This window comes from Pelophylax lessonae (genome assembly GCF_965119305.1).
Source record: "Pelophylax lessonae genome assembly, chromosome: 3".
In the NCBI taxonomy this organism is placed as follows: domain Eukaryota; kingdom Metazoa; phylum Chordata; class Amphibia; order Anura; family Ranidae; genus Pelophylax; species Pelophylax lessonae.
The window spans coordinates 202,701,017-202,845,195 of record NC_138770.1 but is presented as its reverse complement, the minus strand read 5'-3'; the positions used below and the strand labels follow the sequence as shown (position 1 = coordinate 202,845,195).

At 46.3% G+C, this 144,179-nt stretch overlaps 1 protein-coding gene across 6 annotated transcripts; it reads right to left on the bottom strand.

Moving 5' to 3' along the window:
- Nucleotides 1-24,720: 24,720 nt before the first annotated feature.
- On the bottom strand, nt 24,721-139,230 carry SAP130 (Sin3A associated protein 130). Of its 6 annotated transcripts, none has more exons than XM_082249679.1 (21): nt 139,027-139,230; nt 126,483-126,585; nt 126,126-126,343; nt 125,628-125,786; nt 124,594-124,708; nt 111,194-111,321; nt 110,890-111,014; nt 110,625-110,772; nt 100,903-100,993; nt 75,461-75,565; nt 72,373-72,514; nt 62,596-62,717; nt 61,432-61,755; nt 58,031-58,205; nt 54,041-54,145; nt 52,434-52,744; nt 50,806-51,057; nt 50,601-50,726; nt 30,793-30,896; nt 30,604-30,717; nt 24,721-25,208 (listed from the first exon to the last, which is right to left on the bottom strand). In XM_082249679.1, the coding sequence occupies exons 2-21, from the start codon at nt 126,577-126,579 to the stop codon at nt 25,056-25,058; spliced, it is 3,114 nt and encodes a 1,037-aa protein (XP_082105805.1). In that variant the 5' UTR covers nt 126,580-126,585; nt 139,027-139,230; the 3' UTR covers nt 24,721-25,055. The 6 variants fall into 6 exon arrangements, with proteins under 6 accessions (XP_082105805.1, XP_082105806.1, XP_082105808.1 ...); XM_082249680.1 differs by having other exon boundaries at nt 50,806-51,054; XM_082249682.1 differs by having other exon boundaries at nt 100,903-100,990.
- Nucleotides 139,231-144,179: the final 4,949 nt, after the last annotated feature.

Below are 144,179 nucleotides of genomic sequence, written 5' to 3'. Positions count from 1 at the left end.
AAGTGCCCCTTTCTTGACATAAGTCACGACCGTGGCATTGTGCGATTGGATCCGAATCGGGCTGCTCTAGAGCTGCTCGGTCCAGTAAATCAGACCAAATCTGATCGCTCTCAGTTCCGATACCCTTATTGGTAACCTGGATACTATCGGAAGGAATGACTTCCCCTGGTTGAGCATCGGAGACTCCCTGGTCCGCTCGCTCAACCGGATCGGATTGTCCAGGGAATCGGAATTCTGATTCCATTAGAAAAGAATCTCCTTCTGGAGAATTCGGGTATGAGACTGGGTATACGGTACTGCCTCTAAGAAGGCCACCATCAGTCCCAGCCAATTGACGGACAGCAACATCTGAATCGTTGACTGAACCTTCTGGAGTTTCTCCGCAAGGAGAAACTCTCTTGCCCAGGATGTATCCAACATTAGGCCCAGATAGTTCAGTCTCCTGGTGGGAACCAGGGATGATCTTTGGGAAAGCGAAGAAAACGCTGATGTCCTGCGATGATGGGGATATAAAGATAGGCATCCTAAATGTCTATGGACGCCAGGAAATCCCCCTGATGCAGGGAGGCCACCACTGTTCGGATGGACTCCATCTTTCCCCAAGTCCAGAAATTGGACGCACCTTGCCCTCTTTCCTGGGCATTGTGAACAGGTTCGAATAGAACCCCCTGAAACCGTTCAATGTTAGAAGGGAAGAATCGCACCAGTGGAAGTGATCGAAAACTCGATCCTGTATCCTGACCGTATGACCTCGCGAACCCCTTAGTCCGGGGTTCTGGCAAGCCATGGATCCGGAAACCGGTGAAGCCATCCCCCTACCCCAGAGATGGGTAGGGGCGCATCAGGCTGTATTCTTCAGGCTTGGCTGAGCCAGACTTTTTGTTTAGCCGACCAGCGCCCTTTGAAAACCCTCTGAAGGGGGTTTGGAGGGTTTCGCCTTATCGCCCGCCCTCGCGGAACGAACAAACTCTTTATGAGCAGAAAAGGAAGGTCCTCGTTAGTTACGAGGTCCTTTTATCCTAACAGTCTGTGGCAAGACCGTGCTCTTGCCCCTAGTGAGATCCTTTATAATCTCAACCAAACTAAATGGCAACCACTGGCCTAAGGGTTGACCCTATCAGGGAAAAAATGACGCAGCGTCCTCCAACGAGATAACGGTGGCTTTATTGGGAAATTGGTGAGTCCACTACAGGTGGTACCGTCTATCCTTTTAAAGAGGGATTCCTCAAACGGATAGCGCCTAGCCATGCGTTTGGAAATAGCAGGGGTTCGTTTCAAAACTACCCCATTTGGGTAAAGGAAAATCCTTCGCCCTTTTTGGTAGGCTAACAAGTACCAAAAAGGAATCTCAGTCTCAGCTACCTCTGCCGGTGTAACCTCAAGACTAAAGGTTTCCCGGACGGACACAACTAGTGCATCCACCACTCTTGTGCTATGGCGGAGGCAGAAACGTTCTCCTCACTGCTGAGGAGACATTACCTGAGACAACAGCCCCATAAGAGGGACCTGCAACTGCATTGACCAGCTCTGAATCCGTATCTGAAGTATCAGATAAAAAATAGGGGTAGGCGGGGGTCGCTTCTTGACCCCCGTCCCTGACAGACCACCTCCACCCGGGATACCAAAGACTCCAAAACTGCCGAAAATGCATTAAAACAAGTGGGGTACTGGAGGGTCCTGCGGCCACCTTGAGGGGATCAGGTGGGGATACATATGCGTAAAGTAAAAAACTTTTTTTTTTGTAATCCCCCAGCGCAACAGCGCCCCTCAGTGTTACCTGCCTTTTTGGACCCCACAGAGAGAGAGAGACCCCAAGGCTCATCCCTGATGCACAGAAGTTTTCTATCAGCCTGCTCAGTGCTGTCCTGTTACAGACAGGAAGTCTTTGGCCCTTTTTCCTGGGTAAAGGAGGCGGCTCCGCCCCTTAACACGCCTTCCGGCGCCTCCCCCTGGCTCCACGAGGTGTTTGGTCACCTCAAACATGGCCGCCCCCATGCTGGAGACACGAAGCTACACCAATATGGCGGCCTGTTAGGATAGCGGTGGCTAGCAGCGGCCTGCGGGATGCTGTATTCGGCCTAGCGGCCTGCGGGAGTGCATCGGCCCCACAAACTTCACCCTGGATGGTGATAAGCCTGGCCGACGGTACAGGACCCTGGCGGGCCGCATGCGGTCCGTGGGTCGTCGGGAGATGCCACAAAACAGTGCTGTGCAGCCCGTGGAAGCTGGAGGAATGGCGATCTGGACTGCAGTACTCAGGCATAGGCATCAGCCTGTGTACCTCTGACAGGTAGGATACCTCTTACTTCAATAGTAACACCCCTTTTAGTGCTGCCACTGACTTCAGTCATCCTTACAATGACTTTAGATCGTCAGCTCCCAAACCAAGCCTCCTGGTTATTTTTCACAAAAATCACACTCAAATTGGGGGATCTGTGACCTGTTATAGGATAGAGGGGAGATCCATCCTACCATCCCAGAGAGGGGCCCGCGTCCACCTCAAACCCGACAGGGGGAGAGGGGGAATATACTACTCACCATACCGGAACCAGGCGGGCGCCAACTGCTGACAGAACCCCTCTCCACCGGGGTGGGGGGGCTGTCGTCCAATATGGATGCCGTGACTCTGTTGGTCATTGGCGTCCAGGCGAGACGTTTAACTCGCAGGGTCAGTCCCTGTCCAGTGGGACTATGTCGCGGCCGACCCAGCGCGGAGCTATGGCCTGCACGCGCTCGTAGGCTGAACTGGGGTGACCACTGGATCTCAACATCCAGCCCGTCGCCCAGTTCCAGCTTACTTGCTTGAAGATCTCACAGGAAACTGCAGAAAAGAGCTGTCTAAAAAATCTTTCGAAGAAAAAAATCCTGCCAGGACCGAAGATCCTAGCAAGGCATCTAGGTCCTTACTCCTAACTAGACAGAAAAAAAACTGATTTGCTGTAGCAGGAAGTGAGAGGATATACCCTCTGGGACTGCCCCTAGGGTGTGGGCAGAATCTTTTCTTTCCTGTCTAGTCCTACTCCTGTAGAGGGCAGTATAACCCGAATTGTTATTAATCAACGAGGACTACGTCTGTCAATGAGCGACAGAGAAATATAAACTATTCCATGGACTCACCATGCCTCTCAGCTAATAGCTTGGAGTGTCTACTTTGCAAAATTGAGTCATTTGGGGTGGGTTTGCGATCTTGAAATTTCAGGGCCTCTGAAACTGACAGTTAGTGCAGAGGTAAAATAAGCAATTTACGCCATTAGAAAACCTGAGGATGGGGATTGGAATTCGGGGTCCCGTACACAGCTAGGCTCCCAAATAGTCTCACACATGTGGTATCCCTGTACTCAAGAGAAGCAGCAGAATGTATTTTGGGGTGTAATTTCACATATACCAATGGCATGCATGAGCAATATATCATTTAGTGACAACTTTCTGTAAAAAAAAAAAAAAAAAAAAAAAAAAAAAAAAAAATTGTCACCTTCCCCGAAATTTAGGGCAAAATATAAAATACTCCATGGACTCAATATGCTTCTCAGCAAATAGCTTTGGGTGTCTACTTTTCATAAAGGGGTCATTTGGGGGGTGTTTGAACTGTCCTGGCATTTTATGCTCAATCTTAGCCACACATCACCCACTCTAACCACTTGAAAACCAAGCCTTTTCTGTGACTTTTTGTTTAGATGAAAACATTTTTTTTTTTACTAGAAAATTACTTTGAACCCCCAAACATTATATATTTCTTTAAAGCAGAGGCCCTATAGAACATATTGGTGGATGTTGCAATTTTTTTTTGGCATACGGTATTTGCGCACAGATTTTCCAAAAGCAATTTCTGCGGAAAAAAATGGATTTTTGTAAAATCTTACCGTAAAATCCTTTTCTCTTAGCTCATCGACAGACGTAGTCCTCGGTGATACACCACCTTCGGGTTATGTTACCTCCGCAGGAGCAGGACTAGACAGGAAATTAAAAAGCTCTGGCCACACCCTAGGGGCAGTCCCAGAGGGTATATCCTCTCTCTCTCTGCCTCAGCAAATCAGTTATGTGAAAAAGCAGTGCTTAGAGAATTTAACCCAACCCAACTCCAAAACAGAGGGGCGGGGACTACGTCTGTCGATGAGCTAAGAGAAAAGGATTTTACGGTAAGATTTTACAAAAATCCATTTTTCTCTAGCGCTCATCGACAGACGTAGTCCTCGGTGATACACCACCTTCGGGACGTCCCAGAGCAGTATCACAACTGAGGGGTGGGAAAATGGAAATCAAATCCCAATCTAGAAGGCCCAACCGGTGCCAACTAGAAGTTTACAATGCTCATCCTTTTAGAAAAAAATTCTTGCCAGGACCTAAGATCCCAGCAAGGTATCTAGGTCCTTACTCCTAACTAGACAGAAAACTGATTTGCTGAGGCAGAGAGAGAGAGGATATACCCTCTGGGACTGCCCCTAGGGTGTGGCCAGAGCTTTTTAATTTCCTGTCTAGTCCTGCTCCTGCGGAGGTAACATAACCCGAAGGTGGTGTATCACCGAGGACTACGTCTGTCGATGAGCGCTAGAGAAAATATATTTTTTTTTAATTTAATGCACAAATACACTATATAATTCCAAATTGTATGGTAAAATTTAAAAGATGATCTTATGCCAAGTACATAGATACCAAACATGACATGCTTTAAAAATTGCGCACGCCTGTGCAGCGGCAACAAACTACATACATTTTTAAGTCTTTACAGGTTACCACTTTAGACTTACAGAGGAGGTATACTGCAAGAATTACTGCCCTCGACCTGGCGTTGGCGGCGATACTTCACATGCATGCTGCAATTGCGGTTTACATATGATACTAGACCAACGCTTGCGTGCACCTTTGCGCGCAAGCACTGGGGGACAGGAGGGGCTTGATTTTTTATTTTTTTTTATTTTGCTTTTTTAGATTATTTTGACACCTTTCTTTCCTTTTTTTTAAAAAATCATTTTTGTTATCACAGTGAATTTAAATATCCCCTATGATAGCAATCTGTAGTGACAGGTACTCGTTTTAAAAAAAGTTGAGGTCTTTTAGACTCTAGATCTCTCCTCTGACCTCAACGCATCTGACCACACCAAAATTGGTGGGATAAAATACTTTCCCAATGGCGCTGTTTATTTCTGGCGAAACAGAAGTCATAAAATGCTCGTAGCTTCCGGTATCTTAGGCCATAAAGATGATTGGAGCCATTCTCATCTCCAATCAGCTCTATGGTTAGATAATTGAACCACCGGCTGCACTCTCGGGTTAACCGGTGGGACAAGGGACCTGGAGAAAAACCACAGAAGGCGGGGGGGGGGGGTGTAATAGCATGTAAAAGCAGTCTTGCAGCCAATTATCCGCTAGGATTGCTTTTACATGTAAGCCGACCGCTGGCTGTAAAAAATGATACCAAGATGATGCCTAAATCTGCAGGCATCATCCTGGTATAACCACTCAAAGTCCAGCAACGTACCAGTACATTGCTGGTCCTTGTTTGGCATATAGTGTAGGTTTTTTTTTTTTTTTTCATGCAGCCTGTGGGCTGAAAAAAAAGAACCTAACAGAAATCACCACAGGAATATTGTGTAGTATTAAACACCATTGACCGCCCAACAACCAAACCCACTGATTTAATGGTGGGTATACATGACAATATTCCACGTATACCTAAAGGTATTTTAACTGCAGTGGTGAAATCAGCCTACCACAGCTGCTGCCATCAGAGGTATCCATATATGCTGAGCGCAAATGCGGTTTGTGTCAGAATATATAAAATCAGTGTGGCAGCTAAAGGGTACCTGCAAGAGAAACAGGTTAACAAAAGAATGAAAAAACAAAATACAGTAAAAGTACAGTAGGAAGAATAGAAGAACATAAAAATAACTGACACGGCAAATGTTTTTTGGTTTTTTATTTCATATGTTTTTTTTAACACTTTTTTTTTTTCTTAACACTTTTTTTTTGTGGACTGCAATTTTCCAGTTTGGGTCTCTCGAAATATCGATAGCCATCAAACATCTTTCGAGACCCTGTGTTTGTGTGCCCTACACTGTGTCGTGCTGTACCCTACACTAAAACTCCACTAGTGTATAGTAGCGACGGAAACAGTCCCCGATGCAGAGCCCAGGTTGGTCAGGACAGGTGGGACAATAATAAACGGGTGTCACGCCTAAATCCGCGCCTGCTACAGACATGACATCTTCTTTGGAGGTGTGTTTGGGTAGGGGTACGTGGGAGGACATTTCGGAAAATGCCTCTCATGCAGCTGGCTCACTGCATCTGGAAGGGGAAGTTGGGCAGGCATACCTCCCGGGTACAGGTAGGCTTCGATGATCATTTCCTGGAATTCTCTGAAGGATCCAGTTTGTCCTGACGCCCTGTATAGGACAAAGGCGTTCAGCATAGCCAATTGGAATAAACACTTTAGTACCAACGTCTGGCTTTACGGGCAACTAAATACGGCGCCAAAAGCTGGACGTTAAGGTCCACCCCTCCCATATTAGGGTTGTAGTCGTGGACACAGAGGGGTTTCTCCATAACGCCAGTTGCCGTAGAAATTCAGACTGTCGTGTCTGGGTGAATGGAGGACAGAACGAAAACATCCCGTGTATCCCTCCACTTCACTGCAAGCAATTTGTCCATTTTCAAGCTGGCTCTCGCCCCCCCCGACTAAGACGGGAATTTGCAAGCCGTTGGGGAAAGCCCCGGCGATTAGGTCGCACGGTGCCACATGCGCCAATTTGTAAATCAAGAAGGTGACTAAAGAGTGGCACTTCTACACGCTTGTGTAGAAGTTGTCCATGTACAAATGGTACCCCTTTCCGGATAAGGGTGACACCAAGTCCCAAACTACCTTACCGCTGCTCCCTATGTAGTCTGGGCAGTCGGGGGGCTTCACAGTGCTATCTTTTCCCTCATAGCCCCGGAAACTAACTGTATAGCCTGTGGACCTGTCACAGAGCTTGTACAGCTTGACCCAGTACTTGGTACGCTTGCTGGGGAGGTACTGTTTCATAGCAAGGCGGCCAGTAAATTTAATCAGGGACTCGTCAATGCAGACAACTTGTTCGGGCGTAAACAAGGCTGCAAACCACTGATTGAAGTGGCCTATGAGGGGCCGAATTTTGTGGAGCCAATCATATTCAGGGTCTCCCCGAGGACGACAGATTTTATTGTCGCTGAAATGCATAAATCGCAGAATTTGCTCGTATCTCGCCCTGGACATGGAGGCAGAGTACACGCGCGCATATGGTGAAGTGGGCTAGTGGACCAATATAGCCGCAATTCACTCTTTTTGGTTATGCCCATGTTGAGGGAAAGGCCCAGAAAGATTTTAAAATCGGGAACCGTTATAGGTTTCCAGGCGAATTGTCTGGCAAGGCACGAATTTGGGTTGGCGGCGATGAATTGTTGTGCATATAAATTTGATTGATCCACAATAGATCGGAAAAGATCTTCCGTGAAGAACAGCTCAAAGTTCAGGGGCGTAAAACCAGCTGTCTCCACGTGGATTCCAGGTTGGGCAGTGAATGGGGGAAGTACCGGCGCTGTAGAATCAGTGGGTTGCCAATTGGGATATCCTAGCGCATCAGGGAGGGCACTATGGGCTCTACGGGCCTGTCTTTGAATACACGGTGGCTGCGGGCCACTACTCGTGCTAGCCACCGCACCAGCTTCAACTGCACTTATGGGACTCGCCACATCACCAAGTGTTACTGCAGTGCTGGTTGTACTAGGTCCAGGGTGTACTAGGCCGCTGGCACTTGCCAGGCCACCAGAAGGATGAGCGGCACTAGTACCGACACTCTGCTCCATACAAGCACCCTGCGATTCCTGCATCTCAACAACTCCAGAATGGGGTCGGGTACACCTGGGTCTTACAGGGACCCATCTGTCGTCGGAGATATCTGTCAGGGAGCCGCTGCTGTCTTCAGGTTCGTATACTGACCCTGATTCTGCCAGTGAGGCTTCCCCATCGCTCTCATCTGACATGGTCAGTATACTGTAAGCCTCTGCACTACTATACCAACATTTGGTCATTTTAGTAACTAAATTTACCGGTACAGTAGACTCACAGGTAAAAAAAAAAAGCACCTGGTTGTCTATTTCAACCGCTACCAAAAAAAACTGCTAATGCTAGCAGGGATCAGGCCTGACTCTGCTAACACAGCGGTTTTGTGTGTTGTGTTTTTTGCAAGTGACAGTAATCAATTGATTACTACACTAGGTGGGGTGGGCAGAGGGGTTAAACGCAGGTGCTGACAGGAATCAGTGCTGATCGTGCAAACACCGCGTTTTGGGAACCCTAAACTATGGGGACGCTAGTATAGTTCTGATCAGATCAGATATTGATCTGTTCAAACACTATACTAGTAATGGAAGTGTGTGAGTGTGTGTGTGAATCAAGGGGTTATTTCTAACTATGCGCCGGGGATCTGCGCTATTTTAGACTGACGCTAACACTAGCTAATGTCACTAATAATAGTGATCAGAAAAAAAATTGTACACTATAAAAGTGACACTGACAGGGCAATGAGTGGGTTTACTGGGGGTGATCAGGGGGTTCATTCTTTATTGGGGGGGGGGTGGCGGGGACCCTAAACCTTCTTGGGACAGAAACGAACTCGCTAGCGCTAACACACTAATAGAAAATACAGTAAAACACTATATTAAGTGTGTATTAGTTTGCAATGTGACAGGGGGGGGAAGGGGTTAACTGGATGTGATCAGGGGGTTAAATCTTTATTGGGAGGGGGTGGCGGGTATCCTAAGTATAAAAGGAACGGCGGCAAGTGCTAAACCTGGTCACAAGTCACACTTACGGGTATATAGAAAATGCTATATACTGAATACAGTGTGTGTTGTGACAGGTGGTGTAGGGGTGATCAGGGGGTTAAATCTTTATTGGGGGTGGGTGGCGGGGACCCTAAACCTCCTCCTTGGGAAAGAAACTAACTCGCTAGCGCTAACTCAAGTCACAATCACACTAATAGAAAATACAGTAAAACACTATATTACTTGTTTATTAGTGTGCAATGTGACAGGGGGGAAGGGGTTAAGTGGGGGTGATCAGGGGGGGGGATCAGGGGGCTAAATCTTTATGGGGGGTGGCGGGTATCCTAAGGATAAAAGGAACGGCCGCAAGCGCTAAACCCGGTCACAAGTCACACTTATACGGGTATATAGGAAAATGCTATATACTGTATACAGTGTGTGTTGTGACAGGGGGGTGTAGGGTTGATCAGGGGGGGATCAGGGGGTTAAATCGTTATTGGGGGTGGGTGGAGGGGACCCTAAACCTCCTTGGGACAGAAACGAACTCACTAGCGCTAACTCAAGTCACAATCACACTAAAAGAAAATACAATAAAGCACTATATTACTTGTTTATTTGTGTGCAATGTGGCAGGGGGGAGGGGTTAACTGGGGGTGATCAGGGGGTTAAATCTTTATTGGGGGTGGGTGGCAGGGACCCTAAACCTCTTTGGGACAGAAACGAACTCGCAAGCGCTAACTCAAGTCACAATCCCACTAATAGAAAATAGTCAAAACTGAATTTTTGTAAAATCTTACCGTAAAATTTCCTCCGACAGTCGCCGCCCACTCATACAGTCTTTACTAATGGGGTATTGCTTCCTCTCCGCAGGAGTATCTAGGCAAAAGACTTAAATCATCTACATCGACACACCCATGGGGGCTGTCCCTCTGGTCCAATACCCCCCTGCAATAGCCATCCCAACTCAGTTTGGTCGCAAGCAGTAAAGTGTAGAAAAAAAAAAACCCCAAAAGAGGGGCGGGGCGGCGACTGTCGGAGGACTCAGAGAAAGGAATTTTACGGTAAGATTTTACATAAATTCCGTTTTCTTACGTCCTCCGACAGTCGCCACCCACTCATACAGTCTTCACTAATGGGGACGTCCCAAAGCAGTGTAGACATGAGGGGTGGGCAACACAACCATCAGAAAGACAACGCAGTACCCACATCAGAGAAAGGAACCTTAACATAACAGCAAGGGAACCTTCTGGGCAACAAAAAACTCAACCGGAGCAACAACCCAGGAAAGCAAAAAACCAAGGGGTAAACAAACCCAACAACCAGAGACCCGCACAAAACCAGGGTCCCCTATGGAACTGCCGCACAGAGAACTTTGCGGCCAAAGGAGGCATCAGCTGACGCCAGAACATCAATCTTGTAGAATTTGGAAAAGGTGTGCACTGACTACCAAGTCGCAGCCTTGCACACCTGGGCCACCGAGGCCTGATGCCGGAAGGCCCAGGACGCACTCACCGATCTGGTAGAGTGCGCCTCAACAGGGAAGGGTGGTACCCGTTCCTTCAATGAATAGGCCTGAACGATTGTCTGTCTGATCCATTTTGCAATGGTCGCCGCAGACGCAGCCATACCCTTCTGAGGCTCCTCAGGAAGGACAAAGAGAATCTGATTTCCGAAAGGATTCGGTCGACGACCGGTAAACACTGATCGCCCTGACAACATCCAAGGAATGCAGACCAACCTCCTTAGGATGCTTAGGATTCGCACAGAGCGAAGGTAAAACAATGTCCTCATTGAGGTGAAAATCCGAAACCACCTTCGGAAGAAAGGATGGATTAGGTCGCAAGACCACCTTACCCCTATGAACCACCAGGTAAGGGGAGCGACAAGACAACGCCGCCAACTCCGATACTCTGCGAGCAGAAGTGATCGCCACCAGAAAGGCAACCTTTTTTAACAGCAGAGGCAACGAAATTTCCCTGATGTTTTCAAACGGGGACCATTGTAACATGGACAGAACCAAGTTCAAGTCCCATGGAGGCAATGGCTCCCTTCTAGAAGGGGCCAAGTGCCGCACACCATGAATAAAGGTGCGAATCAAAGAATGAGACGCCACAGGGCGCTGGAAAAGAACAGCCAGAGCAGATACCTGGCCCTTAATCGTGGCCAACGCAAGGCGCTGGTCCACACCAGACTGGAGGAAAGCCAACACTCTCGCCACCGAGTAAGAACGAGGAGAGAAACCCCTGGACTCACACCAGGCAAAATAAGCTTTCCATGTACGGTAATAAATCTTACCAGACGAGGCTTTTCTAGCCTTGATTAAAGTAGGAATGACCTCTGAGGAGAGACTCCTATCTCTCAGGACCTGACTTTCAACAGCCATGCCATTAAAGCCAGTGACTGAGACAGTAGATCTTCTCGCATCGGCAACCGCCACTGAGGCTCAACGGCCAGGTGAACGATGTCCGTGTACCAGGACCGGCGTGGCCAGTCCGGCGCCACCAGAATCACCACTGTTGGTTTCGAGGCCAACCTGCGAAGGAACCTGGACAACAACTGAATCGGAGGAAAGGCATACATCAGACGATACTGATGCCAAGGCACCACTAACGCATCCGCGCCGTCTGCCAGAGGATCGCGTGTTCTTGCAACGAACCTTTCCAACTTGTGGTTTAGCCGAGACGCAAACAGATCCACATCCGGGGATCCCCATCTCGCACACATTTGAAACACCTCCGGGTGCAGGGACCATTCGCCCTGGTCCAGGGTCTGGCGGCTCAGATAATCGGCCTGCCAGTTCTCTACACCCGGAATATGAACTGCCGATATTGCCGGGACACGAGTCTCGGCCAAAGACAGAATACTGGTCACTTCCTGGGCCACCCGGGCACTCCTGGTGCCCCCTTGGTGGTTGATGTAAGCCACCGCAGTGGCATTGTCTGTCTGCACCCGTACAGGACGACCCTGAAGACGATCCGACCAGTGGAGCAGGCACAGCCTGATCGCTCTCAATTCCAAAATGTTTATCGGTAGGGAGGATTCCTCCACCGACCAAGTGCCCTGGGCAGACAGGTTGCCCAGAACGCCACCCCAGCCCGTCAGGCTGGCATCTGTGGTTATCACCGTCCATAGAATTGGTCGGAAAGATTTTCCGTCCGACACAGCCGGGGACTGAAGCCACCACAAAAGATCCATTCTGGTCTGGCGACTCAGAGACACTCTAAGATCCAAGGACTGAGGCAGTCTGTCCCACCTGGCTAGGATCTCCGCTTGGAGAGATCGTGTGTGAAACTGTGCAAATGGTATTGCCTCGAAGGCCGACACAATCAATCCCAGGGACCGCATACAGGTCCTGAGTGACGAGGATTCGTTGTCCCTGAGGGACCTGACCTCGTCCTGAAGGGTCCGGAGCTTGTCCTCCGGTAAGAACACCTTTGCTCGAGCAGAGTCCAGAACCATTCCCAAATATGGGAGACGAACCGAAGGAGACAAGGTCGACTTCTGAACGTTGATAGTCCAACCAAACTCCTGGAGCGTCTGGACCGTAGTGGACAGATCGCGCAGCAGGGTCTGACTGGCACTCGACCTTAGCAGGAGATCGTCCAAATATCCCAAGACCGCAATGCCCTGTTCCCGCAACAGGCCCAGAACAGGCGCCAACACTTTGGTAAAGACCCTTGGAGCCAAAGCGAGACCGAAAGGTAACGCCACAAAATGGTAATGATCCTCCACAATAGCGAATCGGGGATACCTCTGATGACCCTTGAAAATGAGGATGTGTAGATACGCATCCTTCAGTTCGATAGAGGCCAGGAATTCTCCCGGATTCAGGGAGGCTACCACCGAGCGGAGCGATTCCAGGCGGAATTTCCGAACGCGCACGAAGCGGTTCAGAGCTTTTAAGTCCAGAAACGGACGCACTTTGCCCTCCTTTCTGGGCACAGTGAACAGATTAAAAAAAAAACCCCAGAAACCGGTCCCGATGAGGCACCGGGATGATCACCCCCTGGGCGAGGAGATCCTAGACCGTTTGATGTAGGTCTTGTAACCGCCCTGGGGTCAAATGAAGATTTGAGGGAAAGAATCTGTCTGCCGGCCGTGAAAGAAATTCGATCTTGTACCCTGACCGAATGATTTCCTGAACCCACCTGTCCGTGATTCGGAGCAGCCAAGGTTGGAGGAAACCACGCAAACGTCCCCCCACCCCTGAAACTGGTGAGGGCGCCCCTTCAGGCAAAGGCGGCCTAAGCCGCCGACCCAGCTTGGCCGGATTATTGTTTGCCGAACCAGGGCCTTTTCTGGCCACCTTGGCCCTTGAAGGGTTTTCCCTTGTTCTGCGCCTTGAAGGCACGAAAGGACCCCTGATTAGGTTTAAAGGAGGTGCCCCGCTTGCGGGGGAAAAAACTTGCCCTTAGGATTCTGGGGCAGCAGAGTGCTCTTGCGCCCAGTGACTCCTTTAACCAATTCATCCAGGGAGTCTCCAAAAAGGCGAGACCCCGCATAGGTAATATCAGCCACTGCCTTTCTGGTCAGCCCACCAGCTCTTCAACCAGATCAGTCAATGGTTAATCACCGTGACACTGGACAGGGGCGCAGCTAAAGGGGCCTCATTTAAGGCCGCATCTCACAAATACATGACCCCTTGATAAATCTGGTCCACCATCTACACGGTAGTGGGGGGGGGGGGGGGGGCAGAATCAGCCACAAGTGTGCGTCTAAGCACCTCGGTCCAATCCGCCACAGCCTGAGCCACCATAACAGAGGCAAAAATAGGTTTTAGCATGGAACCTGCCACCAAGTAGGAATGTCGGGCAAGACAAACTGAAGCCAGGAAGATTGCACAAGGTAGGAAAAGAAAAAGGACAGCAGAACAGATCCCCACAAGTGTGTTACCACCGCCTTCAGTCGTTCCTGAGAGAAAGACGGAAGTGATGTCACCGCCGGAGGCTGAACTGAGGCTGCAGGCCAAGGAAAAATGGATGCCTTTTGAAAGTAATGGGAGGCTTCGGTAAAATGGCCGCCGACATGTGCTCGGAACGATGGTTTGCCACACACAAGATGGCGCCGCAAGGCGCCAAAATACATTACATATGCTGTATAAGCATCCATAGTGAAGCCAGACATGCTGGCCACACCTAAAATGGCGGACCGGTGGTTTTTAACCCCGCAGCGGTCGCCGCACGTGTCTGTACCTCCAAGCACCCTAAAGTGACAGTAAGAGAGGGACCCCCAAAACCCCACACAGCGCTGGCTGTGAGAGAATAAACCCCCGCAGGGACCGGGACCAGGGAGCCCAAAAAACGCACAGACATAGGGGACACTACAGACACACAGGACTGCCGACCCCAGACAGAGGCCCCACACAGAGTGTACTTACCTGTACCCGATGGGGTGGGGTGCCTCATACAAAATGGGAAACTGCCCACCCTCAGATGGCAGGGGAGTGCCGTCAGCCAAAAAACGCAGGACACTAGTAGTGCACGGACGAACCGTTGCTGTGTCCAGTGAGGTAGCCACCTCACAGGCTGCATCCCTGGGTCGCTTGCGAGGCCAGGGCGAACACATAGCCTGCTAAACGCTCGATGGCGGGCTGGGATTCCATCTGACCCTCTGTCCTGGAGAATCAGGACGAACAGTCCGATTCCCAGCTCCACAAACGCCGTCTTCATCCGAAGATCCGACTATCGCTAACAAAATAAACAGCTAATAATGCAAAGAAAAAAATGACATTTTCCGAAAATAAATCATAAAAGAAAGGAAGAAGGCTGAGACTGTAGCCCCAGCACAGGGAAGCCTATCTACTCCTAAGCTAGGCAGAAGACAAACTGAGTTGGGATGGCTATTGCAGGGGGGTATTGGACCAGAGGGACAGCCCCCATGGGTGTGACTATGTAGATGATTTGTTCTTACAAGTCTTTTGCCTAGATACTCCTGCGGAGAGGAAGCAATACCCCATTAGTGAAGACTGTATGAGTGGGCGGCAACTGTCGGAGGACGTAAGAGAAACACTATATTACTTGTTTATTAGTGTGCAATGTGACAGGGGGGGAAGGGGTTAACTGGGGGGGGGAGATCAGGGGGTTAAATATTTATTGGGGGGGTGGCGGGTATCCTAAGTGTAAAATGAACGGCCGCAAGCGCTACAGCTGGTCACAAATCACACTTATACAGGTATTTAGGAAAATGCTATATACAGTATACAGTGTGTTGTGACAGGGGGTGTAGGGGTTAACCGGGGGGGGGGGGGCGATCGGCGGTGAAATGTGCCTATCTAAGTGTGTGTGGGTGTGCTTGGTGCAGTACTCACAGTTAGATGTGCTCTCTCCTCTCAATGAATCCAAAAAGGATCATGGGAGGGGAAGAGCAGGTCTTTTCTGAGCCTGTGTTTACATTACACAGGCTCAGCATAGAATCTGATTGGGCAGGACCCATCAACAGGTCCAGACCAAAAATAATTTTTGATTTTTTCATTTTCAAAGCATAGGCCTGTTCAATGGTCTGTCTGATCCATTTGGCAATGGTTGCTGCAGACACAGCCATGCCCTTCCGAGGTCCCTCAGGAAAGACAAAGAGGAAATCAGTCTTCCGAAAAGATTCAGTGGACGACAGGTAAACCCTGAACGCCCTGACAACATCCAAGGAATGCAATGCAACCTCCTTGGGATGCTTAGGCTTCGTACAAAGCGAAGGCAGGACAATGTCCTCATTAAGGTGAAACCCAGAGAGCACCTTAGGAAGAAAAGACGGATGTGGTTGCAAGACCACCTTATCCCAGTGAATTACCAAGTAAGGAGAGCGGCAAGGCAACGCCGCCAGTTCCAATACTCTGCGAGCCAAAGTGATCGCCACTAAAACGGCAACCTTCTTAGACAGCAGAGGCAACGAGATCTCCCTGATGTTTTCAAAGGGAGAACGCTGTAACATGGACAGAAACAAGTTCAAGTCCCATGGAGGTAAAGGCTCCCTCCTGGGAGGAGCCAAACGTTGCACACCTTGAATGAAGGTGCGATTTAAGGAATGAGACGCCACGGGGCGTTGGAAAAACATTGCCAGTGCAGACACCTGGCCCTTTATCATGGCCAGCGCCAGGCGCTGGTCCACCCCAGACTGGAGGAAAGCCAAAACTCTCAACACCGAGTACGAGCGAGGGGAGAACCCCCTGGACCCACACCAGGCGAAGTAAGCTTTCCAGGTACGGTAATAGATTTTACCAGAGGAGGCTTTTCTAGCCTTGATAAGAGTAAAGCCAGCGGCTGTAAAGCAGGATGGAAGATCGGTCCTTGAGACAGTAGATCTTTCCGCATCGGCAGCCGCCAAGGAGGCGCCACTGCCAGGTGAACAATGTCGGCGTACCAGGACCGGCGTGGCCAGTCCAGCGCAAACAATCACCGGGTGCAGTTCCGAGGCTAACCTGCGAAGGAACCTGGACAACAACTGAATCGGAGGAATACATCAGACGATACTGATGCTAAGGGGCCACCAACGCATCCGAGGCAGCTGCCAGAGGATCGCGCGTTCTTGCCACGAACCTTTCCACCTTGTGGTTTAGCCGAGACGCGAACAGATCCACGTCCGGGATCCCCATTTCGCACACAGCATTTTGAAGACCTCCGGGTGCAGGGACCATTCCCCCTGGTCCAGCGTGGTCATCACCGTCCACAGCAACGGACGGAAGGATTTTTCTTCTGACACAGCCGGGGACTGAAGCCACCACAGAAGATCCGTTCTGGTCTGGCGACTCAAGGAGACACTCAGATCCAAGGACTAAGGTAGTCTGTCCCACCTGGCCAGGATCTCCGCTAGAAGAGGCCATGTGTGGAACTGAGCAAACGGTATCGCCTCGAAGGCTGACACCATCAACCCCAGGGACCGCATGCAGCTCCTGAGTGACGAGGACGGCTTGTCCCTGAGGGACCTGATCTCCTCCTGTAAAGTCCGGAGCTTGTCCTCCGGCAAGAACACCTTTGCTTGAGCAGAGTCCAGGACCATTCCCAGATAGGGAAGACGAACCGAAGGAGACAAGGTCGACTTCTGTACATTGATGGTCCAACCAAACTCCTGAAGCGCCTGTACCGTGGTGGACAGATCACGCAAGAGGTCCTGGCGGACACTCGATCTTAAAAGGAGATCGTCCAGATATCCAAAGACCGCAATGCCCTGTGCCCTTAGCAGGCCCAGAACAGGCGGCAACATTTTGGTAAAGACCCTTGGAGCCGAAGTGAGACCGAAAGGTAACGCCACAAACTGATAGTAGTCCTCCGCTATTGCGAACCGAAGATACCTCTGGTGACCCTCGAAAATGGGGATGTGTAGGTACGCATCCTTCAGGTCTATAGAGGCCAGGAATTCCCCTGGACTCAGGGAGGCCACCACCGAACGGAGAGATTCCATACGGAACTTTCGAACGTGCACGAAGCGGTTCAGTGCTTTCAGGTCCAGAATATGAAAGCACCTTGCCCTCCTTTCTGGGCACAGTGAACAGATTGGAATAGAACCCCCGAAACCTGTCCCGATGAGACACCGGAACAATCACCCCCTGGGAAAGGAGGTCGTGCACCGCTTGATGCAGGTCCTGCAGGCGCCCTGGGGACAAATGAAGATTTGAGGGAAAAATCTGTACGCCGGCCGGGAAAGGAATTCGATCTTGTACCCTGATCGAATGATTTCCTGAACCCACCTGTCCGTAATTCGGAGCAGCCAAGGTTGGAGGAAACCGCGCAAACGTCCCCCCACCCCTGAAACGGGTGAGGGCGCCCCTTTAGGCAGAGGCGGCGTGACCCGCCGCACCGGCACTGCCGGACTTCTGTTTGCCCGTCCAGAGCTTCTTCTGGCTACCTTGGCCCTTGAAGGACTTGCCCTTGGATTGATTCCGAAAAGCAGGAAAGGACCCTTGATTGGGTCGAGAGGCGAGAACCGGCATAGGGAAAATCAGCAACTGTTTTCCGTGAGGTCTGGTCAGCTCTTCAGCCAGATCAGTCGACGGTTAAGCACTGCAACACTAGATAGGCCTGCTACCAAAGGGGCCTCATTTAAGGCCGCATCGCACAAATACATGACACCTTGGTGAATTTGAGCCACCATATCCAGCCTGGCAGGTGGGACAGAATCAGACACGAGGTTGCGCCGAAGCACCTTAGTCCAATCAGCCACTGCCTGAGCCACCAGAATGGAAGCGAAAACAGGTTTGAGCAAGGAACCCGCCACCGTGTAGGAATGGCGGGCCAGAGACTCCAACCTCCTGTCCGTGGGATCCCGAAAAACCGGGATCTCCTCAGTAGGAATCAAGGTAGCCTTGTTCAATACGGCCACAGTGTGATCCACCTGTGGAGGCACACACCATCGCGATTCCGTAGCCGGTGCAAAGGGATAAAGTAACTTGAACCGACTAGGTACCATGAATGGACGCTTCAAAGTGCGCCACAGTTCATTAACAGTGTAATGAAATTCAGCGGGCAGGGAAAAACCTGCGCCAACTTGCGGGTCCTGCGAGTCCCAAAAGAGGACACAATGCCCGGAGGACTGGGCTCATCCTCCAAATGTAGTGTTTCCTTTACAGAGGAAATCAACTCATCCATAGTTGCGCGTTCTGCAGGCGTCCCCGGGGGAGAATCATCAACCCCCTCCACCTCCGCCTCAGAACCCAGAGGGTCCAAGGATGAGCGAGAACCTGAAAAGGGCACGCCCGCCGCAGCAGCCATATCACCATCTGAATCAGAGGAGAGAGATAATCTGGGCCTCTTCCTAGCAGCACGTTCAGCCATTAGCACCTCCATTTTGGACACTAAAGACGCCACTACAGCAGCCAAGTCAGGCATAACAGGGACCACAGCAGGACTGGGGTCCCCCACCAGATCTGTAGGGAATTTACTGTCCTGAGATTCCATTGCTCAAGGGAAAAATAACAGTGCAATAAAAGGGTACTGTCCCTTTAAAACCGCTGCGGAGTGCGCAGCCCACCGCTATATGTACAGTGACTAAAGACCACCAAAAGGAGAAGAAACTGAGCCAGAAATGACAAAAACAGAAGGTTATGGAAGAGACAGTCTGCAGAGCCCCACAGAGTGTTACCACATAGATCGCTGCTTCAGAGGAAAAGGAAGTGAGGTCATGAGAGGCTGATATATAAGCTGCAAATAACCCAGGGAAAATGGCTGCCCATAGGACTGAATGGGAGGCTTCGGGAAAATGACCGCTGAACATGTGCACGGAACGATCGTTCTGCCACACGCCGGATGGCGCCAAAACAGCATGTAACGTAGCCCACAGTGAAGCCAGACATGTTTGCCCAAATTAAAGATGGCGGACCGTGCGGTTTTTCCCTGCTGCGGCCGCCACACACATAGTCAGCACCCCCAGAAAACACACCGAAGTGACACAGGGGAAGGGGCCCCCCAAAAATACACCGCACCGCATGTACGAAAAATCCCCACAGGGATTGCAAACAGGGAGCCCCACACAGACATGGGGGACACACAGCAACACAGGACTGCCACCCCAGACAGAGGCCCCACACAGAAGTACTTACCTGTACCAGATGGCGTGGGGAGCCTCTCAGAACGGAAAGCCGCTGTCCTCATCTGACAGGGAATGCCGTTAGCCAAGGACATTACACTGCAGTATCGCAGATGAGTCCAGTGAGGTAACCACCTCACAGCTGCATCCCTGCTGCGAGCAGGGATGGGTCGTTCATAATGCCAGGACGAACCATGGCTGAATGCTCGATGGCGGGCTGGGGGTCCCTCTGACCCGGAGAACCAGGGCGGTCAGTCCGATTCCCAGCTCCGCATGAATCCATCTTCATCCGAAGAATCGACTAAAACTAAAGCTGACAAAAGAAACAGCTAGTATATATAAGAAAAAAACTGACATTTTCAAAGAAAATCAAATAAAAAAGATTAGAAAGGCTGAGACCGTAGCCCCAGCACAGGGAAAGCCTAACTACTCCTGACGCTAGGCAGAAAGAAACTGAGTTGGGACCGGTCACTGCAGGGGGGTATTGACCAGTGGGACAGCCCCCATGGGTGTGTATATGCAAATGTCTTTGTTCTTTTGACTAAGTCTTATGCCTAGCTACTCCTGTGGAGCAGAAGTCAATACCCAATAGTGATGACTTAGAGGTGGCGGCGACTGTCGGAGGACGTAAGAGAAAAGAGGTATTTTTTACAGCAAACATATTTTGAGGAGGGAGAAAACACAGGTCACATGTTAGCTATGGTGCCAAGGTCACAGCAGGATCCTGGCTCAGTGGCGGAGATTACAATTCACTTGGGGGAGGTGGTCTCTTCTACGACACAGGTAGTTGAGGTCTTTAGACACTTTAATGCAGAGCTACAACAGTCCAGGTATCCAGGCATGGGGGTGCGGAGACTGCTAGGTCCTCCTTCTTGGACAGGTGCTCTCTGCCTCAGCTCAGTACTCACGATAGGGTATCCCTTAACGCCCCCCTTACTATCGACGAACTTACAGATGCTCTAGGTCAGGCGCCCTCCAATAGGGCCCCAGGGGCAGATGGTCTATCAGCGGAAGTGTATATGAAATATGGGAAAGTACTCTTACCTGTCCTCCTCTCCACTATGCAAGACCTTATTATGCGTACTGGCGTTTTGCCTGACTCCATGAGTGAAGCCATTATTAGAGTTCTGCCCAAGGCGGGGAAAGATACTAGGTTCCTGACTCGTACAGGCCAATTTCTCTATTGACCACTGATATTAAGTGCCTGGCCCGCATCCTTGCAAACCAACTGTCCAAGAACATCACTAACATTATTCACCCTGATGAGTCCGGGTTTATTCCGGGGAGATCTACCGCAATCAATATTAGGCGACTATTCCTTAACCTTCAGATCCCTGTTGACAATACGGGTAATAAAGCAGTTTTATCATTGGATGCGGCCAAAGCCTTTGATAGTGTCGAGTGGCCCTATCTTTGGGAAGTGCTGTCACGCTTTGGTTTGGGGGGGGGGGGAAGACCTTATACTCAGCGCCGCATGCTCGGGTTAGGATGAATGGGGAACTTTGTTCCCCGTTCTCCTTGTATCGGGGCATTAGGCAGGGATGCCCTTTGTCTCCTTTGCAGTTTGCCGTTGGCTGCTCTCATCAGGGGTAGTCCAGACGTGATAGGATTGCGTAGAGGGGTTTTGGAGGAAAAGGTGTCTATATATGCGGATGACACACTGCTATTTCTAGGTGACACGGAGAGCTCCCTCACTGCGCTTATAAAACTCATTGGAACGATTTGGTTAATTTTCCGATTTTTCTATTAATTGGGACAAGTCTATATTGATGCCCTTAGACCCTATCTCCAATACATCCCTGCCAGCTCTGAGACGCCTGCGGGTGGCTGACTTTTCGTACCTGCGCCTGAACCTGCTTCCTCTTCTAGACAAACAACAAACCAAAGTTAGATGCTAGTGCAAGAGCTTCCCCTGTCAGATGTAGGCAGGATGAACATAATTAAAATGATCTGGGCCCCACAGTTGCTGTACATATTTCATAATTCCCCTGTGTGGATCCCGATGCGTTGGTTCAAGCGTGTGTAGTCTGTTTCATGAACTTGTCTGGAGGAGAATGCAGCCACACATTAAGCCATCTAGTCTTCAATTCCCTAAGGACAGGGGGTGGTCTGGCAGTGCCTCAGCCCAGGATGTACTTCCTGGCAGCTCAGATGCAGCACTTGGCGGGGTGGGGCACCCGCGATTTGACGGATCCTCAGGTCCTGCTGTTGACTAATGCTCGGCCTTCCCTCTCTGCAGCATCTCACTTGGAGATGGACCTTCTGTCTCTTCCGGGCCTAGTGCCCACTGCCATCTTATTGCGTCGGCTATGGAAGGAGTTGCGCACGTTATCCAATTCGGTAGGCTTTTTTGATTTCACTCTACTTTCCCAGAAGTGGCTAAATTACAGGACTCCCTGGGATGGAGGAAACGGGGCATGCAGTTTGCAGCTCAGTGGTTTGCAGGTTCTGTACTTAAACCATTTGACCGCTTACAGGCAGAATTTCAGCTTCCCCATCAACATTTTTATCACTACCTTCATTTGCGTCACATACAGGCACAACAGCGCCAATCTCCGCTACGCAAGGCAGACCAGACGATTGTGGATTCTGTGATTGAGACCCAGGAAAAGGGGGCTAATTTCCCTTAGATATCAAAGGCTTCTCTCGTGTATACAGAACTCGGCCTCCTTGAAGTGTAGAACAGCCTGGGAGCTGGACTTGGATGCTATTGACAGGGACCAGACCCTGGAAGTTCTTCCCATGGTGTCCTTGTCGGCCTCCCATAAACTCTGCCAGCTTTTTATTCTTCACAGGACGTATCATACCCCAATTCTCCTGCATAAATTGGGCAGGAGAGACACGCCTCTCTTGTGCCCAAAGTGTCATTCTCACAGGGGAGATTTTATACATCTGATGTGGCGATGCCCGAAATTGGATAGGTATTGGACTCAGGTTACGAGCTGTAGGTCACAGGTTGCCCATGCTTCTATACCAGTTGACCCTCTTGTGTCCCTTTTGGGCGTACTGGATCCATTAACGTTGGTCCCTGGTACCTACACAATGGTACAGCGGCTGCTGTATCTGGCTAGGAAATTGATTGCTAGTCATTGGATGGGCCCTACAGTCTCTACCTTTGCATAATGGGTAACGCGAGTTAATGCAATTTTACTACGGGAACAATTGGCATACCGCCATAGGAATGCAGTCAAAAAGTTTCACACAAATTTGGCTGGACTGGTTGGAATGCCCTGGCTTGACTCCAGCTCATGCACAGAATTCTGCATTGCTAGTCTCACTTACAGTAATTTTCTATTTTTTATTTTCGTGGGATTCTTACCTGTCTTTTCTCTTTTTCCTTTTCCCCTTTCTGCTTCTATTCCTCTTGTCCCACTCCCGCACCCCCCCCCCCTTCTCTCATTTTCCATCTCCTACCTCCTCTGATATGGGAGAGGTCTATCCTTCTCTTTTACCTCTACTTGACTTTTGCATTGATGGGGATAGTTTAGGGCCACGGAGTTCAGGTGGGGGGTGGTCATACTTTCCTTGTGGTCAATTGCAGTAGAGATTGCAATGTCATTGTTGGGTGGTGTTTAGATGAAACATGCAGAACCCTGTCAATCTTGGCACTTATCGGCGTCTGATTAAGTTATTAATAGCTCGAAAGGGTTCTGTTTACTTATTATACCACCTGTATAGTTTCTGGCTACCCTATATTGTTATGTCAATTTCACTATGTTATGATGTATGACGCCTGTGTTGGGAGAAAACCTTTCTATATGTATATGGCTGTTTTTTCATGTATGCTCTTATCCCCTTTTTTTTTTTTCAATAAAAACCTTTTTGGATTAAAAAAAAAAAAAATAGAGTCTTGTGCGGGACTTTGGGAGAGCAAATATTTGGCTGGTTAGTACCATAACTATTGGAGAAATTCATCCCCTGTGGGGTACTCAGGAAATAGGGGGCAGATTATAGTGCAAACATGTCCTTAGGGAGTACACAGCAAAGCAAGTGTAAACCATACTGCAGCACCGCCCTTGTGACAAGGAGGAAACACTTCTGTATAAGGGCGCTAGGTGAAAGTGGCAGTAAAATATGTGACCAGATGTGTGATAAAACACCTAGTCGACCACATTAGACTAAGCTCAGAGTGGTCAAGTTTTAGTGCCAAGTTTGAAAAGATTACACTTTAAAGTGAATACATCTGATCATAGCCCCTGTTTCTACTGTTACAGTCAGAAAATACAGGGTGACCCTGTCCACAACACTGGTCTCAATATAGGGTCCAGGTTTTGTCCATCACCGTGGGCATCCCCAACCTTTTCTCTCATTTCCTTTATTTTTTATGGGACAGAAGTGAAGGGAAATCTCCACAATGGGACACAGAAGGGGGGAAAAAAACTCTCCCTTGCTCTATCCAAAATGAAAAAGAAAAAGTTTAACCTATAGTTCTACTTTAAGCTAAGAGTGATTTCTCCATAAGGGAAAGGGGGTCCATCACCTTGTGGCACTGGCAAAAAAAAAAAAAAAAGAAGGACTCACAAAGTGGAGTAGAGTTAAAGGGAAGACACCTAGGGGGCATGTCCTAAAATGCTTTGCCAGTGAACAATCACCTGAAGGTACAAGCCTCTAACCCAGGGTCTATGAATGCTCAGTGTGGAAAATAGAAAGGTTAACAGCGCTCTCAGCAGGGACAGCCAAATCCATACACCAGATCCACTCACAGGTGCCTGAGCGTAGCGTGTCCAAATCACTCTGCAACAACATTAGTAAAAAGAGCTAGCAACACTAAACTCCTTGGTGTAGTTTATTGGTATATCAGAGTGAAAAAATAAAACAATAACGCTGACGCATGTTTAGCCAGAAGCCAACAACTAAGACTTCTGCTGAAACGCATCGTCAATATTGTTTTGTCACTCTGATGTACCAATAAACAACACTTCAAGGAGTTCAGTACTTACAGCTCTTTCTACTACCTATGAATACTCAGCTTGTGTTCTATATTGTCCAATTGAGATAACAGCATTTCCTTGTATACCACAGGCTGCTTTGCATCATATAGTGACATCGCAGAGGACCAAGATGAAACCTTTACCAGAGTATCTGGGCAGAACATGACTAAGGCCTTCCCTCCAGACAACATCTAGTTTCTGGTTCTATGACACAAACCTTAATAATGCTTTTCTAAGCATTAGTAAAGATATACTATGAACTTGGGGGGGTGGTGGAAATAAAGAAACCCTTGTTTAACAATGATTTATAGAACACTAAAGAAAAAGTAAAACAGGAAGGCAGAATAGTAAAGGAAAGGTAAGCGCTAAAGAAAAACAAGCAATATTATGTATATATGAAAATTTTTGACACATAATTAGGCCACTACAATAACACTAAACAGATTCTACATTGACTTGTTTGGTGCTCTAAGAAGAAACTTCTTCAAAACACGGAACACAAGTAGGAGTTACTTTTATAGTGTACATGGGATAAACAGCACTATACACAAGCATGTATCACACACACTAATCTGTTCTCATACGCAGCACCAGGTAATAAATGAATAAGAAGAAAATAGGCTTCCTCATTACAGAGAAAGTTCTTAAGTCCCAAATAGCAACTGGCAGAGCTGTCAGTTAGGCTGGGATTGATGAGTAACTAAATTCATTCCCATCCAAATAAAAAAAAAAATGACTATATACACATGTGAATAGCTCACGGTCACTGGGACAACAGTGAGCAAACAGCCAATTGTACGCTGTTATCAGTAAACAGAGCAGCAGTCCCACTTGTCAAATCTTGTGTTTCACTTTGGAGAGCCTGCGGGTTGCACCGCTTTTATTCAGCAATTTTAGGACACGATCTTTGTGATCTAGAACTTTAAGCATGCAGTCCCGGGACTCTGTGATTTGATCCATGACAAGCTTACAGCGCTGCATGTTACCCTGTGACAAAAAAAAAAAAAAAAAAAAATGTAGTTATATGAAAAAACAGAAGATAATATAACCTAATACTACACTGGTTTACATTTTTTGTTTAGTTCACCGAGTACAAAAATAGACAAATAGAAAAAGCATACAAAATATCAGCTAAACAAAATCCGTTCCTCATATAGATTAGAAATATTCAGAGACATTACTAGAACACCTACATATCAGAGTCCTAAAATGTTTAGAAAGTTATGAGGTGCATAACAGGTAGGATTGAAGGGGGGCCCAAAGAGTACAGAAATACCTACTGGCTTCACAATGGGCATAAGAAGCTTCCAAACTATTTAAAAAAAGTTAAATTAAAGCTGGGGTTAGGCTTTTAAAGTAATCAGTCTTCTACATCTGTTGGTTTTTGTGAACTTTTCATAACTTCATGCAGATCATGGGAAGATTAGTGCTCTTCCACAAGGTGGAAATGCTAACTTTAGCTGCATCTACTAAGTGAATTTAAAGAGATCTTACATACTGTTGTGCAGGAGAAAGAACGATGGCTTGTCTAAAACTCTGTAGTAAACTTCTGAGCTATTTCCCTTATTCCAGTGTATAGATTTCCAGTTTTCTATACCATTTGGACAGGAAGTTGAAAATGGTCTAGTGTTTCAGTTATCAAACAATAAGCTCTGATATTTAACCGAATAGGAGGCTCTGATTTAATAAGATGCTCCGAACGTTACTTACTACAACTTGTATATATTATACCTCTATTTCTTGTGACAGGAGGGCAGAAAATAGGCAGTCCAGATTCCAAAGCTTTAAAAAAAATGTATCTACTTACCCCCTTTACAACACTATTGTTCTCTACACAGGTGGTGCTGTAGCAACAGTATCTTCACTATCCTTGATTTTTTATTTATTTATAACAAGCAGGACAAGACCAGAGCATTTTTTTGACATATTTACAATAAGTCCCCATGCACACAGGGCATTAGAAAAACTGGATTTTTGTAAGAACTTACCGTAAAATCCTTTCCTCCATAATCCATTGACAGACGCAGCTCTCATACTTCTTAGCCATTGGGCAGCATTACCCAATGGTGTTAGAAGTATGAGAGCTGCGTCTGTGAATGGACGATAGAGGAAAAACAAGCTGCAAAGCCACTGCCAGCACTAGGAAAACCCAGCTGTAAAAAACATGCTTTTAGTAGCTTTTTGCATTGGCATTAACACATGTTTAGCCGCATTGGCTTTTAGCAGCGTTTCTCAACCTCTATTCAAAAATAATGACTCCTTATCAGAGCAGTCTTAACTGACCCGACTCTCAGCCCATTTATTTAATTAGAATTCACATCCAAGTTGGATCATGATGATCAGAATTGTTGTGTGACTTGTGCTCTGAGGATCTTGAAGGGGAAACCCATGCCAAAATGAAAAAAGATCCCGAGCCCCCCCCCCCCTTACTATGTGAATGAGAATGGGGTACATTGTTCCCAAAAAAAAAAAAAAAAAAAGGCAGTGTAGTGTAAATAAAGACAAGAGACGGTTTTAAGAAGTCCTTTATTAAAAATCTTCCTAAAGGCTTCTCTGCCGCTGACCCGATACTCCGCTGACGCAGTCTCCCGCCGTCGTGTCAGCTCCCCTCTTCGCAGGTTCTTCTATAGCCATGGGGCATGGCCATCCAATGACGTCACCATGAGACCCCTGCCCCTTGTGATGTCACGTGACAGGAGGATCGGGTCAGCGGCAGAGAAGCCTGAAGGGGAACAGAAGACCGGTGAAAAAAGACCGGTGGAAGTTTTTCAACAAAAGACTTCTTAAAACAGTCTTCCAGATTCCGAAAAGCCCCCTGCCTGCAGACCCCCACAACCACTGCCCAGGGTTGTAGGGAAGAGGCCCTAGTCCCCATCAACGTGCTTTGGGGTAGGTGGCGCAAAGGATCTGGTGTAGTCTTAAGGGGGACCCCTTCACAGTTTTTTTTTTTTTAATTTTGGTGTGAAATTCCCCTTCAAAATCCTCAGAGCACATGTGGTACCACAAGTCAAATCACCATGATCCGACTTGGATGTGACTTCCATTCAAATCAATGGGCTCTCATAGGGAGCCATTGATTTCGACAAGTCAAAAAAAAAAAATGCTTGACGTGGCTTAACGCTGTATCCAGCGATAAGTTATGTTTAGCAGCGCCAGGCGTTTTTAAAGCTGTAAAGCAGGATTTCAGTACATGCTGCCCCTGGGGTTTTTTTTTTTTTTTTTTTTTTGCAGCTTGAAAAACGCCTATGCCACTTACAGCTCCTAGAAGCCTGTATGTGAATGAGGTCACAGAATAACATGGAGAGGCGTTTGTAAGCTGCAACAAAAAAAAAAAAAAAATCCACGTTAGACTTACCGGTAACTTGTTTTCCAGGAATCTTTCAGGACAGCACATGAGAGATGGCTCCTCCCACTAGCCAACAGGAAAAAACACTTCCAAACTTTAAAAGGAGGCTTCTACCCATAGGTCATCAGTTGTAGTAGAGTACCTCCAGCCCCGGCTGGAACACAATCATAACATGGTTAATAACAGCAAAAAAACATGGGCGGGTCCGCTGCTGTCCTGAAAGACTCCTGGAAAACTTGTTACCGGTAGGTTTAACTTGGACTTTCCCTTAACGTCTTTCAGGACAGCACCTGAAAGGATAAAAGGAGACTTACCAACTTGGAGAGAACAGCCTGAAGGACCTTTCTGTCAAAAGCCTGATCCCCTACTGACAGAAGATCCAGTCTGTAATAAAGGACAAACATTTGATAACTTGACCACGTAGCCGCCTTACAAATTTGATCTGGGTGGCACATGTTTTTTCTGCCCATGTGGTGGCAAGAGCTCTAGTAGAGCGTACTCGAATTGCCAGCGGGGGAGATAATTCCATCTGAGAGTAAGCCTCCAAAATAGCCGATTTAGGCTTCCTAGCATTTGACCCTTTAAGATGCCTAGTGGCCCTTTTATTGCCCAAAAAAAGAACAAAAAAAAAAAAAGAGTCCAAAGAGCCAAAGTCCCTTGGTACCTCCAAATGTAGAAATGTTTAGCAGGTGCAGGTCTGGAATGAGTTAGTGCCCTAAAAAATCTTGTGACCAAGGCTTCTGAAGAAATTGGTCTCTCCAGGAATACTCCCAAGGCAGCCTTTTGCACCTTCAGAGTACCAACTGCCAGACCTTTATCTGCCCCATTCTGTAGGAATTCCAATACTGACAATATCTTCCAAGGTTCGAGTGGCTGAATTACACCAGGCATTATAGACCTTCCAAACCTTAGAGTAAATAGCTCTAGTTACTTTCTTCCTACTGAAAAGCAAAGCATTTACTAGAGGTTCTGAGAATCCCTAATTCTTTAAAAGCTGCGCCTCAGATACCAGGCGGTGAGGCTTAGCCTGGCTACAGCCGGGTGACACACTGGGCCTTGAAGTAGTAAATCCTGTTTTAGAGGAATCTGCCAGAAAGGTTTGACTCCCATCTGTAGAATGGTGGACAAACGAGCTCTCTTTGGCTATAATGGAGTAATCAGAATTACAAACACTCTTTCTGTATCTTCTTCAATACCAGTGGGATTAGCTGAAAAGGGTGAAAAAACGTAATTCAGATGAAAGTTCCAAGGATGCGCTAAGGCATCTATCCCTAGAAAAGTTGTCTCAGTGGAGAGAATAGAATTGAGGGAGCTGTGCGTTCTCTTGATGCAAACAAGTCCACCTGTGGATGCATGCAAAGATTTCAGGATTCAGGCTCCAATCTGCTTCCTGAATTTTCCGTCTGCTCAAAAAATCTGCCACATCGTTCAACGTACCTTTGAGAGGGACCGCTGATGAGGAAAGCAAGTGATTTTCTGTCCACTCAAGGACTTTTGTTGACAGCAACTAAAGGGCCTTGCTGCTCGTGCCCCCTTGTTTGATTAAGTAAGCCACGGCAGTGGCATTGTCTAATAAATTGTGCACATGGGACCCCTGGAGGTTTGGCGAGAAGGCAGTCAAAGCTAAGGTGATCGCCTTTAACTCCCTCAAGTGTGAGGACTTCATTGCCTCGGCTTGGGACCAAACTCCTTGTGCCATACTCTGATCCCAGTGGGCCCCCCAACCTAGCATCTGTGGTCATTCTTCTTTCAATCAGAAAGGTCCATAGTAAGCCTTTTGACAAGATCGATTGATTCCTCCACCACCAAAGGGTCCTTTTGACCCTGGTGGGGATCTTTATCTTTGCTTCTTGGGTTTTTGGACTGTGATCCCAAACCTTCAGCAGGAAACTCTGGATTGGCCTGAAATGGAGCCTTGCCCATTGAATAGCTGGCATAGTTGAGGGTAGGGTCCCTAGGGCTGACAACCTTTCTGACAGACAGCTCCTGATTTGTCTGTACCATAGCTACTACATTCTGAATTTTGTTGTTCTCTTCTGGAAGGAAGATTCTTTGCTCTACTGAATTTATCTGGTAACCCAGAAACTGTACTAGCTGAGCTGAAGTGAAGTTTGACTCTTGAAGGTTCACAATCCAACCAAGGGTTTCCAAGTTAAAAAACATGTAACAGGCGCATGAGCACACAGTAGAACAAAGTCCATAAAGGGTCCATGTAAGTCTTAAATGAGGGGGGGGGAGAAAGTCCAACATATAGGGCTGCCTTCTAGAAACCGATAAGCCAGGGGTTCCACCAAGCTGAAGACAAAAAGAGAGGCGCCTCTAAGTGTGGACTATAAAACATATTTATTTAATAAAAATATGCACTCACATCTGTGCGTAGATAAAAGCAAGTGAAGAGACCTTCCTGGGAACTCCAAGACTGGTCAATGGGGGGAAGAGATCGTCCAGTCCGTGCTGCCATCCCACGGGGACTGGTCTCCTCTTCACCGTTGCCGGCAATGGCGGCGGAGCAGGAGCGAGGCTCTGAAGTCCGTGGATAGAAAACGAGGCTTGGTCAGCAGTAGCATGTGGATGACGCCACCTAAGAGCTCCTGACTCCCCACTAGTTGTTCCTCGGCCGGAGGAAACAAAAACTGATGCGCTGTGGGGAGAAGCCTCCTTTTTTAGGTTTGGTGGAAGTGGTGTTTCCTGTTGGCAAATGGGAGGAGCCATCTCTCATGTGCTCTCCTGAAAGATGTTAAAGGGCAAAAAAAAACGTCTGATGCTGGTAAAAGCAGCTGTAAATGCCCCATAAGGATTAAGAAGTAACTGTCCAATATTTATTTGCAATAAACATTGCTTGTTGGGTTAAAAATCCCACAAAAACTTAGTGACTGCAAAACACATCTAATTCCATATTTGCAGAACAGTGTTTTTGTGGACATTGTTCAATTGTTCTACAGTTTTGAAGAAAAAAAAAACCTTCACATCATTAAGCCACAAACACTACTTGAAAAGCTGTATGAAAAACATAAAATTAGAATCTGCATGCAATACCTGTATTAATTCATTGATCCTGTGCAAATCATCATCTGTGGCAGTCTTCTTTTTGGGGATGAGCCCCTCCTGCAGAACCGTTAACCGATCAAACACATCTTGTTCCAGTTTAATCTGAGAGGAAGATAATGGTTGTTAAACTCAAATTAAAGAATAATAAAATAAATAAATACAAACCAAAAGGCTTACCAGCTGTAGCAACTGTGCAGCACAGAGATGAGTTTTCCAACCCTGCACACGACAAGCAATCCCCTTCTGGTTGGCCATCTCCTGTAATGTTAACTTTTTCTCCTCTGTAAGAAAGCATCACAAAAAAGGAGCTCAAATTTGGTCTGCAGTTTAGCCCTCATTCACAGAGCTGTTGAGGCCTGTACAGTGAACGAGGCATTTGTTTACATGTTTGGAACCATCTGGAACTGCATGCAGGAAGCATACATATGTAAACAGGGATGCAGCGACTGTAAGGGAAGCAATGTGGGGAGTGTGACCCCGAATGCATTGTGTTTGGGGACACTCACCTGTCCCTGCATGTCTGTCAAACCTTGATGTGTGTCCATACAGCCAGTACACACCATATGGGCTTCAGCCCCCCCATCTAAATAAGGCCTCAAAGAACGTAATTTGAAATTCAGAAGCAGCTCTGAGGTTGTAACAGAATTAATTTTGTAAGATGGAACACATTTTGCCAACTCTATTCATATATATGTGTGTACATCGGGGTGAAGATTAGTCATTTGGTCTTAACAGAAATAAAACAGCTTCTCCAGACATATTAAGAAACCATTTACAAGCATGTAAAAATGAAATCGGAGAACCACAGCACATTTTCAAATATTGCCAAGGCTTGTTACTACATCAGGAACGGCATTATTAGACCTGACTGGTGATGAAAAATGTATGGTTTATAGATGTAAAGTGTGCTATCTAAAACATGCAAACTGAAATAATGCACTTATTGTTTTTGAGGTACCTCTACACAAAACCTAAGGTTTAACAAAACCTGCTTTGTAAAATGTTTACTATATGGAGAATTTTATTTTGTGGCAAATACATATACACAATAAATGGATTTTTGTAAAATCTTACCGTAAAATCCTTTTCTCTTAGCTCATTGACAGACGTAGTCCTCGGTGATACAGCACCTTCGGGTTATGTTGCCTCCACAGGAGTAGGACTAGACAGGAAATAAAATGCTCTGGCCACACCCTAGGGGCAGTCCCAGAGGGTATATCCTCTCTCTCTCTGCCTCAGCAAATCAGTTATGTCATAAAAGCAGTCTTTAGAGAATTTAACCCAACCCAACTCAAAAAAACAGAGGGGCGGGTACTACGTCTGTCAATGAGCTAAGAGAAAAGGATTTTACGGTAAGATTTTACAAAAATCCATTTTTCTCTATCGCTCATTGACAGACGTAGTCCTCGGTGATACAGCACCTTCGGGAAGTCCCAGAGCAGTATCACAAATGAGGGGTGGGAAAATGGAAATCAAATCCAAATCTAGAAGGCCCAACCGGTGCCAACTAGAAGTTTACAATGCTCATCCTTAATGATGAGACTCAACAAAAAAATTTTCAAACAGAAAAAAAACCCTCGAGGTAGACCACCGGTCTCCTCAAATTGCGGCCTGCAAAACCTTGCGGCCAAATGAGGCATCCGCCGATGCCATCACATCGATTTTATAAAATTTTGTAAAGGGATGTACCGACGACCAGGTGGCCGCTTTACATACCTGGACCACTGACGCCTGATGGCGAAAGGCCCAGGAAGTACTGAGCGCTCGAGTGAAGTGCGCCCTAACAGGGAATGGAGGATTCCGACCCTTAATAGAATAAGCCTGTACCACCGTCTGACTGATCCATGTAGATATGGTCGCGGCAGACACAGGCAATCCCCTTCAAGGGCTATCCGTGATCACAAAAAGTGAGTCCGTCTTACGAAAACCACTTTAGGAAGGAAGGATGGATTCGGAAGAAGAACCACCTTATCCCTATGAACCAGCAGATCTGGGGAACGACAGGATAATGCGGCCAGTTCTGACACCCTGCGTAGAGAAGTAATGGCCACCAAGAAGGCCACCTTCTGGGAATGTAAGCAAGGGAATCTCCCTAATATCTTCAAAGAGAAGTTTCTGAAGAACCGACCACACTAAATTAAGATATCAGGCGGTAAGGGTGCGCGCACTGGCGGAGCCAGATGTCGCACCCCCTGGATGAAATTCCGCACCAAGGAATGATTAGCCAAAGGTTTCTTGAAAGAAGATTGCCAACGCCGAAAACCTGACCCTTGATCGTGCTCAAGGATAGTTTCTGCTCAACCCCTTGTTGCAGACAGACCAAAATTCGGGTCACCGAATAGGTCTGTGGGGGAAATCCAATAGATTCACACCATGCAATATAAGACTTCCATGTGCTGGAAGTCGCTTTCCTTGCTTTAACTGGAGGTAGGAATAACTGAAGCTGACACTCCCTTGTCCTTCAGTACCTGGGTCTCAATGGCCAGGCCATTAAGCCAGCGACTGTAAAGCAAGATGGAAGATCGGTCCCTGAGACCGCAAATCCTCCCTGAGAGGAAGTCTCCAAGGAGCGTCCGCGACTAGCCTCGCCAAGTCGGCGTACCAGGCTTGACGAGGTCCATCCAGAATTTCCAGAATAACTGGAATTCCCTCTACCTCTATCCTGCGAAGAAGTTCCCGCAGCAACTTGAGAGGATGGAAGGCATGCCGTAGCTGATACTGCCCCCACGGGGCGATCAGCGTTTCTGCTGCGTCCGCTAGAGGATCGTGGCGCGAGCTACAAACCTCCGCACCTTCCTGTTAGGCCAAGGTGCCAACAGATCCACATCCGGGATGTCCCAATGAAGGGACAGCTAGGGAAAAAACCTCTGGATGAAGAGGCCATATGCGATTGGATCCGAATCGGGCTGCTCTAGAGCTGCTTGATCCAGTAAATCAGACAAAATCTGATCGCTCTCAGTTCCGATACCCTTATTGGTAATCTGGATACTATCGGAAGAAATGACTTCCCCTGGTTGAGCATCGGAGACTTCCTGGTCCGCTCGCTCAACCGGATCCGATTGTCCAGGGAATCGGAATTCTGATTCCATTAAAAAAGAATCTCCTTCAGGAGAATTCGGGTATGAGACTGGGTATACGGTACTGCCTCTAAGAAGGCCACCATCAGTCCCAGCCAATTGACGGACAGCAACATCCGAATCGTTGACTGAACCTTCTGGAGTTTCCCAGCAAGGAGAAACTCTCTTGCCCAGGATGTATCCAACCTTAGGCCCAGATAGTTCAGTCTCCTGATGGGAACCAGGGATGATCTTTGGGAAAGTGAAAAAAACGCTGATGTCCTGCGATGATGGGGATATAAAGATAGGCATCCTATATGTCTATGGACGCCAGGAAATCTCTTTTATGCAGGGAGGCCACCACTGTACGGATGGACTCTATTTCTTCCCAAGTCCAGATTTGGACGCACCTTGCCCTCTTTCCTGGGCATTGTGAATAGGTTCGAATAGAACCCCTGAAACCGTTCAATGTTAGAAGGGCAGAATCGCACCGGTGGAAGTGATCGAAACTCGATCCGGTGTCCTCCAGAAACCGGTGAAGACATCCCCCCCCCACCCCAGAGATGGGTAGGGGCGCATCAGGCTATATTCTTCAGGCTTGGCTGAGCCGGACTCTTTGTTTACCCGACCAGCGCCCTTTGAAACCCCTCTAAAGGGGCTTTGGAGGGTTTCGCCTTATCGCCCGCCCTCGCGGAACAAACAACTCTATATGAGCAGAAAAGGAAGGTCCTCGTTAGTTACGAGGTCTTTTTATCCTAACAGTCTGTGGCAAGACAGCAGGTGGTACAGTCTATCCTATAAAGAGGAATTCCTCAAACGGATAGCACCTAGCCATGCGTTTGGAAATAACAGGGGTTCGTTTCAAAACGACCCCATTTGGGTAAAGGAAAATCCTTCGCCCTTTTGGTAGGCTAACAAGTACCAAAAAGGAATCTCAGTCTCAGCTACCTCTGCCGGTGTAACCTCAAGACTAAAGGTTTCCAGGACGGACACAACTAGTGCATCCACCACTCTTGTGCTATGGCGGAGGCAGAAACGTGCTCCTCACTGCTGAGGAGATATTACCTGAGACAACAGCCCCCTAAGAGGGACCTGCAACTGCATTGACCAGTTCCGAATCCGTATCTGAAGTATCTGATAAACAATAGGGGTAGGCGGGGGTCGCTACTTGACCCCCGTCCCTGACAGGCCACCTCCACCCGGGATACCAAAGACTCCAAAATTGCCGATAATGCATTAAAAACAAGTGGGGTACTGGAGGGTCCTGCGGCCACCTTGAGGGGATAAGGTGGGGATACCTATGCGGCAGGGTCAATGATTATACAAGACACTTGCCAGCGACAAAAAATGACAAAGTAAAAAAAAAAAAACTTTTTTTTTTTTTGTGTCCCCCAGTCGCAACAGCGCCCCTCAGTGTTACCTGCCTTTTTGGACCCCACAGAGAGAGAGACAGACCCCAAGGCTCATCCCTGATGCACAGAAGTTTTCATCAGCTTGCTCAGTGCTTGTCTTGTTACAGACAGGAAGTCTTTGGCCCTATTTCCTGGGAAAAAGAGGCGGCTCCGCCCCTTAACACGCCTGCCGGCTCCTCCCCCTGGCTCCATGAGGTGTTTGAGTCACCTCAAACATGGCCGCCCCCATGCTGGAGACACGAGGCTACACCAAAATGGCGGCCTCGTGCGATCTACCAGACAATGGCGGCGGCCTGCACAGAATAGCGGCATGTCTGCAGAAGGATCTCGGCCTCACAACCCTTCACCCTCATGGTGGTCAGCGTGGTCGGAGGTACCGGACCCTAGCGGGCCGTATGCGGTCCGCTGCTTAGCTGGAGGAATGATCTGGAATGCAGTATACATGTATAGACATCGCCCTGTGGCTACTGACAGGTAGGATACCTTATACTATCACAGTAAAGTTCTAGTACTGCCACTGACTACAATCATTTACACATCTTTACAATTAGATTGTCAGCTCCCAAACCAAGCCTCCTGGCTTCTTGTACACAAAAATCACACTCAATTAGGGGGATCTGTGACATGTTATAGGATAGAGGGGAACCCATCCTTACCATTACAGAGAGGGGCCCGCGTTCACCACAAGACCCGTCAGGGGGAAAGGGGGAACATACTACTCACCATACCGGAACCAGGCGGGCGCCAACTCCTGACAGTACCCCTCTCCACCGAGGTAGGAGGGCTGCCGACCAATACAGGCGCCGTGACTCATGGTCTTTGGCGTTTCAGCGAGACGTTTAACTCGCAGGGTCAGTCCCCGTCCAGTGGGACTATGTCGCGGCCGACCCAGTGCGGAGTTATGGCCTGCACGCGCTCGTAGGCTGAACTGGGGTGACCACTGGATCTCAACATCCCGCCCGTCGCCCAGTTCAGCTTTCTTGCTTGAAGATCTCACAGGAACACTGGAGAAAAAAAAGCTGTCTAAAAAATCTTTTCTAAGAAAAAAATCCTGCCAGGACCGAAGATCCCAGCAAGGTATCTAGGTCCTTACTCCTGACTAGACAGAAAAAAACTGATTTGCTGAGGCAGAGAGAGAGAGGATATACCCTCTGGGACTGCCCCTAGGGTGTGGCCAGAGCATTTTATTTCCTGTCTAGTCCTACTCCTGTGGAGGCAACATAACCCGAAGGTGCTGTATCACCGAGGACTACGTCTGTCAATGAGCGATAGAGAAAAATATATATACATACATACACACACATACACACTGGATATAAAAAGTCTACACCACCCCTTTAAAAATAAAAAAACTAAAATTATACGGATGATGCATGAGTGTGCACACGCTCTTATAACTGGGGATGTAGTAATGTTCAGAATTAAGCAATCACATTTAAACCTGATGTTAAATAGTAGTCCGTACACACCTGCCATCATTTAAAGTGCCTCTGATTAACCCCAAATAAAGTTCAGCTGTTCTAGTAGGTCTTTGCTGCCATTTTCTTAGGCCCCTTTCACACAGGCGGACCGTTGAGATCCGCCTGTGCGTTTTTTTGCGGATCTGAACGGTCCCCCCATGCATCTCTATGGGGCATCGGATGTCAGCGGAGAGATGTCCGCTGACACCCGATCCGTGAAATCTGGACGGATGGAAACCCTATTTTCCATCCATCCAGCGGATCGGATGATAACGGACCGACGGTCCGTTCCCATCAGGTTCCCCCAGAGATCTATGGGGCTGTGACAGCTGTGTCCCCGCACACAGTGCGGAGAACAGCTGTCATTCTCCTGCTCAGCGGGGGATCGGCGGATCGATCCCCCGCTGAGAAAAGCGGAGTCCGTTTGACGGACTCCTAGTGTGAAAGGAGCTTTAGTTGTATCCTACAGCAATAGCCATGGTCCACACAGAGCTTCCAAAGTATCAAAGGGATATCTCATTGGTAAAAGGTATCAGTCAGGAGAAGGGTACAAAAGAATTTCCAAAGCATTGGATATACCATGGAACACACTGAAGACAGTCATCATCAAGTGGAGTAAATATGGCATAACAGTGACATTACCAAGAACTGGACGTCCCTCCAATATTTAAGAAAAGACGAGAAGAAAACTGGTCAGGTAGGCTGCCAAGAGGCCTACAGCAACATTAAAAGGAGCTGCAGGACTATCTGGCAAGTACTTGCTGTGTGGTACATGTGACAACAATGTCTGGGCTATGGGGTAGAGTGGCAAGACGGAAGCCTTTTCTTACAAAAAACCCAGCTAAATTTTGCAAAAACGGAGCCCCTGGATAGAATATTTGCAGGCTCCGTAGTTGCGGCCGGGTGGCTTGGGGTCCGGCGCGGGTGGAAGTGTGATTACTTTACATTGCTTTTGCCCTGGCCTCTTTCTTACTCTTTTCTTTTTCTTCTGTTCCTCCCTTTTATTTTCTTGTTCTCTCTCTGCCCATAGTGGTGTGGGCTATTCTCCTTTTCTTTTCTCTGGTCTTTTTTTCTCTTTGTTTGTTTGCTCCCTTGGGGGGTCTGGCTGCAGGAGAGACGCTGTTAGCTCTGACTTCGGAGCTCTGGTTTGGGTTCCCAGATAGGGGTCTAGGTCGCTATATATTATTTGGCCATTGGTGGGAGCCGATTGGTTTCCTCTTCTGGGGGGGCCCTTTCGTGGACACAGTTTGTGCCCATTTGGGGTGTCTGGGGTGGGGCGGGGCCCCTGCTGGTCGGTCTGTTATTGGGCTTGGTGGGTCCTTTGGACTCAAGCTGTACCTCCTTTTGGGGAACCTCAGTTTTGGGACTTGATGTATCTTGAGGTCAAATTTTTTATTATTGACTTTCTTGTTGCCAATAATATAATGGTTCATGTACTGACAAGCACTGTTGTGGTGCGTGGTACTTTTCTGTATGCTACCCCCTTTTATATGTTTTACTATTATACGGTTTTGTTCAAACTCAATTAAAAAACTATTGAATACTACATTTTGCAAAAACACATCTGAAGTTTCCCACAAGCATGTGGGAACACGTGTTATGGTCTGAAAGCCAAGGTTGAACTTTTTGGCCATAATTCCAAGAAAAGAATGGCGCAAAAACACTGCACATCACTAGAACACCATACCCAACAGTGAAGCATGGTGGTGGCAGTATCATTCTTTGGCGTTTTGCTGTTTTTCTTCACCTGCAACAGGGGCCTTAGTCAAGGAAGAGGGAATTATGAACAGTTCCAAATACCTGTCAATATTGGCACAAAATAGTCAGGCTTCTGCTAGAAAGCTGAACATGAAGAGGAACTTCATCTTTCAGCATGCCAATGATCCACAGGGTTCAACCAAATCAACAAAGGAATGGCTTCATCAGAAGAAGATTGACGTTTAGGAATGACCCAGCCAGAGCCCAGACCTGAATCTGATTGAAAATCTGTGGGGTGATCTGAAGAAGGCTGTGCACAGAAGATGCCCTCGCAATCTGACAGATTTGGAGTGTTTTTGCAAAGAGTGGGCAAATACTGCCAAGTGAAGATGTGCCATGAGGATAAGACCCGTACCCAAAAAGATTGAGAGCTGTAATAAAATCAAAAGGTGCTTCAACAAAGTATTAGTTTAAGGGTGTGCACACTTATGCAACCATATTTTAGTTTTTTTATTTTTACTTCCCTCCAATTTCAGTTTGTTGTTCAACGGAGTTGTACAGTTTATAGGTCACATTAAAAAGGTGGAAAAAGTTCTGAAATAATTTATCTCATTTTTTTACATCACAAAAACCTGACATTTTAACAGGGGTGTGTAGACTTTTTACATTGTGTGTGTGTGTGTATATATATATATATATATATATATATATATATAACGGAATTTTTGTAAAATCTTACCTGTAAAATTCCTTTCTCTGAGTCCTCCGACAGTCGCCGCCCACTTCATATTCATCACCAATGGGGTTATGTCCTTTATTCCGTAGGAGTAGCTAGGCAATAGAATATGTTAGTACAAAGACTTAACATATCCCACCCCCAGGGGGTGGTCCCCTCAGTACATAACCCTCCACTTCCTGTATCCAACTCAGTTTCAGTGGAATAGCAGTAGAGAGTACATCAAAACCCCAAAAGAGGGGCGGGGGCGGCGACTGTTGGAGGACTCAGAGAAAGGAATTTTACAGGTAAGATTTTACAAAAATTCCGTTTTCTCTTACGTCCTCCGACAGTCGCCGCCCACTTCATATTCATCACCAATGGGGATGTCCCAAAGCAGTGTAAATATGAGGGGTGGGAAGAACTCAGCCGCGCCCAAGGCAACGCCATCTCCCCATCAGAGAAAGGAACCTTACCAAAGGAAGGAAACCAGTTGGGCATAAGAACAAAACACTCGCTCAACAGGAGCAAGAAAACCCAGGGAGAAAACAAAAATCCCAAAAAGCCAAAGAACCCGTAACAAGGGTTCTAGGAAACTGCCGCACTAAGAACCTTGCGGCCAAAGGAAGCATCAGCCGATGCCTGAACATCTACTCCGTAGAATATCGTGAAAGTGTGTACAGTCGACAAAGTCGCCGCCTCACACACCTGGGCCACAGAGGCCCCATGACGACAGGCCCAAGACGTACTCAGAGATCTGGTAGAGTGCGCCTTCACAGGTACAGGGGGAACTTTCCCCCTCAAAGCATAGGCCTGATCAATGGTCCGTCAGATCCATTTGGCGATTGTAGAAGCCGACGCCGCCATGCCCTTCCGAGGACCTCCCGGAAGGACAAACAAGGCATCCGACTTGCAAGAAGACTCAGTCGATTTGAGATAGACTCCAATCGCCCGGACAACATCCAAGGAGTGAAGCAACACCTCCGTCGGAAGCTTCGGCTTCGCGCAAAGCGAAGGTTTGACAATGTCCACATTGAGATGAAAGTCCGAAACCCTTTTTGGAAGAAAAGGGTTAGGTCGCAAGACCACCTTGTCCAAATGCACAACCAGACACGGAGACTTGCAGGACAAGGCTGCCAGCCCCGACACTCGACGAGTCGAGGTGATAGCCACCAAAAAGGCGACCTTCTTGGATAACAAAGACAGCGAGATCTCCCTGAACCTTTCAAAAGGAGCACGCTGCAATACTGATAGAACTAGATTCAAGTCCCAAGGGGGAAGAGGGTCCCTCCTAGGAGGGATCAGATGACGTACCCCCCGCACAAAAGTGCCAACCAAAGAATCAGATGCCACAGGCCGTTGAAAAAGAACGGCCAAAGCAGACACCTGACCCTTGATCGTGGCCAGCGCCAGACGCTGGTCAACACCCGTCTGAAGGAAGGGCAACACCCTAGACACCGAATAAGTGTCAGGAGAGAAACCCCTGGATTCGCACCAGGCAAAATACGCCTTCCAAGTACGGTAATAAACCTTCCCCGAGGAAGACTTCCTCGCATTTATTAAGGTGTGAATGAACTCAGGGGAAAGACCCCTGTTCTTCAGGACCTCGGATTTAACAGCCAGGCCGTCAAGACCAGCGACTGTAAAGCAGGATGGAAGATCGGTCCTAGCGACAGAAGATCTTCTCGAAGAGGCAGACGCCACAGGGCGTCGATTGCCAGATTTACGAGGTCTGCGTCCCAGGACCGGCGAGGCCAGTCCGGTGCCACAAGAATCACCGTGGTCGGTTCCGCGAAGGAACCTGGACAGCAATTGAATCGGCGGAAACGCATACATCAGTTGGTACTGATGCCACGGGTCAACCAACGCGTCCGACGCGTCTGCCCGAGGATCGCACGTCCTCGCCACGAACCGTGGTACTTTGTAGTTCAGACGAGACGCGAACAGGTCTACCTCCGGAAGACCCCACCTCGCGCACAACATCTGGAAGACAGCCGGGTGAAGGGACCATTCTCCCTGGTCCAGGGTTCGACGGCTCAGATAATCCGCCTGCCAAATTTTCACCCCAGGAATGTGACCTGCCGATATTGCCGGGACATGCGTCTCGGCCCAAGACAGAATCGCGGCCACTTCTCAAGCCGCCCGGGCACTCCTGGTGCCCCCTTGGTGGTTGATGTAAGCCACCACCGTGGCATTGTCCGTCTGCACCCGAACCGGGTAGCCGTGAAGATTGTCCGTCCAACGACGAAGACAGAGGAGTATCGCTCGCAGTTCCAGAACGTTGATCGGAAGGGAGGATTCCTCCGTCGACCAAACACCCTGGGTGGACAGAACGCCCAGAACACCACCCCAGCCCGACAGGCTGGCGTCCGTGGTGATCACCGCCCACGAAAGGGGACGAAAAGACTTGCCCCCCGATACTGAGGGGGATTGAAGCCACCACAGAAGATCCCTTCTGGTCTGAGAGCTCAATGACATCTGGAGATCCAGAGACTGCGGACGCCCGTCCCACTTGGACAATATCTCCGCTTGGAGATCCCGTGTGTGAAACCGGGCGAAGGGAAATCGCCTCGAAAGCCGAGACCATCAATCCCAGACACCGCATGCACGTCCGAATGGACGAAGATGGAACGTCCCTGAGGGACCTGACTGCCTCCTGAAGAGCTGCGAGTTTTTCTTCCGGTAGGAAGACCTACGCCTGGACAGAGTCCAGAATCATACCCAGGTAAGAAATCCGAACCGATGGGCACAATGTCGACTTTGGAAAATTGATCGTCCAACCAAACTCCTGCAGAGTCTGCAACGTGACGGACAGATCCTTCTCCAGACTCTGGCTGGTCGCAGACCGAACCAGAATATCGTCCAGATACCCCAGAACCGAAATGCCCTGGGCCCTCAACAAAGCCAGAACCGGTGCCAGCACTTTGGTGAACACCCTTGGAGCCGAGGCGAGACCAAAAGGCAACGCCACAAATTGGTAATGATCTTCCGCTATGGCGAATCGAAGGTACCTCTGGTGACCCTCGAAAATCGGGATGTGAAGATACGCATCTTGCAAGTCGATGGAAGCCATGAACTCCCCCGGAACCAGGGCAGCCACCACCGACCGCAGTGATTCCACGCGGAACTTGCGCACCCGCACAAGGCGGTTCAGTGCCTTCAAGTCCAGAATCGGACGCACCTTGCCCTCCTTCCTGGGCATGGTGAGCAGATTGGAATAGAACCCCCGAAATCTGTCCCGATGAGGCACCGGGACCACCACTCCCTAAGCCCTCAAGTCCTGCACCGCTAGATGCAGGTCCCGCAAACGCTCCGGGGATAACAGAAGACTTGAGGGAAAAAATCTGCTCTCCGGCCGAGAGAGAAACTCGATCTAGTAGCCAGATCGAACGATTTCCTGTGAAGTGGGTGAGGGCGCCCCTTCAGGCCGCACTGTTGTGGGCCGCAGAACCAGATTGGCCGGACTTTTGCTTACCTGCCCACGGCTTCTTGCGGGAGCCTTGACCCTTGGACGGCTTGTCCCAAAATGTGGCCGAAAGGACCCCTGAGGGGGCCGAAAGAAAGCATTCTTTTTTCCAGGAGCCTTCCTAGTCTAGTGGGATTGAGGTAAGAGCGTGCTCTTACCCCCCGTGACCCCTTTAATTAGGGCATCCAGGGATTCGCCAAAAAAGCGAGAACCATCAAAAGGCAGATTGGCCAAGGTCTTACGTGAAGAATGATCCACAGACCAACACTTCAACCAAACCAGGCGGCGAGATAACACCACCACACTGTGTACACGTGCAGCCAACGGAACCATATCCAGGTCCGCATCACACAAATACATGACACCCTGGTGGATTCGATCCACCATATCCAAAGTCGCCTGGGGGGCAGAATCAGCCACCAGGACACGCCTAAGCACCTGCGTCCAGTTCGCGACCGCCTGGGCCGCCATAAGTGAAGCAATAAAGCTTTCAACATAGAACCCATAATAGAATAGGTACGACGGGCAAAGGACTCCATCCTCTTGTCCGTGGCATCCCGGAACACCGGAGTGTCTGCAGCAGGAATCGCAGTGGACTTGTTCAAAACTGCTAACGCCTGGTCCACCGGAGGTGGGACACACCAACGCCCATCAGTAGCGGGCGTAAAAGGATAGCGCAGCTTAAACCTACTTGGTACAGCAAAAGGTTTGCGTATATTACGCCATCGTTCTTTCACAGCGCGCTGAAAATCATCAGTGCATGGAAACATCTGCGATGATATGCGCCTTTTCTGCGTCCCATAAGCCGCCAAGGCAGCTGGAGGACCTGTTTCCTCCCCCAAACGCAGAGTTTGCTTGATAAAAGTAACCAATTCATCCATGAGCGCAAGCTCTTCAGACAAGCCAGGGGGAGAATTATCAACCCCCTCTACCTCAGCCTCCATTTCTGACCCTATAAGGTGCCAGGAGGAACGAGACCCCGATAAGGAGATCTCTGCCCCAGCAGCCCCAGTACCATCACCCTCTGAAACAGAGGAAATTGAAAACTCTGGGCCTTTTAGAGGATTGAGCAACCACCAGCATTTGCACCTGAGTCGCAAGGCTAGCCACAATCGCAGCCAAATCCCCCCCCCGGGGGGGGGGGAAACCGCAGTCCCCTGGCTTCCCACTAAATTGGCAGGAAACTAGTATTCCTGAGAATCCATGCCCTTGTAGCAGCAAAAATAAAAGGGTGACCGCCCCTTTAAGAGAGCGCTGCGATCGTAGCCCACTCACACTAGGCATCCCACACAAGGGACCCCCACAGGGACAAGTATACCAAGGCAGGATACAGGGAATAAAAAGAAATGAACCTGGAGAGATCGGTGGTGCTGCTGCTGCCTGCGGTGCTCCTGAAGGAAAGGAAATGCTGGCATACAGGGCGCTCTATGAAAGCCTATGGAGGCTACAAAAAAAATGGCCGCCATGCATGCAAAACATGCGGCCGGAGCGATCGCAGCCAAAATGGCGCCGTTAGGCGCCGAAACCGCCGCTCCCACACCCCATGAGGGAGAAGTAAAACACACCATCTGCCCAAAAAAGGAACATGGCAAACCGCCGCAGCGGCGCTGTAATGTGCCCCAAGCATGAGAACTCAAGCCCCACAGCACACAGCCGTTCACACAGATAGAAAACTGACACAGAGTGCAGCCAGCCCCCCCTCCTGCAGCCCACAGCTTGCAATGTGAGAGATAGGGAAAACGTAATAGTGTGAACACAGGGCAAGGTACACAGTCCCAGACTGACACCCCCCAGACAGACAGGTCCCCACATAAATGCACTTACCTCTTACATGGCGTGGGGGACCCGCACAGGCGAACAAACCGCTGCACATGAGGCAGGGAGAGTCGCATCCAGGACGCATCAGAAGGTGGGTTGAGAAACCGCACAGCGTCCAGTGAGGTAGCCACCTCACCTAGCATCCCTGCACGGAACAGGGATGGGTCGTTCAGATAACTCAGGAGCGATACCTGACTGAACGCTCGATGGCGGGCTGAGAAGCCACTGACCCACAGCCTGCTACCAGGGGGGTCAGCCCGAGACGCAGCCCGCATGATCCTCTTCTTCCGAAGAACTAACTAACGCTGGCAAAATAACAGCTAACAAGAAAGAGAGAAAAAACTGAAATAAAATCCAAAGAAAGGAAAGAGAGCTGAGACAAGGTGCCCCAGCACAGAAACTTCCAGCTACTCCTGACAGCTAGACAAATGAAACTGAGTTGGATACAGGAAGTGGAGGGTTATGTACTGAGGGGACCACCCCCTGGGGGTGGGATATGTTAAAAGTCTTTGTACTAACATATTCTATTGCCTAGCTACTCCTACGGAATAAAGGACATAACCCCATTGGTGATGAATATGAAGTGGGCGGCGACTGTCGGAGGACGTAAGAGAAATTATATATATATATATATATATATATATATATATATATATATATATATATATATATATATATATATATATATATATATACACACACACCAAAAGTTTGGACACACCTTCTCATTCAAAGAGTTTTCTTTATTTTCATGACTATGAAAACTGTAGAGTCACACTTCAAGAGGTAGTCACCTGAAATGGTTTTAACTTTTCACAGGTGTGCCCTGTCAGGTTTAATAAGTGTGATTTCTTGCCTTATAAATGGGGTTGGGACCAGCAGTTGTGTTGTGCAGAAGTTAGGTGGATACACAGCTGATAGTCCTACTGAATAGACTGTTAGAATTTGTATTATGGCAAGAAAAAAGCAGCTAAGTACAGGAAAACGAGTGGCCATCATTACTTTAAGAAATGAAGGTCAGTCAGTCCAAAAAATTGGGGAAACTTTGAAAGTGTCCCCAAGTGCAGTCACAAAAACCATCAAGTGCTACAAAGAAACTGGCTCACATGCGGAACGCCCCAGGAAAGGAAGACCAAGAGTCACCTCTGCTGCGGAGGATAAGTTCATCCGAGTCACCAGTCTCAGAAATCGCAGGTTAACAGCAGCTCAGATTAGAGACCAGGTCAATGGCACACGGAGTTCTAGCAGCAGACATCTCTAGAACAACTGTTAAAAGGAGACTGTGTGAATCAGGCCTTCATGGTAGAATATCTGCTAGGAAACCACTGCTAAAGAAAGGCAACATGCAGAAGAGACTTGTTTGGGCGAAAGAACACAAGGAATGGACATTAGACCAGTGGAAATCTGTGCTTTGGTCTGATGGGTCCAAATTTGAGATCTTTTGTGACAACCACTGTGTCTTTGTGCGACACAGAAAAGGTAAACGGATGGACTCTACATGCCTGGTTTCCACCGTGAAGCATGGAGGAGGAGGTGTGATGGTGTGGGGGTGCTTTGCTGGTGACACTGTTGGGGATTTATTCAAAATTGAAGGCATACTGAACCAGCATGGCTACCACAGCATCTTGCAGCGGCATGCTATTCCATCCGGTTTAGTTGGACCATCATTTATTTTTCAACAGGACAATGACCCCAAACACACCTCCAGGCTGTGTAAGGGCTATTTGACCAAGAAGGAGAGTGATGGGGTGCTGCGCCAGATGACCTGGCCTCCACAGTCACCGGACCTGAACCCAATCGAGATGGTTTGGCGTGAGCTGGACCGCAGAGTGAAGGCAAAAGGGCCAACAAGTGCTAAGCATCTCTGGGAACTCCAAGACTGTTGGAAGACCATTTCAGGTGACTACCTTTTGAAGTGACTCTACAATTTTCATAGTCATGAAAATAAAGAAAACTCTTTGAATGAGAAGGTGTGTCCAAACTTTTGGTCTGTACTGTGTGTGTGTGTATATATATATATATATATATATATATATATATATATATATATATATATATATATATATATATACACACACACACACACACACATATACATATATATATATATATATATATATATATGGATCCATACATACGTATACACACACACAGGTCCCTCTCAAAAAATTAGCATATTGTGATAGTTCATTATTTTCTGTAATGTACTGATAAACATTAGACTTTCATATATTTTGGATTCATTACACACAACTGAAGTAGTGCAAGCCTTTTATTGTTTTAATATTGATGATTTTGGCATACAGCTCATGAAAACCCAAAATTCCTATCTCAAAAAATTAGTATATTTCATCCGACCAATAAAAGAAAAGTGTTTTTAATACAACCTTCAAAAAATTATGTTCAGTTATGCACTCAATACTTGGATCGGGAATCCTTTTGCAGAAATGACTGCTTCAATGCGGCATGGCATGGAGGCAATCAGCCTGTGGCACTGCTGAGGTGTTATGGAGGCCCAGGATGCTTCGATAGCGGCCTTGAGCTCATCCAGAGTGTTGGGTCTTGCGTCTCTCAACTTTCTCTTCACAACATCCCACAGATTCTCTATGGGGTTCAGGTCAGGAGAGGTGGCAGGCCAATTGAGCACAGTAATACCATGGTCAGTAAACCATTTACCAGTGGTTTTGGCACTGTGAGCAGGTGCCAGGTCGTGCTGAAAAATGAAATCTTCATCTCCATAAAGCTTTTCAGCAGATGGAAGCATGAAGTGCTCCAAAATCTCCTGATAGCTAGCTGCATTGACCCTGCCCTTGATAAAACACAGTGGACCAACACCAGCAGCTGACATGGCACCCCAGACCATCACTGACTGTGGGTACTTGACACTGGACTTCAGGCATTTTGGCATTTCCCTCTCTCCAGTCTTCCTCAGGGTCCAGTCACCTCTTCTCGCTGTGCAGCGTTTTCTGCCACACATTTTCCTTCCCACAGACTTCCCACTGAGGTGCCTTGATACAGCACTCTGGGAACAGCCTATTCATTCAGAAATTTCTTTCTGTGTCTTACCCTCTTGCTTGAGGGTGTCAATGATGGCCTTCTGGACAGCAGTCAGGTCGGCAGTCTTTCCCATGATTGCGGTTTTGAGTAATGAACCAGGCTGGGAGCTTTTAAAAGCCTCAGGAATCTTTTGCAGGTGTTTAGAGTTAATTAGTTGATTCAGATGATTAGGTTAATAGCTCGTTTAGAGAACCTTTTCATGATATGCTAATTTTTTGAGATAGGAATTTTGGGTTTTCATGAGCTGTATGCCAAAATCATCAATATTAAAACAATAAAAAGCTTGCACTACTTCAGTTGTGTGTAATGAACCTAAAATATATGAACGTCTAATGTTTATCAGTACATTACAGAAAAGAATGAACTGACAATATGCAAATTTTTTGAGAGGGACCTATATATATATATATATATATATATATATATATATATATATATATATATATATATATATATATATATATATATATATATATATATATATATATATATATATACACACGTACGTACGTAACACACGCACGTACGTAACACACGCAGAAAATGACATTTTGCTACAATGTAAAGTAGTGAGTGTACAGCTTGTATAACAGTGTAAATTTGCTGTCCCCTCAAAAAAACTCAACACACAGCCATTAATGTCTAAACTGCTGGCAACAAAAGCGAGTACACCCCTAAGTGAAAATGTCCAAATTGGGCCCAAAGAGTCAATATTGTGTGTGGCCACCATTATTTTCCAGTACTGCCTTTCCCCCCTGGCCATGGAGTTCACCAGAGCTTTGCAGGTTGCCACTGGAGTCCTCTTCCACTCCTTCAAGAAGACATAACGGAGCTGGTGAATGTTAGAGGCCTTGCGCTCCTCCACCTTCCGTTTGAGGATGCCCCACAGATGCTCAATCGGGTTTATGTCTAGAGACATGCTTGGCCAGGCCATCACCTTTACCCTCCACTTCTTTAGCAAGGCAGTGGTCATTGTGGAAGTGCATTTGGGGTCGTAATGTTGGAATACTGCTCTGCGGCCCAGTCTCCGAAGAGAGCGGGATCATGCTCTGTTTCAGTATGTCACAGTACATGTTCGTAGTCATGGTTCCCTCAATGAACTGTAGCTCCCCCAGTACCGGCAGCACTCATGCAGCCCCAGACCATGACACTATCACCACCAAGCTTGACTGTAGGCAAGACACACTTGTCTTTGTACTCCTCACCAGTTTGCTGCCACACACGCTTGACACCATCTGAACCAAACAAGTTTATCTTGGTCTCATTCGACCACAGGACATGGTTCCAGTAATCCATGTCCTTAGTCTGCTTGTATTCAGCAAACTGTTTGTGGGCTTTCCTGTGCATCGTCTGTAGAAGAGGCTTCCTTCTGGGACGACAGCCATGCAGACCAATTTGATGCAGTGTGCGGCGTATGGTCTGAGCACTGACAAGCTGACCCCCCCAACCCTTTAACCTCTGCAGCAATGCTGGCCGCACTTCTACATCTATTTCCCAAAGACAAACCCTGGATATGATGCTGAGCTTGCACACTCAACCTCTTTGGTCGACCATGGCAAGGCCTGTTCTGAGTGGAACCTGTCATGTTAAACCACTGTATGGTCTTGGCCACCCTGCTGCAGCTCAGTTTCAGGGTCTTGGCAATTTGCTTATAGCCTAGGCCATCTTTATGTAGAACAAAAGGGAGTACACCCCTAAGTCAAAATGTCCAAATTGGGCCCAAAGTGTCAATATTGTGTGGCCACCATTATTTTCCAGCACTGCCTTAACCCTCTTGGGCATGGAGATCACCAGAGCTTCACAGGTTGCCACTGATGTCCTCTTTCACTCCTCCATGACGACATCACGGAGCTGGTGGATGTTAGAGACCTTGCGCTTCACCTTCTGTTTAGGTCTGGAGACATGCTTGGTCAGACCATCAACGTTACCCTCAGCTCCTTTAGCAAGACAGGTGTCGTCTTGGAGGCAAGTTTGGGGTCATTATCCTGTTGGAATATTGCCCAGCCGCCCACTCTCTGAAGGGAGGCGGCCCATGCTCTGCTTCAGTATGTCACAGTACATGTTGGCATTCATGGTCCCCCAATGAACTGTAGCTCCCCAGTGCCAGCAGCACTCCTGCAGCCCCAGACCATGACACTCCCTCCACCGTGCTTGACTGTAAGCAAGACACACTTGTCTTCGTACTTCTCATCTGGTTGCTGCCACACATGCTTAAAACCATCTGAACCAAATAAGTTTACTTTGGTATCATCAGACCACAGGACATGGTTCCATTACTCCATGTCCTTAGTCTACTTGTCTTCAGCAAACTGTTTGCAGGCTGTCTTGTGCATACAATTTAGAAGAGGTTTCCTTCCGGGACAACAGCCATGCAGACCAATTTGATGCAGTGTGCAGCGTATGGTCTGAGGACTGACAAGCTGACCCTCCCACACTTTCAACCTCTGTAGCAATGCTGGCAGCACTCATACGTCTATTTCCCAAAGACATCCTCTGGATATGACGCTGCGCACATGCACTCAACTTCTTTGGTCAACCATGGCGAGGCCCGTTTCGAGTGGAACCTGTCCTGGTAAACCGCTGTATGGTCTTAGCCACATTGCTGCAGCTCAGTTTCAGGGTCTTGGCAATCTTCTTATAGCCTAGGGCCATCTTTATGTAGAGCAACGATTCTTTTTTTCAGATCCTCAGAGTTCTTTGCCATGAGGTGCCACATTAAACTTCCAGCGACCAGTTTGAGAGAGTGAGAGCACTAACAGCAAATTTAACAACACCTGCTCCCCATTCACACCTGATACCTTGTAATACGTTAGTCACATGACACTGGGGAGGGAAAATGTCTCAATTTGGACATTTTGACTTAGGGGTGTACTCAATTTTGGTGCCAGTAGTTTAGACATTAATGGCTGTGTGTTGCATTATTTTGAGGGGACAGCAAATGTCACTGTTATACAAGCTGTACACTTGCTACTTTACATTGTAGCAAAGTGTCATTTCTTCAGTGTTGTCACATGAAAAGATAATAAAAAATTTTTACAAAAATGTGAGGGGTGTACTCACTTTTGAGTATGTGTATATATATTAGTTACCAGGGGTGCTTACACAGAGAAGACCCAGAAATATCTGCTATGTGCCAGACATACTGCATTAGGCAAGTATAGGACACTTCTATGTTCACTCTCAAATTGGCGATATTGCTATGGCACAAAAGACCAGATGAACTACTATCAATGCACCTGTGGCTCTATCAAGACTAAACAAAAGCAAATACTTCATTACATATTTTGTCTTTAGATTACTGACCTTTGACCCGTACATCGCTGTAACGCTGGAAATGATGGTAAGCTGCTTTCCAAGGATTACGATAATGGCGCAGCAGCGTAATAGGAGGCCGAGGCCTAACAGGAACGTAACGTACACCTTCCTCATCTGCAATTATACAGATTTTACAGACACAAGCCAATTTAAATGTTTCATCGAAACAGATTTGGAGAGAAAGCTACAATACCTATGTACTCCTTGGGAGGAGACTTGCGCTTCTCTGGCCTTGATGTTAAGGGCTTTACTGTGTGACATCTCTCCTCATCTGTGCTGTTGGTCTCCATCATGTCTCCCTCCTCAGTCGATATAACATGCTGCTGTTTGCGAGGTTTTTTGCGGGGAGAGGCTCCTGGTGGCAATTCCCCAGTAGGCACAGAAATATTATTGGCAAGAAGAACCAGTGGGGAGGAGACGGATCCTGGGGTCAGTGGAGGAACTGCTGGTTAAATGAATAAAAAGAAAAAAAATTTGATTAACTGCAGCAACAGCACATTGAAATATTCTATCCGGTTTAAAAAATGCCAAAACTGCAAGGACAATCCCAACTGACAATGGGATTTTATGTTGGGAGTTAGACAGGTTAAGTGGAAAAACTCATTAAAGTGAAATAATACTCACCTCAGCCCCAGTGATGCGGCGTCCTCGAGATCCCCGCTACAGTTGGCCGGGCAGGGATGACATTACTCCATTACTCCCACGCAAGCAAAAGGGGTTCAGTCAGATTCACCATTGTGGAATTTGTACAGTGAGCTGTGCGTGGCTCACTGTGCAAGGACGGACAGGCAAGTAGTTTTAATGCAGAAGAGATAAAGCATGTCTCTATTGCATTACAAATCCTGCCTGTTCTCCCATTTTCTTAACTTAGCCTAAAATTCCACTTTAAAGTGGTTGTAAACCCTCACATACATCAAGTGAAGTGAACAGCCTCAGATGATACAGAGATTAAACAAATCCTCATACGTAAGTTTTTTTTTTTAGTTTATGTGCTGTCTTCCCTTCTCTACACCCTTTCAGAAGTGAAGATTGTGTTAAAAATCTTTCTTAACCTGTTTCAGCACATAGGGAAGGGTGGAGAGACTGCAGTTACACTGAGAGAGAGCTGATTGGAGGAAAGGAACACCCCCCACAGGAGAACTGTGCTGTGAATAGACAAGCTCTGTTCTGAGCTCTATCCCACTCCGACACAAATTTTTCTTTAAGTGATGCATGCTAATAAAAAGGGACAAGCACCAGAGAGAAAAACACACTTTGAGCTTTGACAATAAATAAGTAAAACACTACAGATATATGCACTTAGTTCAAAATTCATGACTCTGGTTTACAACCACTTTTAAAAAAATATGAATAAGCCCCTGTTAACATCGACGCGATTTGACATGTCAAAATGCCAAATCGCAGCCTATTGCCAGCAACAGCACTGTCCCGATCGGTGTGACACCGACTTGGCGGTGTTGCACCGATTTCTAAAAGTAGTTCCTGCACTACTTTTGGCAACTTCGGGGCAATTTCAATAGACATCTGTGCATGAACCTGCACATATGTCATTCAAATAGCCTCAGAACTCGCACGGAAATACAGGTTTAAAATTGTGCGAGTTCAGCTGAACTTGCACAATTTCAAACCTGCATTCACTGTGAATGTACACTTATTTACAGGTTTATTCTGTGTGTACCTTGGATTTATACATCACATTCAGCTGAAGTTATAGCTGGACAAGACAAAGGAGAAAATGGTCACATAATTCCTTGGAGCAAATTAAATTTGCCAAAACTGGATCTGGATAAAAACCGAGCAGGCCATAATTAAATTACCTACCTGAAACTGGCCTAGTTATATCCATTGGTTCTGCCTCCTCCTTCACTTTCGCCTCAGGGACTGCTGCTCCTGAAGGTGCACTGTTCAGGAGAGGTGGAGGTGCAGATAAGGCAGGCACAGCAACAGGAGGAACATGGATACTGCTGGGAATGGGTCCAGGCATAGGCTGAGATGGTGGGCTGGGCACAGCAGCTGCCGGATGATGGGAAGAGGGAAGAGATGCAGCTGCACTTGGCTGATCACCACCTGTGCCTGGATCCCCAGTCACTCCTGGAGCCACAGAAATGTGAGGTTCAGCTTTTGGTTTTACACTAAGACAAGAAAAGAAAGGTAAAGGAGAAAAAAATGTTTAAAATTGCTTTAAACAATGTGTGTTCAAAACACAATGACAGTAATCTGCAAATCTTTTGGTGCAGTGAAGTGTTTTTACTGCTGTCTGTATCTCTACAGGAGTAAGGGTAATCTCCCCAAGAAAGTCAAAACAGCAATTAAGGTGCTTTTACTAATAAAGTAGGGATATGTTTCAATCTCTTCTAGTTTTGTTTGTGAACTTGTTTTCAGACGTTTCTTCTTTCTTGTTGTGTTACCAAGACAGAAACGAGGAGGAAACAGTTCAGGAAAGCATTTAAACCTTTCCCTGACGAAAAAGGGCAGTTATTAAAGAAGACATTCTGAAAAAAAAACCAAATGCAAAATACTGTATACATTCCCTTTATTTTAAAGTGATAAATTGCATGTCTTGTTTCCATTCATAGACATACTGATCTTAAATGAACATGTTCTTTAGGGGAACCTAGTAAGATTAAATTATGGGAGCTGTCTTTGCCAAAATAACTAACTTTCTCTGTCTCTTGTGCTGATGGATTTTTTTTTTTTTTTTCTGTTATTGTCCGAATTTAAGGCTAATTTAAAGGGGTCAAAGGCAGCCACCATTAAGAATCAGATTCCTGCCTGTGGTTCTAAATGCTGCCTGTACACACTGTATGCCACTGGCAGCAGCTGTCAGTGTGGGCTGCCAGATTTGTACTCCATCCAATTCGACCGGGGGGAGCTGCTGTTTGCATGGAACTGCTCGGTTAAATATGAATAGAGCCTCCAATCAACCTTGGACACAGTGGGATTTACTAAAACTGGAGAAACTGCTAAATCTGGGGCAGCTCTCCATTGAAACCAACCTGTTTCCATTTTTTTCCTCAAAGCTTAATTGAAACAGCTGCACCAAATGTGGAACTTTGTTTTAGTATGAACTCAGGTTTCTGTCCAGAATGGTCATTTCTGCAGAGTTCTGGCCCCACATAAACTGACCGCAGCTCATTGGAGACACTGTATACGGCCATAGCACAGTGTTGCCACTTCTGAATGCAGCAAACCACCTGCGCCCACACGGCAGTGCGTATATAGCCTAATGGGTCAATGAGACGCGCAAGTCTGTGTGAGTTCACGCTTTTTAATCTTCACTGGCTGCATACTCCAGTAACTCACTGGAAGGATAAGCCAGAATTAGAAGACAGCCCAAGAGCCTACATATTGACAGTCAATAGGAGCCCTTTCTTTTCCTTCATCACAGGTTCCCTTTTAGACCCCCATAAATTGTACATCTGAATTACCCAGCAGGCCGAGGTGAAGCAGACGTGCTTCGCATAGAGCCGTCGTGGCGTGGGCTTACTGCATCTCCTGGATGTGGAGGAATTAGGCTTTTTCTAACAGATAGCCTGTAAAAGAAACATACAGTAGATGAGCAATATGGGAAGAGTTTGTAAAACATTAAAGCCTATAAAAACACATGGCAAAGTACAGGGTGCAAAGTTATTATCCTTACAAATCAAAACTATCTTTCACTAGCTGCACTGTACAACACTATAGAGCCACTGGCTGACCAGTAAAAACTACAGTACTTTGTACATCAGAACCACGCTATACGCAGGAAGATATTTTACATAGAATGACAGCCAAAAGAATTTATCAAGCATACATTATTAGTAAAAGGCACATTTTATTTGTTTTTTTTTTTTCATAAAAAACACACAAATATTTTTTGCAAAAGGGTTAATAGAACGCGTTCAAATACATAAATAATGCATACCGATAGTGAACAAATTAATCCATAGGTGATTGTGAATCTCCTTAAATAGCCAAAAAACAATGTGGTGAACTGTGTATAAAAAAAAATTCAAACCATGTGTAATAAAACTTTTCCTTCTCCTTGGTGTTGAATGTGCTTAGGGAGATAGGAACCTGGAAGAGGCTATACCTTCACCAGGGCCTTATGCACATACTAACTGCTTAACAGATAGATTTGACCCCAATTACAGGCAGTTGACCCCAATTACAGGCAGTCAAATCAGGCACCAGTACAAAAAAGATTTGATCCTCCTTGGGATTCTCCTCACCAAGTTCATATGAACATGTCAGCAATCAGACAGGCATTTTGCAACCGGAGAGACAAGAACAACTTCTCATGGTGTAGTAAATTAATTAAAATACCATTTATTCAAATATAGGTAGACTTACAGTTGTAATAGTCCACTTTCACTTTCAGCCAGTCAAAAAACACTCTGGTCTGGAGCGATAATTCAAGCAGGGGACGCCGTTACGCGTTCCAGGTACCGTTAGTGACATATAGCGTTCCCTAGACCTGAGGCCTTTCGTTAGCACGTTACCGACGTCCTCAGGGGTCATGTCTGGGTTCACATGACCCCTGAGGACGTCCGTTACATGCTGACGAAACGTCACTTCTGGTACCTGGAACGCAGGTTGAACGTGGAACAGCGTCCCCTGCTTGAATTATCGCTCCAGAGTATTTTTTGCCCAGCTGAAAGTGGACTATTACAACTAAGTCTACCTATGTTTGAATAAATGGTATTTTAATTTACTACACCATGAGAAGTTTTTCTTGTCTCTCCGGTTGCAAAATGCCTGTCTGATTGCTGACATGTATGATCTTGGTGAGGAGAATTCCAAGGAGGATCAAATCTTTTTTGTACTGGTGCCTGATTTGACTGCCTGTAATGGGGGTCAAATCTATCTGGTAAGCAGTTAGTGTGTGCATAATGCCCTGGTGAAGGAACCTGGTGGAGGCTATATCTATCTCCCCAAGCACAGGTGATTCAACACAAAAGGAAAAGGAAAAAAGTTTTATTGCACATGAATTTGACTTTATACACAGTTCACCACATTGTATTTTTGGCTATTTAAGGAGATCTACAATCACCTATGGATTTGTTCACTATTGGTATGTACTATTTATGTATCTGTGCGCGTTCTGGTAACCCTTTTGCATATCATTGAGCGTATTCAATGCTTTTCTGACGTGCTGCTCATTTATGTAAATTTTATTTATATATTAACTATATTTGCACTATATTTATGCAATTGATTAACCCATCACGGTTTTTTGCTTAATTTATTTGTAGGGTAGGTTATTGTATTGGCACTTTTTCTCCACATTATTATCCTATGCGCATTTGCATTAGTGATTAGCACTAATTTTTTACTACCTAATAACTATTTTTTGGCAAGATATAAAAGATAAGGTTAAGTAAACAGATACAAGTCTCAAAATTGTGCACACCCGTAAATTGGTTAAAAACATTGGTACTTAAAATTTTTCATGCAATAGCATGGACAGGCGACAAGTTCTCTCTGTGGCGACAGCAGGGGTTTATTAGACCCCAAATGTCTTCCCTGTCTAACACTACAGCTAATTAAGCTCAGTTCACGATTAAGTAGCTGCTTCCTACAGTATGAAGTGAAGAAATGCTTGTTGCTTCTGGCTTCATTAACTTCAGAGGAGATCGGGGAACAGATGTCCCTTGGTCCCAGATGTCCCTTGGTCCACTTCCAGTCTATAGGTACGTGATTTTGTGCACAGCTTCTTGCGATCAGACACAGCGGGAGCAAATTAGCAGGTCAGGCAGCAGCGATGGCCACCCGCGATCGTGTAGGGTTATGACAGAACAGCGGTCTGCCTATGTAAACAAGGCAGACGGCTGTTCTTTCACAGAGGCAGAGAGAGATCTTGTGTTTCAGCTAAGCTGAACCCCAGATCTCTCTTTTCCTCTAGCACATCTACCCCCACACAGTTAGAAAGCATTCCCTAGGAGCACACTTAACCCCTTGATCACCCCTAGTGTTAAACCCTTCCCTGCCAGTGTCATTTTACAGTAATAGTGCATTTTTTTTTAGCACTGATCACTATGTTGGTGTCACTGGTCCCTAAAAAAGTGTCACATGGGTGTCAGATTTGGCCACTGCAATGCCGCTAAAAACTGCTGAATGCCGCCATTGCTAGAAAAAATAATAAAAAGTCCATAAATCTATCCCATAGTTTGTAGGCACTATAACTTTTGCGCAAACCAATCAAAATACACTTGATTTTTTTTTTACCAAAAATATGTAGCAGAATACATATTAGCCTAAACTGATGAAAAAAATTAGATTTTTTTTTTTTTTTTATTGGGAATGTTTTATAGCAGAAAGTAAAAAAAAATCTTTTTTTCTTCTTTTTTTAAAATTCTAAGCCTTTTTTGTTGATAGCGCAAAAATGAATATAAAAACCACAGTAGTGATCAAATACCACTAAAAGAAAGCTCTATTTATGGGGGGGAAAAAAACGACATCAATTTTATTTGGGTACAGTGTCGCAAGACCGCACAATTGTCAGTTAAAGCAACGCAGTGCCATATCGCAAAAAATGGCCTGGTTATTAAGGGGCTAAAACCTTCCGGACCTAAAGTGGTTAAGGTAAAAATGATATGAAAAATAGTCAAATTACCTTTTTCAAAAATATCCAGGCAAGCCGGGAGACATTAGTTCCCGCTTTAGCCAAAAACAGGGGAGAGGGGGCTGAAAGAGGTCACCAAGAAAGAAATATTTCTTAATAATAAGTGATTGTCAGAGGAATCTTACATGTACAACAGCTAAAGCACCAATGCTCAGCGAAGAATGTTAAAAAAAATAAAAAAAATCCGAAAATTTGTTTGTATACACGTATATTTGGCATTTTAAAGGTAAACTGCAAACCTACATTTAAGTCCAAGCCCAGACTATAAACTGTATACATTTAGGTTGCAAAAAATGCTCAGTAGTGTTACTGACTGCGGAACTGTAGCTTTTAAGGGGCTTATCAAACTGCTGCATTTCACATAGAGCACAGGGTAGTACAGAGACTTGTCTATTGCCACAGTGATTTCAATGGAATAGAATACAATCATAAAACATTGAGAATTTACCATTTTGTTGCACCCTAGTTAAAGCAGGTCAATCAACCTATAAACACCATTCATTGACATCTACCACTGTTGCTACTGCTGCCTATTTTAGAGCTTACAGTGGTAACACAGTTGTACTGTGGGTAAGAAGCAATTTGAAGCAGCCAAACACTGCCACTGCAAATAAACGATTTTATCAATGAAAAAGAAAATTTGCCTGACAGCAGGGGGGGACAAAAGAAGAAAGAACTAGATGTTAAACAGAAAATACTAGAATGAACTGCACATGCAAACAGAACAAGCTTAAACTGATATGTTAAGACTACTTCTACATGTGCCAGCACCTACATTTTAATAAGCAACATCTTAGAAGACAGAAAGACATACCCATCAGTGGCAGGTTTCTTGCGCAAGATGCTGGGCCTTGGAGAGGATCCCTGAGCAGGGGAATTGCCCATGCCTGGACTCTGATTGTGGCTCTGCATGACAGCTGCATTACCTGGGGCTGTGGTGAAAGTGCTTAGAGGATTGGCAACAATTGTTGCCCCTTCTGCAAGGACAACTGCAAATAAAGAAAAGACATTCACAAACACTCAGCACTTTGTTACGAGAAATAAGTCACCTGCATTTCTAAATGGATTAAGAATGGCAACATAAAATAAAAATTAAACAAAAAAAAAACACAGCACTGCCCTAGAGAACAAGGATATAGATTGCATTATTAAAATGTCCCAAAATCTCAGCCCCTACTTCTATTAAGGGAGAAATCTAGAAAGAGGGAGTGACAGGTAACATGTCCGTGTTAACAGTGCCAACTATGGGAGGGCCAAGGAAGTGATGTGCTGAAGTGGACCAAGCTACCTGTTAAGAGTGAGGCTCAGGCAATATGAAGGCTTGCTAGTAAGGCGCACATCTTCTGACCCACTAATGAAAAATGGGTACTTGATGTGACTGGCATTTGTACTGACAGCAGCTAAGTATGGTATGCACGCTATATGACTAGGGTTGCCACCCCATCCCTTTAAACCAGGACACACATTAATTACACAGGTTCTGTGGCTGATTAAGGTGGTAATTGAACTCACCTAGTGCCTTATGTGAATTTTATTAGCCTCATACACACACACACACATACACATATACACACATACATACACACACACACACAGTATCTCACAAAAGTGAGTACACCCCTCACATGTTTGTCAATTTTTTATCTTTTCATGTGACAACACTGAAGAAATGACACTTTGCTACAATGTAAAGTAGTGAGTGTACAGCTTGTATAACCGTGTAAATTTGCTGTCCCCTCAATATAACACACAGCCATTATTGTCTAAACCGCTGGCAACAAAAGTGAGTACACCCCTAAGTGAACATATAAAAAATGGGTCCAATTAGCCATTTTCTGGTGTCATGTGATTCGTTTGTGTTACAAGGCCTCAGGTGTGAATGGGGAGCAGGTGTGTTAAATTTAGTGTTATCGCTCTCACACTGGTCACTGGAAGTTCAACATGGCACCTCATGGCAAAGAACGCTCTGAGGATTTGAAAAAAAGAATTGTTGCTCTACATAAAGATGGCCTAGGCTATAGAATGATTGCCAAGACCGTGAAACTGAGCTGCAGCACGGTGGCCAAGACCATACAGTGGTTTAACAGGACAGGTTCCATTTAGAACAGATCTCACCATGGTTGACCAAAGGAGTTGAGTGCACATGCTCAGCGCCATATCCAAAGGTTGTCTTTGGGAAATAGATGTACAAGTGCTGCCAGCATTGCTGCAGAGGTTGAAGGGGTGGGGTGTCAGCCTGTCAGTGCTCAGACCATGCACCGCACGCTGCATGGAATTGGTCTGCATGGCTGTCATCCCAGAAGGAGGCCTCTTCTAAAGAGGACGCACAAGAAAGCCCACAAACAGTTTGCTAAAGACAAGCAGACTAAGGACATAGTTACATAGTTAGTGAGGTTGAAAAAAGACATCAGTCCATCCAGTTCAACCTATGATGTGTGTGTGCGTTTGCTTTTAACCGTACATTGTATACCCCTGCATGTTGTGGTCTTTAATGTGCCCATCTAATAGTTTTTTGAAACTATCAATGCTCCCTGCTGTTACGACTGCTTGTGGAAGAGAATTCCACATCCTTACCGCTCTTACAGTGAAGAACCCCTTACGTACTTTAAGGTTAAACTGCCTTTCCTCTAGTTTTAGTGAGTGGCCACGTGTCTTCTTGTATTCCCTTTCTCTGAATAGTTTGTTCCTTATGCTAGGGTCGCCAGTACAGTATTTGTACATTGATATCATATCCCCCCTCAATCGTCTCTTCTCCAGAGAGAATAGGTTCAGTGCTTGTAGTCTTTCCTCATAGCTGATGTCCTCCATTCCCCTAATTATTTTTGTTGCCCTTCTCTGGACTCTTTCCAGTTCCAGCACATCCTTCCTGAGGACCGGTGCCCAGAACTGGACAGCATACTCCAGATGAACCATGTCCTGTGGTCTGATGAGACCAACATAAACTTACTTGGTTCAGGTGGTGTCAAGCGTGTGTGGCGGCAACCAGGAGAGAAATGCAAAGACAATGTGTCTTGCCTACAGTCAAGCATGGTGGTGGGAGTGTCATGGTCTGGGGCTGAATGAGTGTTGCCGGAACTGGGGAGCTACAATTCATTGAGGGAACATGAATGCCCAACATATACTGTGACATAATGAAACAGAGCATGATCCCCTCCCTTCGGAGACTGGGCTGCAGGGCAGTTTTCAACGTAATGACCCCAAACACACCTCCAAGACGACCATTGCCTTGCTAAATAAGCAGAGGGTAAAGGTGATGGACTGGCCAAGCATTGCTTTAGACTTAAACCCTTTGAGCATCTTTGGGGCATCCTCAAACTTAAGGTGAAGGAGCGCAAGGTCTCTAACATTTACCAGCTTTGTGATGTGGTCATGGAGGAGCAGAGGCGTAACTAGAATTTTCAGGGCCCCGGTGCAAGAAACCACGAAGGGCCCCCCGGGACCCACCACCACTGAGTATTTACATACCATTCTTCCAAAAGTGCATTTGTGGGGTCAGGCACTGACTTTGGAAGAAAAGGCCTGGCTCGCAGTCTCCGCTCTAATTCGTCCCAAAGGTGCTCTAGCAGGTTGAAGTCAGGACTTCATCCCCACACAAAGTTGGGAGCTTGAAATTGTCCAAAATGTCTTGGTATGCCGACGCCTTAAGAGTTCGCTTCACTGGAACAAAGGGGCCAAGCCCAAGCCGACACCATAATCCCCCCTCCACCAAATGATTTGGACCAGTGCACAAAACAAGGTCCATAAAGACATGGATAAGCGAGTTTGGGAAAGAGGAACTTGACTGGCCTGCACAGAGTCCTGACCTCAACCCAATAAAAAGACCTTTGGGATGAATTTGAGCGGAGACTGCAAAAGCCAGGAAATCTCGTCCAACATCAGTATCGGACCTCACAAATGCGCTTCTGGAAGACTGGTCAAACATTCCCATAGACACACTCCTAAACCTTGTGGACAGCCTTCCAAGAATGGGATTCATGTTTGTGTGTGTAAAGGCAGGCGTCCCTATACCTTTAACAATAGTGTGTGCGCACGTATATAATAAAATATATATTATATATATATATATATATATTATATATATATATATATATATATATATATATATATATATATATATATATATATATATATATATATATATATATATATATATATTTTTTTTTTTTTTTTTTTTTAAGCTAAACAATTAGTGACTGCATACATATAATACATTACCAGGAGGTTTTGCATCACTAGAAGCCTGCTGGGAGTTGACAGATGACGTCTGGACACCCTGAGTGGTTATTGATCCTGCAGGATGGATTCCCTGTGAACTAATCGGAGGTGGCTGGATTCCCTGGGTACCAATAGGTGTGGCCTGAATGCCTTGTGTACTGAAGGGTGTAGGCTGCATCCCCTGTGCACTGACTGGTGCAGGTTGGATCCCTTGAATGTGACGCGTATGCGATGTATCCACATTTATAAGCTGCATTGGGTTCAGGTGTACAGTGGAAGCCACTGACTGGGCTGTAATTGCAGAGTTTGGAGCTTGTGCTGAAACTAAAAGGGAAACCAGAAATGTTAGATTTGCCACCCAAATTAACAGAAAAACAATATTAAAGCTGCCATAAGCAAGTCTGTTCTAACGTAAAACCAGATTTTTAAAATAATTTCTCGATATCACTGCTGGCCAGTTACTTTTAACTATTTTTTAATGCAACAGCAGAGTAGCTATTATACAATTTGTATATGTAGCATCTAATGCACTTGCTAGTTCCACTCTATAATCCCAATAGCAACTGATACAGCAGCAGAGCAAGCTGCATTACATTTAAACATGCATATTCAGAAGACAGAAATGTGTCAACGTATACATACTTTTACGTGACTCTTATGTATGTAATAATGTGTTTGTGTCGACATAAAACAAGATTGCAAGGCCACAATAATGCTATTAGTACCGGTTCACACTATTGCGATGCAGGAACACTGCCAATATACTGCGTGTTCCTGTATCGCATCCGCAGCACAGGCAGTTCACACTGCCATATGCGATACACTGGGGGTGTCAATTCAAACACCCCCAGATCAGATCGGTGTAAACCACCATGCGATCCGATTCTGCTGCGGACCAAAAAAAGGGTCCTGTGCGTGTTCACTGAGATTGCGGTGCGAATTCAGCCATACAAACTGTATGGCTGAACTCAAACCGCACAGACATCGCATGTGATTTTAGGAGCAGTGCGCTCCGGATCATATGCGATGTCTATGATCGCAGAAGTGTGAAACGCCACTTATACAATGCTATAGCATTTCAAGGTCTAGTGACAATCCAAAATTAAACGCACAGCATTTACCAAAGAAAGTATAGAGTATACAATGTATTCTAAGAACACCCACCTGGATACTGACGTATAGTGGACACAGAACTGGTTATAGGGGTATATGTGTGAGCAGCCAGAGGATAGGCAGATTGGGGATAAGTGGGTAGAAAATACTGTAGTTGTACTGGCACGGGCTGCCTGTGAAACAGAAATAAAACAAAGATGAATAAACTAGACAAAAATAATTTGACATCAAAACAGTCCAGGAGGAAGGTGCATTTTGTTTGTTTAGTAAACTTCTAAATATTCCCTATCTGTAGAAAGCTTTTTTAATTTACAGAAAATTTAAAATTAATTTCTTGTTGTCCAATGAGGGACAGATGAATTCAAATACAGTTGAGTTATGCTGTTATATTGCCACCTACAGGGAGGACTAGATGCTAGCAAACAGAAAAGACAGCCCCCGGGAGGGTTCCTCCTCTACCCAGCATGCTTCAGTTTTTAAGTAAAGCAGTACTCCGGGACAGTTCACACCACATGCAGTCCAGAGTTTTTTTTTCTGCACCAAAAATGCATGGAAAGTAGGTTATATGGCATCCAAAGGCATAGTTCACACCAGTGCTTGCAGTTTCAGTGCATTCTTGTAAAAAAAAAAAAAAAAAAATTAGAACATGCTGCATTTTTCCTGCACTGGACTGTACTGGAGCACTGCAAAACGCATACAAAATGCACTGAAACATGTCCTTATTTAAGGTTAAAAAAAAAAAGAGGGGGGGGGGGGGAATGCACTGGACTGCATTAAAAACGCATCCAAAATGCACATGAAGAAAAGCATCCGGACTGCGATTCTATAGTGTGAATTGGCCCTAAGGGCATAAATAAAAACACAGAAAGGCTGCACCCGTGTCCCTCAATGGGTTGTTTTTCTTTTTTTTTTCTCTTGTCTATTGAGTGGCACATTCAGATACTGTGGGAACATCTACAGTACAGCTGAGGGATGGGCAACAAACACAAAGGGGCCTCACTAGGAGCTCAGAAGCCACCTGAAAGACCAATGCCCAAAACAGAATGCATGAAGTGTAGCCACCTTCTGGATAGAGGAACATGCCAACACGACCAAGGGGAGAGCATGGAGGATCAAGCTGATGGTTCAGACTGAGATAAAAAAGGTCCCTGCTAGAAGAAAATAAGTCCACATGGAAAGGAAAACCAGACCTGAGCCAACGAGAAGCTGATTAACCGAATCTCACCAACAGTAGGTGGAATAATAACAGGTCCAGGAAGAATGGACCTGTTACCAACTGAACAAAAGGGTGATAACCCCCCACTAAGAACAGATCCCAAAGAGAACCTAGGGAGAAAGATATGTTCAGGAAGAAAAGCCCAGTTGATCTACATGAGAAGGCCCAAGGTCTAAAATTCAACAAACTTGGCATCAAGAAAGTACAACTCCAAATTAGCCAGACAACCAACCTTGCTAAGCAAAATATACCGGAGATTGCACAGTAATAGTACACACTAGGTCTGGAAAGTGCCACAATGCAGAACCCAGGTTAGCCCTTGCTCCCTGGCATGCAGATTTGGATAGCTGCTATATAGAGGACCCAAGCAGCAGCAACCTTGTTTGAAGAACTGACCAAGACTAAGAGCAAAAAAAAAAAAATAGAAAGGAAGAAGAGGCCAGTACAAACTGGTTAGAGGACAGAAAAGACATCCATGCTCCTAGTACACTACCATAAATAAAACGCACACACGGCATGGTTGGCAAAGTAAGGGTTATACTGGGGCCTGAATTATGATTTTTCTGTTTGCCACTGTTCAGTCCTCCAGTAGGACGCAGTATAAGCCAACTACCTAAATTCCTGTGTCCCTCAAAAGTGGTTTTAAGCCTCAATTGGGTCTAAAGAATTTTTTTTAACCATCCTCATCTCCTAACCCCTTTTACCCACCCTACTAAAAACAATCTCTGAGTGGGGCTTTTGGAACAATCTATGTGACAAGCTTGACAGTTACCATGTTCCATAAACCGTATTAAAAATTCCTGTTTAACTACCTGACATCCACGCTACAGCCTATATACGGCTGCAGCGCGGACTTGAATTTTCGGGAGGCCGTTTTTAAACGGCCTCCCAGAAAGACTCTCCCCGCGCGCTCCCGCGAGCGCGCATCGGTGAGAATCTGTGTCGGCCGTGTCCCTTGGACACGGCCGATCACAGATCGTGGTGAATGGCCAACCACAGCGGCCATTCACCACGTGATCAAGCCGTCCAATGAGAGATGATCTCATATGTAAACATATGAGATCATCTCTCATCGCCGGCGCTCCTTCCTCACACAGAGCCTGCAGTGTGAGGAAGGAGGGGGAGCCTCACAGCGCCGGGGACACACAGGAATGTAATCAGGGCACTGATCACCAGTGCCCTGATTACTAAAGGTAAAAAAACATACACAATTGCCCCCCATCAGTGCCCACAGTGCCCGCCTCAGTGACCCCCATCAATGCCCTCAGTGCCCATAGTGCTGCCAGTCAGTGCCCATCAGTGCCTGCTCATCTAGGCACTGATGAGCACTGACTGGCAGCACTATGGGCACTGATGGTGCTGCCCATCAGTGCCAACCGTCAGTGCCCAGCAGTGCCGCCTCTCAGTGCCCAGCAGTGCCGCCTCTCAGTGCCACCTCTCAGTGCCCAGCAGTGCCGCCTATCAGTGCTTATCAGTGCCGCCTATCAGTGCTCATCAGTGCGGCATATTAGTACCTCCTCATCAGTGCCCATAAGTGCCACCTCATCAGTGCCCATAAGTGCCACCTCATCAGTGCCCATAAGTGCCACCTCATCAGTGTAGCCTATCAGTGCCCATCAGTGTAGCCTATCAGTGCCCATCAGTGTAGCCTATCAGTGCCCATCAGTGTAGCCTATCAGTGCCCATCAGTGTAGCCTATCAGTGCCCATCAGTGTAGCCTATCAGTGCCCATCAGTGTAGCCTATCAGTGCCCATCAGTGCCGCCTCATCAGCGCACATCAGTGAAGGAGAAAAATTTACTCGCAAAAAATAAGAAAAACTTTTTTTCAAAATTTTCTGTCTTTTTTTTGTAAAAAATAAAAAACCCAGAGATGATTAAATACCACCAAAAGAAAGCTCTATTTGTGTGAAAAAAAATGATAAAAATTTCATATGGGTACAGTGTAGCATGACCGCGCAGTTGTCAGTCAAAGTGTGACAGCACTGAAAGCTGAAAATTGGCCTGGATGGGAAGGGTGTTTAAGTGCACAGTAGGCAAGTGGTTAATTTCATCCCTAGTCTGTGGTTTTCCATTTTTGATCATTTTGACTTGGAGAGATTATTCCCATTTAAAATATAATTTCACCTTTAAAAACAAAATAAAAAAAAATAAAAATATGCACATCTTTTTTATGTTAAAAAAAAAAAGATAAAAAAAATTATAAATAAGCATTTATTTTTTTAGAAGCCTGTAAAGCATTGCACCCTCAATCAGTAAATCAAGGGAGCAATCTTATGCCCCATACACACGTGCAGATTATCTGCAGACTTTTGTCTGCAGACTTACCTTTTCTATGTAGTGCAAGGGCCTGCCGGATTGCATACAAATTGAAAGTGTTTAGGTTTGACCTCATATTATATGGTTTTGGTAAGTCTGCAGACAAAAGTCTGCAGATAATCTGCACGTGTGTATGGGGCATTAGGCTCCTTCAGACTGTCCGTGTAGCTGTACCCGTACCACATACAGGCAAGCAGTTACTAAATGATAGGAAGAATCAATAAGTTACCTAGAGCGCTAATCAGTATTCTGGTAGCTCATTGAGAATTATAAGCCAACTGACTGTAGTTGTAGTTCTCATATTCACAGAACTCTTTGAATGAACGTGAACTGATCCTTTAACCCGTACGTCTGTTGACAGTGTGTGTGGGGGGGGGGGGGGGGGTTGTACACACATTCCCAGTGGCTGCAGCCACCAGTATTGTGTGTAAATCTGACAAGCAGACTCCTGCCAATCAGGTGTAAGCATTGCGGTGGCTGCACTGCCGTCTGATTGCTTCTACATACCCCCCGGTAACACCCATCCTCTACCAGCATGTATGGACCGACATAGCAGGTGCCTCCGGGTAAAGCGGAGGGAACAGAATGGACTCCCTCCTTGTTGCTGACCCAGAAAGAAACATGTTTGATATCACTTCCAGATTCGCCTCTCAATGTCACCAGCCAGCATAGCTGAGAAAGAATGTATAATCAGTGGAGCACAGGGAGACCATCCATGAGACCCTGGATGTTTCATTAAAGAGAATTTGTCACTAAAAAAAAAAAAAAAATTATCACACGGGGGGACGTAAAAGAAGAGCTCCAGTCATAATTGTGTTTATTAAAATCAGCAGCTAAAAAAAAAAAAAAACAAACACACCTGTCCCAGGATCCAGCGATGTGCTTATCCAAGCCATTCCTTGCATCCATATTCTGTCCCCAGGATCTCAACTGTGTACACCTGGCTGTGACAGCTTGTGGCTTTACAGCTGGGTGCCCACTGTGCATGCGCGAACTGTGCTGCGCTTTGTGAATGGTCCAGCAGTCTTCTGGGACCTGTGACGTGTGTGGAGCACCGCTTTATGTAAATAAAGAAAAAAAAAAAAATTAAATTGTAAAAAAAAAAAAAAATTTAAAATTTACTCCCGAGCACATAAATTTCCCAACCCCCCCCCCCCCCACTTAAAAGCACAAAGAAACGCAAGCACAGGGCATGCCTACGCATGAAAACGTCATCTGCGATACACGTTACATATTGCTGCACATGCCGGAATAGGAGCAGTATTTCTACCATCAGACCTCCTCCGTAACGCTAAACTGATGACCTTTAGGGGGCTCTTAAGGCGTTACCTATGGAAAATATAGGGTACTGAAGTTTGTTGCCTATTCATGGGTACATGCAAATTTAAAAGTGGTTCTAAAAAGGCAGAAGGTTTTTTATCTTCAAGCATTCTATGCATGAAGATAAAAATCCTGTGTGCAAACGCCCCCCCTTAGCCCCTTATCGCTCCAGTGATGTTGCACAAAAGACATGGCTGCCCGGGACTCTCCCTCCTGATATGTGGAGACACAGCAATAGGCGCCTTTGGCTCCTGCTGCTGTCAAAGTCAGTTAGCCAATGATGAGAAAGAGGGCGTGTGGCTGAGCAACGGCTCCGTGTCTGAATGGACACAGAAGAGGCTTGGCTGAGGTGCCCCCATAGCAAGCTGCTTGCTGAAGGGGCACTCGGCAGGGGCCAGGATCACCGGCAAGGGACCTGAGGAGGAGGAGGAGGAGGAGGAGGAGGAGGAGGAGGAGGAGGAGGAGGAGGAGGATTGGGGCTTCTCTGTGCAAAACCACTGCACAGAGCAGGTAAGTATAACAGGTCTTATTTTTAAACAAAAAAACAAGACTCTAGGATCATGTTAAGGTTTGACATGTTGGGTGTCTATTCACTCAGCGCAACCTTTTAGATTATACAAAAAAATAGGGTAATTTATTGCGTTTGTGTGCCCTAAAATGAACTTCAGGGTATTTTTTACTGAAATGTTACGTTTCCTAGCGGTAATACCGCGTGACATAAAAAATTGTATGTAACGACTACTATTTTATTCTCCAGCATGTCTGCTTTTAGAAAATACCGTATATAATGTTTTAGGGGTTTTATGCAATCTTCAAGCCTAAAATGATTTTTTTTTCTTTAAAGCATATGCGCAAAAATTACGGCTCTGGCCGCAAAAGGGTTAAAAGCAAAAAGTTATGAAAATTAGAAACAAACTCTGCAAAATACGTATAGATAATAAGCATATTAGGATTTATTTTTCCAAATGTTAGATGCAAAAATGGGATTTTTGACTTATCGTAAAACCCATTTCTCTGATGTTCATTGACGGACAAAGCTCCTGGTCTTCATAACCATTGGGTTATACTACCCCATACAGGAGTAGAACACTAGGCAGAAAGAATGTGGCTACACTATGGGCAGTCCAAGGGGGTATACTCCCTCTCTCTGCTATAGGTACTGGTTACAAGCAGTGTCAGAAGAATTACAACTCCACAGTGGGGAGCGTGCTGTGTCTGTCAATGAACATAAGCTAAATGGATTTTACGGTAATTCAAAAATCCCATTTTCTTTTTCGTTCATTGGCGGACCCAGCTCCTGATCTTCATAACCATTGGGATGTCCCAAAGCAGTGTTAAACATGAAGGGTGGGAACAGCAAAAATATTCCCAAGGCCAAACACCAACCAGGCAACAGGAGCTCAACCTAAACAACTGGAGCCCACCTGAAAAAAATACACCTTTTAAAGAGGATCAAGCCCCCTAAACAGCCTGCAAAACCTTGTGGCCAAAAGAAGCATCCCCAGATGCCAACACATTCACTTTATAGAACCTTGTGAAAAAGTGCACCGACGACCAGGTGGCTGCCTTGTAAACCTGCGTCACCGACGCCTGATGATGGAAGGCCCAGGAGGCACCAAGTGCCTTAGTGGAGTGCACCTTGACAGGGAAAGGAGGAAACGGACCCTTGATAGAATAGGCCTAAATAACAGTCTGTCTGATCCACCTGGAAATGGTCGCAGAGGAAGCGCACAACCCTTTGAGGCCCGTCCATGAGCACAAAGATTCTGACTTCCTGAAAGACTCTGTAGCTGCCAGGTACACCCAAATTGCCCGGACCACATCCAAGATATGCAAGGCAATTTTCCTTTGGATGTTTAGGCCTGGGACAAAAGGGAAGGCAACACAATGTCTTCATTCAAATGAAAATCAGACAACCTTTGAGAGGAACGACGGACAGGGGTGAAGAACCACCTTATCTCTGCGAATCACCAAGTAAGGTGAACAACAGGATACCCCAGCCAGTTCAGACACCCTGCACGCAGAGGTGAAAGAAGGTGGCTTTTTTGGTGGCTATCACAGCATAAGCAAGAGAATCTCCCAAAGATTCTCAAAGGGAGGCTTCTGGAGGACCAAATGCACCAAATTGAGGTCCCAAGGCAGCAACAGAGACTGCACTGGAGGAACCAAATGTCGGACACCCTGAAAAAAAAGGTAAGCACGAGGGAGTGAGTGGCCAAGGGTCCTTCGGAAAAAAGACCACCAAATCTGAAACCTGGCCCTTGATGGTACTCAAGGGGAATTTCTGCTTAACCCCCCCGTTGAAGGAAGGTCAAGATCAGAGCCACCTACAAAAAAAAAAAAAAAGCCAGGGTGAACCTCAAGAGACTCGCATCACGCAATGTACATCTTCTAAGTCAGATTATAGATTCTCCCAGAAGTAGATTTCCTAGCTTTTAACAGCATTGGATTTATAGACTTAGATAAACCTCTATCCATCAGTACCTGGCGGCTGGCGTTCAGCAGCAAAGCAGTCAAAGCCAGCGTCAGTAAAGCAGGATGGAAGATTGGTCCTTTGGACAGCTGATCCTCCCTGAGAGGAAGCTTCCAAAGGAACGTCGGCGACCAGCCGCACCAGGTCGGTGTAACAAGCCTGGCGAGGCCAGTCTGGAGCCACTAAGATGCATGGAATTCCCTTCTGCCTCAATCCTGTGTAGAAGTCTTGGCTGAAGCTTGAGAAGAGGGAAGGCATAAATCAGATGATACTGACCCCCGCCCCCCCGGGCCACCAGTTTGTCTGTGGCATCTGCCAGAGGATCCTGTGACCAAGCCACAAACCTCTGCACCTTTCTGTTTAGTCGAGACGCCAACAGATCCACCTTGGGTATGCCCCACTGGAGACACAACTGAGGAAACCCCTCCGGATGAAGGGACCACTTCTGTTGGTCCAAAGCCTGCCGACTGAGGTAATCCGCCTGCCAGTTTTCCACTGCGGGAATGTGTATTGTAGAGAGGGCTGGAACAAACCGTTCTGCCCACCTTAGAATGCCAGCTATCTCCAGAGCTGCCAGGACACTTTGTGCCCCTTTGGTGATTGACATAAGCCACGGCTGTGGCATTGCGCACTGAATGCACACTGGACATGCCTGAAGACGATCTGTTCAATTGTCCAGGCACAGTCTGATCGCTCAGAGTGCCAATACATTGATCAGTAGTCTGGACTCTTCAAGTGTCGACATCCCCTGAGCAGAGAGACTGCGGAGTCTTGTTCTATTTGGCCACAATCTCCCTTTGCAGAGACCTCGTATGGAACTGTTCCAACGGAAACGCCTCAAAGGTAGACCCCATCAGGCCCAACACCTGCATGCAAGTCCGGAGGGATGACCATCTGCTGGACAGTGGGAGACGAGTTTCAGCCTGCAACTTCTGGAGTTTGTCCAGAGGAGGCCCTGAAAGGCTTTGAGCCCTTTGTCAGACCCTGAGGGACAAAAAACAAAAAATGTATGAGCCTAGAAGGAAGGCCCACGTCTACAAGGTTCCTTGCCCTTAGTAGCCTGCAGAAGAAAAGTACTCTTTCCCTCGTGAGACCTTTAGTGATGTCATCAAGGGTAGCCCCAAAAAGGCGATCCCTTAAAAGGGGAGGTCAGTCAAGGCCTTATTAGAATTTTGGTCTGCAGACCAGCATTTGAGGTAAAAGACACATCGAAGGACCACGGCAGAAAACCGAGAGCCGAGCCACTAGGGAATCCACATCCAAAGAAGCATTACAGAAACTGCAGCCCCTTGACCAGCTGGTCCGCCAGCTCAGCAAAGGCAGGGGGGATCGGTTCTCCCTCCAAGTCATGGCGTAAAAGCTTAGACCATTTTTTGCTAGCCAGTCGTCCAAAATCCACCTCAACCCGGGACACAAAAGACTCAAGGACCGCCGTCAGTGCATCGATGGATGGTTGGGACCTGGAGGAACCGCAGCCTCAGAGAGGTGGTCAGGTGGGGAGATGTGCTCCAAAGACTCCATGAGTCACCAGGGGGACCACACAAAAACAAAGTGTAAAACACTGCAAAAGGGACAACCCCCCACTGCGCAGGCAGCACCAAATGGTCGCCAAGCACAAAGCACCAAGCGATCCCCAGCACAGCGGCAGAAGACCCAACCACCCGCTGAAACAGGCACCTGCAGCCAACAGGAGAATCTGCACTCCACGAGCGGCGATAAGGAAGTGAAAAGATCCAGGAGTCAGCACCAAGGGATGAGGAGGGGCTCCAACCGCTGCCCACAGGGCTCCATTGTCATGGCTACCGCTATTCTCAATGGCAAACCCCCGCAAAACGGCCGCCGGACTACACAACCATGGCCACCACGCAAAGAAACAGGTTATAGCAAAATAGCGGCACCATAAGGCTCCCAAGGCCTTCAGGACAGGCCCAAACAGGACAGGGGACCCTGGCAGGAGCCCCCCCACCAGGTACAGCAGGCCAGCCCCCTTGTGGTGGGGCCATTTTGTGGCCGACCTAGCACGGAGCTGAGGTCTGCGCGTGCTCACTGGCAGGAAAGGGGTGAACACTGGATCTAGATTATCCAGCCCGTCGCCCAGTCTGGCAGTTGATTGTAGATCTCACAGGCAAAAACCAGGAGAAAAAAAATTCTATCTAAAAAAGGAAAAAAATTGCCAGGACCAGAGATCCAAGTGAGGAACTAGGTCCTTACTCCTGACAAGGCAGAAAAAAGAAAAAAAAAAAAAACTGTGAGCACCTATAGCAGAGAGAGGGAGTATACCCCCCTGGGACTGTCCATAGGAGTAGCCAGATTATTTGTCTGCCTAATGCCCTACTCCTGTAGGGGGCAGTATAACCCGATGGTTACGAAGATCAGGAGCTGTGCCCGTTTTTTTTTTTTTTTTTTTTTTTTTTTTTTTAGGAGGGCTTTTTTGGTACCTTCCATCCCCCATGCCATCAGAAAAGCATATCATTCAGTACCATCAATTTCACTTGGTTTTACCTGTTTTCACTTCTGGCCTCCATTGTCATGGGATTGGGTGAAGCTCTGTGACCAGGTATAGGTATCAGGTTACCTCTCTCTGCTCCATATTCTGACTGTATTCGAGGTGAAGTATGTGTAATCTGCTGTGGGACAACCTTAGCTGAAAAACACAATATATCAGAGGATCATAAAAACAAAAGTCAGTAATGAATACAAGGGCAAAGTGTCTCAAGACTTTATACCCAATATAGATTCCGGTCTTATTTTTTTTACATAAGAGCCTAATCCAATCGTCACAGCTTGGGGTTGCTCATTCGGGTGCTTGGACACATCTTTGATATCACACGGCATAGAAAGACCTATTCAACGCTAAATGTGTTTATGCCCATATTAAGATGCCTATTGTGCCTTGAAAAAGTATTCATAACCCCTTGAAATGTTCCACATTTGGTCATGTTACAACCAAAAACGTAAATGTATTTTATTGGGATTTTAGGTGATAGACACAAAGTGGTGCACATAATTGGCAAGTGGAAGGAAAATGATAAATGCTTTTCAATTTTTTTTTTTTACAAAAAAATATGTGAAAAGTGTGGCGTGCATTTGTTTTCAGCCCCCCTGAGTCAATACTTTGTAGAACCACCTTTCGCTGCAATTACAGCTGCAAGTCTTTTTGGGTGTGTCTCTACCAGCTTTGCACATCTAGAAAGTGAAAGTTTTGCCCATTCTTCTTTCCAAAATAGCTCAAGCTCTGTCAGATTGAATAGAGAGTGTCTGAACCGCAATTTTCAGGTCTTGTCATAGATTCTTAATTGGATTCAGGTCTGGGCTTTGACTGGGCCAGTCTAACACATGAAGATGCTTTGATCTAAACCATTCCATTGTAGCTCTGGCTGTATTGTTTAGGGTTGCTGTCCTGCTGAAAGGTGAACCTCTTCCCCAGTCTCAAAGATAATGCAGACTAACAGGTTCTCTTCTAAACCTGTATTTCTTCTAAGCTCTGTATTTGGCTCCATCCATCTTCCCATCAACTCCGGCCAGCTTCCCTGTCTCTGCTGAAGAAAAGCATCCCCACAACATAATGCTGCCACCACCATGTTACAGGGTGGGGATGGTGTGTTCAGGATGATCTGCAGTGGTATTTTTCTGCAACACATAGCATTAAACTTCTCAACAACTTTATCCCTGACCTGTTGTGTGTGTGTTCCTTGGCCTTCATGATGTGGTTTGTTCACTAAGGTTCTCTAACAAACCTCCTGAGGGCTTCACAGAACAGCTGTATTTATTCTGAGATTAATACAGTACGAATACTTTGCCAAGGCACTGTATATAAGATCAGTGTGCTGCATAGCAAGCTTTAACAAGGAAATATGCAAAGATTTCTGCCCGCTTCAAGCAACTTTGTTTAAGATATAAATAAAGCTCTTCAGATCCATTTTGGGAATGATAACTAGAGAACCAAGTAGAATTAAAGGCAAAACAATTAAAAATTGCCAACAGGCAGGATTAGGTGAGTATTCGTCCCTTCAGTTCCACTTTAATGGGAGTGTGGATTGTCACTTTAACAGCTTCAATACATGGCACTTTTACCCCCCCCCCCCCCTTCCTGCCCAGCCCAAAATTTCAGCTTTCAGCGCGGTCGCACTTTGAATAAATATTGCACAGTCATAACACTGTACCCAAAATACATATTTATCTTTTTTTTCACACATATCAAGCTTTCTTTTGGTGGTATTTAATCACCGCTGGTTTTTTTTAATTTACTAAAAAAAAATAACCAAAAAACTTGGAAACAAAAAAAAGCTTGTTAGATAAGTAATTTTTCTCCTTCAGCTCAGATTCACACTGAGGCAGTTTTAAAATCATGCGAGTTCAGCTGAACTCACACGATTTCAAGCTGGCATTTCAGTCAGACATTTTTGGCCATTTCACAGACATCTGTGTGGGTTCTTTTTAAAGAGGTCTATGGAAATCACCCGGCTAAGTCGCCAAAAGTAGTACAGACAGTACTTTTGGGAACCAGTGCACTGCCGCAAAGTCTACGTCGCACCAATTCAGACGGTGCAAGTGCCGGCAATTGAGAGCAGGCTTCATATAAGCTACCTGTCTAGGACAAGGGAGTCTGTCATGCATAATATATTACAATCCTGTTTGAAAATCTGCAAAACACACACAGTTTAGATCTTTTTAAAATGTTTGACCACAGAGGCTGATGATCTGTACCATCTTCAACTTCTAATACATATATCTCTCTTCTGTCTGTTATTCTCAGAGTGGATTCGATATTTTGTTCTCCCATCATATAGCTGGTTATTTTTACCACTGCATATAGATATTCAAGAATACAATTGTGTTTTTTTAAACTTTACATATTAACTAAATTATACACCAACCTTTTTTTGAGGTTATTTATTAGATTAGTCGATTAATCGAAACAAGAAAATCAGCCAACTAACCGATTTTGAAGATATTCATTAGTTGCGGCCCCAGTCGCATCGCATTCAGACCAAAATGGTACAGGCCTCTTTTTTTAATCCACACTGTTCACACCCATGTGATTCCAGTACCATTTCACAGTTTGGACTGCGATCTGCAAACCAATCTGAGGGTGTCATTAACTTTCTATTGACACCCGCAGTGGTTCGGTGACATTAGTGTGAACAGTCTTCGATTCAGGTGCAATGCGAGAACTAGCATGGGTTTCGCAGGGTTTCCTGCATCGCAACAGAATGAACCTAGCCTCAAAGGCTATTTTTTTTTTGTACAAACAGGTTATACTTGCATGCTCTGTGCAGTGGTTTTGCACGAAGCAGCCCAGATCCCGTCGCCTCTTCTGGCCCCTCCCTCCTGACAAGTGCTCCCAAAGCAAACAGCTTGCTATATAGGGGCTCCCAAACCCCTGCTCTTACTGTCTATTAAGACACAGTCATGGCTCGGCCCTGCCCTCCCTCTTCTCATTGGCTCACTGACTTTGGCTGACAGCAGCGGGAGCCAATTGTGATGCCGTCTCGGGGGAAAAAAAATAAGTGCTCACTAGAAATGCATTATTCAAGCAATCCCAGCCTAACCAAACAATATTTTTCTGCCTCTTAAAATGGTCACTTACCCACAGGAATGTTGGACGCAGTCACAGCTGTAGCGTGGGAAGAGTGAGTTGGCATGGTCATAGTAACAATGGTGCTGGTGGGAACTTGTGTGTGAGGTGCAGAGCCTGCATTCAGTTAGGGGAAAAAGACAGTATTAAGCTAACAAACACTGGATACCTTACAGGCAAGTAAAAACACCCTCTAACAAATAAAGGATGTATTTTTCAGTAAGATTCGATGGGAAAAAAAAAAAGGAAACTAATTTGGTGGGGACCTGTAATATCATTCAATGCGTGTATCATATACTCCCTATTCCAATAAAATGTGTCTTAAAGGGGTACCCACCCATACAAACTTGATAAAAAATAACGTTCTTAAACAAGTAACTTACATTCCAAATTAATAATTATGCTACCAGAATTAGTGTGTGCTGTAAATTGCCTCTAGCATTACTCCGGTTTCCTCTTGCTGGAGGCTGCCATTTTGCTGAAGCCCAGAGCCCCTGAATAGCAGCAGTAAATCATAAAGCAAAACTAAACCCATCAATTTAACGGTTTCAAAAACAGTTATACTCTTGGAATGCCGGGAATGATATGTCACATTTCCTTGTGCTCTCAACCAAACTGTCAATTCATGAAATGACTGTTGTCAGAACTGATCATCTGTGCAGCACCATAGCAGTTGCAGATCAAACAAAAGCAGCTTCATTTGCTGTTAAGAATAGGAGGGTTTAGTTACACTTTAACCTATTGCAAAAAAAAATAAATAAAAAAAAAATTCTAAAATGGTGCAATACCTCGCATATACAAAGAAAAAAAATAGGGTTGCTGCCGACATCATAAACATCATGTTTTCACCTCACTATGTGTGCCAACAATCCAAATAACTGTGCAGCGCAATGTGCTAACCAAACCCTCAAAATGCCATATTGCATATAAAGTGTCAAAACACTAAAAAAATATCCAATACATCCAATTGCTACTGTGCAAAAAACTTATGAAATTAATATAAAGTGTCAAATGCTCTTAAATTTCTTATTCCATGTGACTATAAAAAGTCCTTAAATCTTATTTTTACGCCGCTGTGCAAAAGAGCACAAGAAATTGATAAAAGTGCCAAATCTCTGTTTCTTAAATAGCAACATCAAGAGGTGTACACATGCTGTGAACATGATCCTTTGCTTTGATATATAAATCTTACATTCTACATACAGCAAGAAAGAGAAATCAAAATTATCTGAATAGATGGCTCTTTAAAAAATTTAAATTACCCTGTGACATTGGCCACACAGGCTTTAAGGGCTTGTGTACGTCCTGAGTTGACAAATGCCTCACTAGGCTTTGGTTCCATTATAACACATATTGCTTTTTTTGCAATCAGTACTGTGTAACTGAGCGCTTATTTTCTGATCTGGTTTAGATTATTTCCTGCAGTTAGGTCTCCTGTCTTCGTTTTCTCCCTGGAGGATTTTAATATAATAGAATACACCCTATCTGTGTTCTTTATGGTCAGACCTGTAGCGAGGTTTCTGGACTTTATTATCTCTCCCTAATCCAGTAAGTCCTTGCTAATCTTCTCATGCTGTCCTGGAAGACTATCTGGAAAATCCAGTGTTAGACTTGCTGGTACCCACTTAGGAAGTCCACACCCAGGACATAACGTGTTGGGGGGGGGGGGGAGCCTGATTTCTGACGACATCCTGCGGTCACCTTGTGTTATCCGGCATCCAGCTAAGGTTGGGTGTACAAGTCTTTAGCAGCTGGCACGGCTGAAGTGCTAGGTGTGTATCTTTTATGCTTTTATGGATTAAATCTAGTTTAAAACAGAGAGCACTAGGCGCTGTGTGTTCCGTTTTCCATATTATCATCATATGTGTGCATCCAGGATACTGGGAGCCGATTCAAGAAGACGGATATACAGCACGTCACCCTGACTTTATCCCCTGGAGGCGAACAGTATGTTATGACTCGCTGATAAAAATCTGAGAGTTAGACTTACCGGTAACTCCTTTTCTGAGTCTTCCAGGACAGTCCATGAGACCTAGGGCTTCTCCTACCAGGACAGGAAACACATTAGAAATCCAATCAGATAAAAGGCGGGCCTCTGGTCCTCACACTTCAGTATTCGAGAACCGTAGGACATTCCTGTAAAACATATATATATAAATAATACAAGACATCACTGGTTGGGAATCCGGGTGTCCTGAAAGACTCTCAGGAAAGGAGTTACCGGTAAGTCTTACTCAGCTTTTCTCAAGTCGTCTTCCAGGACAGCCCATGAGATGATGAGCCAGAACTTACCAGTCTAGGGAGGGACTACTGCCTGGAGCACCTATCGATCAAATGCCTGCTCCTGAGAAGAGAGGAGGTCCAGGCGATAATGTCTAACAAAGGTCGAAAAGTTAGACCAGGTAGCTGCCTTACAGATCTGATCTGGTGAGGCAACAGCCCTTTCGGCCCAGGACGTGGACAAGGCCCTTGTTGAATGTGAGTTGAAACATTCTTTTCTTTTTCATGATTTCTTTTTCATTATTTGGAAAACTACAAAAGTGTGATCTAAGAAAGGAAGTGGCTACCTTTGGTGAAAACCCTGGATCGGTTTTTAACACTACTTTATGATCAAAAATCATAAGAAAAGGCTCTCTAATCTAGAGGGCCTGCAATTCACTGACTCTTCAAGCTGAGTTACGCAGTTTTCAGTGTGAGCAATTTCACCGTTAAATCCTTCAGAGGCTCGAAAGGAACAGTCACTAAGGCTTGAAGGACTAAAGATAAGTTCCAAGTTGGACATGGTCTGACAGTTATTGGTTTTGATCGGACGATTTCCCTGAAAAACCTTGCTATAAAATGGAATTTTCCCTAAGGGAGTATTGGAGAAAAATGCCAATGGCAGCAGCCTGCACTTTGAAGGTGCTAAGGGAAAAACCCTTATCGGCACCCTCTTGAAAAAATTCCAAAATAGGCGGTATATCGGGGGAAAGTCTAATTTTCAGCCAGCCAGGAGTTAAATTTCTTCCAAACTTTGAAGTATATTGCGCTAGTGACAGGCTTACAACAACTAAGGTCTTTACTACCTTGTCTGAGAACCCCTGGGAGCTTAGTATCTGCTCTTCAGATACCAGGCTGTCAAACTTAAGGATGCGATTTGAGATACCGGACCCTGAGCCAACAGGTCCTGTCTCAAGAGAAGAGTTATTGGGAGGCTTTGAGGTTAAAGACTGGAGGCTTGAAAACCACGGCCTCTTGGGACAAAAGAGGGCTATTAGAATCAAATTGGTATCTTCTCGGATTTCCGAAGGACTTCGAGGTTAGCCTGGCAAAGGTTGAATGATCAGGGATTCGCAAATACGTAGATCCCCAGAGACTGATCCCTTGGGTTCAGGGAAAAAAAACTCTTTGTTTAGTTGTTTGCTTGGGTTGCAAAGAGGTCCACTTCTGGTAGGCCCCACCTGGCTGCAATTTCTGCAAAATCTTTTGGGTTGAGGGACCAGTTATCCGGACACACTCGGTAGCGGCTGAGGTGGTCTGCTAAGCAATTCTGAGTCCCCTTCAGATGAAGTGCTGAAATGGAGGCCAGATTCACTTCGGCCCAAGAAAAAAAAAATCTTCTGGGCTGTGAATTGCAATCTCAAACTTCGCGTACCTCCCCGTTTGTTGAGGTATGCTACTGTTGCAATTTTGTCGGACCGAATCTGCAGATGACATTCGCTGATTTCTGCTTGAAAGACCTAAGGCTTTCTGTACTGCCATGAGGTCTTTTTGATTCGATGATGCCTTTGCTTCTAGTGGGGACCATTCTCCCTGTGCTATTTGGCTCTGGAGATGGGTGCCCCATCCAAAAGAGCTTGCATCTGTGGTTATCCTCTGATACCTGAATAACCCAGTCCAACCCCTTGGCGAGGTGGAGTGGAGATCTCCACCACCATAGGGTTTTTACCTTGTAGGGAATTTTTACCTTCATCTCCAAGGAATTTGGAGACCCGTCCCAGACTTTCAGTAGAAACCATTGAAGGGGACGCTGTCGAAACCGTGCCCAAGGTACGGCTGGAAAACCGGAGGTCATAAGGCCCACGACTCTTTAGACGTCCCTGAGCGAGACCCACTGGTTATACATCACTCTTTGGGAAGGTGTCAGATAAGACTTCTCTTTGTTTATCATCCAGCCTAGTGACCTGAGGAACTCCTGAACTGTCTGGAGATCCTTTCCCAGTTTCTGACTTGAGTCTGCCACTACTAGGACTCGTCAAGGTAGGGGATGATCAGAATAGACTTCTGTCTTAAGGAGACCAAAGCTTCCCCCAAGACCTTTGTTAAGATACGTGGGGCTGAGGGCAACCCGAAGGGCAGCGCCTGGAATTGAAAATGTCGGACTTCCGACCCTAGCTTTACTGCCAGTCGTAAAAACCTTTGGTAAGCTAGGTGAATGGGGATGTGAAAATAAGCATCCTTTAGAGCAGTGTTTCTCAACTCCGGTCCTCAGGGCACACTAACAGGCCAGGTCTACAAGACAACTGAAATACATCACAGGGGATATCATTTGCTGCTCAGTGATTGCAGTATTCTAGTCTGCATCTCCCCAAGGCTCATCCTCTAAATGCAAGGTTTCCTTAACAGAAACAATTAACTCATCCATGGTCGCCCGTTCTTCAGGTGACCCTGGGGAGGAGGTATCAACCCCCTCCATTGCAGCCTCCCCCTCGGACCCCGGGGGGTCCAGGGATGAGCGGGACCCTGAAAAGGGCACGCTCACAGCAGCAGCCATATCCCCATCTGAATCAGAAGAGAGAGACAATCTGGGCCTCTTTTTTGCAGCACGTTCTGACATCAGCATTTCCATATTAGACACCAAAGTCGCCACTACAGCAGCTAAATCGGGTCGCAGTGGGGCCACAGGAGAACTGGGGACCCCCGCTAAAGCGGGGGCGGGGGGGGGGGGAACTTGCTTTCCTGAGAATCCAGTGCTCAAAGTTCACAGAAAAAAAACAGTGCAATAAATGTGTACTGCCCCTTTTAAATCGCTGCGGAATGCGAAGCCCACCGCTACAGCTACAGTGACAAAGACCCCAAAAGGAGAGAGAAAACTGAGCCAGAAGCGATAATACAGAGGAATATTGAGAGCGATAACCTGCAGAGCCCGCAGAGTGTTGCCACCGATGTCCTGCTGCATATGGAAAGGAAGTGCTGCTGAAGTAGGCTGAACTTAAAGACTTTCAGTCTTAGGGAAAATGGCTGCCCCATAGGAATGCATTGGAGGCTTCAAGAAAATGGCAGCCGAACATGCAGTCGGACCGATCGTTCTACACCCACCAAAATGGCGGCGGATGGCGCCAAAACAGCATGCAGTATCGCCCACAGAGAGGCTGACCATGCCTGCCCAAATCAAAGATGGCGGACCACGCGAGTTCACTCCGCTGCGGTCGCCACACAAAGTCTGCACCCCCAACAATGCACCGAAGTGACACAGGGAAGGGGACCCCCACACATACAGAAAACTTCACAAGCGATCTTCGCAGGGACCGCATCAGGGAGTCACACAGGCGCAGACATGGGGGACACACAGCAACACAGACTGCCACCCCAGACAGAGGCCCCACACAGAAGAACTTACCTGTACCAGATGGCGTGGGAAGCCTCTATGCACGGAAAACCGCTGTTCTCACCTGACAGGGAGTGCCGTGAGCCAGGGACATGACACTGCAGCACCGCAGATTTGTCCTGTGAGGTAGCCACCTCACGGCTGCATCCCTGCAGCGAACAGGGATGGGTCGTTCGTAATGCCAGCACGAGCCATAGCTGAACGCTCGATGGTGGGCTGGGGGTCCATCTGACCCTTTTGCTCTGGAGAACCAGGGCGGTCAGTCCGAATACCAGCACCGCATGATCCATCTTCATCCGAAGAGAAGACTTTTTCAAAGAAAATCAAATAAAAGATTAGGAAGGCTGAGACTGAAGCCCCAGCACAAGGTAAGCCTGACTACTCCTGACGCTAGGCAGATTAAAACTGAGTTGGGAGTGGTGATGCAGGGGGGGTATTGACCAGATGGGACAGCCCCCATGGGTGTGTATATGCTAATGCCTTTTGTCTTTTGACTAAGTCTATATGCCTAGCTACTCCTGCGGATGGGAAGTCAATACCCAACAGTGATGACTTAGAGGTGGCGGCGACTGTCGGAGGACGTAAGAGAAATTAGCAGATCATGAAAAGGTTCTCTAAACGAGCTATTAACCTAATCATCTGAATCAACTAATTAACTCTAAACACCTGCAAAAGATTCCTGAGGCTTTTAAAAACTCCCAGCCTGGTTCATTACTCAAAACCGCAATCATGGGTAAGACTGCCGACCTGACTGCTGTCCAGAAGGCCATCATTGACACCCTCAAGCAAGAGGGTAAGACAGAGAAAGAAATTTCTGAATGAATAGGCTGTTCCCAGAGTGCTGTATCAAGGCACCTCAGTGGGAAGGAAAAAGTGTGGCAGAAAACGCTGCACAACGAGAAGAGGTGACCGGACCCTGAGGATGATTGTGGAGAAGGACCGATTCCAGACCTTGGGGGACCTGCGGAAGCAGTGGACTGAGTCTGGGGGAAGACTGGGGAGAGGGAAATGCCAAAATGCCTGAAGTCCAGTGTCAAGTACCCACAGTCAGTGATGGTCTGGGGTGCCATGTCAGCTGCCTGTTTAGTCCACTGTGTTTTATCAAGGGCAGGGTCAATGCAGCTAGCTATCAGGAGATTTTGGAGCACTTCATGCTTCCATCTGCTGAAAAGCTTTATGGAGATGAAGATTTCATTTTTCAGCACAACCTGGCACCTGCTCACAGTGCCAAAACCACTGGTAAATGGTTTACTGACCATGGTATTACTGTGCTCAATTGGCCTGCCAACTCTCCTGACCTGAACCCCATAGAGAATCTGTGGGATGTTGTGAAGAGAAAGTTGAGAGACGCAAGACCCAACACTCTGGATGAGCTCAAGGCCGCTATCGAAGCATCCTGGGCCTCCATAACACCTCAGCGGTGCCACAGGCTGATTGCCTCCATGCCACGCCGCATTGAAGCAGTCATTTCTGCAAAAGGATTCCCGATCTAAGTATTTTTTTGAAGGTTGACTTTTTTTGTATTAAAAACACTTTTCTTTTATTGGTCGGATGAAATATGCAAATTTTTTGAGATAGGAATTTGGGGTTTTCATGAGCTGTATGCCAAAATCATCAATATTAAAACAATAAAAGGCTTGCACTACTTCAGTTGTGTGTAATGAATCCAAAATATATGAAAGTCTAATGTTTATCAGTACATTATAGAAAATAATGAACTTTATCACAATATGCTAATTTTTTGAGAGGGACCTGTATTCCCCAGAAAAGTCCAGGGCAGGAAGTGGAAATAGGGCTACAGTCCAGAGACGAGGTGCCTCTAGTGGAACAAATCAGGTTATTGCAATGATAATGGATAACCTCCACCCGGAAATGAAATGGGAAAATCCGTTCAAGGAGCATTAAAGATGACCGAGAGGTCGTGAGTAACTGATTCCGCCAGGAACAGATAACATCATGGAGGCTGCTGTATACAAACACATGGGTCAAGGCAAATATCGTGAATCTCCATACCTCCGTGTATGACCGATGGTCTGCCGGCCGTGGCGTTCCCGATGCAGCGTTCTCCTCCCGCCCTCACCCAGCTGGTATACTGGTGCGGACGCACAGGACTATTCGTGGCGGCCTGACGTCATGTCCGGCGCAGCGGGTATGGAGGCGGGGGAACAGCTGGGAAGCCGCCGTGCAGGGGTCCTACGGTTATGGAGCAGACAGATTCAGTATAGATGAAAAATTGACGCTGACGCGTGAACGTCAGTTTCATCAGTCATACACGGAGGTATGGACATTCACGATTTTTGCCTTGACCCATGGGTTTGATATATACAGCAGCCTCCATGATGTTATCTGTTCCTGGCGGAATCAGTTACACACAACCTCTCGGTCATCTTGAATGCTCCTTGAACGGATTTTCCCCATTTCATTTCCGGGTGGAGGTTTCCATTATCATCATTGCAATAACCTGATTTGTTCCACTAGAGGCCCCTCGTCTCTGGACTGTAGCCCTATTTCCACTCCCTGTCCTGGACTTTTCCTGGGAATGTGCGTTATCACTCCCTGGCTATCTGAATTGATTTTTAATGCATCATGTCATCATAATCAAATTATCTCGATTTTTCATCAGGAGCCACATTTCAGTCCTCCTACAGTGGAACTATTATTACTTCATCTGATTATTTTCTTTTTCCACACCTGTTTCTTCCTGTGAATTTTTGAGATTTTCGTTCCATTCAGTCACATATTTTACTACCATTGAACAGTGAGCATCCAGGCGTTCATTTTGTAGTCAGAAGTGGCTTATCTTGTATAATTTTATACATCAGCTCATCGGAGCGCATTTAGTCCATGGTCATTCAGTATAATGTAAATTGTTTTTATAGTGATTTTACTGTTTTGCTGTGCCACATTTTGTCACTTGTATCATCTTGCTCTTTTTCAGGCACACGTGCCTAATAAATCATTTTGTTACATAATTACACTCATTGCCTCCTCAGTGTCCCTAGTTGGTCTCTTTTTGGCTGATAGACGCTCAGTCTTTCATCTGACCTTCCTTTTTGTATCACCTGTAAAGGGAAGACCGCACAGGCGAAGTTTGGAAGTACAGTCTCCCAACCATGTCTTAAGCCAGAGACTTCTGGCTGAATTAACCAAGGCCGATCGATGTTCTGCCCCTCATTCTTACTGACTCAGCAGAAGAATCAGCCAGATACCCTACTGCCTGAAATAGAAGAGGGAAAGACTTAATCTGATCACTTGGAGTCCCGGCGGATAAGTGAGACTGAATTTGTGAAAGCCATAACTTAAGAGGTCTGGCTACACAAGTAGAGGCAAGAGCCCCGTACACACGCACCGATTGTTGGCCGTAAATTTTCGGCCAACATCCGATCGGCCGATTGTCGGCTTGTTAGTATGATGCTTCCGACAACCGACTGCGACTTTTCGGCCGAAGAAAATCTGGTGTGCAGGCTATAAAATTTTTGTTGGCCGTCAGCAGAACGGCCGATTGTTCCTCAGTCAGTACAGATTTCGGCCGACAAAAATGTGATGATCAAGACTGGGCATGCTCAGAGAAGAAAAAACACACGGAAAGTAGACCAAAACATGACATCACTTCTGCAGTTGGTTGTTGTTGGCCGACAAAATTCGTATGCAGTCTAGAGCACATTTCAACCAACACAACAACACTGGACAAAAGACGGCCGATCGGTCGGCCAACAATCGGTGCGTGTGTACGGGGCTTTAGGCTGGTTTTAGACTCGTGACTGAGGCTTCCCAGGCTCTATGCAGCAAAATGTCCCCTCTTGTCCATAGGGTCCTTAAGTGTACCCATATCATCAAAGGCCAAATCCGTGTTTTTGGAAATCTGTGAAAGAGGGGCATCTAATTTAGGAATCTTGTTCCATGGTTGTGCTGAGTCTTCATCAAAAGGAAACCTTTTTAAATTGTTTGAAAAAAATGGTTTCCTTTCAGGATTCTCCCATTCTAATTTTATTGCGTCTAGAAGGGAGCTGTGCACAGGGAAAAGCCTGGCCTTCTTCTTATGCGTTGTAATACATAAGGTCATGTTTAGATAATTGAACCTTCTCCTCTCAATTTCTAAAGTGACATAGACTGCTTTAAGTAATTTGTCCACATCTTCGAGTGACAATTTAAACCTGGAGCCTCTGCTGGATTCCCTATCCTTAGGCTCTTCCCCCGAACCAGATTCCTCAAATGAGGAATGGGGGGACTCCGGCTTCACCCTCATGTCGTCACCACACACACCCTGTGCTAGATTGGAACTAGGCCTTGAGGCTTGAGACTGTACAGGAGTCTGCAATTTATCTAGGAGGGTTTTAAAGGAGCTAAAGGTAGAGGTTAACTCATCCCTAACGGAGGTCAGCATCCTCTGGGAGGATATAGCTGGATCATCCTTAACCAAGCTGTCTATGCATGTGGGCACACTGTTTTGCTCCATGTGGAACTTAGCTTTGTTCCGCAAATGGCACATTTCTTTTTGGGGGGCTGTACCTGGACCTTGTCCTGGTCTATAACAACAAAAAGAAAGCATTTTCTGATTAAGACCCCCTGTAAAACAGGCCCCAAAATAAACACCCATGTGTTAAGAGTGAAAAAGGTGCCCCCCTTTACCAGCCCCCAAACAGTCTATGGAGGAAAAGGAAAAAGGAAACCCCTACAGGCTTTGCAAGAGGGAAGACTCCCCAGGCTTACCTCAGAGGTGCCTGTGCCAGAGCCCGCTTCCACCGCCTGAGTGGTTACTGCAGAGGGATCCATCCCGCTCTGTTGGTGTCCCGCAGCTTCCGCTGGGTTTCACCTAACACTGGCTGCCCAGTAATTCTCCTGCTTGCTCCTCTGGAAACCGGAACAAGTGTTTCCGGCACCCGCCGATGATGTCACTGAAACCAGAAGAGACCCCGTCAATTCCTAGGCCGGAGTGGAACGCAGGAGTTCCGCCCCTTCCGACCCTGCGTGGCGCCAATTTTTTAAAATCAACAGCGATCACAGGAACACAGCCTGGCTGCTCCAAGGACGCTCCCACTGCGGTGGAAAGGACTCCCCCTGCCTTCCTGACACCAGCGACTGTTGCAACCTTCCCCAGGCTTTAAGGACAGGAGAAAAGCGCCCCCCCCCTGACCTGTAAAGCAGAGGTACCACACTTGGGCGAGGAAAGGTAAGTAAATTCTTTCCCAAGTCTTCAAAGGACAGACCATGAGACCAGGAGAGCAGGTTCCAGGAACATATTACCCCCTGTTCGGAGGAAACACTAATACTGAAGTGTGAGGACCAGAGGGCCGCCTTTTATCTGATTGGATTTTAATGCGTTTCCTGTCCTGGTAGGAGAAGCCCTAGGTCTCATGGGCTGTCCTGGAAGACGACTTGAGAAAAAGGGGTCCTAACTTGAGATGAGCGGCCAGCAAGCACAAATTCTTTCATGAATTGGTATTCTTTTGCACAGCGGTGGAATAACAGGCTTTATGGACTTATGTTGATTTCATACATTTTTTGCACAGTAGCAATTAGGGATGATTGAACGGTTCGGGTCAACCATCGGTTCGACCCGAACATTGACTGTTCGAAATTCGGCCGAATTCCGAACTTTTTGCTGTAGAAGTTCGGAATTTGGCACCATAACCGTCCAAAATGCAATGGGACAGGAACTGGGCTTTAAATGCCCGTGATTGGACCAGAAACGTGAGTAAAATCCAATTGAGGGGGCAGGAGGATGCTAGGAATGTGATTGGAGTGACTAGGGGGTCCAGAGGCCAATCAGTAGTGAATACGCCCCCCAGTATATAACATAGCCCCGCCAAATCTCTAGCACTGTAACACAGGGGCTGTGGAAGAGAGTGGAAGCAGTTCTGTTACTCCAGCTGAAAAAGTGTCATTTAGCAATTATTAGTGTGAGGAAAGGAATATGCAGTGTAGTTAGGGTTCTATATACCACTACAGTTAGATTCAAAAATATAGTTTCTGTAGGAAAAGTGTTAAGTGTCAGGGTGACCGTAGTGTAGTTTAGGGTGAACTGGCTCTGACTGCTATGCCAGGGTGACCGAACTCATCCAAGTCAGGGTGACCGCAAGAAAAAGATCGCTCCTTTCACACCTGGGCGTTTTTGTTTCAGGCGTTTATTAGATAGATATATAGATAGATATACACACACACATACATATACATATACACACACAAATATAGGTGTGAAAGGAGCAGAACCCCATCCCTGCGCTAATGAAATTATTTGCAGGGATGGGCTTCCGCTCCTTTCACACCTATATGTGTGTGTATATACCCCTATACAGAAGTTCAGATGTCATGCCTGCCTCCAAAGATGTCCAAAACAAAAACACCCAGGTGTGAAAGGAGCGTAGCCCCATCCCTGCGCTATTGAAATGAAAAATGATATTTTTTTTCTGGTTCTGGACATGCTACAGAGCTGAAACTTCACAGGTACACTTTTTAGACCCCCCAGACACTAAATCCAAAGAAATCTCTTTTTTTTTTTTTTTTTTCTTCAATAATTGGCTCTCTATCAAAAACGACAATTTTTAAGAACTTTTTTTGTGTGATTAATAGTCCCTGGGGCATGACCCAGAACCCTAGGCACTTTTTAGGGGCATTTCTTGGGTTTTAGGGCTTCAAAATGGTGTTTTTTGATTACCGAAGTTCGGGTCCCATTGATTTCAATGGGGTTCTGGAATCCAGACCCAAACTTTCGGGAAGTTTGGGTGATCTGGCCAAACCAAACTTTTCAAAAGTTCGATCATCCCTAGTAGCAATTAATATGATGTATTGGATATTTTATTAGTATTTTGGCACTTTATATGTGAAATATGGCATTTTGAGCGTTTGGTTAGCACTTTATATGTACGTTGCGCTGCACAGCTATTTGGTTTATCAATTACACTTTAAGGCTGTCAGAAGACCGCCCTCTACAAATTCTTCAATGCCTAAAAATGGAGCGCAACCGAGCATGCGCAGAGCAGGGTGAGACATTGTAGTACTGGATTTTAAACAGTATAGACACTTTTTTTTAATGTTTTACATAGCTATAACTGCAAAAGGGACCAGTAGGACTTTATTTTCTGACTAAAGTTCCACTTAAACCGCATCTCTGCCTCCTGGCTATGATTAAGTTTAAAGGAAACCCTGCTATGCTCTGGTCATTGTGGGGGCTGGTTGGAGAGTTTCTCCTGGTTTAATGGGGGCTTCGGGTGTACGCTTTCCACTGAGTAAAGAATTCACTCCTGGGTTACCAAAAATGCTGCAGAAAATAAGCAAGAATCCATCTGGCCCAGTAATAAGTGATAAGAGCAAATCTACTTTTTTTGGAGCCTCCATTTCTGGTGTCCCTGAAGTGGCTGCCCATGAATGCCCAACTTTGGTTGCGAAAATCCCCCTATGTTTTAATTTGATAAAGTTATACCTTTTAGCAGAGACAGTATTTTTTTTTTATAGCAGGTGGGAAGGTCTAGCCTATGTCTTGCACTTGGTTTGCACATAGGCCACACATTTTTTTGGCCAATCCAAAGTCTGAGGGAAGAAGGGGGAGAAGGCCTGTGAGTCCGAATTACCCATATCACTTTCCTACGAATTCGGAGGAATTGCTCCAATGATAAGGATTATGTCCAGGAGGCACACAAAATGGTCTATCGTTTCAAGGAGAGGGGTTACACCAATAAAGTTCTCAAAAAAGCTAAAAAGAGAGCCTCACTTAGGGAACGTGGTTCCCTGATGCCCCAAAAAGTTCTTCTAGAGACATGTGGCGATGTGTCTGAGCCAACCAGGTTTATAACTCACTATGGGGCCCAATGGGGTAAGTTAAGGAAAATCTTTTCTCATTTTTCATATTCTACAGCAATGCCCTGCTCTATCTAAAATTGTTGGCAACTACCCTCAGATGGTCAACCGGCAAGCTCCGAGTCTGGGTGATAAACTTACCCAGTCTGAATATGTACGCTCGCAGGACTCTACCTGGCTTTCATCCATTCCCAGAACTGTGGGGGTGTTTTCATGCAGACACTGCCAAATTTGTCCCCATGTTGAGAGAACAGACCAGTTTTTTTTAATTCAGACAACAAGAAGTCCTACTCCATTAAAAGTTTGATCAATTGTGCGACGACCCGGGTGATCTATAGCATTAGGTGCCAATGTGATAAAACCTACATAGGAAAAACTAATAAGACAATTACGTGTACGCATTGGAGAACATCGCCGAGACATAAAAAAAGAAAGAACCAAAAAGCCCCCTTGCTCAACACTTCCTTCAATTTCATGATTCTAAGGTCGATCTAAAGGTTAAGGGCATTTATGCACTAAAAATAAGTTCTAGGAGGGGGGACTTTGATAGAATTCTTTTAAAAAAAGAAAAATTTTGGATTTATAAATTAAATACACTTGTCCCTCTGGGTCTAAACAAAAATGAATCTACAAGTTTTTCTGGACTGAAAAGGTGATTAAACACTAAGATTTGAGTTTTTCCTTATTAATATTTTTTTTTTTCCCGCTGCTCCGTGGTACCCTAAATGTAATCTATATCTAATTGTGTTCTTAACTTTGCCAAGTCATTTTTTTGTATGCACACTTAAGACTGGTTGTCCCCTTTAAGTCTTGAAATAATCTTAATGGATAGGTGTATTTAAGGCAATCAGTAGCTAGAGGGCGCTACGCCCTGACGAAGTAATCAGCGAAACTAGTTGGCGGTAGGCTACCCACCTGCTGCTGTTCACCTGGAGCCATGTCAATGAAGTATATGGAAGAGTTTTACTAAAGGGCTGTGCTGGATATTTAAACTATTAGAGGTCTGTGCCTTTAATATACTGTCAGCCAGGCAGTCATTGTGAGGTTTGGCTCATTCACCCTCTGTTTGGACTGTGTCTGTGGAATCTGTTCACGGTACTATTCCTGGCTCTGGGGCTGTGCTATGGAGTGTCTGCTTGGTGCGGCACTCAGGCAGTGACAGGGCGGAGCTCACTAGCTGCTTGTTGGCTCAATGACTGCACATGCTTGGTAATGTCTGAGCCAGCTGCCTGTTATTCACAACGTCTCCTGCCTGTCTCGCTCCGGGACCCCCAGCCTATGCTGCAGTGAGCTTTCTGGATTTCACAGCCTTCAGCTCTCCTTCATACAGCAGCGGCATGTGAGTAACATAAGTGCCCTTCAGTATGTTTAAGTCTGCAAGCTTCTACTCACCTGTGCCATGAAGAGCAATCCGTGTATATGATTGCTTTGTAACCACATTGACTGCCTCTACACAGTAATGATTGTATCAGCAGCACAAGTGTTTCTTCTCTGTGTTATAGCCTGCAAACTCCTTCTATGCGGTTATAAAAAAGATTCTGTGCATAGGATTACTTTGTGTCCACATTGACTGCCTATAAATTGTTGCTTTCAGCACACGGTCCCTTAGGAGCACCAGGGATCCTTTTCCCCTTTAGTATTTGTGGATTCTTAAGCCCCGTACACACGATCAGATTATCGAACGAACGATCTGTCGTCTGTTTTTTGTGGCATGCTAGTCTGATGTGGAAAGTGAAGGTTATTTTCATACGAATTTTCCCGTACGACAGAATTCTACTTCAAAAGTGATGTCATGTGCTGGATTGTTTTGTTATGTGTTCTTCCGTCTCTGAGCATGCCTAGTCTTGCTCTTAATCCATTGTTTCAGGTGGCCATGAAGGTGCCAGTCGACAATTCTGGTGAGGTGGCAGGCAGCGTAGTACACCGTCGCATCCGGGAAGGCCATGCCTCCGCAGAGCTTGGGCATACGGAGAACCTGCAGTGCAAGGCGGGGAGGCCCCCTCACCCAAAGGAACTTACGGAAGGTTTCGTTTATCTTGCGCAGGAAGGCTGGAGGGACAGCAACGGGGAGGGCTTGCAACACAGAGCAGACGTGGCATGACATTCATTTTGATAATGTTACACCTCCCAAACCACGAGAACATCCCCTTCTGCCACCCCTCCAGGTCCCTCCTTACACGGGAGAGGAGAGGAGGGAAGTTGCAGTCAAAAATGCGGTCCGGACAGTTGGGGAGGAAGATCCCGAGATATTTTATATGGGAGGAGCTCCATTTAAATGGGAAGTCCATCCTAAGAAGGTTCGATAAGGTCGGAGGCATCGCCACTGGCAGGGCCTCCGACTTCTGATGATTAATCTTATAAGACGATAGAGCTTCGTAGGTACGGAACTCCCTCATAAGATTGGGCAAGGATAGAAGAGGGTTAGTAAGGAAAAAGAGGAGATCATCGGCGTACGCCGCCACCTTTGGGGCAAGTAGTGGGGAGATGTCCAATCCAGTCACGTCAGCATTGGCCCTGATTGAACGCAAAAAGGGCTCTAGTGTCAATACAAAAATCAGGGGCGACAGAGGGCAGCCCTTCCGGGTCCCATTAGTGATCATAAACGGGCTGGAAAGCAGGCCGTTGATCTTAACACAAGCCGAGGGGCGGGAGTAGATCGCACGTATCCAGGACAACATACGCTGACCCAATCCTATGTGCTCCATGGTTCCCATAAGGAAATCCCAGTTCACCCGGTCAAACGCCTTTTCGGCGTCCGTCGACAGAAGCAGCGTAGGGGTCTTTCCCACACACGCCAGATGTAACAAATCCAGGGCCTTCGTAGTGTTATCCCTGGCCTCCCTGATCGGCACAAATCCCACCTGGTCGTCATGGATCAACTGCGGGAGCAGGGGGGCCAGGCGAGAGGCCAAAATCTTGGTAAACAGTTTCAGATCCACATTGAGGAGGGAGATGGGTCTATAGCTCTGGCAGAGGAGGGGATCTTTGCCCTCTTTAGCTATAACGGTAATGTGCGCGCGAAGCGAGTCTACCGGGAACTCCGCTCCCACGCCCGGCGCGTTGTAGGCAGCAATAAAGTGCGGGGACAGAATAGGCTCAAAACACTTATAATAAGACAGAGAATATCCATCTGGGCCAGGGGCCTTGCCCCTCTGGGAGCCAGCCAAGGCGCGCGAAAGCTCATCGGGGTGAAGCGGCTCCTCTAGGCGTTCCAAGGCCTCCAGCGGGAGGCAGGGTAGACCGGAAGCACTAATATACTCTTGAATCCTCGTGCGAAGAGCTTCTCGCGCGGGCTCAGTCGTGTCAGAGGTCAAGTTGTACAGGGAGGCATAATATCGGCGAAAGGCTTCGGCTATGCGATCCGTTGCCTGGACCTTCTGGGTCGGAGATGAAAGTATTTCGGGGATGAATGTCTGCGCTCTCTGATGTCGCAGGGCGCGAGCCAATATCCTGCGACATTTATCCCCGTGTTCATAAAAGACCCGTCTGCACTTAGCAAACGAGGCTTTGGCTCTACAAAGGGTCAGGGTACGTAGCTGTTCACGAAGGACCGTCAACTCCTGGAGGACCGACTGGGCCATAGACTTCTTATGGGTGGCCTCCAGGGACTCTAAACGCGTTAGAGGATCGTACATCTGGCGGGTTCTCTCTCGCTTGCGTTGAGATCCTATCTTGATCAACACGCCTCTCATATAGCTCTTATGAGCCTCCCAGACCATCAAAGGGGGGCTCTCTGGAAGGGCGTTGGAGGAAAAGAACCGTCCCAACTCGACCTGAAGCTCCCCCAGCACCTTGGGGTCCTGGAGGAGACTGTCATTCAGCCTCCACTGCCGAGGCTCCGGCGAGCGAAGGTCCAGCTCAAGAACCACCGGGGCATGATCTGAAACAGTGATGGGGCCGATGGAGGAGGATACAGCCCTTCCCAACAGGGCCTGTGGGATCAAGAAGTAGTCGATACGTGTGTAGGAGTCGTGTGGAGAAGAGTAGAAGGTGTAGTCCCTAGACGTCGGATGGAGGATCCGCCAGACGTCCACAAGGTGGAAGGCATGAAAGCTTTTCTTAAGACGTTTGAGAGCAGCATACGAGATGTGGGAGGCGCCCCTGGACGCATCCAGGACCGGATCCAGAACAAAGTTAAGGTCCCCTCCCAGGAGAATCTGGCCCTCCATGAAATCATGAAGCTGACACAGAAGAGGTTCGAGGCAGGAGATCTGCTCCGTGTTAGGTAAGTAGAAATTGGCGAGAGTGACCGGGACGGAGCCCAGGCGGCCCTTCACAAAGAGGGCCCGGCCCGTCCCGTCGCTCCACGAGTCCAGGAACGTCCACGGAGCGCGACTGCTGATCAATATGCTAACCCCCCTCGATCTGGAATCAGGCGAGCAGCTATGGTAGACAGTGGGGAACCGTCGGTTACCCAACTTCGGGAGCTTGGTGGCCTTGAAATGAGTTTCCTGCAGGAAGCCAACATGGGCCCGAAGGCGGTGAAGGTCAGTCAAAATGATGGAGCGCTTTTCCGGCGTGTTAAGTCCCTGGACGTTAAGGGTCACCAGACGGACCGGGTCAACCCGAGGGGTGGCCATCTCAAACAGGAAATAGAGAGAAAAAAAAAAAAAAAAAAAAAAAGGGGGGGGGGGGGAGAGAACGGGGAGAAGGAAGGGAACCTAAGAACAGAGAGAGCAGGGGACGTAGGAGGGGAACAAAAGGGAGTGGGAAAGGTAGGAAGCTACGGTGCCAATTGGCACTGTGAGAACCAGTCTCAAGTCACCAGGAGCGCCAGACCCACCACCCTTAGATCGGGTGGAGTGTGGGGAGCCCTGGGCGAAAAAGAAAACCCTAGAGGGGGTACGGGGAAGGCCACCAACAGAGGAGGAGAATGGTGTCCGCTCCCCGTCGTACCCGACTCGGCAAACAAATGTGCAATAAACCATAGTAATGTAGAAAACAAAAAAGAGGATATCAACATAAAGAAACAAAAGCATCCAATAATAACCGATCTTTAAAAAAAAAAAAACATAAAGTGAAGAACGACCAATAAAGGATGTGCAACACAACAGCTCCAGAGGGTTAACTCTGGCTGTCCGCTCAGAGGCGTCTAGGGACCAACCCCGGGAGACCCCACCAGCCCGCGGGGTCCCGGGGGGCCCCAGCGATTAGCAAACCAGGTCTGATCAGGGATGGCCCCGCGAAGGGGGTGGAGGAGTGCGGGAAATAGGATGGCGGGAGGGAAGGAAGAGGGAGGGGAAGGGGAGAAGGAAGGAGGGGGAAAGAGAGGAGGGGGGAGAAGGGAGGAAGGGGAGAAAAAAGGAGGGAAGAAGGAAGGGGGGGAGAGAAGAGGAGGAGGGAGAAGAAGAGGGGGAGAGGAAGGGGAGAAGGGAGGAGGGGGAAAGAGAGGAGGGAAGAAGATGAAGGAGGGGGAGAGAAGGTGAGGGGGGAGAAGAGGAGGGTGAGGGGGGAGAAGAGGAGGGAAGGGGGAGGGGAGGAGTTTGGGAGGCGGGCCGAGGGAGGGAAAGAGGAAGGGGGAGAGGAACCCGAACATATCCCATCATGGCAGCCATACAATAACTTACAGCAACTCAGCGCGGCGCCCCCGGGGCTCAAGGGCCGAGAGGGCGGGCACGGCTCGACGGGCGGGAGGACACAGGCCCAGCCAAGCAGGAACAGGGCAGGGAGATAAACATCCGAGGTGCAAACCCCGGTCAGCTGAGCCAGGTCCCCCCACCACCGCGCCGATGCCAGGAGGGTACACCGAGCAGCCCCGCAGGGCAAATCACAGGCAGCCAAGCAACCCAAGCTATGAGACAGGCAACCCTCCCCCACAATAGTAAGTGCAGGAGCGCAGGACCCTCCCCCACCCCGCGGGCACCCCCAAAAGAGGGGGGAAAGACCAGCTATGCCAGCCCAGGGTAGCCCCGCAGACCAAGAGAGAGCCCCGCGCCCCCCTTCACCCCACCGCACACATCTAAGAAAGCACCCGCCGGAGGCCGGAAGAGAGAACAAAAAGATAAAAGAAGCAAAACAGTGAGAGGGGGGAATGGAGAGGGGGACAGAGGAGGGGGGAGGGAGAGGAAGGGGGAAGGAGGGAAAGGAGGGGGGGAGGGGGAGAGGGGGGAGAGGAGGGGGGGGAAGAGGAGGGGGGGAAGAGGAGGGGGGGGGAAAGGAGGGGGGGGAAGAGGGGGGGGGGGAAGAGGGGGGGAAGAGGGGGGGAAGAGGGGGGGAGGGGGAAGAGGGGGGGAGAGGGAAAGGGAAGACAAGAGACAATAGGCAGACAGGCCAGAAGGAGGAATAGAGATAAGTCCCTGGACCAGGGAGGAGCAGAAGAGAAGGACCATGGACAACGACCTCCAGCAGGATGCTCCCCACAGCCCCACACATAAAAAAAAACCTCACATATGGCAAATCCCCCATCTGCATATCAAATCCCCACCAAGCACCCAGATGAACAACCCAGCATGCCCCCCTCCCGCCGCCCCACTTAACTGACAAACATGCCGGAACCCCAGCAGCATAGCAGTGCCGCATATAGCGGCCGGATCAGCAACCCGACATGCCCCCCCAAACACAGGGTCCTGACGTAGCAGTCTCGAGCAAGTCCTCAGCCAGGGGAGAGCAAAGCAGAAGGGATCCAGGCGGCAGGGGGGTGAGGGGCACACGGGGGAGAGGACGGCATGCCAGCAGGAGGGGGGCACTGGGGGCACAGTCAACAGGGGGGGAGGCCAAGGCAGGAGGGCGGGGGGAGCAAAAGCACAGCAGGAGCATGCAGAAGACAACGGGGGACTCCTGAAAAATGCCAGGGAAGGGCAACCCGCACTCCAACAGTCCGGACCGCAAGCACCGATAGTCAGCAGGGGGGAGGGGGAGCGGTGAAAAGCAGATTGTCACCGCCGGACACAGAGCCACAGGGGGGAGCCCGGAGGGAAGCCACAGTCAAATCAGTGTCGGCAGCCAGCGGGGTCGGGTAAGGGGGGAAAGGCGAGCATGGGGCCATACCCACAGACCTATGCTATCCTACGATCAAGTCTCAGGAGCCTCGACCTCCGGCCCGCGGGAGCTCCCCCTCGATCGCTGAGACCTCCGACCCTGCCTCCATGGCAAAGGGCGGCTGAATCTTCCGGTGCCCCAGCCGGGGTCACGATCCGGGAGCAGCGCCATCCAGTCCGGGAGGTCCACGGGGGGTATGTCCAGGAAGGTGAACAGAGCCGGTAGGTCAGCGTGCCTGCTAAGGGTGAAGGAGGACCCGGCTTTCCGCACAGTGAGCTGCAGCGGGAATCCCCAGCGGTAGGTGAGCTCCGGTTGTCTCAGCTGTTCCAGCAAGGGCTTCAGCATCGCACGCCTCTGTAAAGTACCCCGGGCAATGTCCGGGAAGATCCGCACCGTCGCCCCATCGAAGTCCACCGGACCCCTCTCCCAGGCATCCCGAAGCACCTTCTCTTTAACAGTGTACCGGTGGAGTCGGCAGATCACGTCCCTGGGTCTGGAGGGGTCAGACGGCCAGGCACCCAGGGCACGATGAACCCTGTCGAACTCGTAGGGGGCCTGAGGATCCGGTGCACTGACCAGGGAGAGGATAGCCCGCACCGTCTCGACCAGGTCCTCAGAGCCAGTAGCCTCCGGGATGCCGCGGAGCCGCAAATTGTTACGACGGCTCCGGTTTTCAAAATCCTCCATCCTGAGCTGGTGGGAGGCAAGCGTTTCGGTATGGGAGGATTGAGTCCTTTCCAGGGCCAGCACGCTAGACTGAAGGGCACTAACTGCAGATTCTCCGGCCGAGAGGCGACCGTCCAGCTGGGCCACCTCACCACTGAGCTGCTGATAGTCCCGTCTGTGTTGCTCCGCCACTTGAGCCACAATGGCCTCCATATCTGCCCTGGTAGGCAGAGCCCGGAGGAGAGCCCATAGTTCAGCAGTGTCTCCTATCTGGGCAGCGGAAGATGGCTGAGAGGTGGGTAATGCTTCGGCAGCGGCCATGAGGCGGACGGGAGGCAGAGGAGAGGAGCTTTGTCCCGGCAGGGGGGCGGCTGTGGATCCCAGGCCACCACGTGGAGTCAGGGACAGGGCCGCGGGAGACGGGCCCGGAGACTCCGGGAAGAAGGAGCGGATCAGGGTGACCGAGGTCGGCTTGGAAGATGCTGCGGAAGCAGATTTGGTTTTCCTCTTTCTGTGGACGCTCATAGTAGCTAGAAGGGTAGTGTGTTTGCCGAGAAGGGAGGACAAGGAGCGGGAGCACCGTGTAGAAGCGTCCTCACACCGCCATGTCCGAGCCACGCCCCCCTAGTCTTGCTCTTAAGATTTTTTTCCGTCGAAATCTGTACTAATGAGACGAAAATCGGACGTTGTTTTGACGGACGAATAAAAATTATATAGCCTGCAAATCAGGATTTTGTCAGCCGAAAAGTCGGAGACGGCTGTCGAAAGCACCATACTAACAATCCGAAAATCGACAGATCGGTCGGCGGACGAATTTTCCCTACAGATTTTCTTATCGCGTGTACGGGCCTTAAGACTGTTGCTTCACCTATTTTTGCTTGTGCGGGATTTTTTCAGACTGTGGAGTCAGCTGCTCCAGTGATCGGTGGTTTTTCAAAGCCATTTCATCTGTGTGATCAGTGCTGTGAGGATTTTATTTCTGCAATTAATTTATGATCTATTCACATTATACCATAGATTGCCTATTTTTTTTAGGTTACTGACGATACTACTTATTTATGTGAAGCGCCAGGTATTTTTGCTCTCTTCACCTATTTATTGCAGTGTATTACCATCTTGCATAGCTTTTCTAACTGCACACCGGTGAGATCAGGATAGTATATGGACATCCATTGTTTGGGGCAACCAGGTGGATCCTTTGATTCAGTATTAGCTGTACTCTTTGTCAGCTGTTGAGTCCCCCTCCCCTTTCTTTTTTGAAAATTTTGACTCCCCTGGAGGTGACCCTTACATTCCTGCTCTTTACCGGCTGTACCCTTCTTCCAGTCTGAGCATTGAGTACCTGCATACGGCCCTAACCTCCCTGGTGTTGCTGTCTCATGGAGACACTCTGCTCAGACACTCTGCTCAGTAATTGGACTCTAATTTTGCTCCTTATGTTATAATTTCTCAATTTAGATTTGTGATTTATTATGGTGATTTTTTGCAGCGGATGCATGTGGTGTGCATGTTTTTGACTACGTAGTCAATTTTCTTCAGGTGATGATGTGGAAGGTTCTCTGTTTATTTTAGCTCCCTTGTTCCTGAATTCAATAAATTTACATTTTTCTATTTGGAACTGTGTGGGTGCGTTATTTGGAAAAATCCAATATTTATAACTCTATACTCTAAAATTTGGCGCTTTTTGGGCATTCTCTCTTGTGGTCTTTTTTCCTTTTTATATGCTTTGCCATATGAGTATCACTCTGTTGATTTAACCTAGATTCTCCAAGAGTGAGTAGGCATTACTAATTGATTATTTTTTGTTATTAGCTTGGCTTTCCAGCAATTTTCCCCTTTTTTTGGACCAGAGATACACACTTTGCACTTGCAGGTATTCACTTTTTATATAGCATGGAGTGTTTGTTTACTTTTGCACAGCAGATCCCTAAAAAATGTAATTAAAAAATGTTGAGGCCTTGCAGACATGTAAGCACCTTCAACAGAGGCAAAAACCAGGAGTTAAAGACTTACTGGTAACTCCATTTCCATGAGTCTTGCAAGACAGCATATGAGATATAGGCTACTCCAACAGGAACAGAAAACATCACTAAACACACTTTACAAAGTGTCAGTTTTAAACAGGAACCGAAGAACATAGCATAAACAAAACAGAAAAAGAACACCACAAGAGCAGGAATCCTGCTGTCCTGAAAGACCCACAGAAAAAGAGTTAAAAGCAAGTCTAACACAGAATTTTCCAAATCGTCTTCCACGACAGCAAGAGGATTACCAAGAACTTACCAGACTACGGAAGGATAATAAACTCCAGAGACCTCTCTTTCTACAAGGCTGACCATAAAGAAAAACAGATATGGTGTATCCCATTATATTAAAATCCTCAACAGAGAGAAAACCAAGACAGGAGACCTAACTGCAGGAAAAAAATCTAAATCAGATCAAAAAAATAAGAGCTCAATTACACAGGACTAATTCCAAAAAAAAAAAAAATCAATAAGTTATAATAGAACCAAAGCCTAGTGAGGCCTTTGTGAACTCAGGGCATACACAAGCCCTTAAAAGCCCGAGTGGCCAATGTCACAGGGTAATTGAAGGATTTTTATGAGCCATCTATTTAATTCAGACACTTCTGATTCTGCTTATTGCTGTATGTAGAACGTAAGCTCCTCGAGGGCAGGGATTGATGTGAATGTATATGTAAAGCGCTGCGTAAATTGACAGCGCTATACAAGCACCTGAAATAATAATAATAATAATAATAATAATAAGATGCATTTATCAAAGCAAAGGATCATGTTCATAGCATGTGTACACCCCTTGCTGTTATTCTAAAAATGGAGCAGGCTGGGGTTTTATTGCAGAAGAGACATGCTAGATCTCTTTTTCAATCAAATAAACCTACCTGCCTGCAGTCTTCTTTAGAATATGCACTGAGCTGTGCCAGCGCAGCTGTTTACTTTCCGGCACAGATATCAAGTGCCAGGTTGACTGAAGTCTTGTGCATGCACAGGAGTAACAGCAACCTGTTCTGGCCAATAAAGACAGCTGTAGCTCTGTAGCCAGAAAAGGGCAGGTAGATGAGGCCAGCATGGTACATCGGACCGCTGTAGAGTTTTCTAGACTTTATTTCTGCTTTAACCTCTCATATACACCAATAAGCAAAAACACACTTTCTACTGAAAGGCAAGTGCCTACTAGTCCACATCTGCTAAGGACATTTAACCTTAGATTTAGTCCACCCTGTGCCTCTGCTGTTCGAGAATTCGCATCAATATACTCACAGAAAGAACAGAAGAGTCCTTTCCCTGGACTTACTCACTAGCTAAATCCAGTTGGGAAGGGGTGGGGACAGCACCCCCCACAGGATCCACCTTCTGAGGAACCCCAACAGCTAAAAGCACAAAAGTAGAGGATCTGGGAACAAATCAGGCAGGGAAGGGGTCTCCTGTCTGCCAAGAGAGACATAAAAATTGGAGAGTTGCTACAGGTACTGGCAGATTTCTCCTCCTCTTTCAGGTGGTATGTCCTAAAGTGAACCAGCCAAGAGAGGGAATCAATCAGGATCCCTAAACTCCTAGGATGCCCTAGATAGGGAAAGCCCAATCGTCTCCTGCCACAGTAAACACAAGGGGACCCAAGTGAAAGATCAGACACAGGGTGAGATCCTGGAAACAAACAGGTGACAAGCAGGTCTGTGCCCTGCTGGTCTTGTGAGTGACTGTAGATGCCTGAGCTGCAGCCTGTATCGAAGAATACAAAAAGCAGTATTTGCTCAACCACCTGTTGCATTTTGACAGCCGCTGCTGGGTGGAAGCGCCATTAAAAAGCACCAGCTGACCCTTCCCCCTTCACCAAAAATAAAGCTTCGTACCAGAGCCTGTGGTGCCTGGAAATGAGGCCACCCTACCTGATATTGATGCCTGAACCAAGTCAAAAAGGAACACAGCCAAGCTGCATGCCCAATGCAGCAGCCACACAAGTCCCCTTACACAATGCACCTAGACATGGGGATTTCAATTTTGTGCTTTCCACATTAGGTCATTAAGTGGGTGTGTTGCTTCCAGACAAGGCCTGTGACAGGTACAGAAGGAGAACCAAGCCACCTCCTTGTAGTGAGAGGGGTCCTGGAAGGCATCTAGCAGGGAACCATCTAGCATGTTCCTAATGAAGGGTTTATAAATTATAAATATTCTTTGTCCAATGTCCGGACACCCATGTGTAGGAATGTAATTATGATACGCTATGAATCATTCCCCTATATGACAGCTGATCTATGGCAAGGTTTGTTTTATTATTTGCCCAAGCACTTTGTTGACTTCTGTTTTGAAGAGCATTTTCTGTACTTGCACAGTTCTTTTTTATTTTTGTTGTATTATGTTGCAACTTTAATAAATCTCAGTTTTGAAAAAAAATATATATATATTCTTACCCGATGTCGTCACAGAGGGCAAGGTGTTCGTTGCCAAAATTGGAGCCACTGTCGCTGCAGCTACTGGATTGCCAGTGCCAAAAAGAGTCTTCTATCAAAAGAGAAAGTAAAGAAGCCTTTTGTTACAAATGAATCCTCCTAGCTAAACAGACATTTGCTGTCTTTTCCTCTCCCGTGCACACGTCAAAGAAGATTTAAATTTTTAAATCACGTTGAGATTTGTACTCTTAAAAATCCCGTTCGAGGGGGTTCTGTCTTTACAGTCTGGTTTTTAGGGATGCGGCACTGTTTTCCATTTAAACAGCTAATAACCCTATATAAACATAGCGAAGAGAAATCATGCAAGGGCAGTAGCCCTTATTAACCACTCATTTTTTTTTCTGATCTCACTGGTCCAAACATGCAAGCATGAAAGTGGTTTGTTCCGGTGGCTTCCTGGATTTTGCTGCATAAAGCTAACATGTCACAGATCAGGCAAATTCAAATGAAGCATATTGTAAAGTAAAATGGATATTCTGAATAACACACAAAAAAAAAAAAAAAAAAAAAAAGAAAACTGTATTCTATTATTTTGTATGCTTTGCTTATGTATTGCACAGTGCACTCATTGTGCACACGGAACTATCATTGTTTTTATTACAGGTTTACTTTTTCGAGTCCTGATTAGAGATTAGCCCGCCTACGTTACACCCCTTGTTAACATAAAAGTACAAATAATATTAATGAGATACTTAAAGTGTAAAAAATAAAAAGTCAGGTAATATAACTGCTTCCGGGGAGAAGACCAGCTATCAAAACGAAAATCGGTGATGTCGGTGGTGTGCGGGACCGAGCATCTAACACCAGCCAATGGGATGAGGCCTGGGCAGGCCACTAGGTTTATGTGGCTCTGCCCCCTTTAAGGAGCCAAATCATTGGCAGTGCCGCCCATCAGTGCTGCCAGTGCCAATCAGTGCTGTCTAACAGTGCACTAAGTACAGGGATGGTGAGAGGAGCTCAGCAGCCACGCAATTTGTCCATGGGTGGGCCAGCCTGGTAGGGCACAATCTGTTAATGTTTATTAATGCCACAAAATAAAATAAATAAAAAAGTGCAGCGCTAATAATCAATAACTTAATAACGGTGTAACCCGTAACCCTCATGTATGGTAAATCTCAAACTTCAATACCACAATACTGGTCCCTGTGATATGCAACTTCACATATAATACAAATCAAACTGAAAATAACAAAACATTTAACTTAGTAGGGATGGTGGAAATCCCTCCCATAGATATTTGCCATACAAATTAACTTCAAGTGCAATAAGTCCAGTGATATGCGATTTCAAATGTAATACACATCAAAAAGGAGAAGACCCATTTTTTTTTTAAAACTTAGTAGGAATGGTGGAAACCCCTCTATAGATATTTGCAGTACAACAAATGCAACAACAACATTTTAGTTGGGAGGTTAACCTCATTATGGCATATTTAATTTTTTTTTTTTTTTTTTAAGATTGTTAGACTCCATTCACACTAGCGCGACTTGGTCGCCTGACAAGTCGCAGTCGGTCGCCCTCCATTGAATAGTACAGGACCCGTTCTAATAGGAGCGACACAAGTCACTCCGACTTAGAAAAAGGGTCCTGTACTACTTTGGGGCGACCTGGAGGCGACTTGCATTGACTTCAATTATATGAAGTCAGTGAAAGTCGAGCCAAGGTCGCCCCAACAAGTCGTGTCGCCGCAGTCTAAACGGGGTCTTACACTTCATTGTATATGTTTTTGTTACTATTATAATGTGAATTATTGCACTTGAAGTGAAGTGAACTCCTGCAAAATTAAAAAAAAAAAAAATGTTTATTTCTTATTCTCCTTTTGATGTGCAATACATGTGAAATCACACATCACTGGAATGATTGCACCGGAAGTTAATCTGTATGGCAAATATCTATAGGAGGTGTTTCCACTATCCCTGCGAAGTTTCATTTCTTGGGTTTTATTTTCAGTTTAAGGTGTATTATACATGAAGTTACATCTTACAGGGACCAGTATTGTGGTAATATTGAAGTTTATTGAGATTACCATACATTAGAGGGTTACACCATTATTGATTAATAAAAAGGTAGCGATGTACTTTTTTTCTAATGGTACCGTGATGCTTGTGATACCGATGTTAAGTCCCAGCTCTCTCTTTCTGTTTTGCAGCTAGGGATGTGCTCACATGGACCATACAAGCACTAAATTATGTTAGAAACGCTGCAGGAGGAGGAATATTTCTAACACTGAAGTACAGCAGAGTACAGTGTTTATAATATATAATTATGGGCATATGTCTACAGCTCAGTAATGATTAAACAAAGCATATAAGGGCAATACGTTTATCTGCAGTTCTGGCTGGAGGAGGAGAGATTGCAGCTAGAGCCAGTAACCGAAAACATAGAGGAAGGAGAATGCAATATTTAAGGAAAGTAGACTACATAGAATGAACCAAACATTTTGCACATGCATGCTTTTACATTTCCAAAAATTTCACCTCACTGTGTACGTTGTGCTTAGTAGTGTGGCTGGCTGGTGAAAGAGGGGTGTGATTTAGGTTGATGTGGGCGAGTTCAAATATAACATGTACAGGCCTAGTGTACCCACCCACATTCACTGCAATTCCCTAGGATTCATGAGAAATGTAGTTTCTTATCCTGTAAAGAGAGGATATGATGTAATCATTGCTTTAACACCTCCTCCTTGGCAGAACAGATGCTGTTATCTTTTGAATTACAGAGGTGACTACCTGAAAATTCAGTTCGACTTTTAAAAAGGTAAGGAATTTTACAAATGTATTAACGGTTTCATGTAGGGTGATGTACTAATGGGTATTTTGTTTTGCTTTAAGCAGATATTATCAAGAGCGAAATCTGCATGTTAAAATCTTTACTCTACATCCCAGGACAAAGGAAAATCTTCAATTTCATTATGACAAAGATGTTCCAAAGCAAGTAATATGGGGGAAGGGCAACGCGGCAACAAGCCCCATAAAACTAAACCAGAATAGGTTAGAGCCTTCCACAACAATCTGCAAAACACTCCAACCAAATATAGCATCCTCAGCAGCTCTACCATACACATGGTAAAACTTTGTAAAAGTATGAACCAAAGACCAGGTAGTAGCTTTACAACTTGAGCTACCAAAGCTTGATGGAGAGTAGCCCAGGAGGCACAGACACCCCTGGTTGAATGAGGCATTGCCGAAAATGGGATGTTTGACTTACCGTAAAATCCATTTCTTTGATGTTCATTGACTAACAGCAACTGATATACATAACCACTGGGTTATACTGCCCCCTACAGGAGTAGAACACTAGGCAGCAAATAATTCTGGCTAAACCCATAAGCAGTCGCAGAGGGTATACTTCCTATCCCTGCTATAGCCACTCAGTTTTGTTACAAGAAGAAATGGATTTTACGGTAAGTCAAAAATCCCATTTCTCTTTCGTTCATTGACGGACACAGCTCCTGATATTTATAACCATTGGGACCTCCCAAAGCAGTGTTAAACATGAGGGGTGGGAACAATCAAAAAATTCCCAAGGCTAAACATTAGCCAACCAGGCAAAAGGAGCTCAACCAAACAACTGGAGCCCACATGGAAAAAAAACAAAAAAAAAAAAACAAAAATACACCCTCAAAAGGGGATTAGATCCTCTTAAACAGCAGCCTGCAAAAATTTGTGGGCAAAAGAAGCATCCGCAGATGCCAACATATCAACTTTACAAAACTTGGTAAAAGCGTGCACCGATGACCAGGGGGCCGCCTTGCAAACCTGCATCACTGAAGCCTGAAGGAAAGCCCAGGAGGCACTAAGCACCCTAGTAGAGTGCATCTTGACAGGGAAAGGAGAAACCTAACCCCTTATAAAACAGGTCTGAACCATAGTCTGTCTGATCCATCTGGAAATGGTTGCAGAGGAAGCGGACAATCCTTTGAGGCCCATTTGTGAACACAGTCTGACTTCCTGAAAGACTCTGTAGCTGCCAGGTACTCCCCAATTGCGCAGGAACACATCAAAGGCATGCAAGGCAATTTCCTCCAGATGTTTAGGCCTGGGACACAGGGAAGGCAAACACGTCTTCATTCAAATGAAAAATAGAGACAACCTTTGGAAGGAACGACGGACATGGGCAAAGAACCACCTTATCCCTGTGAAACACCGGTTCCGACACCCTTCACGCAGAGTTGATTGCCAGTAGAAAGGCCACCTTCTGGGATAGCGTAAGCAGGGGAATCTCCTGAAAATTTTCAAAAGGAAGGCTTCTGTAGAGCTGAAAGCACCAAATTAAAATCCCAAGGTGGTAACAGAGCACGTACTTGAGGAACCAAATGTCACGTACTTGAGGAACCAAATGTCGGACACCCGGAAGAAAGGTACGCACCTGGGAGTGTGTGGCCAAAGGTCATTGGAAGAAGACCGCAAAAGCCGACACCTTGCCTTTGATGGTACTCTAGGCCAATTTCTGTTCAAACCTCCGTTGAGGAAAGGTCAAGATCCGGGCCATCGAGAAGGAACAAGGAAGAACCCCAAGAGACTCACACCACGCAATGTACATCTTCCACCTACGATGGTAGATCTTTTTCTAGCTTTCAACAGTGTAGGGATCACCGACTCAGATAAACAGCCAAGCGGTTAAAGCAGCATGGAAGATCGGTCCTTGGGACAGCTGATCCTCCCTTACAGGAAGCTGCCAAGGAACAAGCGAGGCAGGTCCTGAGCCACTAAGATGACTGGAATCCCTTCTGCCTCGATCCTGCATAGAAGTCTTGGCAGAAGCTTGAGAGAAAAGGCGGAAATCAGACAGACAATACTGACTCCACTGAGCCACCAGGGCGTCTGTGGTGTTCGCCAGAGAATCCCTTGACCGAGCCCCAAATCTCTGCACCTTTCAGTTGAGCCTAGATGCCAACAGATCCACCTCGGAGGTGCCCCACCGGAGACACCCCTGATGAAACACCTTTGAAGGGACCAGTCCCCGTGGTCCAAGACCTGCCGACTGAGGTAAGCTGCCTGCCAATTTTCCACCCCGGGAATGTGTACGGCGGAGAGGGCTGGAATGAACCGTTCTGCCCACCTTAGAATGCCGGCTACCTCCAGAGCCGCAGGACACTTCTTGGTGATTGACAAACTACAGCTGTGGCATTGTCGGATTCAATGCGCACTGGACAACCCTAAAGACGATCCATCCAACAATCCACAGTCTGATCGCTCGGAGTTCCAAGACATTGGTCGGGAGTCTGGACTCACCCAGATCCCCTGAGCAGAATGCTTGCCAAGGATACCTCCCCAGCAGGATGGGCTGGCATCTGTGGTGACCAATGTCCAATACAAGGGGAGGAAGGATTTTCCCAGCCGAAGCGCCATAAACAAAGCCACCATATTAGGGACTCCTACCCTGACTCAGCCGGATAGTCCAGAGACTGCAGAGTATTGTCCCATTAGGTCAGAAAATACCTTTGCAGGGACCTTGTATGTTACTGCAAACGGAACCACCTCAAAAAGGTAGACACCATCAGGCCCAGCACCCGCACGCAAGTCCGGAGGGATGATCATTTGTTGGACAACAGGAGGCGAATTGCAGCCTGCAATTTCTGGAGATTGTCCAGAGGAAGGAGCACTTTGGCTAAGGCCAAGTCCAGAGTCAGGCCCAGCTTTGTGTACGGAGCCAGAGCAGACTTCTGAAAATTTGAAATCCAGCCGAACTCCCGCAGAGTTCGTATTGTGATCTCCAGAGACTCCGCTCGCAGAAGATCGTCCAAACAGCCCAGGAACGCAATTCCCCGCTGGCATAGCAAAGCTAGCACCGGGGCTAACACTTTTGTTTAGACTCGAGATAAATGTTCCTATCCCACAGTAAAGTGGAGAAAACGCTGGGGACTGGCACATATTGGAATGTGAAGGTAGGCATCCTTGATAATCGATAGAGGCGAGGAAATCCCCCTAACGCAGGGATGCCACCACCACTCGACTCCATTCTGAACTTCTGTACCCGCACAAAGCGGTTTAGCGCCTTGAAGTTTGGACGCATTTTGCCTGTCTCTTTCTGGGAACTGAACAGGTTTGGAGTAAAAACCTTGAAAACGTACCAAGGTCGAAACCGCGACAATCAACCCTTTAAGGAATAGGTCTTGTAAAGCCCCAAACAGGCCCTGTAAGCGATCTGGGGACAGGCGCAATTTGGAAGGAAAAAACCTTGCCGCGGACTAGCACAAAAGTTGATCTTGAAGCCAGACCGAATTACTTCATGGACCCACTTGTCTTGTATCAGGGAAGTCCACGGGTCCAGAAACCAGCGAAGACACCCCCCCACCCCTGATACTAGTGAGGGCGCACCTTCATGCTGAAGGAGCCTTGTTCCTGGGTCTGGAGAAGACTGATCTTGGCTCGCCAGACCAGGTCCGTTTGGATCCTCCTGAAAAAGGCCCTGAAAGGCTTCAAGCCCTTGTCAGTCAACCCTGAGGGACAAAAAAAACTTCCTATGGAGATGAGAAGGAATGCCCACGTCTACGACAAGGTTCCTTGCCCTTAGTAGCCTGCAGAAGAAAAGTACTCTTCCCCCTGTGAGACCTTTAATGATGTAACCCAGGGTAGCTCCAAACAGGCAATCTCCTTGAAAAGGACGATATAAGTTCAGGCCTTTTTTGAAGTCTAAGCTGCAGATCAGCACTTAAGCCAAAAAGCACGCTTAAGGACCACTGCTAAAACAGAGAGGAGAGCCATCAGGGGAGCCCCATCTAAAGAGGCATCACAGATAAACTGCAGCCCCTGGACCAGCTGGTCTGCCAGCTCGGCAAAGGCAGGGGGGAGCTGTTCCCCCTCCAGGTCACGGTGTAGGAGCTTAGCCCACTCGGTCAGAGTTTGCAACACTAGGATCACGGCGAATATCGGCCTCAAAGGCCAGGGCCTCTTCAACCGGAATCATGGCTGCCTTGTTTAATCTGGAAACTGGGGGTTCCACCACCGGTGGCACAATCCTCTTCTTAAGAAGAGACTCCTTATAGGGGTAACGCCTAGTAAAGCGCTTAGGGACCCCACGGGGACGCTTTGGTCGTCCCCACTCTTTAGCGACAATTCTGTCAAAATAGGCAGGGAAAGGAAAACACCTTTGCCGCTTTGGATGGCTTGTGAGTGCTAAAGGGCACCTGCGCCTCCGTCATCCATCTTCAGGGTCTCACGCACTGATACAATGAGTGCATCCACCAGCGCCTTTTCGTGCTCAGTCGCAGACGTGGAGGAATCATCCTCACTATCAGAAGATTCCAGGCGCGCTGTTGCAGACCCAACAGGGTGCCCCACTTCCGCGGCGGCTGAATCAGATTCCGGATCTGATGAGACAGATGAGTCAACAGAGATACCCCCCCCCCACAAAAAATTTAAACCACCGATAAGGAACAACCCCCACCATGCAGCACCACCCGTGCGGCGATCAGGAAGTAAAATGATCCAGGAGTCTGCACCACAAGAAAATGGCCACCGGACTACACTAACAAAGCTGCTGTGAATAGCAACACACAGGCTACAACAAAATGGCGGCCCCGCGTGGCACCACGAGGCTTACAGGGACCCAGGAGGGAGAGCAGGCCTCAAGGACAGATCCAGACAGGACGAGGGGCCCTGGCAGAAACCCCCACCAGATACAATCCCCCCCCCCCTTCGTCACCAATTTTTTTTTTTTTTTTGGAACAAACACTTTTTTTTTTTTTTTTTGGAGCAGGCCCCCTCTGCACTGTTTTGCTGTTCTTTAGTCCCACAGCTGCTGTTATGGCTACTCAAATAGAACCTCAAACATGGCTGTGTCCTGGTCCTGCATTTGGTGCCTAATGCACACTGACAAAAAAATTGAATATTTGTTTTTCAACAACGCAGAAAGTGCCTTGTCCCGTCCAGTGAGGAGGAGGGGGGGAGCACTTACCATTCCGGCCGCTAGTGATGGGCTCAGGCTTGCTGAGGATTGTAGTCCCAACCCACCAGAGCAATAACAGACACTGCGCAAGCCACCAATTATAGGCAGCGAGGCATTTCCTGGTATGGAAATGCCTGACTGCCTGTAATTGGTGGTGTGCAGTGCTGGCTTCCTGGCAGGATTGCTCAGGTGGGTTGGAACTACGATCCCAAACACGCCTGAGCCCATTATTACCTGCAGTAGGGCCCCGGGTAGACATCCCAGGCTATCTCTGCGTGTCCAGTTTGGGGTCTGGTACAACTCCGATAAATGCTGAAAAGCCATAGGAATTAAAACCGGAAAAATTCCATCTCCTAATTCCAGATGGATCAGTTGAGAAGCTAGCTATGTTTTCTTGTAGAGACTGCACAGACATGGCCATGTTTTAAGACCCTAGCAAACAAATAAACTGAAGCCTTGCCTATAGACGAGGAGTTATTATCCCGTGTCCTGGGATGTACGATAAAGAAAAAGCAAATGCAAAGATAATAGCTGAATTTAAATGCAAATCTTTCTATATGTGAGCTTGCTACCTCAATAGCAGTCTTTTAAAGAAACTGAACGAGCAAACTGACAGCCTCTCATCAAAGCTCACTGCCAACACACTTATGCTCACCTTTACTGCAGTTTCCCAATGCTCCATTGGACATGTGAAATACTGGGGGAGTTGGAGACCGCCTCCAACAACACAGTGATTGGGACCAAGAAGCCAAAACACCAGGCCCAAACACTGTCACTTTAGCAGAATGTAACCTCATTAAAATCAGTGTCAGCTCTGACACTGACTGTATAACTAGTTATCGTGGGTTATAGGCTCATTAAAGAAGAAATGACAGGAGGGAGTTATGTGAATAGAAACAAACAGGAGCGCCACTAACTGCAGTATGTATAAAAGTCTAACTTTTTTTTTTAGACAAATGGCAATTTACAAAATGTTAAACAATGGAGCGCATGTCAGACCCTCCAGAGCTTTGAGAAGTGAGCCGAGGGCAGCTCTGAAATGCGTTAGCGACACCCAGTCTTCCCAAACTCCCGCGCTGACGTCACACCCCACCAGGACCCCGGTGGTTTGTGCACGCTGTCTCGCGGAGGGCCCGGCTGGAAGCCTCCTGCCTCGTTCACTACAAGCATGGGTACATCTGGCTCCAAACGCCCTCCCTATGACACAGCCTTACTGACCCCTGGAGGGTCTGACATGCGCTCAAGTGTCCAACATTTTGTAAGTTGCCAATTGTTTAAATACATTTATAGACTTCTAAACATACTGCACTTACTTGCCAGTGTTGCTGCAGTCAGTCCGCTGTCTTGTGAAAACTTTCATCACTCAGGCTGTCGCTTTTGATCCTGTGTCTGATCCACCCTTTATTCCATTTTGACTTTTGGGGAGTTATGTGAATACTAGCATCCAAAATATGGCTTGATTCTACAAGTGATGCAGATTGCATACTTCCAAAATACTTTATAAATCCCTGTTCAACTTAACACGTCTACTGTTCTTCATTTTTAGGATGTGATGTCTTGATTGATTGATATTACATATGGCACATCTGGTTCCATAGCTACTTCGTAAGAGCATACAGCTTCAGTTACCAATACTGTAGCTCCGTATCTACCTAATGCACTTTGCATTTTTTTCCATTTATATTGAATTACCCAAATGTTCAAGGCCTTGATGTTTTTCCTGTGTGTGCGAAATTATATAGACACACACAAATTATATATATATATATTTTTTTTTTTTTTTTGCACATTACCTGAGCCATTGCATGCAGCTGCTGCTTTTGAGCTCCCAAGGCTGGATGGGTAGGCAGTGTAATGCGAGTTCCAGTGTCCCGAGCCTGGGCAGGTCTTTGGATGCTGATGGTTGCAGGAGGTGGATGCTGCTGGATTGACAGAGTGGGTCTAAAAAATAAATTACATTAAAAAAAAAGGTAGGTTTGTTACATTTTTTGTCACATCAGATTTAAATTTGGTAAAGAAAAAAAAAAAAAAAAAAAGTCCTGCGCCAGGTTGACTCACCGCAGTATTGGCTCTGCAGCATGGGCTGGAGTGGTGGTAATTACTGGCGACTGTGCACGAGTGGCAGACACTGTAGCTACTACAGCCGGTGTCACTGAAGTAGCTGTAGTTACTGGAGGACGAGACTGCAGTAACAGGAAAAGTAGGGTTCAAGTTTTTCAAGATGATTAAAAAGCACAGGTTTCGAAAACCAGTATGTACAACCATGTGAAAGATACAGCCATTTAAAAAGGTCTCCCAATCAAATCTTCAGCTGAACTCTGTGGCAAAACTATATATACACACACATTACCATATAACTGACCTGAATAGGTGGGTGGATGATGTGCTGAGCCGCAGACTGGGCGGCAGCAGCAGAAGGCATCTGAGCAGATGCTGGTCTTAGGACAGTGGTGACCTTGGAACTGGACATCACAGCAGCAGCAGCAGCCCCTAATAATGAAGTAAATCAAGAATGGCGAGACAAGGGTCAGACACATGCCAAGTTTTCTCAAAGTCATTATTTGGATTAGGGGGAAAAAAAAAAAAAAAAAAAAACACACACACACACACACACACACAGGATCCAAGTTCAAAAGCCACCTACACTACTGATCCTACCACTGTGCCAAAATGTGTAACAAACAATAGAGCTGCCACTTTAAAAACAAGCAAATGACAATAACCCATCTACCATAAACACACCAATTCTAGGTATATACAGTAAACACTGGCGCTGTAAACATCTAGGAAAGCAAAGCACAAAAACAGCGCTCACAACGGGGAACACACCTCATAGATCAAGGGTGGAGTCCTTCACTGGGTGCTCTGGCTCAAATGGCCTCCAGCCATTGAAAACGCAGCTCCAAGAAAGATGTAGCCGGCAACTCCAGAATCCCATGAAAATCTTTATAAAGCTACATAAAAGGTCAAGATTAAAAACCGCTGATGCGTACAGCCTTGTTCACAAACAATTAGCATGTGCCATAAACAACACCCAGTGACTAAAGTGAATAAATTGGATTTTTTTTTACTTACCGTAAAAGCCATTTCTCTGATGTTCATTGACAGTTACTGGTATTCATACCCATTGGGTGTTCTAGTGCCCGTGACAGGAGTAGGACACTAGGCAGAAAAAAAATTCTGGCTACACCAATGGGCAGTCCCAGGGCGTATACTCCCCCTCTCTGCTATAGCCACTCAGTTTTGTAACAAGCAGTGTCAAGAGAATAACTCCACAGAGGAGTGGGTGCTGTGTCCGTCAATGAACATCAGAGAAATGGATTTTACGGCAAGTCAGAAATGCCATTTTCTCTTTCGTTCATTAACAGACACAGCTTCCTATAGTCATAACCACTGGGACATCCCAAAGCAGTGTTAAACATGAGGGGTGGTAACAATCAAAAAATTCAAGGCTAAACATTAGCCAACAAGGGCTAAACCAAACCGGAACCCTCCTGAAAAAAAAAAAAAAAAAAAAAAAAACACAACAATACACCCTCAAACCCCATGTTGAAGGAAGGTCAAGATCCAAGCCACCAAGAAGGAGCGAGGAAGAACCCCAAGAGACTCACACCACGCTACGTACGACTTTAGTGTACGATGGTAGATCTTCCTAGAAGTAGATTTCCTAGCTTTGAACAGGGTAGGAATCACTGACTCAGAATAAAACCTTATCCTTCAGCACCTAGCGTTCAACAGCCAAGCCGTAAAAACCCAACGACTGTAAAGCAGGTTGGTAGGTTGGTCCTTGGGACAGAAGATTCTCCCTGAGAGGAAGTTTCCAAGGAACGTCAGCGACCAGCTGCACCAGATCTGTATACCAAGCCCGGCGAGGTCAGTCCAGAGACACCAAGATGACCAGAATCCCTTCTGCCTCAATCCTGCGTAGAAGTCTGGGCAGAAGCTTGAAAGGAGAAAAGGCGTAAATCAGCCGATACTGACTCCACGGGGCCACCAGCACATCTGTGGCGTCCGCCAGAGGATCCCTTGACCGAGCCACAAACCTCTGCACCTGTTGAGCCGAGACGCCAACAGACCCACCTCGGGAGTGCCCCACCAGAGACACAGCTGATGAATCCCCTCTGGATGAAGGGACCACTCCCCATGATCCAACACCTGCCGATTGACATAATCAGCCTGCCAATTTTCCACCCCAGGAATATTTACAGTGGAGAGGGCTGGGGAAAAAAAAAAAAAAAAAAAAAAAAAAAAAAAAGAAAAAAAAAAAAACAACACGTTCTGGCCACCTTAGAATGCCTGCTACCTCCAGAGCCGCCAGGACACTTGTACACCTTTGATGATAACATAAGCATAACATGACATTGTCCCATTGAACACGCACTGGACAACCCTGAAGACGATCCGTCCAACTATCAAGACGGTCTGAACGCTCGGAGTTCAAAGACATTGATCGGTAGTCTTTTCCAGCGTCCAGATCTCCTGAGCAGAATGCTTGCCTAGGACGCCTCCCCAGCCGGACAGGCTGGCATCCGCGGTAACCACTGTCCAATACAAGGGGAGGAAGAATCTTCACAGCGAAGCGCCAGTGAATGAAGCCACCATATCAGGGACTCCTTCATGCCCCGACTCAGCCAGAACAAATATTCCAAAGAGTCTTGTCCCATTTGGTCAGAATCTCCATTTGCAGGGACCTCGTATGGAACTGTGCAAACAGAACCGCCTCGAAAGTAGATACCATCAGGCCCGACACCCACTAGCAAGTCCGGAGTGACAACCATCTGTTGGACAGTAGGAAACTAATTGCAGCCTGCAACTTCTGGAGTTTGTCCAGAGGAAGGAGCACTTTGGATGAGGCCGAGTCCAGAGTCAGGCCCAAACAGTCCAGCTTTGTGTACAAAAATCAGAGCAGACTTCTGAAAATTCAGAATTCAGCCGAACTCCCGCAGAGTTCATATTGTGATCTCCAGGTTCTCCAGAGCAGAGGGAGGCTCCGCTCGGAGAAGGAGATTGTCCAAAGAAGCCAGTATCAAGGCTAGCACTGGGGCTAACACTTTTATGACGACCCAAGGAGCAGAGGCCAAAGGGTCAAAAGGTAACGCCACAACCGGATAATGCTCCTCTCCCACAGCAAAGTGGAGAAAACACTGGTGACTGGCACATACTGGAATGTAAAGGTAGGCATCCTTAATAAATCGAACGAAGCGAGGAAATCCCCCCCCGATGCAGGGATGTCACCATTGTTCGAATGGACTTCATTCTGAACACGCACAAAGTTTAGCGCCTGGAGGTTCAAGCTTGGACGCACTTTGCCTTCCCTCCTGGAAAAACGTTCCAAAGTCCGAAACATGACAATTGCCCCTTGAAGGAAAAGGTCTTGTACCGCCCTAAACAGACCCTGTAAGCGGTCTGAGGACAGGCGCAAGTTGGAAGAAAAAAAAAAAAAAAAAAAAAACTTGTCGGGGGGACAAGAGCAAAACTATCTTGTAGTCAGACTGAACAACTTCGTGGACCCACTTATCTTGCAGTAGGGAAGCCCACAGCTCCGGCATCCAGCGAAGACCTCCCCCCACCCCCCGATATAAGTGAGGGTGCACCTTCATGCTGAAGTAGCTTTGTCCAAGGGTCTGGAGAAGCCCGATCTTGGCTTGCCAGACCAGGTATGTTTGGATCCTCCTGAAGAGGTCCTGAAAGGCTTTGAGCCCTTGTCAGTCGACCCTGAGGGACAAAAAAACTTCTTATGAGTGGAGAAGGAAGGCCTAGGTCTACGACGAGGTTTCTTGCCTTTAATAGCCTGCGGAAGAAAAGTACTCTTCCCCCTGTGGGACCTTTAATGAGGTCATCCACGGTAGCTCCAAACAAGCGATCTTTGTTTTCAAGGAGATCAGTCAAGGGGGTTTTGCGAGCCCGTAAGCCACCTCCACCCGGGACACAAGGGGCTCCAGGACCGCCATGGATGGATGGTTGGGACCCGGAGGGTCCTGCTGCCTCAGAGGGGATCAGGTGGGAAAATGTGCTCCAAAGAATTCATGAGTCACCAGGGGGACCCCACAAAAAGTGAACCACACTCCTAAGGAACAACCCCCACCGCGCTGGCAGCACCACCCAGTCACCAGGCACAAAGCACCAAGCGATCCTTAGGAGAGAGGGAGAGGACCCCAACAGACTCACAACCCACAGAAACAAGCACATGCAGCAACCAGGATAATCTGCACTACATGTGTGGTGATCAGGAAGTAAAATGATACAGGAGTCAGCACCAGGAGATGAGGGGCTCCCACAGCCAAAATAGCCGCCCACAGGGCTCCACCATCATTGCCGCTATTTTGAATGGCAAACCACAGCAAAAGGGCCGCCAGACTACACAAACATGGCAGCCGTTTATAGAACACACAGGCTACAACAAAATGGTGACACCACTAGCCATACGGGGACCCAGGATTGTGAAACCAGGCCTCAAAAACCGATCCAGGCAGGATGGGGGCCCTGGCAGGAACCCCCACCAGGTACATCATCTCCTTGAGGGTTAAATAATTCACATCAGTCTCCAATCTTCAGTGGTAATCTCACAGGCCATCCATATGTGCAAAAGACAAAAATGCTCCAATAGTGCAGTATCATTTGACAAATATTTAAAACGATTTAAAACCTCCAAAAATTGCACCCACATTAAACACAGTAAACATCGCATAGTATAATAGCATCTCATGTAGCAGCACCCAGCATATACTGTGTAGTGTCTCACCCCACCTATGTCGATTCCACCGGAAAGTCACTTCCGGTATAGCGCATTGCGTCACTTCTGGTTGCCGTACAGCCACGTCCAAACGCGGATTTTCCCCATCATGATTTTATTCATTCAACACTTAAGTTTTCATTATATTGGAGGACTTAATATATTTTTGGACATTACACACGCTTTTGGATTATTTATTTTCACTTTAGTCACTGGGTGATAATATAGGTTTATGGCACATGCTAATTGTTTACTATATATACCTATAATTGGTGTCTTATTGTACATAGGTTATTGTCATAATAATGGGATTTTTTTACTTACCGTAAAATCCATTTCTATGAGTCCACCGGACGTAGCTGCTGCTTTAAATCATAGACGGATGGGCAATAAGGCCCCTCCCACTAGGAGTGACCAGGTAGAGCCAAAGGCTTTGACACGCCCAGGGGGGCGGGGTCCCTGGGTTATTATCCCTCGCCTCACCATTGCATCTTCAGTTTAGTTGCAAGCAGTGAATAATAACCAAAACCCAACTCTTCAGAGAAAAGAGGGGTGAGAGCTACGTCAGTCTGTGGACTCAGAGAAATGGATTTTACGGTAAGTAAAAAATCCCATTTTCTCTTTCGTCCACCAACGGACGTAGCTGCTGCTTTAAATCATAGGACATCCAAAAGCAGTAACCACTGAGGGGTGGGGAAAGGACAAACTTAAAAGAATGGAATTAAGGCTGCAACTGATTACTTTTATAATCGATTAGTTGGTCGATTATTGTTTCGATTAATCGACTAATCGGATAAAAACCTCAACAAAAAAAAAGGTTGGTGTATATTTTAGTTAATATTCTTGAATATCTATATACAGTGGTAAATATAAATATACAGCTCTATAGTCCACTCTGAGACAGATATATGTATTATTAGAGGTTTAAATGTGGTACATAGACTCAGATCTAAAAATTTTAAAAGGCCTAAAAAACTTTTTTGCAAATTTTTAGACCGGATTGGTATATAATATTCACGACAGACTCCCTTATTAATAGGCAGGTACCGTAGTTTGATAAAAGCTCCCTGCGCTTGCTGTCACTTATGCTGGCCATACACAAACTAAATTTTTTAGAAAATTTTTAAAAAACATTCCTCCGATTTTCTAACCATTAGTGGGATCCATTTGGTGTTCGTTGTCAACCACAGTGACAGGAAAATTCGAAGGAGCAGAATGGAAATTTTCTCGATCAAACGAATCTTCAAATATTGTATGTGATTTTTGCTCAGAAGTTATATTCATTTTAAAATTGAATGTTAAATGCAAGTGGAATTTTAAAACACTGGTCCATTCAACGAATATACAAATCATTTTTGTATAAATATAGATACAAATATTTTTATCCAAAAATCCAATACATGTATGGGCAAGCAGAAGACCTTTAGTAGCAGCATGCTTTTTTTTTATCACCTGTCATGATGGGATTAAAAAAAAAAAAAAAAAAAATAGCCCTTTAAAGTAAAAAGAAAAAAAAAAAACAGCAGATATCGCTACTGTAATATAATTATAATTTCTACTGTGAAACAGTGAAAGTATTGTATCTTGTATCATATGAAATGTATATAAAACAAATATGCCCAGAAGTCGGATATGCAGGATATTTTAACTGGGAGTCAAACATGAAGCAATATGAAGGGTGGAGGGGGGAAATAACATTTATATATTAAAGTAGTACTAACAGCGGAGACTTTTTTTTTTTCCATGGATATAATAATTTTAAATATAATGCACAATACTAGTATACTTGTAAACTTTTACACTAAATGTAATTGTAATGCCTTATATCACCTCTAGTCTATCATCCTCCACCTTCTCTGGGTTCAGATACTGATCTTCCCTGCACAGAGCCCTTAAAGTGATTGTAAACAAGGTATATAGCAAGGTAAAAAAAAAAAAAAAAAAAAAAAAAAAAACCCTCTGCCTTTAGAATCAATTTGGTTCTTTCTCTTGCCCAGGACTACATATCCCATGAGGCATTGTTCCTCACACATTCACAAGTTCTCTGCCATCTACTGACATGTATGGACGGTGTACTGAGCTGTATGTGCGTTGCACTGTATTTTCTGATATGTAAACAAATAATGCATTCTGTATGCAGAACAACTAATCGGCTGACCGATTAATCGATTACGAAAATAGTTGACAACAATTTTTATAATCGATTAATCGATTAGTTGTTTCAGCCCTAAATGTAATTCCCACGGCTAACATAGCCAACTCTATAACATTGAGCTCAACAAGCAACAACTGGGGCTCAGTTGTAACAAAACCATAAAAGGAGAAGGAAAAATAGACTGCTCCTTAAATGGCTGCCTGCAGAACCTTGCGGCCAAAGGACGCATCCGAGGATGCGAACATATCCACTCTGTAAAACTTGGTGAACGTATGTACAGACGACCAAGTGGCCACCTTGCCAACCTGCATCACTGATGCCTGAAAGCCCAAGAGGCACTCAACGCCCGCGTAGAGTGAGCCGTGACAGGGAAAGGAGGAACCTTGCCCTTAAGAGAATATGCCTTCACCACCGTCTGTCTGAGCCATCGAGAGATGGTCGCCGCAGACGCAGCCTGACCCTTACGGGGTCCATCCGTATTCACAAACAGAGTCTGACTTAAGGAATCAGTAGTCTCCAGATACACCTATATCGCCCGAATCACATCCAAGCAATGCAAGGCAATATCCTTAGGATGTGAAGGTTTCGGACAGAGTGACAGAAGCACTGTTTCTTCATTCAGATGGAAGTCTGAAACCACTGATTAGGCTGTAACACTACCTTATCCCTGTGTATTACCAGATAAGGAGAGCGGCAAGATATCGCTGCTAGTTCAGAAACCCTGCGTGCAGGAGGTGATAGCCACCAAAAAGGCAACTTTCTGCGACAAGCGAGCAAAGAAATATGTCTTATGTTCTCGAAAGGAGATTTCTGAAGAACTGATAGAACCAAATTAAGGTCCCAAGGAGGTAACGGAGACCTCCTGGGGGGAGCCAAATGGGGAACCCCCTGAAGAAACGTACAAATAAAAGTGCGTAGCCAAAAGGCGTTGGAAGTACACAGCCAAAGCAGAGATATGACACTTAAGAGTGCCCAACGCCAAACGTTAATCAACCCCTTTCTGTTGAAAGGTCAGGATCCTGCTCATAGCAAAGGATCTAGGATGCAGCTTCAGCGATTCGCGCCAAGCAATGTACGCTTTCCACGTACGATGATAAATCTTCAGAGAAGTGAACTTCCTAGCCTTAAGCAAGGTAGAGATCACAGAATCGGACAGACCCCTGTCCTTTAACACCTTGCTCTCAACAGCCAAGCTGTTAAAGCCAGCGACTGTAAAGCAGGATGGAAGATGGGACCCTGAGATTGAAGATCTTCCCGCAGAGGAAGTGTCCACGGACCTGGGACCTTCAGCCGAAATCACGTAGGCTTACCAGGATCTTCGGGGCCAATCGGGATCCACCAGAATTACCAGAATCTCCTCCAACTCGACCCTGCGTAGCAGGCGAGATAAAAGTTTCAAAGAGGAAACGAATGTTAGCCCGTACTGGCTCCAGGGAGCCACCAGGGCATCTACTGCTTCGGCCAGAGGGTATCTGGACCGAGCCACAAACTTTAAAACTTTCCTGTTTTGTCTGGAGGCGAACAGGTCCACATCCAGGGTCCCCCACCGGAGACACAGCTGGTGGAACACCTGTGGATGCAGGGACCACTCTCCCTTATCCAGAGTTTGACGACTCCGGTAGCTCGCCTGCCAATTGTCTACGCTGGGAATATACAAGGCGGATAGCGCTGGGACGTAGTCCTCTGTCCAGCGCAGGATCTTGGCTACCTCCAGAGCTGCCACGGCACTCCTGGTGCCCCCTTGATTGACATATGCCATTGCTGGACTGGACTCAGACAGAACACCCCTTGAGACTGTCTGTCCAGTGGAACAGCCTCAACTTGATTGCTCTCAGTTCCAGAACGTTGATCGGGAGCTTGGACTCTTCCAACTTCCAGGTCCCTTGAACATTCAGGGTGCCCAACCCCACCCACCCCCCCCCCCCCCCCCGGTCAGACAGGCATCTGTCGTCACAACCGTCCAGAATACAAGGAAGGTAGGATTTTCCTTGGAGAAGATTTGGAGAGCTGAGACGCCAATTCAGGGAGTCCTTTGATCTCGACTCAAACGAATTAGACTATCCAGGGATAGAGGATCCTTGTCCCATTTGACAAGGATCTCCTGTTGCAAAAGTCTCGTGTGGGCCTGAGCATATGGTACGGCCACGAAGTAGGACACCATCAGGCCCAGCACCTGCATAGATGACCTAATAAACACCAGGTCGCAAGCCAGAAGCGACAGAATCGCTTCCCTTAACTTCACAGGAGGTAGAAATACCTTTGCCGAAGCTGAATCTAGGATCATCCCTAGATAATCCAGTCTGGTTGTTGGAACCAGGGCAGATTTCTCAAGGTTGAGATTCCAACCGAACTACTTCAGACTGTGAATGGTCACCTCCAAATCCCGTTCGAATGTCACAGATGAGTGCGCTCGGAAAAGAAGATCGTCCAGGTACCCCAGAATCGCTATTCCTCTCTGTCGTAGCAGAGCCAGTATAGGGGCTAACACCTTGGTGAAGAACCTGGCAGCAGAGACGAGACCAAACGGTAATGCCGCAAATTGAAAATGGTCCTTACCGGCACAAAGTGGAGAAATCATTGATGACCCTGGCAAATAGGGACATGGAGATAGGCATCCTTGATATCGATCGAGGACAGCAGATCCCCCTGATGCAATAATGCCACCACTGACCGCAGGGACTCCATGCAAAATTTGTGTAAGCGCACAAAGCAGTTCAGAGTTTTGAGTTTAAAGATTGGACGCAATTTGCCCTTCCTTCTTTTTGAGGTTTGAATAGAAACCTCAAAAGCGTTCCTGATGAGGAACTGGTACAATCACACCTTGTGACAGCATATCCCGAATCGCTTCGTGCAGCCCCTCAAGGCGTTCTGGGGACAGCTGAAGATTGGAGGTAAAAAATCTGTTTGGCGGATGGGAACGAAACTATCTTGTACCCGGACTGAATTACCTCGTGGACCCACCTTTTTGTGCAACAGTGAGGTCCAAGGATCCGGGAAGAAACTTAGACGTCCCCCCACACCTAAAGAGGGTGGGGGTGCCCCTTCAGGCAGAAGGGGTCTGCCTGGAGGTGCTGGGGGCAGAGGATTTCGGCTTACCAGCCCATCGTTGCCCAGATCCTTTTCTGCCCTAAGTCGGTTTGGTTTTCTGCGACACGGTCAAAAGACAAAGACGCTTCTGGTCTGTAAAGGAAGGACCTTGCTTACACAAGGAAGACTTACCCTTAGTCGAGTGAGGAAGGAGTGTGCCCTTTCCCCCAGTGACTGTCTTGATCAAGTCATCCAAGGAGGAACCAAAAAGGCGATCACCCTAAAAGGGAAGATCTGCCAAAAGCTTCTTAGAAGCCTGGTCGGCCGACCAGGATTTTAGCCAGATCGCACGTCTTATGAGCACATTTACCACTGACGCTCTTGCCGCGAGCGGAAGAACGTCCAGGTTAGCATGGCATACAAATTGCAGAGTTTGCTATAAATGGGCAGATGACATTAACCGGGCTACCGTCAGTGCCTCTCTCAGAGCCTTTACCCATTCAAACATAGTCTGAGAGACTAGAATAGTGGTCAGGGCAGGCCAGAGAACAGATCCCACTACCGTATACAGTTGTTGGGATAAGACATCAATACGTCTGTCAGCCGGATCAGGGAGAGATGAGAATTCTGCCACCGGTAAAACCGTGGCCTTGTGAATACCGCATATATGGGGGGTCCACCTGAGGGGGGGGGGGGGGGGTCGTCCATTTGCGTAAGATCTCTTCCTCAAACGGGTAGCGTCTAGCCAAACGTTAGGGAACTGCAAGCGTGCAATTAGGTGGCCGCCATTGTTCCTCCACTAAGGCGGACAAGACTTTGGGACAAGGGAAAACCTTGGCCGATTTCTTTGCCCTAAGGGATCCAAAGGATACCAAGGCTCCTTGCGATTTAGAAATCACATCCATGATTTTTAGGGTGTCCCTCACTGAGGATATCAAAGCATCTACCAGCGCCTTTTCCTGTGCCAAAGCGGGTGTGGAAACATTCTCTTCCGCGTCAGAAAAGTCTGAATGCGTGGACGCATCCTCCAAAAGGGGGTCTGCGTCGCCGGTGACCATATCGGCCTCAGAATCTGAGGTCTGAGATGAGACAGACGAGGGCAGAGGGCGTTTTTTAGTAAATGCTGCTGCAATAATGTCCATTTTTCTGGACATTTCTTGCATCACAGACAAAGTCACATCATGAGCATCAGAAGCGGACCCCAACGATACATCAGGGGTCGCAGACAAACTTGGGGAATCCCTGTTCGACATATGGCCAAAGAGTAGGATTGCACAGTAAGAATGTAAAGAGCAGACAAGGAAACGGGGAAAACACCGGAACCTGCACCGCAAGGGGTTAAACAGAAGCTTCTCGGAAAATAGGAGCAATGCGTGCCCAATCGCCAAATAATAACTCCCCTGAGGCTAAGTGAGGTTACAACGGCACCACAGGTCCCAGCAAGTCCGCCGCTACCAGCGTGCACTTCGCCTTTAAGAGGCAATCGCGATGCACACAGCGCTACACCAGGGGATAATACCAAGCCCCCTAAAGGCCTGAAATCCCTCTGAAGATGAAAAGGTGAAGGCCAGGGTAATTAAACTCCTCTAGAGTAGTTACCACATGGAGAACACAGCAAGGTCCATCAGCAGCATGGAGAAGAGAAGGTAGAAGGAAACGCCCCCGCACCACAAGAGCCAGAAGCTCCTGTGCTGTTTTGTCTCTGGCTCCAGCAAAATGGCCACCGGCATTAGTGATAGGGATACCCAGGCAGGCTGCAGGCCACAGCAAAATGGCGGCTTTGCACCAATGAGCATGTGACCTCTTCCAAAGACCAGGCAGCTAAAACTGAAGATGCAACGGTGAGGCCAGGTGTAAAATTCCAGGGGCTCCGCCCCCCTGGGTGTGTCAAAGCCTTTGGCTCTACCTGGTCACTCCTAGTGGGAGGGGCTTATTACCCATCAGTCTATGATTTAAAGCAGCAGCTACGTCCGTCATGGACGAAAGAGAAAAATAAAAAAAAAAAATAAGAAAAAATGCCAGGACCAGAGATGCCAGCAGGGAGCTAGGTCCTTACTCCTACTAGGCAGAAAAAAAACTGACGTCCTAGAGTCGGTTATTGGGAGTATACCCCCTGGGACTGCCCATGGGTGTGGCCAAAGTTTTGTTAACTTTTGTTAACCCTTTTCCGCCTTGTGTCCTTTTCCCAGAAGAGCAGCATAACCCAACCGGCAACGAAAATCTGAAGCTGTGTCCGTCAATGAACGAAAGAGAATTACATTTTTCTTTTTTTATTCCGGTCTTTTTTCATTTATATTGAAAAAATAAAAATAAAAATCTCAGTGGTGATCAAATACCACCAAAAGAAAGCTCTATTTGTGGGGGGGACAGGAGGCACATTTCGTTTAGTTACGGGGTTGCATGACCACGCAATTACCAGTTAAAGCTTCCTTCCTCTGTTATCAGCATGAATCACTTCTGACAAGTTTTCCTGATACACAAGATTAATTTGTGTTCGGCAGGAAGTGCTAAGACCAGAGCTTGTCTATTCAAAACACAGTTCTAGAGTGTGTGAATGGGGGTGTGTTCCGTTCCTCCAAGCAGCTCTTACACAGTATAACTGCAGACTCCCGCCCCCTTCTCTGTGCTGAGAAATCTAAAGAAAGATTTTTTTAACACAATCGCACTTCCCAAAGGGTATAGAAAAGGGGAAGACTGCAGATAAACGAATAAAAAATATGTAGGATGATTTCTTTAATCTTTGTGTATCACCTGAGGAGGTTCACTTAACTTGTTATATGCTCAACCACTTTGAGCAGCTGGAAGGAAAAGAAAGGCTCGTACAAGATGTTGTACAGTTAAAAGCGCATTATTTAGCAGTTTGGGACAAGCTTTTATGTTAAAATCTACAATGGCCAACACAGTCCCACTGCTAACTCCTGAAAAAGATGCCTTTACACATCACCCTAACAACCCAGTTTCTTCAATATGAACAAATGGGGATAAATAATGGGAGCTGACATGTTTTCAAAAGTGCAAACTCCAGTCTGTCATGATCCTGGTTTTCCTGTCTAATATGCCTGACCTGAATCAAGCATGCAGCTAGTGAAGTCTCAATAATGTGATTGCTTGTTCTGTATAACCTAACAGGATAATGGTCATGGAGCCTAAAGTTCTACTTCCATAAATTATGCAAGTGTAAAAATTTGATTTCCAAGTGCTTACAGAGGTTGTAAACCTCAAAAAAACAAAAAAACACACAAAAACCTGAAAGACAAAAAGGCTTAATGAGCTAGTATGTATTGCTTACTTACCTTAGAACAAAGCCCATGCACACCGCTGACAGGGCCAACATGTTAACCAGTCTTCCTTCCGGGCTCGCGTCCTCCGGTCATCCTGATTGGCCTGAACAGCGATTACGTCACTCCTGCGCATGGGAGCCGCCGTTCACTGCACAGGGCCCTGAAGGAACGGCACGGGCGGCCGATACCTCAGAACGCATGCGCCAGTGATTTAACTGGCTGCATACAAAGTAAATATCTCCTAAACGGTGCATGTTTAGGAGATATTTACAGTAACTATAGGTAAGCCTCATCATAGGCTTACCTATAGGTACAAATTACAGAGGAAGCTTTACTTCCTCTTTAAAGCAAATTATAGAGTATATCAATAATAAAACTTTAAGCACATGTAATGTAAATAGGATACTATTTTGTTTTAGGAAGTGGATCCTTTATGCCAACTAAAATACAGCACAAAAAAAAAAAAAAAAAAATCACACACACACACACACACACACACACACACACACACACACACACACACATCAAAGCAGCTATAATTCAATGCGGGGGATAAGAGATAATACCTCTAGGGAGATGAGAAGCTCCAATATGTAGAGGTGGCCCTGGAGCGTTGCTGCGGATGATGGACATCTGGACATTGGTGGCAGCCATGATATGATGCAAACTATTATGGTGACCCTGAAGAAAGAACATAGATCAAATATGAAGAATAACCAACCTCTGAGTTGCCTTGGAATATAGCTGTGGTGGTGGGATGGATCTGTGTAAGGGCCCCCATACACATTACAATCTGATCATACAATCGCTGTACAGTAATATTTGGAGGATCTACCTAAACTACCCAATCAATGTGAATAATCAGGCATGCTCTTGCACTACATAATAGTTTGTATTTCTGAAGGAGTTTGTACATTTTTTGGAGGAACTTAATGGAGAGCTGCTTAATTGCTCCCCATGCAGAACCATTCAGTGTCTCTACATCCTAGACCCAGCCCCTCATCTCTACTGTAAACATGGTATAGCAGAGAGAGGGGGGGGTCATAAGCTGATTTTAGGTTTGCTTTAGGCTTACTTTTACATTGGCTGTATTTCAGATGGGCAGCAAATTAAGGTTTTAGTATAAAAGGTTTGCTACAGGAAGCATTAGGTCATGAAGTCATACAAACCCAGAAGTCATTAAACTAAATTTCATCCAGTGGAGAATTATGGCTGTGAAGTCCTATTAAATGTATCAGTTAGCAAAGGTCCCTACATCTTAATAGCATCAGCATTTCTCTGTCTTGTCTAGTCTGCCTGCTTTCTGCTACAAGCAGGCAGTGACAGTAAAGAACTGTATATTTAAGAATACAGTTTTTTTTTCTTTACACTCAGAAAGACAAACATTAACAATTATGCTTAGCCGCAAGGTGGCTAATAACACACAGCTATAGATAAAAATAAGTAACAAATAAAGTCAGCTAGTATCCCTAGGATAGTTTTCTCCATATTTTTGATGACCACTAAAAATCCTTTTCCATGACAGGACAAATTAGCTCAGAATCCACAATTCAAAAAAGCATCAAGATAACTATTTTTCTATTTAGTGTGTGGCACTGACCTGCTGTCCACTGATGGTGGCAACAGGAATAGCAGAAGCCTGAGGAAGACCACTCTCCATGGTGACTGTCACTGGCCCAGAGACTTTAGGTACAGCAGACAGGGCAGAGGGTGGTGCTGGTGCAATGGGGCGACTGGGTATAGTGGGCTTCAGAGGCTGCTGTGGGAAGACATTAAAAGTCTACTTATGCCTTAAAATATTCATATAATTTGCCTTCAACAAGGATTTGAAAGACAGAACTAAAATACTACTACAAAAAAAGTCTACTACGAAAAAAAAAAAGTTTAGGACAGCACTTCTTTTGGAGCACTAGATAAAATCTTAAACGCTAAGAGAATGCTGCAATCTGATACTAAAATAATTTAAGAATTTCTGGCAAAAGCCAGCAAGAGAATATGTTGACATTTTCTTAAAGACCATTAAAGAAGCCCAATTCATCATCAGTCATTTTTAGGATGACTAAACAGTTTATGGGCCAGTTAAACTAAAAGCACATACCTTCAGAATTCCCTCAGGGAAGGAGAGTGGAACAGCAGGAAGATGAGTGGACTGAGCAGTCATGGTGAGAGGGCTCGCTGTGTGATGGGGAACCATCTGTAACTGGGGGTAAGGTCTGACTACTACAGCTTCCTGCTTGTCGTCTCGAGAAGGAAGTGAATTAGCAGTAAGGGGATCACGGGGCTGGCTTTCCATATCACGGGTTGTTTCCTCACCTCCTGGATTAAAAATATGTCAGTTACAGGATTTTAGATTAGGATGACATTTACATAAGGAAATTTCCTACGTAGGAAAAGTATTTGAAGGTCTGCATGGAACAGAAAATGAACATGTAACAAATGTATTGATAGACATTACCTGACCCAGGAATATTCTGCCCCACAGTGCCTCCACTACTCGCAATCTGTGGTGAGGGAATAGGGGCCCCTTGCCGGGGAAACTGTTGTGAACTCATGTCCTCCTGATAAGAAAATACCATAGATGCAATAAAATAACCTGACTGTACAAGTTTACTGTAGCTTCCATTTACAATTGCTGTAAAACAGAGGCATCAACAAAGGTTTGCACAAAAACAGCATTTTTTTAGTGAACTAGGTTTCATGTAATACTGCATGGTAATGTGTGAAATGATCATGGTTTACTATAACCGATTTGAACAGCATCAACCTACTTCACTGGAGTTTAAGATTCTAAAGCCCCGTACACACGCACCGATCGTCGGCCGAACGATCGGCCGTCTTTTGTCCAGGGCTGTCGTGTCTGTTGAAAACTGCAAAAGACTGCACACGAATTTTGTCGGCCAACAACAGCTGACTGCAGAAGTGATGTCATGTGATGGTTAACTTTCCTGGTCTTTCTTTTCTGAGCATGCCCAGTCTTGCAAATCTGCTGTCTGTCGGCCGAATTCTGTACTGACTGGCGAACAATCGGCCGTTCTGGTGTTGGCCAACAAAAATTTTAATGCTTGCACGACAGATTCTTTTCGGCCGAAAGTGCGCTGTCGGCTGTCGGAAGCATCATACTAACAAGCCTACAATCGGCCGATCGGTCGTTGGCCGAATCTTTACGGCCGACAATCGGTACGTGTGTACGGGCCTTTAGTTTAAAAAAGTTATGCATCGTTCCCAGAAAATGTGGATACCCACTTCAACCAAGATTTATGCAAACAAGATGGAGTCGTGGCCTAGCTGATACTGGCACTAGAAATTTTAGAAATCCGTTTCTTAGAAAACTTTTTGGAAAAAAAGAAAAAAAAAAAAAAAAAAGAAACAAACCCTGCAGGACAAAAGGCACAATGGGCATAATAGCTCATTATGAAATGTCTACCTTAGAACGAAGCCCCGACACGGTCACTTGGACACCGCTGAGGCAGCTGACATCTTCCCTCGGCGTCTCTGGCACTGTGAGTGGCTGGAGCCGCAATGATGTTACTCCCGCGCATGCGTGAGTGAGTTCACTTTCTGGCAAGGAGCTCTGAAGGTCCGCCGGCCTTCAGAGCGCATGTGCTGCTGGTGTCAGCGGCTGCATGTAGGGCGAATATCTCCTAAACCGTGCAGGCTTAGGAGATATTAATTTTACCTACAGGTAAGCCTTATTATAGGCTTACCTGTAGGTAAAAGTTAAAAAGTGGAGTTTACTACTGCTTTAAATTACTGACAAAGTATGAGATGCTAAAGCTGCTCTCTGCAGTATTCTGCCACTAGACTTCAAGTGGTTGTAAAGTGAGAAGGATTTTTTAGCTTTATGCATGAAAATAAAAAGCCTATTGTGTGCAGCAGCCATCCTAATACTTACTTGAGCCCATCTCTATCCAACGACATTGCAAGAAAATACTCGGCCGCCTGAGACTCTTCCTCCTCATTAGCGGAGACAGCAGCAGGGCACCATTGGCTCCCGCTGCTGTCAAAATCAGTGAGCCAATAAGGAGAGAGGGCCGGGCCATGGCACCACTATAGCCACTTGCTGTAGGGGCACTCAGCAGGATGAAGGGGCCAAAAGAGCTGAAGAGGGACCCAAAAAGAGGAGGTTCTGGGCTGCTCTGTGCAAAACCACTGCACAGAGCAGGTATGAGATGTTTGTTATTTAAAACAAAACAAAAAAAACACACACACACACACAAGACTTTTCATAAGGCCCCTTTCACACATGCGGACTTTTCAAATACGCCAATCAGTTTTTCAGGCAGATATGAACGGATGCCCCATGCATCTCTATGGGGCAGCGGATGTCAGCAGAGACATGTACGCTGACATCCAATCCGATCCTGTCCGTCAAATCCGGACGGACGGAAACCCTATCATCCAATTCCCCCATAGAGAACAGCGGGGATCTGACACCACAGTCTCTGCACACAGAGCGGAGATAGAGCTGTCATCCGCCTGGTCAGTGGGGATAGGCGGATCAATCCCCCGCTGAGCAGAACGGCTCAGTCAACGTAACGGAGCCGTGTGAAAAGGGGCCTATTTCATTGGTAGGTCTAAAAGTGATTGTAAACAAGCAATTGAGTGTGTAAAGTGTAAAATCCTGGAGGTTTGTGTGACTGGGGGGGGGGGGGGGCACAGAGTGTGTGCAGCCTGCTCAAAATTTAGGACAGGCTCTAATACTTGCCAGCTGTGCGCTGCTCAATACGGCACTCAAGTTTAGGATTTTAGGTCTCTGAAAGCATACAGCCCTACACATGAGTACTGCTCAGAATGCTATACAGTCGCCATGTATTTCAGCCTGTCAGATTTTGACAGGCTTCTGGGAACAAGCTTTATGCTGTCTCCCTGCCTCCCATACACCCACAATTGTCAGTTTTGTTTGATTTTATTTTTGTTTTTCTCTACACTGTATGGGCTTAAAGCCCAGTTGTGCATGGGGCCTTGAGAGCTGACTGTCTTTCTAGAAATGGAATGACTCTGGAGAAGAGTTAAAGCAGTCTTGTGACTTTGACCAGTGTTTGGTTAAAGCTTGTAAGAGTTTTTATTCTCCCCCATCTGTACTATGCACTCTGCCTGGACAGTGCTGATTGGCCCTGAGCTAAAACATGCACTCTCCCAAGACAAAAAAAAAAAAAAAAAAAAAAACTCAAGCAATACACACCAAACTGAGAATGTGCAGCTTGCCCCCAAGGCTTTGTTTTATCAGGGGATGGTTTGGGGACTGTGGAAGAAGGGGGGGATCAAACAACATTTTTTTATTTTTTTTTTTTTACACAATGCAGAGGATTAGCCCCTTAGGTTCCACGGTGAGTAGAACAAGCATGCTTTACTGCATATACAGACTGATTTTACTGTTGTGGGTTTAATAACACTTCAAGTTTCTCAAAGAAAAAGAAAAACTTTAAAACAACTGAAAAGAATTACTTATTACCTTCATGTGAATTTGTTTAAATGTTAATCATTCATTTATAAAACATTCTTTTTTCAGACCATTGTATATTGATAAAAATGAATGTGGCCCTCGGACCTTAAAGTAAAAGAAAGAATTAAACATTTTAGGTTGTCCCCAGAAAAGTAAGAAGGGAATTCTTCCAAAGGCAACACTAGTTCTTCAACATGCCATTGCGTCCATCAATATCCCCAGAATTGAAAAAACCCACAACAGTAAAATCAGTCTGTATATGCAGTAAAGCATGCTCGTTCTACTCACTGTGGCGCCCTAAGGGGTTAATCCTCTGCATTGTGTAAAGGGGCCATTTGATCATGTCTCCTCTGATCTTCCCTTTCAGCTCTGTCCAGACAAAGACAGGGGGCATGCAGCCTTATAGGACAGTCAGAGGAGAATGAAAATTAGGATACAAGTCAAAAGACTGCTATATACTGCTGATCAGAAAAGTTATTTAGCAGTTTATATTTAGTTAAAAAAATTGTCACGCTTAGCCAGAAAGGGGTACCATTTATACGTTGACGTCTATACAAATGTGCCTCTTTTTGATTTTCAAATTGGCACAAGTGGCACCGTGTGATAATCGCCGGGGCTTCCCCCAACGGCTTGTAAATTTCTCGACTTAGACAGGGGAGAGAGCCTGCTTGATGTCTGATAAATTGCTTGCAGTGAAGTGGAGGGACACATGTAATGTTTTTGTTCTGTCCTCCATTTACATAGATACGACAGTCCAAAATGCAAAGGCGACTGGTGTTGAGAAGCCCCTCTGTGTCCACGAATACAACTTTAACATGGGAGGGCTGGACTTTAACGACCAGATGATGGCGCTGTACTTAGCTGCCCGTAAGGCCCTACGCTGGTACAAAAAATGTCTGTATACTTATTTCAATTGGCTCTGCCGTACGCTTATGTGCTACACAAAGCGTCAGGAAGAAGTGGATCCTTCCTAAAATTCCAGAAAGAGATCATAGCCCTTCTGTATCCAGATGCAGTGAGCCGGCTGCATGAGAGACATTTTCCAGATGTTCTCCCTAGCAACTCTACCCAAAGAGCACCCCAAAGAAGATGTCATATCTGTAGGAAACGTGGATTTAGGCGTGACATCCGTTATTTTTGTCCCTCCTGTCCAGGCCAACCTGGTCTCTGCATTGGGGACAGTTTCTTTCGCTACCACAAACTAGTAGAGTATTAGTATAGGGTACATTATAGGGTACAGCACGGCACAGTCTAGGGCACTTTTTTTTTTTCACATAGGGTCTCAAAAAGTGTTGGCTATTGCATTTTGAGAGACCCTAGCATGGAAGTTTGTTTTTTTTTTTTTAAAGTTACAAAAAAAAGTGTAAAAAAATAAATAAATAAAAGCCAAAAACTGTTTTGAGTTCATTTTCTGTTCTTACTCTGCTTTTCTACTTTTACTGTACTTTATAATATACTGTTATACAGTAATGTTTTTTGTTACTGTGTTTTAGGCTACATTCACACCTGAGCGTAGCGTTTTCGCGCGTTTTTTTTACAGGCGTTTTTAGATTGAATAGAGACCAATGGAAAATGTCTGTAATCTGCCCAAAAAGAAGCTCATGTACTTTTTTGAGCGTTGGGCGTTTTGCTCACAGTGTCAAAACGCTCAGATGTGAACAGGGGCCATTGAAATGAATAGGATTTGTCTTGTTGGGCGTTTTGAGAGCTGATCCTAGAGCAGAAAAACTCCCCAAAAACGCCCCAAAACGCCTACATGTGAACGGAGCCGTATTGTTAACCATTGTTTGCTTTACAGGTACACCCATTAGCTGCAGCACTGATTTGTTTATCCTGACAGTAACAGCGATTGCTCTCACCAAATACGTAATCAATGATTGTAGCGCTGTAGGAGGCAATTTCACCAAAATTTAAAAAAAAAAAAAAAAAAAGCATATATGACGAAGCATAGGGGGGTGGGGTGTACCTCCCCTATGCTTTGCCATATTTTTTTTTACATTTTTATTGGCAGAGATTTCGTCATCTACATCGAACAATGCGAATGGAGGAATTTGCTGTGTTTTTTTTTCCTTCAGACGGAAAAAAAAAAAAAAAAAAAAAAAACCAACACTGCATTTATGCCCATCATTAGAAGTGGGTGGATGCTGGGAGGTCTAATGATGGGCATACCACACATTTTCTGGTATCGTTTTTTATAGCCAGTGGTCAGCTTTAATGTAAAAAGCAATCCTAGCAGATAATTACCTGATAGATTGCTTTTACAAGCAGTGGGGTGTCATTTCACATATATCCATGGAATGTGTGAGCAATATCATTTTCAATATCAAAGTGACAACTTTGTGTAAAAAAAAAAAAAAAAAAGTTGTAATTTTCCCAATACTTGTGGCAAAATCTAAAATATTCAATGGACTTAACATGCCTCTCAGAAAATATCTTGGGGTGTCTACTTTCTGAAAAGGGGTCATGGGGGGGGGGGGGGGGGTTTGTGCTATCTTGGCATTTCATGGCCTCCGAAACTGTGATAGGTAGTGAGGAGTGACATCAACAATTTACGCACTCAGAAAGCCTGAAGGCAATGATTGGTTTTCAGGGTCCTGTATGCAGCTAGACTGCCAAAAAGTCTCACACATGGGGTATCTCCGTACTAAGGAGAAGCAGCAGAATGTATTTTGGGGTGTTATTTCACATATACCCATGGCATGTGTGAGCAAAATATAATTTCAATGGCATCTTTTTGTAAATGTATTTTTTTTTAGCTGTCATTTTTCAAACACCTTTGACGAAAAAATTAAATACTCAATGGGCTCAACATGCCTCTCAGAAAATTCCTTGGGGTGCCTACTTTCCAAAAAAAGGGGTCATTTTGAGGGGGGGCTTTGTACTGCCCTGCCATTTTAGCACTTCAAGAAATGAAATAGGCAGAAATTAAAAGCTGCGTAAATTCCAGTATTTACACCATAGTTTGTAGACGCTATAACTTTTGCGAAAACCAATATACGCCTATTGAGATTTTTTTTTTTTTTTTAATCAAAGACATGTAGTTAAATACATTTTGACCTAAATATGACAAAAAGTGAGTTTATTGGATATTTTTAGAAAAAGTAGAACATGTTTTCCTCAAAATATTTGGTCTTTTTTCATTTATAATAGCAAAATATAAAAACCGCAGAGGTGTTACCACCAAAAGAAAGCTCTATTTGTGGGGGGAAAAAAAAGAAAAAAAAAAGGACATAAATTGCAATTGGGTACAGTATTGTATGACCACGCAAAAGTCAGTTAAAGTCATGCAGTGCCAAATTGCAAAGAATGGCCTGGTCATTAAGGGGGTAAATCCTTCTGGTCCAGAAGTGGTTAAAGGAGATGCAAAGTCAGAAGGTTTTTGATATCTTAATGCATTCTATGCATTAAATATAAAAAACCTGTGTGCAGCAGCCCCCCCCCCCCCCACCCTCATACTTACCCGAGGTCCCTCTCTGTCCAGCAATGGTAAGCGGAGGTAAGTATAACATGTTTTTAGAAAAAAAAAAAAAAACACAACTTTACAATCACTTGCTAGTTGCAATGCACACCAAACTGAGCATGTGCAGAGTGCCTCCAAGGCTCTGTACTATCAGCAGATAGGATTTGGGACTGTGAAAGGATTTGGGACTGTGAAAGAAGAATCTGAGAAGACCGGATCAAACTGCTTCTTTTTTTTTTTTTACTCAATGCGGAGGATTAACCCCTTAGATATACACAGTGAGTATAACAAGCAAGCTTTAATGCATATACAGACTGATAGGTTTAGGAACACTAAGTAAATAATGTGCAGTGCCAGTAGCAGTGTAGAATTATAAAAAGCTAAACCAAAATAAAAGTAATATTCATATTTTGGATTAATTTTTATTTTTTTTTTGATTTAATCATAAAGATTACTAAACGTGCAAATGATCAAATCCAAAACCTCAATTACAATTTAGTAAATTCATTCATTTGTGCATAAAGAAGTTTAAAATCAACCAAGTTTATTAAAATAAAGTGCATCAATTCACTGAGGATCAGTGAACAGATAACTTTGTGATCTCTGCTATATGCAGATACAATCACCAACACTCACCAGATAAAATGGCTGTAGAGATAACAGCAGCTACTGCGCTTTATTACATTCAAGGTAACACTCCACTCTGATAATTTTACACTGCTCCACTCCACTCCGATAATTTTACACTGCTACAAGTGCTGCACTTTATTTACTTAAAGCGGAGTTCCACTCAAAAGTGGAACTTCCGCTTTAAGTAGTTCCGACTCCCTGACATGCCACATTTGACAGGTACCCGCTCCCACTTCTGCTAGGGCCGCCTAGGCGGCTCGGGCGGAAGTTCTCCTCTCCCCCTCCCTCCTTGCAATCTTCTGGGACACGTCACAGGTCCCAGAAGATTGCCTGGCCAGTCACGACGCAAAGCACAACCCGCGCATACGCAGTGCGCACCCGGCTGTAAAGCCGGCAGCTGTCACAGCTGGGTGTCCACAGTAGTGATGCCAGCGCCACGGGGAGAAGATGGAGAGAACCAAGGCTCCCCCTGGCCGCATCGCTGGACCATGGGACAGGTGAGTGTATGTTTATTAAAGTCAGCAGCTACACTTTTTAATAAACAGAAAAGCCAGTGGAACTCCACTTTAAAGTCGTTATAAAGTCTGAAGGTTTTTATCTTCATGCATTCTATGTATGAAGGTAAAAAAAACCTGTGTGCTGCTCTCTCCACCCACCCCCCCTTATATTGACCTAAGCTCCCTCTCAATCCAGCGACCTGCACAGGAGCCTCGGTTGTCCTGGGAATCTCTCCCCTCATTGGCTAAGACACAGCAACAGGAACCATTGGCTCCCACTGCTGTCAATTACAGCCACGGAGCCAATGAGAAGATAGCAGGGGGCGGAGCCGAGCCACAGCTCTATACATCCTATGGACGCATAGAGTGGGGCTTGGGAGCGAGCACGCAACAGTACCAACATAGCTGGCGGCTTGCTATCGAGGGCAATGGTCAAGCGGGAGGAGCCACGAGCACAAGAGGGGGACTCTAGAAGAGGTTTAGGGCTGCTCTATGCAAAACAATTACACAGGGCAGGTAAGTTTAACATGTTAACTACTTCACAACTGCCCTATAGCAGTTTAACTGCTACAGGGGGACCGCTGTGCACATGATCAAGTATATATGTGATTCCGCACTTGCGCGTAGCAGGTGCGAATGCTGTGATTATGCAAAGTGGGAGTCGATCAGTGGGTACCACGGACTATGTCAGCTGGCACCCGCCGATCATTCGCTGCAGAGGCAGAACGGCAGCCTGCCTACGTAAGTAAGGCAGATTAGCCATTCTGTCAGTAGAAAAAGGCATGGATCCTGCTCCTGCAAAGCAGGGACTTTGATCAATGCAGTAAAAGCACCTCCCACACAACACAAACACAGAGAATTGATGCTCCTGCGCTTAAGGGGGTTGTTATGCGACTTGGACACACAGACTTCAACTGGTATTATCATTGTCCTGCTGTGCTGCCACTCTCAATGGGTCGGGAGAAACCCAAAAGGAAAGAATACAGAGGGCGCACCAGCCTAGCGCATTACCTTTAAAACAATTTGATAAAATCGTATGCAAATCATACTCACAAAAGTGGATAAAAAACAGGCACAAAAAAGAACAAGTCCACCGGAAATAGTTCACTGGTACACACCGTGGTTAGACATAGACCTCTAAATACAGCTTACGGGTTTTGGGGGTGTCCACCCTTCCTAATTAGCTCTGAGGAAGGGTGGACACACCCGAAACGCATAAGCTGTATTTAGAGGTCTACGTCTAACCAGGGTCTGTACCTGTGAACTACGCCCAGTTGACATTTCCGGTGGACTTATTGTTTTTTTAGGAACTGGGAAATGGTCCGATGCTGTCTATTACATCCACTTCCATCCCTAAATCAAGCAGGAGAGAAGTCCCATCTGGGCCATTTCTCTCCTTCCTATTCTTTTTTGTGCCTGTTTTTTATCCACTTCTGTGAGTATGATTTGCATACGATTTTATCAAATTTTTTTAAAGGTAATGCGCTAGGCTGGTGCGCCCTCTTTATACTTTCTTTTCACAATACAAACACAAGCTAGGCACACAGGTCAAGCAGAATTCCACCCATTTTTGTGTTTAATAAAAGTCAGCAGCTACAAAAAGTGTAGGTGCTGACTTTTAATAAACACACTGACCTGTTCCACAGTCCAGCGATGCGGCTGACAGGAGCCTCAGTACTCCCCCTGTTCTCTCCGCGGCGCTGGCAACTCTAGTGTTGGCAGCCTGCAGCTTCACAGCCAGGTGTGAGCCACGCGTCCTGAGTGAACGGGCAAACTTCTGGGACCTGCGACGTGTCCCAGAAGCTTGCAGGGGGGGGGGGGGGGGGGGGGACTTCCGCTCGGGAAGTGGAAGCGGGTACCTGTTAAATAAAAAAAAAACATGACATGCCAAATGTGGCATGTCAAGGGGTCAGGAGGACTTAAAGCAGAAGTTCCATTTTTGGATGGATCTCTGCTTTAACCCTTTGATTGCCCCTGATGTTAACCCCTTCCCTGCCAGTGTCATTAGTACTGTGTATATTTTTAGCACTGATCACTGAATTAGCGTTACTGATTCCCCCAAAAAATGTCAATTAGTGTTCGATTTGTCCGCTGCAATATTGCAACCCCACTTTAAATAGCTCATCACCGCCATTACTAGTAAAATAAATAAATAGTCCATAAATATATCCCAGTATGTAGACGCTGTAACTTTTGTTCAAACCAATTAATATACACTTAGGGATTTTATTACCAAAAATATGTAGTAAAATACATATTGGCCTAAACTGATGAAGAAATTTGTTTTTTGGTTTTTTTATTGGATGCGTTTCATAGCAAAAAAGTAAAACATGATTTTTTTTCCCCCCAAAATTGACGTTATTTTTTTGTTTATAGCGCAAAAAAATATAAAGGGCAGAGGTGATCAAATAACACCAAAAGAAAGCTCTACTTGTGGGAGACAAACAGAAATACATTTCATTTGGGTACAGCATAGCACGACTGCGCATTTGTCAGTTAAAGTAACAGTGCCGTATCGTAATAAGAGGTAAATCTTCTTGAGCTCAAGTGGTTACTAAAAAAAAAAAAAAATGAACCTTTAGAACAACTTTAAGGCCCAGTGCTTTTTTCTGCAACAAGAAGACATGGAAAGTAGGTTATATGGGTTTCAATGAAGTAGCTCACACCAGTGCAGTGCGTTTCACTGCTTTTCAGCTCCAGAAAAAAAACAAAAAAAAAAAAAACACCACGCTGCCTTTTTCCTGCACAGAAGTGTACTGGAACACAGCAAAAAGCATAAAAAAGCACCAGAGGCCACACAGTGGGAAACAAAATATAATTTGGAAATGCACCAAATACGCCCTGGAACGCATTAAAAACACACATGCAGAAATGCATTCGGAAATTATCTGGAGGACATTTTTTGGTGTGAATAGGCACAAAGTGTTTTTTAATGCATGCATAGCATGTCTCCTTTGCAACAAATAGCTGCCTGCTTGCAATTTTTGTATAATGTGTTTAACTTTAAAGCGGTAGTAAACCCCGCTTGGTCATTTTTACCTACAGGTAAGCCTGGAATAATGCTTACCTGTATGTAAAATGAGTACCTTCTAAACTTGCACGGTTTGGTAGATATTCACCCTGCATGCAGCCAGTGACATCACTGACACATGCGCTCTGAAGGTCGGGCATACCTTGCTGGAACTCAGAGATTTGTGCCAAAACCAAGGAGTCCAGCATGCATGTGTGGAAGCTATGTCATCGCGGCTCTGGCCAATCACATAGCTGACACGTCACGCATGCGAACCCAGAAGACAGACCGGGGGAAGATGTCAGCTCAGCAGTGACAGTGCGCTGCAGGAGGGCTTCCTTCTAAGTTAAGTATTCTAAAACGTACTAGTATGCTATGCATACTAGCACATTATACAATTGCTTTACAGGTTTTTTTTTTTTTAAACCGCTTTAAACGCAGCTATTCACAGCAATCTTTCAGAACTCACTCTGACAAGTTTGAGTCACATCGGCACCATGCTGGAATACACAGCAGCTGACGCGTGCTATCAAGCAAGGCATTGTATGCGCTGTGGTCAGCACATCACACCATTTTTTGTTTCAACTTGATTGAAACACCATGACATTTTACGTCATCCTTATGCCACGCAGCAAGGTGGTGCACCATTTTTTGTTTCAACTTGATTGAAACACCATGACATTTTACATCATCCTTACGCCACGCAGCAAGGTGGTGCAGTGTGTTGAAACATGCTGCAGCAAGAAAAAAATAAAAGTAGTTGTGTGTCGTGCTTTCCTTCATCATGGTGATATCATTTAACTAAAGCCAGCCACACATGGATTAAAAGTGGGCCGCTTTAGCAGGGACTGGTCAAATTTTAACCCATGTATGGGCAGGGAGGTTGTACAGAAGTTCATCTATCAGTTGTCTTCTGTACAACCACTTTGTCTGATTTTCCACGCTCGATCAGAACTGAGGGCTACAGCTGACAGCGCTCAGTGTATTCTGATGGGGGGGGGGGGTCTTCAGGCTGTCATACTATAATAGATCCACAGAGAGGATTCCTCATCCACATCAAACGTGTGGATGGTGGATTTGAGAGTTTTTGATTTTTAACCACCTGGTTGAAGATAAAAAAAAAAAAAACCACACCCTCTACAGGCTGCTTAAAGAGCAGCTCCAGTCATTTTTGTGTTTATTAAAAGTCAGCAGCTACAAAATATTTGCTATGGGCACCTGGCTGTGACAGCTTGCGACTTCACATCCGGGTCCCCACTGTACATGCACGAGCGGCGCGGTCCCAAAGTCTTCACGGACCTGTCATGTGTCCCAGAAGTTGAACTTCCGAAAGTGGGTGCAGGTACATTTTAAAAACATTTCACAAACTGGAGCCGGGGAGGAGGACTTAAAGCACAAATTCCCCTTTTGGGTGGAGCTCTGCTTTAAATTGGAAATAGGGCAAATTGCCTCATCCGTGCAATGTGAAAGACTTATCCGACACGTCCGATGAGACCAGTGCAAGATGGAATGCGATTGGTCAGCATGGGCTACTCTGTATAAAATCAACAGATATAGGAGAGGGGGGGGGGGGGGAGGGTGCAGTAACCCATAGCAACCAATCAGAACGTGTCACCTATGCGACCTACCAGAAGTGAAGTGTGATTGGATGGTCTGGGAGACTGCATCTCCTGGTTGCCATCAGCACTGCCTGACAGGATGGAAGCCTGCTTATACACATACATATGTATATACACACACCGCACCCGCTCGCTATGTGATAGCAAGTGTCTGTGCCGGGCCAGCGCTCCGGTGTTCTCGGTAAGCAGACAGACACACAGCTTGCTAGGACTTGTAGTCCCCTAGAAGCTGCAGTGGAACCCCAGGACTGGTACTAGTAGCCCCCGTCACAGCACTGTAGGGAAGGTCAGCTCCCAGTTACGGGTACAGTCCGTGCAGCAACAGCAATGGAACACCTACATTCAAGGCGACGGGCAGGCCGGTCTGCGAAAGCTTCCCCCTTTCCTCTTCACCGCACTGAGCACCGACCCGCACTGTCAGCGTTCCCAGACACGGTTCGGTCCTCTCAGACACTACTTCGGTTTCCGGTTCCGGTCTCCGTCTTTCTCTTCCCTCAGTCTGACTGTACCGCGCTCCGCCACCGGTCACGTGACGACCGACGGCCCGCCCACCCACCTACCAAACAAGGGAAGCGGTAGGAGGCGGAGCCTGTGGGATGAGCTGAGTTCTTCCCTCCCACAAGCTGAAAAGGAAATAGACCGGAGCGGGGAGAGGAGTGTGCTGTGTACGGTTTACCGCAGTGGCGGACGGCTGGAGACAGTGGACAGAGATGTATGACGGCCATGCTCCACTACATATGGGGGGTCAGAGCTGGGATCTGCTCTCTGGAAATGTCCCTGACCATAGAAGAAATAATGTGTGAAATCAGCAAAATGGACCCCACACGGGACCTGCGAGATTATCAGGAGCCCTGGCCACCCCTCCCATTAAAGGACTGAGCTGTGTGTTCTTATGAGCACCTTTACTTCCACATCTCATGGGGTCTGGCTTTTTTCAGTGCTCCCCTTCTCCCCCGTGTCATTTCTGTGCTTCCTCTGCAACATTTTTATTTTATTAAATGTAGACATTTTGTAGATTAGCCCCTGGAAATGGAGTGCAATAACTAATACATAGGGATTGATTTAGTAAAGGCATAGAGGGTTGTTTGCAAGAGAATTAGCGAATTTTCACTATGTAAAGAATACCTAATCGTATGCAAGGAAGAAACAAAACAGTATTTTGCAGCCACTTGATTGGATGATGGAAGTCAGCAAAGCTTCACCTTATTTACTAAGGCCGGTGTTCCGTGAGAATTACCTACCCGTGAGAAAAACCTACCCCTCGTCACTTCCGGTTCTCGGCACTGTATGTAATGCAGCGGGTACATTAAAACAACTGTGCTGAAATACGAGTCATCTCCGCTCCTGTGCCTGTCACTTCCCTGATCTCGGATAGTAAATATAAAAGCGGCGGCGGGTGTATGAGAACATAAATCACGGAGCCGAGAGCCACTTTTATATTTACTTGCCGAGAGCAGGGAAGTGACAGGCACAGGAGCGGAGATGACAAGTATTTCAGCACAGCTGTTTTATGTAACCGCCGCGTCGGTAGGTTTTTTTCACGGTACACCGTGATCGTTTCATACTAGTGCGCATGCGCACTAGTAAGCTCCTCAGTTCTTCCATTAGGTATCCGGGGCTCTGAGCATGCGCACTGCTGCGCTGCTCAGCTGTTTCTGGCCGGAAGTGACAAGGGTAGGTTTTTCTCACGGGATAGGTAATTCTCACGTTACACCGGTGTAACGTTAAAAAACCATACCCCGTGAAGAAACCATACCCTCGTCACTTCCTGTGTAAAACAGCTGAGCAGCGCAGCAGTGCGCATGCTCAGAGCCCCGGATACCTAATTGAACATCAAAGAATTTGACAAGTGCACGTGCTCGGAGGGTAGGAAAATATCACGGCATTGTGTATAAGGTTATACTTGCAGCGGGTACATTAAAAGAGTTCGGCTGCAACATCAATCATCTCCTCTCCTATCGCTGACACTTCCCTGATCTCCCCTAATAAATATAAAAGCGGCGGCGGGTGTATGAGATGTAAATGACGGCGATCGCTGCTCCATGATCCGCTTTTATATTTATTACCCGAGATCAGGGAAGTGACAGGGGAAGGAGCGGAGATGATGTATATTGCAGAGGAGCTGTTTTAATCTAACCGCCGCAAATGTAACTACCGTGAGAAATCCATACCCTCCGTAGGTGCACCGGAAGTGACGAGGGTATGGTTTTCTCACGGGTATGGTTTTTTTCACAGAACACCAGTGTTCCGTGAAAAAAACCTACCCGTGAGGAATGCCTACCCTCGTCACTTCCGGTGCACGGCAGTGTGTGTAACACGAGCGGTTACATTAAAACAGCTTGGCTGAATTATGAGTCATCTCCGCTCCTATCCCTGTCACTTCCCTGATCTGGGCTAGTAAATATCAAAGCGGCGGCGGCTATATGAAAAGATAAATCACGGAGCCGATTTATCTTATATTTACTAGCCAAGATTAGGGAAGTGCCAGGGACAGGAGCGGAGGTGACTCATATTGCAGCACAGCTGTTTTAATGTAAGCGCCGCGTTACACAGACTGCCGTGATCATTTCATACCCTCAGAGCATGCGCACTAGTCGGCTCCTCTGCTGTTCCATTACGTATCCGGAGCTGTGAGCATGCGCACTAGTCAGCTCCTCTGCTGTTCCATTACGTATCCGGAGCTGTGAGCATGAGCACTAGTCAGCTCCTCTGCTGTTCCATTACGTATCCGGAGCTGTAAGCATGCGCACTAGTCAACTCCTCTGCTGTTCCATTACGTATCCAGAGCTGTGAGCATGAGCACTAGTCAGCTCCTCTGCTGTTCCATTACGTATCCGGAGCTTTGAGCATGCGCACTAGTCAGCTCCTCTGCTGTTCCATTACGTATCCGGAGCTGTGAGCATGCACACTAGTCAGCTCCTCTGCTGTTCCATTACGTATCCGGAGCTGTGAGCATGCACACTAGTCAGCTCCTCTGCTGTTCCATTACGTATCCGGAGCTGTGAGCATGCGCACTGCTGTGCTGCTCAGCTGTTACTGACAGGAAGTGACGAGGGTATGGATTTCTCACGGGGTAGGTAATTCTCACGGAACACCGGTGTTCTGATGGGGGGACCTTGTTAGTCCGCCTGCTACTAACCAACAACATGGTCGCCTCCAACTTTTTTTTCTCCTCACCTGGTGTTCTGTCAAAACAGGCAACTGGTTGTGTACCATAGTGGATACGCTGCCTGTGTTCTGTGAAAACAGCAACTCTTCGAAATCTCCAATTATTGCTGCTCTAGAGTCACCGGAAAGGACGTGGTTGGAGATTTGGAGTTTTCAGCAGAACACTAGCCATACACAGTTCAAATCTCGGCTGGTTCAGCAGCAACCAGACGAGATTCAAACTGTTAGTGGGCAGGCTGAATGTACCAAGCAGTGTTGCCAAGCCCCTGAAGGGAAATTTACTCCGGTAGAAGAACTATTTCAGACTCAACAGCCACTAAAGCATGCCATTTCAGCCTTTTATAATGTATTATTGAAAATGTATTACCCTGAGGAACCGAGCTATCTTGCTAAATGGGAAAAAGATTTGGGGAGTGTTTTATCAGATCGTCAGAGGGGGAGAATTCTCCAGGTGGCCCTTTCTTCCTCATTATCTTCTAAAATAGCGGAAGTTAATTTTAAACTCTTGTCAAGATGGCACTATACCCCAGCAAAGATACATGCAATGTTTCCTACACGATCAGCTCTGTGCTGGAGGAATTGTGGTCAGGTGGCAACACATGCTCATATTTGATGGACGTGCCCGGCTATTCAACCATACTGGGATAAAATATTATTAACTATAAATAAAATAACGAGCTTTGATTAACACGGGACCCCTGGAGTGTTCTCTTTCACTGTACTATGGAACCCCTGAAGGTATATAAAAGCTCCATAATACCACACCTTTTGAATGCAGCAAAAGCAGTTATCCCAGTAAAATGGGGTGAAGTGGAACCACCTACTTTGAGAGAGTGGTGTTTTAAAGTTGATTCCATAGCACTTATGGAGGACCTTACGTATATCTCTAAAGGGCAGATAAATAAGGGAAATAAAATATGGGAACCCTGGGAAAAAATTAGGACAGACAGTAACTGGAATCGGAGGTGATGGGTAATAATTATTGTTGGAAGGGCGTGCCATATGTTGAGGAGTAATATTGAAATAAGATTAAATTGTAAGACGCTTAGTAAAACTTTTTAATACCACCCTGCCAGGAGGGTCTCCCCCCCCCCCCCCCCCCGTTCCCCCTTTTTTTTTTTTTTTATTTATTTATTTTTTATTATTATTAGAGTGTGTTTGATGTGATAAATGTAGTCTATGTTTAGTATGTATTGGTTGTGATAAGTGTTTATTATCTGAAAAATCAATAAAAAGATGTTAAACTGAAATTTACTGGCAGGACACCAAAATTTACAAACGTCACCAATTTTTTTACGGGCAAAAAATCATGGAATTTACTGACAAAGCCGCATTTTTTACGGACACTGAAAAAAGTACCTAAATTAACAATTTTCAGTGCTAAACAGTGCAAATATCAATATTTTAATTATAAACATATAGCTAGTGCTATTAGCAATGTGTTACAGTCAACAACAAAAGTCAAAAAACATATTTCTCAATTTACATGAAGGTCAGGTTACCATAACCCAGCCAGCACAGAGTTCCCCCTGACATCAGAGTCTGCAGGAATCCCAGTGAAAGGGAACTCTTATTTAAAGGGGAAACGCACATCATGATTTATTGGGGAAACTCTGATGTAAGGGAGGCACTGGTGACTAGAGACCACCTTATATCAGAGTCCACTGCGTTCCCCTTTACATCAGAGTTCCCCCTTGCACTGTAAGGGGGAATCCTGCAGACTTTGATGTGGGGGGCAATCTGGTGACCAGAGACCACCTTCCATTAAGTGAATACACTAAGATATGGGGAGGTTACTAATATAGAGGGACCTTTATATCAGTGCCCCCTTGCTTTATTGTATTCTCTCCCCCTTACATCAGTGACCCCCCCATCAGACTGGTCTAGCGGCGCTGTCACTGACCTCCTCTCAGGTGCACTGTGCAGGGCTCAGTCAGACGGCTCTGGTCTCCATTCCGCAGGCCCCACACATCTGACTTCTTCCGTGACCCCCATCCCGGCGGCGCTCTCACTCTTGAGTCCTCTCCAGACTACCCTGCAGAGACTGCAGACATGATAAAAGACAAACGATGGTTAAAGACTGCGGACATGGTACAGGAGGTGGTCAGAGACTGCGGACATGGTACAGGAGGTGGTCAGAGACTGCGGACATGGTACAGGAGGTGGTCAGAGACTGCGGACATGGTAAAGGGGGTGGTCAGAGACTGCGGACATGGTAAAGGGAGTGGTCAGAGACTGCGGACATGGTAAAGGGGGTGGTCAGAGACTGCGGACATGGTAAAGGGGGTGGTCAGGACTGCGGACATGGTAAAGGGGGTGGTCAGA

Bases quoted from the DNA above. Each gene is read 5' to 3' on its own strand.
- SAP130 (XM_082249679.1), bottom strand. From the start codon at position 126,579: ATGAGTTCACAACAGTTTCCCCGGCAAGGGGCCCCTATTCCCTCACCA. The intron at 124,709-125,627 runs GTCAGTGCCACA...TTCTTTCTTCAG, and splicing joins CCACCATCAGTGGACAGCAG to GGTCACCATAATAGTTTGCA. The intron at 111,322-124,593 runs GTATTATCTCTT...CTTCATTATTAG, and splicing joins AGCTTCTCATCTCCCTAGAG to GGGCTGCTGCTGCTGCTGTG.